The sequence below is a fragment of the Nomia melanderi genome, chromosome 2 (assembly GCF_051020985.1).
Source record: "Nomia melanderi isolate GNS246 chromosome 2, iyNomMela1, whole genome shotgun sequence".
NCBI lineage: Eukaryota > Metazoa > Arthropoda > Insecta > Hymenoptera > Halictidae > Nomia > Nomia melanderi.
This window is the reverse complement of record NC_135000.1, coordinates 13,732,768-13,864,223: the sequence shown is the minus strand read 5'-3', so window position 1 is coordinate 13,864,223 and position 131,456 is coordinate 13,732,768. Positions and strand designations below refer to the sequence as shown.

Here is a 131,456-nt window from a genome sequence, read left to right as displayed (position 1 = left end):
AAAGCGGTTAAGCGATTTGTATCCTCGCTTAGCATGTCTCTTAATCCTAGATAATTAAACTTAAATTGGTGTTACTATATAACTAAACATTCGACTCTGAATTAGAGACATGAATATTTTTATATTTCGTCCATTTATTTCAAACAAAGTAGCACAGCTTAAGAGATATATTATTAGGTTTTTAATAGAAAATAGAAAAGCATACAAAATTAATGTTTGTAGTCTTGCTAGGTGTTAAAAATATGCTCCTGTGTTCGAATCCGCAAAAGTGACAGAAGTTGGTAGACTACTTAGACGAATGTTTAATTATCTAGGGTTAAGGTTATCGAAATTCAAATACTAGATCGTAACCAATATCAAAATTTGAATCATTAATTATTCCATTAAATAATTATGTATACATATACTTGTTCACTCGTTTATAAATAAACATTACTTAATTTTACATTAATATATAAATGAATATTCAATGAATGAAATAAAAATCAGTAAATATGAAGCAATCTTCGTTTGTTTGGTTCGTTTTATCTAACTACTACATTTGTCCGAAGAACATTCTTTTAAAGCCATATAATTAATGTATTAAACGTAATAAGATGTATATATGTATATTAAAAATTTCCATGCCACGTATACTTAAATGCCAATTACATGTATCCTACGTACATGTTCAAATCACGTCTGTTAAGTGGAACAAGTGGAACAAGTGGAATGAATAAACTACCGCGAAATATGTACGTACTTTTCTTTACTGGATTCAATACGAAACTTTTCAGATTTGCATATTTTTACCTTTCATTACATGTTTTAGTTAAATAAATGGTAATAGAATATAAAATTCAATGATTATTGCGAACAAAATAAAATATAAATAAAGGTTCTGAAAATTCACTATTAGTTCACCGTGAGTCGCTGTTTGCGAAGGAGCTCTCTGCTTTCTCGTCTCTAGGCAATTCATAAGCAAAATCATTACATCTAAGTTCAAAATAGTACCTAAAAGTGTGTTATACATTTTAATCCTAAATGCGGAATAATTTTGTTAGAAATATTATAGTTTAAATAAAAATGTATATTAAACTTCAATTTTATTTGTCAAAATTTCAATTATTAAAATTAAAACTATTCACATATATAATTTATCGAAGAATTTTCTACAGCTGTATAATTAGTCAAAATAATTTCTTATATAAATTTTATATATGTACTTTAAAAAATAAATGTGTTTATAAAAATATTTATGTTTATAAATTAATAAAAACTGCATTTTCATAAAATTCTATTGTGTAAATACTACTTTCATCGTCTAAATGTACGTGCTTTATACTCCATAAACTGCAATGTCTGTACATATTTTAAGTCTGTGTTTCAATATTTTTGATTCTAATTCCTATTACTTTATAGCGCTGCCATGCAAAACCAGCGTAAGTCGATATGACAGAGCGTGACAAAAAAATGGTGAAGGGTCTTGGGACCCCCGAGAGCGCGTGACAAAATTTTACATTGGATATTATGTCTATCCTATATCTTGTTTGTGGTATTACTATACCTTGTCTGTGATAATATTATATTTCAAATATTACCACGCTTTCAACATTGTTAATTCTTTGCTTAAAGTTTGTTCTTCCTCTTTTATTGATTGTATTTCATAGAAAATGATGCAGATATTGTGCGCAAAGGAACAGCAACATCGGTTCATAGTTGTGTTTTAAGTCACTCATTTGCGACACGAGTATCAGAGATTCTAACACATGTTTCCCTTCTATAAGACTAATCTGTCCTTGTGTAACGAATTGGTAGGTTCAATAGGTTTTGAAGATAAGAGAAAGGTGATATTTAAGTCCCAGTAGCTTAATTTGTAACAGAGAAAATGGGTGATACTTCTGATGAAGAATGGAATTGCGGTGATGTAGCTGACGATGTAAACTGGGTGTTATATAAAGATCGAGAAGAATGGAAAGATGTGACTCCAATACCGCAGGATGATGGTCCTCATCCTATCGTTGCAATTGCTTATTCTGATAAATGTAAGTATTTTATTCTAATTACGAATTTTTATTTTACCTAAATTGCGACAGATTTACCAATTTTTGTTTATACTCTAGATTTTTAGTGTTGTCAAAACATAACCTAGAATTATTTTTTGTGTATTATAACTCATTCAGTAATACTTTGACATATTAAAATGGAAAATTGACTTAATAATACATATCTTATGTAATATCAATATTGTGATCAAATAATTGTACATTTAACATATTTTTAATAGTAAGTTTAAAGATACAAGTAATAGTATTTGCATTGGGTATATTATTAACCTTTTTACTGTAAGTTGTACAGAAGTAAGATGTTCATCTTGAATATCACAAAAGTATACATAGTTATTGTATATATAGTAATAAATTTTTAATATCTTATTACTACATTGTATATAGTAATAAAATTTTAATACTATCAATTTTCTTGTATACCTAATATGGAATAAATATAGGATTTAATATATCCAACTTCAATTATGTTGACCTCGAAATATGTTAAATATGTTGCAAGATATATGACAAAATATTTGTAACATTATGTATTTAATATTATGCGTTTTTTGTGATATACAAAGTAAGGTACGTAATATTGAATATATTTTCGTATATATCTTTGAAACTAAGTTTGAGTGATTGTTATGTGTATAAAGAGAAATTATTTAAAATGAAGTCTCTGATAATATATTTTAAAGTCATTGAAGTCAGTGAGGAGCTGAAATTTTTAAATAATTGTAAATGTTTTTTGTGAACATCTGAGAAACTAAAGCAGAGTGATGGTAATACATATAAGAAGTTGCTCAAAATCACACTTGTAATAACATATTTCAAGCTTAATATGATCAAAAGTGAGTCTGCTAAACCCCATATTTATTCATTTAGAACTTTTATTATATTATACTTATATAATAATCAAATAAATACTTTCTGTATTATACTATTATGTTTATTTAAATATTACTATATTTGTTTATATTTTAAGTTAGGGATGCCTATGACTATTTTCGAGCTGTTCTAAAGTCTGGAGAAAAGTCAGAACGTGCATTGGCATTAACAGCAGACTGTGTTTGGCTTAACCCAGCAAATTATACAGTGTGGCAATATAGAAGAGAGATACTTAAGGCTCTTAATCTTGGAGAAGAATTAAAATATGAATTAAAGTATATTAATGGATTGACAAGGTATTATTCTAAAATTTATCAAATCTGGCATCACAGAAAAATTATTGTTGAATGGTTTCAAGATGTCAGTGGTGAACTAGCATTTATAGAAAGCATTTTAAAGAAAGATGCAAAGAATTATCATGCTTGGCAGTATCGTCAATGGTGTATAAAGACATTTAAGTTAGTATATTTTATTTCTTTTCTCTTTCTACATAAAATTTTTATTAAAATATTTGAATAAATATAATTGTTATACTTAGTTTAACTAACCATAACATAATAAATTTCTATTTGTATACTATACAGTTTATTTGATAATGAGTTGGAGTATGTAGAACGATTATTGGATGAGGATATTCGTAATAATTCTGCTTGGAATCAACGTTATTTTGTAATAAAGAATACAACAAAATTTGAACAGAGTATAGTTGATAGAGAAATTGATTATGCCTTGGATAAGATACAGTTAGTAAAAGGAAATGAAAGTGCTTGGAATTATCTTAGAGGGTATTGTTAACAATCATTATTTATTGCCTTATTTACTTAAAATTAATTCGTTATTTAATATGATTAATACATGGATTACGTGCTTTCTAGTATTTTAATGAAAGATAGCAGTGGTTTGGGTTATAATGAAAAAGTAAGACGAAAGTGTGAAGAACTATATGCGGATGGGTGTCGCACTAATCACTTACTGGCCTGCATTATAGACATTTGTCAAGAAAGATCTATATCAGAAGAATCTGAAGAATCATTATTTCATATAAATAATGCTCTTAAGGTACTTTCTTATTTTATCTTCTTATATGTTCGTGTTTTGATTCATAATATAATTATATATTAATATTTATGCAATTACTTCAGCTGTGTAAAGATTTATCTGAAAAGTACGATACGATAAGAAGGCGATATTGGGATTTTGTTGGTCAGCAATTAATGGAGAAGTTGAAGCAGGAATCTTAACAATTTCTATATAAGTGTGTAGATTACTTCACATTTTTATAAAAATATTTACTTAATTATTAAGCATACTGTAATCTTTTTACTTGGAAAAAAACTGTGTACCATTAGTTACTACGTTGGAACTATAGTAAATGTATTAATATAGAATAAAATTGTTCATAAAATTGAATAATGTGTTTTTATCAGTACTATGCATTTTAAAATAAAAGATTTGGTAATTACAGCGAAAGTTTTGTAAAATGTACTTCCAATACACATGGCATTTGTATAGTATTGTTAAACACACTAAAAAATTGACTAGTACGTGTATAAAAACAAGAAAATAGAAACTATTTATATTTGAAGATTACATTTTTAATCACAAATTGTATCAGTTTAGTTTCTGTTTGAAAAATGTTTTGTATTGATAGATACAGATAAGTATATAATAAGATAGGATGATGGGAACATTTATTAGATTACAGCATATAGGATATTCTAACTATAAAAGTCTGTAAATTTTTTCTCTCTCTTTAATGACATAAGAAATAACCAAGGCATAATTTCGTTTAAGAAAAATTTGGTTCTGTATTAAACAAATTTTTTATTATAAATTATTTCATTGAAACCATTCAGATTATTCCTTAACGCTAGAACCACTGAGCGTTTAATATGTAACGCTTATAAAAATTGTGACGATACATTTTTTTCGATTTTTTCATAGTTAACTGTGTTTTACGAGTATACTTGTCATGGAGAAGTTGCAGGATTTTGTGTCATGACGAGTATACTCGTCAATCACAGAGTAAGTTTCGCTGTTAAAATATTGGATCAAAAAGATAGGTTTAATTTATAAAATTGCCAATTTTATTACTATTATTTATTCACTTGGTTAACATAAACATATATTATATACATATTAAATGATAAACGCAAGAAAAATTAAATACTTATATAGGTAAGAATTTAATTTCCTACTGTGGAGTGGTATTCAGCAAAACAGGGTACTATACACAATGTGATTTTGCAAATGGAACATCGGTAACGCGATTCCTTCCTGATCTTACGTTTATAACAGTGTGAACATCTTCGCGTAGGGTTGTTTGTTTTTGCAGTTCCGGGTATATGCTCTGGAACATGACTCTCGACTAATTGGGGCATATTAGACCTAGATGGCCGAATTTGTGTCGATTTTTCTCGTTGGATTGGATACGACGCAATACTGTCCTCAATAAATTCCAACAAAAAATTATTTTTTTTATATAATATAAATGCATTCAAACAAATAATATCTAACAAATGAAGAAATATTTTTTTATAGTATTTCTTGAGTCTTTTTCTTACTGCGGAGTACACTATGATAATACCATGACTCAGATCCCTGAAGGAACCCTATCATAAATCAGCTTTCCGAGTTTTGCTTTTGCGTTTTTACGCTACATCTAAAAAACGTTGTCATCGCACATAAATAATTTCTTTATGCGAACTTGTACGCTGTTTCAGCCGGTTCATACGACGCATGAGTTCATTTAAAAATTTTCATGATTTTTATTTGTTTGGTATAGTTCGGTCTGGCCTCAAAACATTCTCAACATCCTGAAATTTGAAAATATGTTTTGTTTTTCACAGAAATTACAATATTATAATACTTTAGTGGATCCATCTATTTTTTTAAATCATTTTGTATATTTAACACTTTTAAGATATCAATAGTCACGAAATAAGAAAATTGAAATCCGTCATTTAGACGGGTGCGGTAGTTCTAGTGTTTAATAACACCTTCTTGTGTTATTAAAAGCAAAGGAAATTTTTATGTATTTCCCTTTACTTGAACTATCCTGTGTGCTTCCTTATTTACAGATGAGGAATTAAGGAAATAATACAAAGTAATGAACATTGATTATCTATTTATTTATAAAATAGTTACATACTTTTAAGTATGATACAATAACTAATTACAATGATAATAATATCAATGTTTAGGCTTTCATGTGACTTAGATAATTGTGAACGCTGCGTTTCAAACGATGATTACAATAATCAAATACTTCTGTGCGTTTTAAAAATTTGAAGTTACTGTCAACACAAGATTAATTATTTTTGACATAAGGTTCTAGACATACAATTTCTTTTTCGCGGCACCTTAAAAATATCTAAAGCAAGTAAATTTCGTTGCGAATAAATGGCGGCAGTGACTGCATTGTTTAAAACATTCAAACTAGAGGTTCCGATTTTGGACGTGAACTAAAATACACGTGAAAACGTGGCATGTGAAACATTTATTAAGAAATTGGGGATTCGTGTTCTTATTGCACGTATACACATTCTTCGCGGACCCTGTATTAAAGTGTTCATGGTACACGTGTACATGTTTACAAATGTATTATATATCTCTGTGGATATTTTGGATGAGATTTCCTTGTTTCTTACAATTGTTGAGACAAAACTCAAAATTTCACGTTCCACTGCCCAATACCTATACACGTGTATTTAAGTACACGTGAGCACATGTAGCAATCACACGGGTATTCGTGAATTAAAAATTTCACTGATTAAGATCCGCATTTGTCTATTACACGTGTAGGTACACGCTTATTTATGTACACGTGAAATAGGGATCTCTAGTTCAAACCCAACAATTCATTCTTCTTTCAGTACTGATGAGTATTTGAAGGATTACTTAACATGCAAAACTTGCAGATTTGTTATTATTACATTAAATGTATAAGAAATTTAGTATAGTAAACAATGTAAATGTATTTTCGTACTACTTGGATAAACGAACGAATTAAAATAGTTTTTACGTATATCATTCTCAGAAAGTCATTAAAAATGCCTGTACTTTTACAGTATACCAATAAAAGTTAATTAATTGCAAGAATCTTGACTTATTTATTATTGTACGGATAATATAACGTTCAATGTTGTTTAATATTATAAATTGTACAGTATGTTTAAAATTTACTTTATTTTATGAATAATAAAATAAGATATTCAGAAGAACAGATTACTAAAACAGAACACTGTAATCAATCAATTCTCATACGTATGTAAAATAGATTTGTTGGACATTAAACTCACATTGTTCGTATAATGTCATAAGATTTTAATAGAACAATCAACGTTGGACACGAGACAAATCTGATAACGATATGTGTAAATAACTAAATAACATTAAGTTTTTCAAGTCAACTTGAATATCTTAGTACGTGGTATGTCAAATGACATGTATCCACGTGTATAATAATGTAGGTGAACGAATTATTCAGAACATATATATATCGCATAAATAAGTACATAACAATTGATATATTTTTTCAACGAAAAAAAACGCAAGTCTAATGTAAGCGTTTATGCACCATATGTCTCCTATGTAAAATATTCGTCGGTGTGGCATGTTTTTAGATTTTTCTATCCTAACATTTAACAATTAACATTTAAACAATTAGTCCGGTTACATGCACAGACCGATCGAAAACAAGTCCTCTTTCGTGGCAAACAAAAGGAACACTAATTCATGTACGAACAGTTTCATACGATGAATTCATAGAACATATTTTCGAGAGTTACAGTTCTCTAGTTTTCATTATTCAGTTTGAAATTGTATAATTGCTTTTAAAGAGGATTGCTTCCACCGGTACATTAAAGCTACGAGATATACGTAGTTTTACCACGAGTTTATACATATACACTTGATTTACACCGAAAATATAACGTTATATGAATATTTTTACCACTTTCTCTCTGTTTTTATTTTCTCCTTGCTTAAATTTCTTCATATTCAACATGTTGCATAGTATGTATTTCTTCTGATCGATAAATTCTGATCAGCACACGGTGTCTGAAAACTCGTGTATCACGTACAACGAATTTTCACAAAACTGCAAGATAGTTAGTCAAAAATACACGTAGAATATATAATTTTCCGAACCAAATGGGTTCCCATTTCAAAAGTCTTGCATGGATCAATATTTATTGCATCCTTGTGGAGAACAATTTTATAGAATGTACAATAAATAAATTTGCAAAAAATTTTACTGGGATATTATATGTGATAGTACAAAATTCATATATGACTGTAAATTTTTATGTACAGGGTGTTTTAAAAATTGTGGTACAATAGGAAAGAGAATTATTCTATACAAAAGTTAAGTGAAATACTGTAGAAAGCTGATAGTGAAACTGATTTTTATAAAATTAATAAATGTTGCAGAAACGGATATTTCAGTTTTTTTAGTCTATTTTAGTTTCCAAGATAATTGCGAAAAACTTTCATTATCACTATATTGAATTTTATATACATATATATAGGAGTGCTTTCGTGAGACAGTTATAAGCACAGCAATACTGTGTACTTCATAATCCTCAAACGATCATATACTCTCATAAAACCAATTTAATTTTAAATGGGAAAAATGGCTTATAAAGAACTGTTTTACTTTTCATAAAAAAAATGTTATATTCGCAACTATAAAGTAAAAGCGTGAACGGGAAGGGATTCTATCCCTCCATCTGAATCTTACCCGCGTAAAAATACAGTTCCACTCATACCAATCTGTATTATTTAAAGGAAATTCATTTGTATATGAACGAGACAATATAAAAACTGTTAGAACTTTTATTAGACAGAGTACGTGAAACTCGAGACGGTTGAGGACTGATTGATGTACAATTAGGAGATGGTTCGATGTCTACTCGAGCTGCGCAGAGAAAAGAGGTGTCTTTCTAGTTTACAGTTTCATAGTTTTGATTGGTTACCTGTAACCGTATTGACAAATAGTAAATTAGTGATTGAAAATATTAGCAATTAGGAAATAAAACAAACAGAAAATTGGGTGGGAAGGAATGAAAACTGATCAATCGGCCGAATTCCTCAGCCTAGAATCAAGTGATCTAGCAGTATTAAGTTGCCACCTAAACGGTGATAGTGTAGCTTTACTTGTGGCTATTTCATAGACGGGCTCATGTATATAGAATTCAATGTAGTAGTAGCAATAGTTTCTTACGATTATCTTGCAATTGTCAACTTTAAGAAAATCGAGTTTACTGTCGGCTTTCTGCGGTACATATTATTCTTATGAAGGAACTAGAATTTAAGATAAAGTTAATCACTCTTTCTATTTTTTACATTTTTCATTTTCTAAAAAATTATTTTCGTTATGTTCTTACATACCGAAAACTAGATAACTTTGTTATTGGGATTATACTTTTATGTCTAATATTTTCCGAGGTAGCTTCGATAGCGCTGATTTTCACAGAATGTTTTCACCCTTTGCAAGCTTCAGTTTCCGTTAAGGTAAGCCATGTTGATGTAGCCATGTGATGTTTGCTTAAATTTCACAAAAATCTGCTCGGTTTAATTCCACTGCACCATCCCTACCCTTTCCCCACTACTCACTCTCTCGAGCTCAGTGATCCCAGTAACAGGCACAGAAAATGGATAAAGTGAGGAGAAGAGAGACAGACTCAGTTCAAAGAGATGTCACATGCGTTAAATGTAAACATGTAATGAAGAAAATTTCAATTGCAATACTTTTAACCTTACCTTCTCAATCGTAGCACCGATGGAATGTTAAGATGTTTCTCATTAAAATGAGTCCACACATGATGTAAATCGATCCAGTTTTATCGATTTGGTGAAAATGAACCTTTAATTTCATTAATTACATTAAGTTGGTAAAATTAGTCCGATTTACATTGTGTCAGGACTCATCGTAATCACAACAATCTCAAAAATTCGCTGGCACTGCATTTGAGAAGGTAAGGTTAAAATTACCGCAATTGAAATTTTGCATGCATGTTTATACTTCAGGCGTGCGGCATTGCTTTGAAGTCCAGCGCTTCGACCCCCGATGCTTGACGGATTGTATCTATCTTGCTTTGTTTGCTCTTTCTCTGCTCGGTTAAATTTCAATACTGGGATCCGGAATTGTAGAATTTAAGCGAGTATTACTGTAAAGGTATGCAACATGATAATTTTTTTACCTAATAATAAGAGGAATTTTACGTTTTGTAGATAATTATAATTATAATTAAGTGGTGTAACAAAATGGCATGACACTTCACAGAAATTATAATTTATTGTTACAAAGCAATCACTGTATTAATATTTACAGTTTCGGTACGGTTTTATTCGGTTTCTAATATTTCTTTTCTTAGAGATACACTATAATTAATTATAACATTTTCGTTTTTACGTTCTTTCTACTTTAAGATAGATCTACCTAAACGTTTTTAGTTGTATTCGTGTTCTCTCTCGTGAACGAAGTATTTTAGAACTGTTATATTTTCGGAAAAGTGGATGATAAGTATCGTTTAGGGGTTGAATTTCATACCTTTCAATCAAACGTTTTAATTCACAAAACGGAGTACAACATTTTATAGAGTATGTTAAAGTAATATTTAATTTTTCTTTACATTAACGTACTCTACTTGACAAGAAGAACAATAATGATTTTTTCTCAACGATTTGATCGTGTAATCCTATATTTACTTTGTTATACCTTATCACTCTCCGGAATAGTTTCTTATCTGACCTGAGGTATAATATAATGATGTACGCTTCCCTATTGAAACAACATTTAATTCTTGTATCTGTATCCATTTCCACTTGAGGTTTAAGAATTCTTCACGTTGATGAAACATTGTAAAATTATTTTGAATTGCCATTACATAGGAAAGTTTAACGTATGAAGCATTCCAATTTGCTTATATACTTATTTAATAATTCATAGTGGAAAATATAGTCCAGTAAACAAAATGGAAAGAAGATTGGTTGGTTAGAACTTATATATTTATTAGTCTACAGTAATGATCATATTTTGTAATGTTAATGACACTTCTTTTAAAATTCTTGGCTATGCTGAAGAAAGTTAAAATAGAATAGAAGGAAAAGTAGAAATGATCCGCGGATAAAAATTAAAATTCATCATTAGAAATAATATTAAAACTATTGGTTCTTAAATTAGAGTGACATAAAATAATTGCTGTTAATTACTTCTTTTCGGAATTTACGTATCGTTATATAATTCATTAGACAGTTAGCTGGGTAAAGTATAACAGTGATAGCAGGTCTTCGTAGCTACATGAATATAAATATATTCATTGTTCCTAAGAGTTTAACTTTTTTCTCGAAAACGGAACTTGTTCTTTCTTCTCGAGTAGAAGACGTTACCGCGAAAAAGAATTTAACATTAATATTTAACGTTATAAATAAGTCTGTAATAAACTTTTCTTGTACGCATCCTTCGAGCCGAGTATATAATATTACTTTTTGTACACCTTGTACAATAAAATATCTTACTCGTCACACCTTTAATTTCCAGTTAATTTTGCCCTTATAATGTGAAACACGTAAACTGTATTATAATTCATTTAGTATATTCGAAGTAGATGGAATTGTTTATTTTTCTTTTCGTTAAGAAATTGCACACACAAATAAAATTGTTCTCCATTCAAGTATGAATATACAAAATTATACGTTCAATATTGACGGATCAAAATAAGTTGATATAATATTCGTAACACTCTCTCATTTCAATTTGTACATTTATATTTCAGAGATAGTTGTGAGTAATCTTTAAACTTCGTTCGTGAAGGTGTCGTTACATCTCCTTACCAATTTTCCTGACAACTTTTCATACACCGTGTAACACAGTTAAGTTTTATTTTAATGTTCTCAGTATACTTCTTATTAGTACATAATCTATACGATTGGACCATCTGTCAGCCATACATGCACAGCCTGACCATAATCTTCCGTAGTTCTATTTAATAATTCTTCTTAAGTATTGATACTGACCGTAAATGGCTCAATGATTTCATAAGTGTTATTCATTGCCCTGGTTCACCTGTTTTCTTTCTGGGACGTTAAACCCCTTTCCATCGCGCAATTTCCTTTTAATTTGCTCCCCACCCTTACACTCTTTCCGTTCAACAGTTATACTATACGTAATAGACACCACCGATGATATCCTCAATAATGGTGCGACTAGTTATCGAGGAGGAGATAGATTTCGTACATAGAAGATAGATTGTTGAATTCTATTAGAGTACAATGTTGCCTACATTAAAGTAGACGAGATATACAATGCGTTCTGTACCCCTCAAAAAATTCTCTGATCGTTTTCAGTGGAACTAATAGAACAGCTTCATTCTAATTGTTTGTTAACTCGTTGGAACACAGTTAGCTGATAATCCACTTGTTACGATTATTTTGTTATGTATACCGTTAACCCCTTGCCTTACGATTTATTTCGTCTCATATGTTTATGCTTATGCCATTTAATTTTGTCGCAACTTTGTGGATACAACTATTATAAGAACTGAATGTAATTAAATCGTCGATAAAAACTGGAGTACTATACGTTCAATGAAATTTCTTTACGAAAATACGAAAATGATTTTGGTTACGATATGGCAGATTTATCAAATAATGTACAAAATCATTATTTTTCGTTTAAAATGTAAGGAAAAAAGATTTTTATTTCTTGTTCCGTGCGAATAATATCACACTTCTCTGTTCGTGACGTTAAAAATGGTATTTAATGTCAAATAATTTTTTGAAGAAGTTCGTTGGGAAACGTGAATTTTTATAAAGTACAATTTCAGGTATTGAAAAGCAGAGTATTTCCCCCTTTTTGCTGGGGTCTTTGAGGTCAGGTAACGAAACCATAGAGAGTATTGGATTTTGCCATCGTTCTATTATATACATATCCTTGGTGCTTTTAGTTTGCACCCTAGCTTTAGTCGTCGGCAAACGTAAAGTAAGGTTCGCCTTCTCCTGTTACGTGTGGAGAGGCTATTGTATACTGTTTTGTTAAATAAAATCTACAAAATCTGAAGTACCATTTAAATATCTATTTCAGATGACCAAAAGAAAATCTGCGATAATAAATGAAGTGACAAAATTTTATTGGTATTCTTCTTATCTTCTTATTGTTTTCAACTTAGGGTAAATAGGATAAATTTAAGTATCGTTCGTGTATAAAGTTTTGCTTTTATGGTTTTAAGGAAAAATAAGTATATGTAAATTAAAATGCTAAATTTTATAAAAATGAAATATACTGCAAGTTATATATTGGTTTTACTTACTAAACTGTGCTCCAAAGAGTTTGCATGAGCTTTCACTAATTAATAATTAGTAGGCGTAACATTTTTCGCTCGAGATCTTCAAAACATTTAAAAAAACTATTGTGAATTACTTCCATAGGTAGTTACTTCATGACTCGCTATCGTATAATAAATAATTTGTCTCTATTCGAAGTAACATTTCCTGTTAATTCAAATGAATTGATTATCTAAACGTTGCGTTTCCTAATTAATTCAGATAACCACTGTCACGTTGCAAACAGAATTGAGTTATGTTTGTGTCGATGTTCGTATGAACGTTTGTAAATAATTTGGAACGGTTTCGGAATTACATTTCCATGTTCGCTTAACAAAAGATCATCATATTTTTGAAACGATTAACTCGTTAAATGCCATGTCAGTTACCGATGACTGAAACTTCCGAATTGCTAAAAAATAATTATAATATGTAGCATAACTGATAACGAATAAAAGTGTTTAATAACGTAAGTAAGTTGACAATAGTGTAATGTAAGTGTTACGATGCTAAAAAATTAATGATCGTTCCTATTTATCTTTGCTACGAAAGAATCAGTGTTATGTAAAACGCCCAAGATTTCCGTGGCGCTTAACGTGTTAATAAGCGTTCAGAATACTTACTCGGATTCATGTGAAGCGAATGCTTCTAAAATGTTTTATAATCGTTGAAAATAAATTTAGCGTAACATTTTGTAATTATTTCGACACGTTTTGCGCAACATTTACTTCCCTCTTTTTTCTTTTTAATAAAATCTCGCAGCGTAACAATTTGTCTGTAAGTTGTTCTCAAAAGTTCATGCTATTTACGGTTTAATAATCACATTAGCGAATACTACTTTGCTCTAGTTCCTTGGCATTTACAAAATGAAAATCTCGACACACGAGTGATAACGTGTACAACGATTCTTGCAGGCCGTGTTTACACCTGTGCAACCTGTGTGCGGCTAAATGCCGTTTTCACACTGGAACAACGCGTGCCGAAAACGTCGCTTGAAATTCTCAAAAAAGTCGACTGTTACGATCGAATACAGACTGGGGTGCTGCGAAAGTTCATCAAAACGGGATTCGTCGTTAAAGCTCGCATGCAAATGCTTGCGCGCGTTTCGTTCGACGGAATAATGTTGACGTATTTTGCATATTTCACCTACCCGTGCACCGATGCATTATGGATATCTCGCGTAACAGGACGAATTGTGTACTTTCGAAGTACAATACAAATCAACTTTTATTTTAATACGTTTTATCGACGAAGCGTATCCTCGTGTTATTACTTTCCTGATTCCAGATATTACGTATCATATGTTTAACACTAGAACTACCAGATGGGTCAAACTGACCTATTTCTGATTTCGTCTATTACAATGACTGAAAAGGTATAGATAGTTCTTTCAGAAATGATTAAGACTTTCGCTGTCACAGTGGTCCCGTGGAACCAGAGCTTCATATTGACTTGCAAACAAGACAACTGACGTCGAATAAAAGTATTCGATAACGTAAATAACTACATAATAGTAAGTAGTAATTCTAGTAATAAAAGTAGTAATATCAAATAATTAATAATTGTTTCTTTTTATCTTTGCTACAAAGGAGTAAGTGAAAACGCTCATGTTTTTCGTGGTAGTCAACGTGTTAAAGAATCTGATTCAATGACATCTAAACTGAAATATAAGTGAAGTCAAATCTTAATAAATGTACGTTTACAGCTTCTATAAAGAAATTTTAAAAAAGTTAGTTTAAGTGCTCAGTAATTCTAGTGTTAATACAGCGATTTCCAAACTGGGAGGCGCGAACTAGTGCAAAAGGGAGCGCAAAAAGTTATTATTCTGTCGATTACGTTTTTTCATTTTTTGTATTAATATGTTTTTCACCATTTCAAAATGCGTCTGTATTATTTGGTGAAGTAAAGGTCCCCCCCCCCCCCCCCGGGACGCTTAGACATTTTTAAAGGGGGCGTAGTGACATAAGTTTGGAAATCACTGGTTTAATATATAATTTTATGATGTATATTTTAGTATTTTTCTGGGAATTGTGGTTAATTTAAACTAATCGTGTTTTCATTATCGCGACAGATTCTGGTTTTAATATGCAAGTGTAATTAGTTTTAAGATTATCGTATCTTTGAGTACCTTTAATTGGATTCATTTAATGTTCGCAACCAAAATAAATATAGATATAACCACAGTAGCGTGCAAAAGAAAGTTTATATAACTTTTATAGAACATTCGTGAATACGAAAACAGATTTGAGATTTTCATCATGGAAGATGAGCAAAATGTGTAACAAAAGTTAAAAGAAAAAAAATATTTTTCTATATTAGCTAGAACATATAAGAGTTACCTTGGTAATATATAAAAAAGTATACTGAAAAGTCGAATGAAAATGGATTAAAGATATTATCAAAGATAGAAAAAAAGTTTGCTTTTTGTTAATACGTTGAATGCTGTGCGATTTCATGTAGCAAGATACACAAAATGATAAAAATGTAGTTTAAACGAAATATACGAACAACTAAAACAGCACATTTTGAACATTCCGGAGGTGGCAACACGGCAGAGATAGCTAGATCAATTATCTTGTGTATGTAATTCGTAGAATTACAGTTACAATTGATGTGTTTTTCATTTGTAATTTTAATTGTTCTTGATTATTTTGTAAGAAAGTAACTGAAATTTGGTTAGAAATCAAATCCAGTATTCTAATTCTTTTAGTTTTCATTCAAATGCGTTTCAACGAAAATATGTGACCATCTCTCCCGGAATTACTCTCTAAACAAATTACGAAGAGAAGCTGTAAATAAAATGGATTTTCATCGTTTATAAGAACTAAGGAATACGTTAAAAAATCTGACATAGGCAGCAAAGCAAAGCAACATTCAGAAAAGTAAATAAAAATATAAGTAGATCAGTTATTAATGGAAGCATATAAATGTTACTCGTTAAAGTTGCTTTGTGTCTAACATAATATCACGAGCCACTACTTAAAATGCAGAAGAATTAATATTAAAGTACATGAGCCCAATACGTACTATACAGTTCCTGGCAGCATAGTTGGTCGGTTCGTTTGGTGAACGTTGAATAAAATCGATTCTTTTCACCGGGTTTCGCAATTAGGCCCGCACGGGACGCGCAGTTGTACAGATGTAGACTCGGCTTCACGTATTCGATAAAATACAAATGTCACCTCGAATTTATTCTTATTGTCTACATCAATGAACTTAAGAGAAACGCTTTCGATATTTTCCCTTGATTGCACCTTAGAAAATACGAGTTCTGGTCCTTTGGAAAAATTCCAGAAAAATACTCTGTCCGCTAAATTGCTCGAGAAGGTAAAATTTCTATTATCTGATTAGTTTGCTTGTGATATTGTATATGTACTGTATCCCTACGATGCACATTCTTATAATCACATTTTGACATTTGTCATGAGCGTGATCGCCAATTTCATTTGGAATCAATGTGAACTATTCGTTTAAATTCTTCTTCCCAACCTGCTTGTTTGTTTCTTTTCCATCGTAATCTTCCCACCGAAGCGCTCTATGTGACACGTCGAATACGTATATAAGAAGTTCAGTTTATCGGTCGACAATCATGTAACAATTATCGGTTGCAATTGTTTTCTAATCATACATACAGGGCCTTACCGACGTAAAGTTCTAGACACGCTATAAGTAAGATAAGACGATTCGCTGTTAGTAATAGCATGAACGTCTTCGTGTGCATTTCTGTACGTGCATCGATTAAGTATAGGATAGAGCTAACATACATATAATAGGATCGTATTTCCGAAAACCGAACCTTTTGTAATTACTTCCTCCGCTGACATCCGTTTAGTTACAGAATTTCTCGTTTTCTGTTCTCTAGAAACGTATCGTACGATTAATCTACGTAATATCGATTCGAAAATAATGTGATTCGGTTCGATATTGTTCGTGAACGAAAGAAATCGAAATCCAGAGACACACTAGACCTATCGTATTCTCAATCAACATGGTGTGTACAAGCAGTGTCTTATGTACCTTCTCCGAGATCTAGGTCTAAGATTTGGTTGATATTGAAAATAACTAGATAACGCAATTTCCCCGTTCCTTTTGTCTTTTTTTATACTTATTTCAGTAACTTCAAAGACATGCGGTAGTGATCGAGTTGATACGAGGCAAGCGTCGACGTTTGCCTCAGTCTATACGTTAAATCTTATGTTCTAATTGTAAGTGTAGGCGCTGCTAAAAATTGGAGAAATCGCAACACTTGTTTTGCTTGCGCTTGTTTCCCTCTCGTACCGACTCTCTTTATCATTGTCCAGTACTTTTCAATTAGTTACGGATGCATCGCGTGATTTTTATTCGAATATGTCGACGTCACAACATTCCAAGTACCTAAATACTCAGAAGAACGCGTAAGGCTGACACTACGTCTTAAAAAGATGCTTCAGTTCTATGTGTACAATTGGGAGATGACTTGATGTCTAGTGAAACAAACCTAGTTTACAGGTTTATAGTTTTGATTGGTTATATGTAACCGTATTGATGAATAGCAAATGAGTGTACGAAAATATCAGGAATTAGGAAATAAACCAACATAAAATTGGACAAATCAAAACTGATGAATCAGCTGAATTCCTCAGCCTAGCCATCAAGTAACCTCCTAGCAGTAGTATAAGGGGAATATGTCTTCTTCTTCCGAAACTTTCTTTTTTATGTACCTATGAACTATACCTTTCGCTCCAATTACATGACCCATTCCTGATTTTTTCATTTTACAATTGTAAAAAGGCAACAGATGTTTTTCTGAGAAATGATTAAAGAAATTGGTTTAGCAATACGTCAACTGAGTTATAAATCAATTAAAGTCTCAATAGATGTACTCTTGAAGTTCCTATACAGGAATTTTAAAAAGTCAATTTAACTGTTTGTTAGTTTTAGGATTAAATTTAGTGATTTGGTTTGTTTCTAATTATTGATTTTTATTTTCGTTATTACCTGCTTCGAAATAGAACAATGGAACGCGCACTGGTTCGAATTTTTGTTATGTAAAAATCGAAAAGCGTAATTCACTTTCTCAGCTGAAATGAAAGGAGAACGATCATTTGGCACTTTTCGACCGTGTTTTCGTAAAGAAACGGTTGAGAAATATCGAAAGAAGCCAGCTGTATTCCCCGATGTACCCCGTAATCATAAGATGTACACAACGAAAAGGAAAATTTAACCAATCTTCTCTAGGATGACTGAACGTACCCATTAAACATTTTCCTCGTTTCTGTTGCTCGTATCTTTTCGAACGCACTACACAGACTTGAACTTTTCGATGCACCGTTGAATTTGTTCCGTTTTGCTAAGTAAACGCATCATATTTACAGTTACGATCAGAAGTAGGCAGTGATGGAAATGATTAAATATATTTTGAGGATCGTCGTCGTTCGTTGCGGATGCTTTGGTCCAGTCATCGCACAACGTTGTTAACCACAATAAAATACGGTACCGTGAGAGTCCCTAATCAATGATCGGATGAATGGAAAATTAAGTAAAATCATCCTGTCACTCTTTTTTTCTTGTCGTTCGTTTCTCTTCGCCTTTATCGATGTCTCTCTCTCTTTCTCTCTTTATCTTCATCGATGTCTCTCTCTCTCTCTCTCTCTCTCTCTTTCTCTCTCTCTCTCTCTCTCTCTCTCTCTCTCTCTCTCTGTCTCTCTCTTTCTCTCTCTTACTCTTTAGCAGCACACAGTCTTTATAAGCTAGTATCTTACCATGATTAATAACTCACTTACCTGTCACAAAAATAAATACTTCTATTATGTCACTTAAATCTACTCGCTTACACGCTAGAAACAATAAGTCCGGCCTAGCATGACCAGCTGCTCTAGCGGGATTTACGATATACTTTCTACGACTCGCGCTAATTTCTTCTCGCCTATACTCGCTGTTTATTTGTTTTCTAATATTTGTCACACGTTTAAGTTAACACTTTACCCACCGTACGTTACTGACCGTAATTTACAAGCTAATACTGATACCATCATTTGTTATGATACTTCACGTAATGAAACGTTTAGATAATTTGTTCATTCTCGAATAAAACCTGGGTTTCTATTTTGATTCAAGTATAAGAGTAATCTGACTGTTCAGCATTTAATGCCGATTGTCGTTTATTTATGTTAGTGGCTTTTAATCTATTTTTCACTCGTCTACCAATATATTTTCTTCTATGATATTAATAATTGTATTAAAATAACTGGATTGACAGCAATGATGCAGTAAGATGAACAAAGTATATACGTTTACATTGAGAACTCAAAATATAAAGCGAGCTCAAGTTAATATATGCCCTGGGTGCGTTTGAAGAACACGTCAAGTAGGTAGAGGGTATGTTTCTATGAAAAAATAAGAAAAAGATATAAAATAAAATTTGTTTGTCCCATATTTAATTTTCGAGAAAATTGAATTTGAACATTATTTTGTATTCTTTTGTAAGGAACAAAGAAAAAACAAATAAGTTTCATTCCTCAATTATTTAATAAATGAATCGATAACCCGTAACAAGACATATTTCTCACAAATTTATCTTTTACTACTAAACATTTTTTTTGTGTATGTTATTCTATATTCTCGATTTTTTATTGCATGATGACTTATCTGGATGTACCATTCAATCCTGGATTCTTTTATGTATAAACAACAGCGATCTACGAATCTAGATAATTGAATTCAGGCGTCATTACTGTCATGGAAATATATAGAAAGAATATTTTCATTTTGTTATTAGAGATCTGGCACAAAGTATTTATGTTATTTTTAAAACAAAAATTTAAAGTAGGAATATTGTTTAATGATTTTCATAGGAAATTTTTATAAGATTTTTATGAAAAAATTTTCATAAAATTTTCTCAAGATTTTCATGAGACTCTCATAAAAAAATATGATCAAGTGTGCCAATACTTATTAGAGAAATTATCTACTTCATTGATAACAGCCTGATATTTTAATAGAACGTAATATATTCATTCTTGTTTGAAGGAGTTCATAGTTAATATTTCAAAAATTGTACTCTAAAAATAAAATATTATTTTCTCTAAAAAGATAACTTTTTACACATTTTCACAGCATTCATGATGAAATTAAGTATACACAATTTTGTGAAAAGGGAATTTTACATTTTAAATTTGTTTGTTGCTTTTGATGGTCCAGAAAAAATTTTTATAACTGAAATCTCGTATTCTGAAAGAGTAATTTGGACGTTATAAAGCATATTACAAATATAGAAGAAAATCAAATTTGATAATGAAATTTAGCAGAAAAAGTAGGTCGAGGATTAATTTTGAATTAATGAAGGACAAGATTAAATTTTTTGTGGTCTCATTGATTTACTTAGTGAAACAATAGTATTATGATTGCATTTCTTTACCAATACATAAATATAGATTCAGTGACAAAATTATAAACTAAATGAAAAAGACCCATTCAAAAATTTGTATTTTACACGCATCGAAATTGTAAAGATGCTTTTGTGAGAGATTATGAAATAAATTCCTGAATATTTGTACAGATACAATGATAAGAGATGTTTCAAATCTTAAGAAATGTATCCTCCTAATTATTAGAAAAAAAAATCATTAATAAGTCACTCCAATTGTTCAGTAGTTCCAGTATTAAAGTGTGTTTCATTGTTTCAAACTGAATACTCTAAGTAATCAGGTCTTTGAAGTGAACACCACAGGAAATTGTATCATTGAAAAAGTTAAGCACAAATAACAATGATTGGATTTATCGTTTCACCTATGTTATAAACGGCTGGTAAAGTGTTATACGCCCCCGATTTATGTGTTATTATCGTTACAAAGTTCTAAATAAATTAATACTACCCGTTTTAACCAGCAACGACGGCTCAAAAGAGCTGGTTGCGTCGAATACGTGACCTATCTCCGCTCGCTAACGTCTCGTTGTGCAACTGAAAGTGCATTAATGCCAGTTTACGACAACTACGAAATCACTGAATCATGTCTGGAGCTGCGTTCTTTCTCGCAATCGTAGATACACGCGTGGAGCGAATTAAATTCGGTTTGCCAGCTTATACGTGACGCGAGCAAACGGGGTGCGATGCGAATGCGTGTGTACCTACAGTTGGGAGATAACTTGATGTCTATAGTATAGGGGCAAGAAGTCTTTTTCTAGTTTACAGTTTTACAAATTTGATTGATTACGTGTAATCGATATAATAAATTAGTGACTGAAAATAATATCAATCAGGGAAAACAAAAGACTGAGTGAGAAAACATGAAAATTAATCAATCAGTCGCATTCCTTATCTTAGCCATCAAAAGATCTCCCAATAGTAGAGTGATGCTCGCTTAAATTCCACAGAAATTTACTCGGCTTAATTCCATTGCACCATCCCCACTCTATGTAATCCCAGTAAACAGGGACAGAAAATGAATACAATCAGGGGAACGGAGACGGATACAGGTTAAAGAGATGTATAAATATGCACTTGCAATAATTATAACTTTACCTTCTTAATCGTAGTACCGATGGGATGTTGAGATGCTTCTCATTAAAATGAATCCAAACACGATGTAGATCGGTTTAGTTTTATCGATTTGATGTAAATGAACTCTTAATTTCGTTAATTACATTAAGTTGGTAAAACTAGTTCGATATCTGCCGTATTTGGACTCATTTTAAACAGAACAATTTCAAAAATTCACTGACACTGCATTTGAGAAGATAAGGTTGAAATTACTATAATTGAAATTTTCTTCATTGCATGTTTATATTTGACTCGTGTGGCATCGCTTTGAAGTCCCGCGTCTCGACCCTCGATACTTGATGGTCTGTGTCTATCCCGCTTCCGCTCACTATATTGGTTCTCTGTCTTTGTCAGGCTGTGCGCGAGTCAATGCCTGGAAGCAGATAGCTTTCTCCTTTTTTTTCTACTTCGTTAAATTCGACTGTTGGGACCCGAAATTGTGAAATTTAAGCGAGCATTACTGCACATGCACATGCGTTTTTTCGCCGGTGATGGCATTGGAAAACAAAGGAGAGGGAAAAGTTACTTCGTTAATCGTGAGCAAAATGAACCGTGTATACCGTTTTGACCGTGTCTCAATGCGATGTCCACGTTCAGCACTCGTAAGCTTCGTAAAAAATTACGATCATCGTAAAAAATTGAACTACGTCATCATTGTTACGGAAGCATTTGAGAATCTAAGTTTCGATATCGTGTTTCTTAGTATAAAAAAAGAGATCGACGTGATAAACCGTTTTTCTCGAGACGTTGTTTCCCTTTAAGCCAGACGGAACGAAGAGAATGAAGAATTGCAGAAAGCGAACCTCAATTATTAGACCTGCACACGATCACTGTATTCAGGTATATCCGTGTTTTTTGTTTCTCCCGTAGAACGACGCAAACAATGTCGCGTACAGTGTACATCGAGTGTCCAATTTGGAATACCTTCCGGTATGACGAAAATACTAACCAGCTATTTCACAAAAAATGGTCGTTCCTCTCTTTCCTCCTTCTCCTAAGACGCACCGTGGTAACACGAACATCAATCTGGTTCTCTTACATTAAACACCGACCTCCACTCGTGTTCAAGTGAATACTCGTTAATTTCATTGTCATTTAGGAATGGCGTCACCTCTATTAGCAGCTTCGTCCTAACTTTACACGTTCATTCATCGTTTGTAGCGCGCGTTCCTTAAAAACGAACTACTGGGAACAGTCCATAACAAGTTTCACTCTTTAACTACTAACAATCACGAAATATCGTTTTTCTTGGCTTTTTTTCGAATTTTTCTCTATTTTCTTTTTTTTCTTTTTCTCTTAATCCATTTCATCTAAACCTCCCGCCTCTAGTGACACGCACATCGATATACTACAGCTAGAAATTTTTCGGAAATGGGTAACTTCGATTCTCACGATTCTCATTTCATGCGACCTTCGGTTCAGAAGAGATCGGTTTCGTCGTTTGACCTAAAATCGCCTCGATAAAAGCGATACGCTGACGAGATACTTTCTTTTCTCGGTTTCCTCGTGTTGGATGCTTTAACGTGGCCGGGCGCCACAGTTTCAACAAGTTACGGGAAAAATATCTAGGTCGTTTTCTTTCGAGACGCCTCGGTCGCGGAAGTTCGCGCGCGCCGAGACTCGTCTTCCCTATCGCTAGGGACCTCCCTGAAACACCTTCGAGGAAATTCTCTCGCTACCTACTCCGAGAAGCGAGTGTACAACGTTGAGCGATTTATTCTCAAACCGACAAATCTCTTCAGGTCCATGGAGTGTATCGTGGTCGTGCCGAGTGTCAGAAGGCCGTATCCAGAGCTGCCATACTAGTCGAGATATCCGGGTCCGCTCGACAAGCTTCTAAAAATTCAGCCAGCGTCACCACTCCGTCCTTGTTCCCGTCCATTTTCTGGAAAAGTGAAATATTCTATTGATAGAGCGAAGTTATTTGCAAAATAAACTTCATTTCAACGCGTTGCGGATGGATCACGAGAATTCTAGTGTTGTATGTTTTAGAGCTTGTAGCCAATCACGAGAATTATTGACTTTTCATTGTTGTCGTTTATCCGTTCAATAGAAACATACCTGGCCACAGGGTAAAGTTAGCAATAAAACTATAGGTTTGCAATGTGTCGATGAACATGTTATTTTTTGTTAATTCAGTTAACAAACAAAGATGGTCCATATAATACGTTAGTACTTACCTTAATTTCTTACCTATTATAATATTATATATTCTTACATATTATAATATTAATATAAAAATATTCGTATTAATATTTTGTGAATGTATTCATTTAATAGGAAAATCAATATTTTTTTAAATAACAATAATAAGGATCTTTCTTTTGGTATTACCGATGATGGCAGAAACTAGTAATTTTTCAGTCCCTAATTGTAAATGCGGTAAAATATATCAGTTACTGTACATGACATTCGTATAATGCTTAACAACGTCCGTAACAGATAACAGTATTCAATTGACGTCAAATGACGTCACCTATAGATAAGATGTTAATACAGTAACAAATTAACAAACTTCAACGAAAAATTCGTAACTGGAATGGAAATTTATTTTTAACAAGGTTTGCAGTCATGTTATATTAGTGTTAATAAATAGGTTTTTTTTATTTATCCACGGTTACGTTCTGTTGTGTGTTTTGAATATTGTTAACATATTTATTAGAATATTATATTATTTGGTTGAATCGTTTAAAGGGAACATTCCCATTCGAAGTTGGTCGATTTTAGTGGAGAGCTTACGAAATAAAGAATTGTTAGATTATTATAAATCGAAGACTTCACAATTTTGTATACGTTTTTGATAATCTTTTAAGATGATGCGCTGTAACTTTTATGTAATTTTCTTTATTATTTGCTACATTTTTTTCTTAAGATTATTATTTTCTAAAGGTTATCCTTTACAACAGTTGTAGAAGACAGTATACAGAAAGCAGAATATTATAATGAACAAAATAATCTACTGTGTGTCCCATTTAATTAAGGAAAATGAAATCGATAACTACTGTGTGGTTTCAGAGAGAACAGTTTGCAATTCTTTATTAGGTTTACATATATTAGATCTAGATATAATATTAGTCATTCTTGTAAATACTATGTAGTTATCACGTTAACGTTTAAAAGAAAGTATAGAGGTGACCAAATTGTCGATATGTTATCAATTTATTCCGAATTATTTGATAACGTAACTGTTGTGTTCCTGTTTTCTGTTAAATCAATATGAGATAAACGTTGCAAATAAAAGTTTAATTCATATTGTAGTTACATTAAGCTGTTAATTATGGAATTTAATCTAAAAAATCTTCTCTTTGATTGTAAAAAATATAAAAATGAAGTATGTACTCGTCAAATGCAGGACGAATAGGTATATTTTAATAAAAAACCAAAGCAAAACAAAGAAGAATTACATGTTTATTTGAAAAAATAAAGAATTCATTGTTGAAAGAATTAATATCATTTCAAACTTTAAGATGACGTGTATACTCATTAAACGCAGTTAACTGGTTAAATATATTTGAAAAATGTTTATGAAACTATAGAAGGTTGATTTCATGATTTGTAAGAACACTGCTAACGTGAAGATAGACAACTATTCACATAACTCTAAACTTTTAACTAAAAGTATAGTGCTGTCCTGAATTATAATTAATAGAAAAGTTAATACAAAAATATTTCGTAAACGTTATACTTTAACTTTGCTACCTATTTTTATTTATTTAAATGAAGATTACTAAAATTTATTGTTTGTTTGATGCTTTTGAATCCTTTATATCTTTAGCTGTTAAATTGCATATAATTTTTTAATTTCGACAACTGAACATTGAACTTGTAAATGATTAGTAAAATTTTAATAATCAAAACAGAAAGTGTGGATAAAATAAATACTTTTATAAAAAAATTCATGTATGTAAAACAGATATGAATCACAATTTATATTTTGCTTCATTTATATTTATGATTAGTAGATATTATGATGACTTTATAAATATTTCATGAATGAAACCAAAAATTGAAATGTATATTTATCCGATCGCAAAAGTTTTATAAATGAATAATGGTTTTAAAACATTACAAACATATTACCTTTTATTCGTAGAATATGATTTTTTCATAGAAAATGTACACTCTTTTCGATTGTATCATTTTAGTTGAAGTAGAGAAATTGAGTGAAACTGCCAGAGCAAAGACGAAAGAAATTGAAACCAAAAGACGAGAAGCTTCCAAAAGAATCCTTGTCTCTTGAAAGAAATTTACGTAGAAATGTCAACGTTCTTGGGAAGAAGACAGTACAGTTCACTCTCTTGGACATTGCTGAACCCAAGAGTAATGGATGTCGACAAAATAGTCTCTTGAGAAACCTTTACGCAGGTTGTGTGAATCAAATGTGAAAAAAGTGTTGTGCGAAATATTTAAATGGCAATTAAAATTGTCATTTTAATCCAGTATAAATTCTGGGAGAAGTAGCGCCTCGATGCACTGTTTAATTTGAACAAACTAATTTTTGCTTGTACGAGGGCTAGAACGTAAACGACAACTATATAATGTAGAAATATTATGCGTATAACAAATACGAGCATGTAAATATTATATACGTTATTAAATAATCTCATAATTTTTTTTTCTCTTTTATGTTGTAATTTTTTGTATTTGGAGTGCTAGTGTAGAAAGTTAGTACGTAAAGTAAAAAATATGACAGTATAAGCGATAAATACCTATATTAGTACAAATAAAAAATATAATTTTGTGTGCAGTATTTATTATTTTTACTAATTATCAATTTATTCCTGATGAAGAAATAAGAGTAAAACAAATTCGTTGAATATTATTGCACATTGTACGTACCTACATACAATTACGTATGAGTGAAAATGCTCGACCCTGTTTTTAAGTACCATACGAACCAAGTATTGACTATATTGTTATGAAGGGTTCTCAAAGGTTTCGCAAACGCTTTTCAGAAACAATGGAACCGATTTTATCGCAACTTTCGCTCTACTCGGCATGAACGACCTCTAATTAAAAAAAATGATTGATGCAACTCATGCCAATTATATTTGTTTTCCTTTTGCTTAATTAGAATCTATTGATTTCTTTCGTTTTGTTTCATAATTACTGGATATACATCGATACTTAGGAGACGATAAGATTGATGGAATATACACGATACTGTACTTGTAAACAGCATTTGTTTATTACAAATAGAAAGAACTAACCATTTTTTAACCTTTTATGTTCAACGATTATTCAGTAATTCAAAGTATTGAATAACAATTGTTACTTAAGGTTTTAAACTCTAAAGTTCTAGAAGTTCTAAAGAAATTTTAGAAACTCTTTCGAAAGACGTGTATACCTATATTACATCACAGCCACGTTTGTACAATGAAAATATTTTGCTTTATGAAATTATACAATGCTATTTGTTATAAAGTATCTATATATATGTATATACCTATGCAGCTATGTAATCTGAAATAATAATAGAAACTGTATTTAATGGTATTATCAACATATTGAATTGATGAATATTTAGGAAGAATATAAATATTTTTATCTCATAATACTTCATTGATTATTATTGTCATGTTTAACACGGTGACCATTGTGTGAATTATGTGTACTATTTGTAATACGATATTTTTTCCCAATTTAAACATGACTCTTTTTATGTAGTGGATTAAGGTATCTAAACAAGGTATCTAAATTTCGTTGGAATTTATGAAATGGAAGGAAATCGAAGAACTAATGAATATGAGAAATTTTAACTAGTTAAATAACCGATTTTAAAATTTGATTTAAAATTCTTCGTGTTTTTTCATTTAACTTTATATCAACTCCTACATTGACCGATTAATCAGTTTTTCAATTTTTGCTATATATTACGTGCCTTGTGTATTTTTGCCGTTCTTGTTTTTTTTTACACCTATCTATTGCCCTTTTCAAACTGTAGGAGTTACAATTACTGCGATGAGGAAATAAGAGTATCATTTTACGGTTTTTATCTCAGGAACAATGGACCAAGAATGCTAGTAAAAGGTCGTTTCGGTCTTAGAAAAGCCGTTACCTACTCTTGCAACATCTTTTTTACACATCTTGCATGTTTGCCTTATAATCGATTGATCTACTACTGTTTGTAAACTGACATAAATTATACTTATTTCAAAGTTACTTTGTTTAGACATTCATAATATTATTTATTATAATTGATCAATTCATAATTGAATATCTTATCATACTTTATGGTATCTAGATTTGATAAAACCAAGATTAGTAAAAAACGGTCTGATATGTGTAAAGAACTCTTTCCAATATTTTTTTCTAGAATTAAAATTAAACATTACCATAATGTTAAAGAGACGATATTAAATTTGTTATCAAAAGGAAACTCTTTTACAGGCAGAGAAAATGTTTCGCATCAAATATGTCCATAAAATATTAACAAAAAGAAAAACTATAAAGATGGAAATTTTGTACGTTAGAAAACATGCTAAAAAATATAAATATCTGCTTCAAATTTGTCATGTCTTAGAAATTCCTGAATTATTTTGTTTGTTAATTAAAACATTTTTTACTTAAAATAGTATTTTCCTTCAATTAATGTGAATTAAGTGATTCGGTTTTATTATATTTACTGTTCAATTATTAAAATTTTTGTCGCAAATCTAACTTATTATAATATTATAAAGTAATGGGTTGAAGTAGTGTTTATAGGAAAGTCCAAAAAATATTATCAACTTGTTAGATGGTGATACAAAAACGAGAAAATCTTGCTTTTAAGTTATTGCGTTACGAAATAATACGTCTCTCAGGGTTGCAAAATTCAAGACAGCTGCCGTGGAGTGAGTTAAATTGAACTGTCAGCCGCCAAACTAATTTTAAGTGATTGATTCAAATAGAGAGCAAATGTATTTGAGAATTTGTATTACACCATTTATCCTTCAAGTATCTGATACTATAAACCTGATTTAGAAATTTGTATACAAGATTACGATTGATATTCTTTTCTATCATTTAATAATTTCGGTTTCCATTTCATAATCAATTTTTTTTAACAATGTATTACCATTCGGAAATGTATTACCAATAACTTTCATTTTCCCGTGTCAGAATTGTTTTAGAGATGGGATACTTTTTCTATTAATGTTTAACAATAAAAAATTCGGTTAACCCTCTGCGCTCTAAAGAATTTTACTGGAAATACTCTATATTTTCTAATAAGACTTAGATGACATTTTTTAGTATTAACTTAAAGAGTTAGTAAACATAAATTAAGTAACGAAGCTGTATTATTTCAATACTTCTGTAATTTAATTAATTCAATATTAAATATTAAACTTTATAATTTTACTCTATCAAATCAAGTGGTGACTGAGAGTCGCCTCTCGAATGCAATGGGTTAATAAATGTGGAGTTTTAGGAGAATAAAAATAGTCACCACCAACATCGCTGCAACCTACACAGCAATCTTCACAAAAGTGTCGGAAAAACTTGGAAGGAGAGTTTTCGAGGATCTGTTAAATATTCTTGAACGAAATTTTCACAGATTTCTGTTCTTCTTTTACAATAATTGAGAAGACACAATTTGGAAATAACTAAATAAAAATTTCAATAATATATTTTTATAATATCTTTAGAAGAATAAAAGGAAGTCAATTTAACTGTTCTGTAGATCTAGTGTTAATGGTATTAATAAAATTAAAGTATATTTAAAAAATCAATTTTTTTATTCGTCTTGTTGTACGCAGCTCCATGAGTGGTCCACTGTGAGGACCGGCTGTGCCGATCAGTGAGTGTATTTCGCTATCGCGGTTTATGACACTATTCCTCCACGAGATAGGAGATACCTAAGGGAAATGTAGAGATCACACTATAGCAGGGTCATAAAATTGTTCAGGTGTCAAGGTTTATATATTTCGTGTGTCGAAACGAACGCATTGACGAATACAGTAACGGTTATGTATTTATGTACAAGTTGTATTTTAATTTATAAATTATAAGTGGATATTCTCCTTAGGTTCTTAGCAAAGTGTCAAAATTGTATCTGTAAAATTGTGAAGCTTCGATTATGAGTTAATATAGATAATAATATTATTTTCTGTCCGATATTTAAAAAATCTGTTAATAGCTTTTCGCTCACCATTTTGGATGAACAATAATTCTTTTTTAAACAAATGCCATTTGAATATCTTTCACTTATTCAGAAAATGTATGTTTCCTTATAAATAATAGCGCAGAGTTTTAGATTAAAATCATAATGTACAAAATTGGACTGTTACATATAATGTAAAATACTTAATTAAATAAATCAAGAACTTATAGTTATAATTATTCAGTTTTGGATTTTGGAAATATTTTCATTCATTTTATCATGAAAAGCATATATTGATACTGGTCAGCATGTATAAATAAAATAGTAATGTGAAAATGAATATGTTTGTTTATTTGTAAAACAAGAAATAAGAAAATTCAATAGCGATTCCGGGAAGCCGTTTTTTTTCAATGTTAAAGACTGTATTATTATCTTCTTCAATCCGAGTATTCAAATTGTACCAATAATTTATTACGTTATTTAATAAATTGATTGAAATAAATAAATAATTTGTTAATAGAATTATAAATAATTTTCATGTACTAAAAAGAACATATCATTTTACATTTGGCAAATGGACGAGAACATTTATTGTTTCATTAATATGTTCTATAAATATCATCGTCTCTTCTACTCTGTTGCATGTATACATTTTCATTTTTAATATGTGCTTAAATAATTCTAGGTGTAGTATATACTTTAGGGGTAGTAACTGAAATAATTAATATAATTCCGTGAATAGCACTTATTATTTTAAATCATTTTAGATTCTTAAAGTACAATCAATATTTGACACGTATCAAATAAAAGAATATAAAAATTATTTTAAATCATTTCAGATTCTTAAAGCACAGTCAATATTTGACACATATGAAATAAAAACTACGAAAGACGCAATTTTGTTATATGGTTATTTTTTATTCTACTCCAATTTCATTGTATTAAGGTAAATAACAAGTATCCATATTACATAAGAATAATTTCTGTTTGCTATACGTAAAGAATTTTACTTCTGTTCGTTATATACAAAAAAATGTAATATAAGTTGGCTCTGTAACATTGATCGGTAGCATGTATCGACACAACATACCCACAAAGAAAAGTAATGGCGGGGAATGAAATCGCAACCACTTTAAACTTTGTATTCTTCTTTAGTGTCGGCAAGAGACAAACTTTAAATTGGCAATTCCATGTCACCAAAATGTTCTCATGTTCTTCTTTGTCGAGAACCAAATGAATTTATTCTATTTCAGTAATAAATTGCATTTCCTTTCTGTTCCGTGTATATTAGAAGATTTGATAAAGGTTGTACGATGAAAGCTAGAACAGTTAACAAGGGACAATTCAAAAGTAACAGACCCCAATTTTTATTTAATTCCTATAAAAAGTAATTCTTAAAATGGAAAGAACATCATTTCTGAACCTCTTAGAGTTGATAAATAATATAGTATTGAATTGAGAAAGAAAAGGGAAAAAGGAAAGAAAAAGAAAAGCTAAGAAAGAAACATCTGTTATCTTTTTAATAATTTCAAAGGAAAATGTTAAGAATCGGTGATTTTGACCCGTTTGGTGCTTTTAGTGTTAAACGCTTGGTGATTTTAGCGGTAAACAGTTTTTTAATATCCTGACTAAAGATACGATTGAAATATAAGGATAATTATGTAAGACATAAAGACTATTCCGTATTGTGTACCGCCTGCTAACCTCGTGATTTAGTTCCTTTACGCTGCCCACGCAGAATGTTGTACATGTATAAAGATCTCTTTTTCAAGGATATTGGTCTATAAATTAAAGTCGTTCTACAGCTGCGTATGGCCTTAGCATGAGTCAATTGTCGTTTGGAAAAGTACGACCATTCTGTTTTCTTCCCCAAGATAGAACTGTTATCTTCCAGTAATACAAAAGTTTTTTAAGGAAACTTTTGAAGCCAAACACGCTAATAAATATTATTATATGGGGTAATATTTAACCAGATTCTGATTCTTTGACTGAACTTAATAAATAGATTTAATTCTGAAACACCTTTCTGTTAGTTATATGTTTCGAAGTGTAAAAAGAACAATAGCAATGCTGGAAAAAGTGTTCCTACAAAAGAAAAGCAATGTGTTGTACATGTAATTTTTGATTTTTAAGGTTTATTCACAGAAGCATATTTTTAATTACAAGTGTATTTAGAAAGCTCTTTTCTTTCTAGGTATCTGTACAGTGAATGTGAAAACGACTGTAGATCGAGTACGAAATTAAATATTCAAATTTCTATTTACAAACCATATTAATAGTTAACTGTTATCCGAGTAATTTTTGAAAATTTAGAGAAACTAGAAAAGGCAGTACTATAATCGAGAAGTTACGTTTCCTTTAAAAAATATCTACCTTCTTTTGTTGTAAGTAAACAATTTCGTTAATAAATGTAAAATTTTATTAGAAACTCTCATGTAAAATTTCCAGTCAAACAGCACAACTTTCCATATTTTCACGGTCACTGTATGAAAGAAAATGGCATTTAAACGAATGTGTTTAAAGTACTTGTTCCGTTCAAAATGTTATAATTTTGTCTTTTAAAATTTCTACATTAGACTCGGTTTATAGTGTTTTTAAAATATACAAAAATACGTAAGACAAATCAGTTTTCATTTTATTTTCCAACAAGTAAGTCCTCTTAACCCTTTCAGATCCGACGCCCGATATAATGTACCCTGTTTCAATACTTTAATAACTGACAAAATATTAAAATTATAACAGGCAACTACACATACACCCTTGCATTAAGTTTATTTCTATCAGAAAGGTAATATACTTCCACTATTTTATTCGAAATAATGTCGTTACAGATGGTGCATTGAATGGTGGTCCAATGTTGTTAGATATGTGAAAAAATCAAGTCTGAAGGAGTTAAACGCAAACTGAAAGTGAAGTGTCTTTATTGTCAGTTTTGGATACATACAGAGTGTCCCATTTTAATCTTTAAATGCAATTATTTCCGGAACTAAATGAATATGTATTTATAAAACATATCTTAGCTTTTCTTTCCAATATTTTGTTTTCTCTTGTACCGACAGACTCTATTTACGCGATTTTTATTCGCGTAAAACGAATTCGCGTGGAACGGGTTTCCGCCGAAATCGGGGGTTAGATGTAAAAATTGTTTGGCATCAAGAATAGAAAATACGGTTGGTTTCATTGATACCGAATAAGTTTCGCTTGTAAATTTTTTTATGTGATAAATGATTTACTAGTAAATACAAATGATACGGTCCAATGACATCCTGTACATTGCGCGTGTGAACTGATGTACTTGGATAGATTGTTTTTCTAAACGTTGAACAGATAATTCCTAGAAATCGTGTCGTTAAAAATATTTTTTTTCTTACATTATTTATACGTTAAAATGAGACACTCTGTATATAAATACGTGACATATGGTATGTACCGTCTGTCTGGGCTGCAACGTAAATTCTGACACGAGCATGGAAGTCTGCAGCTACGCAAGATAACAAGGTTTGTTTCTGATGAGAATATACAGATATTTCCACAAGTTGTTTTTCTTGAACGAATTGAGTCGCCTTTTCATTCGATGCGAAAGGAAGATAATAAAAGGTATGAGCGGATCATTGTAGACATTGTCATTCGCAGCTAACAATGCGACAGCCGATGAAAAATACAACTTCTTCTTCGATTGCCAAGGAAGAGATATTTTATAAGCGAGCACCCGTTCTCTTTTCTCAACGTAAATGAGCACTGTTATTTGTTATGTTAGTACTGACGAACATTTTCTGAAAAGTTTTATATATAGACTTTATAATGAAATAAAACCTACTAATTTGTGAATATCGTTTTGATTCTACTGTTAGATATTAATAACAAATTATTAATTTCTGAAAGAAAAATTAACACAACAATAAAATTTAGAGACTATGTAAAAAGTTTGGTTGAAATCTTAACGATATGCTGCACTTATTAAAATAAATGAAATACATTGAGTAAGGACGAGTACAAAATTGTTTCTTGTTGATTTATAAGAAATAGAAATAATAAAATTATATTCTTATATTATTGACGTATGAAACTTTGTAAAACATCAAGTTAATTATTTATTATAAAATGGGGTATATAATAAATGATTTATTCTTAACCTAAATAAGAAAATATTTGATTTTGTAAATTAATGACTTTGAAATCAATTTTGTGGTAGCTACTTATATACACCTACTGTTAGAATTAATGGCATTTCTCAACCTAGTAAATATATTTATTAAGTTGTAGAGCGGTTATGTCATGAACAAAGTCAATTCATAGAGAATATGACGAATATAATCGAATTCTGAAAATTGTTGTGTATTCCAATGTTTATATCGGATATGTTGATTGATAAAATCGCACAGTGATAGATTTTGAAATGGTTCAGAACAATAATGAACTTATTTAAACCTATTTTCTTCTGTTAAATAATAAATTCGGTTTACAAGATACTGTTCTTTACGGGGAAGAAATCAATAATAAAAAAATTGGAGAAATTTGGAGAAACTACTCGCAGTTCGAAGGGAAAACTATTGAAGATTGAAATTATTGGTACTTATGTATTATACGGACCACTTTCGTTTCATTCGAGTTAGGTCTCGATTAGTATTTATATATTATTATAATATTATAATACATTATTAATATTTTATTATTACTATCATTATTAATATTTCATTTTTTTTAAATAAACGTAGTATGTACAATACGCAAGTACCAAATTATTTTCGCGGAAAATAAAAATGTGAGAAATTCATACCTGGAACATTCGATCAACTTTCTCACGTACGCCTTGGTGGTCCAAATTTGGATCAGCAAATTTCCCCATCAGCTCGTATACAGCTGTCACGATGTCCGTCATTTCTTGTCTTGTGATACAGCCGTCGCCGTTGATATCGTAAAGGGAAAATGTCCAACGCAGTTTTTCATCGATAGAACCACGAGAGAGTATACTGAGACCGGTAACAAAATCCTTGAACAACAAAATGAAATCGATTATTTCAATGATAGCAGAGTTTATTTCGTAATAAATGATATACACTTTTAATAAATGTCTTAAAGTAAGAAATTAAACTGTTTAAATCCTATTTCTTTCAATTGTCTCCAGAAACTTTAAATAAATAGAATTAATCTCTTAGTTACAGTTAATGTTTCCAAACTGAATTTAATTGTGGTGCAATATATCTTTTAAATTTAACTTAAAAATTGTCAAGTATCAACACATGCAAAGTATATTTGTTTATTTTAAAGAAGTACACGTATTCTTTCATTGGTTATAATTCATATTGAAAGACTAAAAATAGCTTCCAAAGTTGGTGAAAATTGGATGTTTCGGGAACTTTTGGCAAAACAGTGCGCACAATCAAATGTGCAATTGTCTTTCACAGTATTTCAAAGAATTATATCCTTCTTACATTATTTTTGCAATGATTATGCTAATTGATTGAATTGTATAACATTTTTCATTACAGCATTTAATTGTAAACATACGTTACATCGTAGTGATCTGTATCATGAAACGATCGAAACCTGTACACTTTCAATTCTGATGCAACAATTATTATGGAAATTCAAGCTGAACTTTGAATAGGACTAGAAGGAGTCAGTTTCGCATCTGGTTTATTGTACCACACGTGCGTATTTGAATTTGCATCGGAAGAGAGCAATTACGACGATAGTAAGTACAGAATTTCCGTCTGCTCTACATATTCAACAGAGCAACTTCGAGTGTACTCACAGTAAAAGAGTATGTATTTGTACTTGTTGTACCTTAAAGGGTATTAAAGTACCTTTTTCTTCTCAAGAAAGTGTCAATTATGGTGAAGAGTTATTTGAAGATCAGAAGCGAAGCTCATGATTCTTGATGTTTTGCAACAATCTAAACTTTAAATAAAAAAGGGTGAGTAAAATATAATATAAGAATATTAATCGAAGATCGTATAATAACAATTGAATTATTGTTTGCATAAAGATCTGCAGTTTACTGATTACTTATTAGTAAGACGTATTTATAATATTTCTTCTGACGATAACACTCAATCAAGTATCGCAAACGCTCTATATATTACCATCGAATTGTAGGCGATATGTTTGGTTCACAGCGACCACATTTTACCATAAGCGCATCGGAGGGAAAAGACTAATTACATCAGTAACGATCATTTCTATTATACGTCATGGGCCATTATTCGTTTTAATAATAAAATTGTTTCAATTTTGCAATTTCAAATAAGTTAAAATACACAACAAAACATCACTAATCAGCTAGTAAATTTTATTTCAAGATATTATTCAAATTTCTAGTACCACATAGTGTTTTTTAGAAATTAAATCATTAACATCTATATTTTATTTCTTTCACTGGCAATAGTTATACTGGCTAAATAAAGTATATATCCATTGATCTTTAGACGACAAGCTAAGCAAAAGATATTCCGTCTACACGGAACGTTTTGGCTGGGACTATTCCGTACCCAAAGGGTTAATGAGGAATTTAATGAAAGCCGCTTTTTGAACAAATATTTCCTTAAATTTCTTCTATAATAAACAAAAATAATCGTTAATAACCAGAACGATATATAACCTAGTTTTGCCCATTTTCATACAAATTTAGAAAAATTATCGTTCCTTGATTTCAGCGAAATTTCATTTGAATAAATCCTATTGTAATGTTTGTCTTTTTCATTTATAAATTCAGATTGTGATATATTTTTTGTTCAAACAAAAAAGAAAGAAGATCAAAGATGGTTTTAGCTCTACTGTAATGAGCTTCCTCTTATAGTGTCGTCAACTAGGTAGCGTAAGAGCAGTTTTGTTCTAGGAAACTTATCTTTGATGTGCTACAATAATTAATAAAAAAGAAGTTGTACGTATAGTTTAATATACGCAAGTCTATATAAATACTTATTATAATTATATACTACTATTAGTATATATTATATATTACTATTATATAGACTTGTAACAGGAAAAATGATATTTCTATGAAACTCTATAATAATTAAAATATAGTTTGAGGGGACGTTTACTAGGTATAAGTAAATATTATATCAGCGATGCATTCAACATCACCATGAATCGCCAAACACACAAATTAGAATCGACATGTTTCAACGTTATTATTGTACAATATAGAATTAACGTTCCAGCTTTTTGTCGAAGCGAACAATATAGTTTTTTAGATTAAAGGATTCATTCTCTTAATAAAACCCGATCGAAGGACATAAGCTGATACGAAGGAAAAGATAAACGCGACGGCGTTTGATAATTAGAGAAGCTTAAACAGTACTCTCTCGGACCACAGCGTCGTTATACGTGTTGTTCTTGGGTGGTTAATGATTTCCCTTATATCAAAAAGCTGTGTCCGTCAGAGCGTCAGAGCTGTTAGCGCGGCAAATTGCATTCCGTGACGTAAAAGAGTAAGAGGACAGCAACGAGCTTGGGAGATAAAACGCGGAAACTAAAGAGAACGGGAAGCGAAGACTTTGGAAGATAAAGTGCTGAGTTCCGTAAGGGGAGGTTTTAAGTACATCGGTAAATTCGCAAAGTATTAGAATTTCTGGCTATAATTTCTTCATAAGTTTTCAATTTTGTTACTAATACATATTTTATTATTTAAGAACAATTGAAGTCATGAATTCTAAAATAGCACAAGTGAATCAATTAACATTCTGAGAAAATCAATCTTTTTTTTTATCTTCGTTGATTCATTCTTTATCTATTTTGTTGATTCTTGTTGTAAGCATTGGCTACACTACATCTTCATTACGTACACATTTTTAATATTATTAACTAGGTCTGAGTGAACTGAAATGTTTACATCAATAACTTATATGGATAACGTTAAAAAGTAGACTTCTGTTATTTTGGAATTCATGATTTCAATTTCTCTACAAATTGTAATTTTTCATTACCAATCGTATAGTTAAATTTTGTCTAGTTACGTTTTTATATTAAATTTATTTTTATTGAACGACAACAGTAATCGTTTCCAGTAATTGTTTAAAAAGTTTTCATTGTCTGTAGGGAATTTTCTCAATTTAAAATATTTATTACATTGAAAGAACATTCTGAAATACTGTATGAAATATTTCGGGAAATATTAATTGACCTATTGAGTACTGTTAGTATAGTTATACAGTTGCGTTGATAGAAAAAATAATGAATTTGTAACATATGTTTCTACTATATAGTTTTTCGAGTAATAGATAAATTAAATATTTGAAAAATCAACAATGCCACGAAAATACTATTTATTAGACAACTTAAATCAATTTTAACACATTGGATGTAGTTTATAAAGTTTTTTTCACTAATCTCAACTTATAATGAATACTTATTTTCACGTAAAAAAGTAATTTTATTTGTTTATAAGATCAAATAAGAATCATTTACCAACAATGGACGAATATTCGTTTAAACTTCAATTTTGTTGAATCGAGAATCGAACGAACGTTCGGTTGGTCACTGTCAACGCACTATTATGCAAACTAAAGTATAGTCAGTCAAAATTTGAACAAAGCCACGATTTTAATGTATACGGGGTGTTTCAGTCCATCGAGAAGACCTCTTGAAAATAGATTCGATTTCGTTTTCAAGTTATAGTGAGTTTTATATTGGAATAATAGTTGAACCAATTCTAGTTCAACCATCTATTTCTTTACTAACAGATTTCAATATCTGTTGTTGAATCTTGTATTACTATATTGTAAACACTTTCTTGTTGGTATTTCTTGTATACGGTTGCAGAACATTAGTCTTCTGTATACCGACTCTAAGAACGTGATCATCAATGTGGATTCAGATGAAAAGAAATCATTCTGAACATTTCTTGTGAAGGTAAATAGTGTGGTGTCGGGCACAACGGATCGCATCGAAACGAAGAGCCACATTCTGTAGCGCAACCTCGGTGTCATCCAGACTGACACTCTTCGACCATTTTTGGATGAAACACAGAGTTCGACTGATTAATTTTATGGAACTATGTATGTGTGTGTGCGTATCCAGTACGGAAAGTGCAAGCTCGAAGCCTTTTTACGACGGAGGTAGTTAAGAGAAAGGCGCACGTGATCGAACTTCTGCCTGCCAGGTGCGGTCAAAGTTAAGAGAAAATATTCTGCTGCGATTGGTTCTGTAGGGTGCGGTCCATTGTTTGTAGACCTATTTTTATATTCCTTATTTCCTTTTCTATTTTTCTTACAAAATTTTTTGTCTTTCTAATTGTCTTGTGTATTATAATAATTATAATTATATGTTTACATCGACATATTTTTCATATATAAGAATATTTATTCTCATAAATATGTTTTATTTTTTATGAGATATCAATAATATTTATGATGTAATAGTTCTTTTTATAAAGGTCATCTCTGCCCAATTTACTCTATGTCTTATATGATTTTATTTTTGTGTCATAGTGAGTTCCTATTGTGTGATAAAAATATAATTGATTACTCACGTGAGAATTAATAAAAATTATATATATTATAGTTAAATAGGTTTCTATATATTCAGCACACCACTCAAGAAAATTGAAAATATTTGATAATTCTAATCAGATCAGGCTATTTCATTCGGAATTATCCCATGTTTATATGAACTTTCTTTATTGACTTTTGTGATTCAGAATTTACTTCTAAGAGTAAAGTACGGATTGACTGGTATGCTTTATAAAAAATAGAATCCACTCAATTTGAGTTTTGACGACTTGTAGATTTAGTGTTAACACTAGAAAAACCGAGCGTTTAATATAATTAATATGTAGTCCCTATAAAAATTGTAGCAACAGGCATTTTTCGACTTCTTCATATATTGAATACAGCATTGAATTGAAGCTACTTATTTTTCAAATCATGTTGGATATTTAAAGCTTTTAACCCGTTGCCCTACGATTTATTTCTCAACTATTATCGATACAACTACATTGTCATTAATAATTTATTAAGAAAAAGAATAAAATGATAAGCATATTTTATACCAATCCTCGCTCCAAAGTATAATAATTGATAACAGAAGAATAATATTTAATTTGAATTCAACAAGTAACACTCATGCTTGTTTCGTTCTGTTTAAAATCTTTATCATGAGTCTGACACGTTATTGGAAGGCAAGGGGTTAATATATCAATAATTGCGAAATATGAAAACTGTAATTCATCATTTTGACGAGTGTGGTTGTTCTAGTGTTAATTACCTCTAGACACAGTTGTAACTATATATCACGTAATGGATGAAAGGGTCTATGGCAGGTAACAAGGTTTTTGGGAAGCGAAGCTTTGGTCCGCAGTATACCTGACGAAAATAGCGGACATACGTGTGTACGGATCCGCACGTTGTCCGTAGAGAATAACGATTCCCCGACCGCGTAGTCGTACTTCGGTGGGTGAAAGCTTCGACCTAGATCTAATTCCGCGAGCACCTAACCAACGGTGAAATAGGTTTCTGATGGAACTGGTATTCCTAATCGGGAAAATGCCTGTGAAGTCCAGCAGCCCCGTAAAGAATCCTGATGGAATTGATGTTTCACCCATCTAGGATTTCGGCAAAGTTTGCTCAAGCTTTGCTAGTGTTGGTTCCTTTTTATTTTAACGGGTGGGGTGCCCAAGCTCGATGCTCATTACACGTTCTCCGCTGAAGTTGACGCTGAACTTTCTCGAAGACAATTTCGCCGAAGTTCCCTACCAATCCACGTTCAATTCGTGGCATTCGCGGATAACTGATCTAGATTTGGATAGGGTATGCCAAGGATTGTCATTTACAGTTTAACGAGATGTACGTTTAAGATTTATTTACCTTTTCATATGAATTTTTATAATTTTAGTTTAATTTCATTGTATCCAAATTTATTTCACTTTTTTGTTGTTCGTTTAATAGTCACTATTAACCTTTTGTGGCCGAATACCGTCGTACTGGCGACTTCGAACTTCGATATTTAAAATTGGATGCTCCGAGTGAATCATTTAATTATTTAAATAACGGCAGACTGACATGTGGTGTTTTTTCTTTTAATGTTTAAGACTTCGATGCGTAATTCAGTTTTTTTGTGGAAAAAAATATTAGAAGTTTAAGACAATCTTATTCGCAAAGTGTTAATTACAATGTTATAATAGAGAAAGGGTGACAATAATGTATAAAATATCACATTAATTGAACGTTTAAATCAACTTTGTGTTATTGAAAATATTGAATCTTTATATGCAGAAATGATTTTGAAGCGTGTGTATAGTTTCAAAATTACATTTGGTGGTGATAAGAAAATCCTTTTAAAGTCATTTTCATATTCAATTATTTCTGCCTATATTAACATTTATTTCTATGATATGATACTGTAATCAACATTCAGACAGTTGTCAAGGAAACAAATATTATTTTCAAAGATATTCATGTTCTAGGACTTATAATATCATGACCTTGGAATATCTTTGAAAATAATATTTGTCTATTTGAGGACTGTTTACATTTTTTTTTAATAAGAAGTTATTAAATATGTACAAACCGTATTTCTTGTTACGTACATTAAAATCTGTTAGATTAAGATGTTTTCAATTTATAAAATACTTCAGAAAGTATATATGAATTTCGAATATTCTCATGAATCATTATCGAAGTTCTTTGTTAAAGTTAACAAAAGTGTATAAATAGTTTCATTTGAAAAATGAACCTCAATTGCCATATTTTCGAAATTAATGATACGATAACAATTAATGAAAATTTTATTTCCAATTAAGTCCAATGCATATATTTTTATTAGCCCTTATGGTTAAACAAGCTTATATTATAATATATTAATGTATTAGAATATTTTCCACCATACAGATATATACATCTTGATTTACGCGAAAATCCGTTCCACGTGGATTTGTTTTACGCAAATGAAAATCAGGAAAATAAAATCGTCAGTACAAAAGAAGAAATATTGAAAATAAAAGCTAGTACATATAAATTTTAGAAATACATATTTATTTTACATAGATTAACAAAAAAAAAATAAAAAAAAATTAAAAGTGCACAGGAATAAGGGGAATCGCGCGTAAGAACTTCCGTATAAATAGAGTTCTAATTTACCGTGTAAAATAGAGATTCGCGTAATAAGAGTAAATCATGGGTCAGGTGTATGTACTATAGGAACAGGAGAAGAAATGAGGTAATATAAGAAGAAAAGGTGTTAGCGATGAAAATTTGAGGAGAGAGGTGAGCAGAAAGCGTAAGTAAATAAAAGAACACGTAAAGGAGTGAGAATGTGACAAGGACTCGAAGAACAAATTAAGTTTGAAGGTGAGAGAAAAGAGCGGATAAAAAACAGTAATACCTGTGGGAAATTTACATGAATGGGTGAAATATTTATATTTGAAGAAGAATGTAGCTGGAAACTAGCAAAAGAGAATAGAATAGACAGTCATATAGGTATAACCACAAAGGAATACACTTAAAGCAAGAAATTAACTTTTTGCCTTATGATTTCATTCTCAACCATGATCAAAACAACTACTTTGTCATTAATAATTTATTGAAAAGGAGAGAGAAATTTTAAGCATATCCTATGTCTTTGTTTGCTGTAAAGTATAATAGTTCATAACAGAAGAACAATAATTAATTTGAATTCAAGAGAATTCAGTTATACTTATATTTATTATATTCTGTTAGAAATCTTCGGCTCGAGTCTGACACGATATTGTAAGGCAAGGAATTAAGGGAATAATGAAAAGCAAAAAGGAGAGTTAATATAGTGATCGAAGTAAAAGAAGGAGGAAGAAGAAAGAAAAGTAACGGGGGGTCAAAATAAGTAGACGAAGTCAACAGAAAACTGAATGAAGGAAGAAAGAAAATAGGCTAAAGCCAAGGGACTAAGAAGTAGGTTCGGAATTGTGGTCAGTCTAAAAGGGAAAGAGGGGCAATTCTGAAGGCAATTATATGTATAGGACATGGTAGGATATAGAGAGACGCGTCTGGAGAGGAGGAGGGGGGACAGAGGAAGAAGAGATCGAAGGGACGATGATGAGGCAGATCAACCAATTAACTGCGTTTGACGAATACACACGTCAAATTCTAAATGGTGATAACTTTTTCAATGATGGACTATTTATTTTTTTCAGACGAACATGTCATTCTTCTTTGTTTAGCTTTAATTTTTCATTAGAATATATTATAAGTACATTTGGTTTGCATTTGGCGAGTATACACTTCATTAGCGAAATATTTTGTAAAAAATATAGGTTGCTGACTAATAGTCCTCCTCACGGAGTACTGTAATTCTTGTATTATTTCGAAATTTGTATTTAGTAATGTATAATACACTGTTAATCTTAAGTAGGAAAATGTTGGCGCTTAGCATTTACTACTATTAATTTAATCCTACATGCTAGCTATAGGATAATGGAGTTTGATATGGAACACCACAATATTTCAGAAAATAAATAGCTCGATGTGTCAGTTACCATAGGAAACACTTCATTAATAATAGAAAACAATCATATTAATAGTTAGATATTGATTAAGAATTTGTTATTGAATGCGAAGCATTATTGTGTTTGATAGTAGGTTACATTTTCTGGAAGACGAGTTAAATAGTAAAATTTCTTAATATAGATAGGCCAAAAACATGTTTGTTTTTCACTATTCAAAAGCAATTTGCTGCAAATTTATTTTCTCATTAGCATAGTTATTATTTTTATATCGGAATACGTGGATTCCTAGAATAGAACTATTTCTATTTTTAAAAAATAATGAAATTGCAAATTGCACATGCAACATTGCACTTCTGAAAATATGTAGTACTGTAAGTAAAAAGTAGTACTGTTTAAACCATTCATTTCTTTCTTGTGATATTTTTCTGTAACTGCAATGGGAATGAAGTTACAGCTTGAAATAGTTGCATGAATCATCCTATATATAGTAAAATTCATGTTTTCCCCTACTTCTCTCTGATTTTATAATTCTAAATATTTGTGTACGTAGCGTATCTGTACCCGGGTGTGCTATATTGTATAAAGCAGGTATGCAATTAGTGTTCGTAAATTTAGTGCTAATTTGAATACGTCAAGATAGCTGTTGCGCTTCAGGAATTACGAGGGTTGTTTTGCCAAATATCCTAGAAAGCTTGAAATTTTTTCTGGAAGAAGTATGCGAGGAGGAGAGGAACGAAATTGGCAGCACGGTTTTAAAAAGAAAGAACGGAGTAAAACCTTGCTCCTCGATTCAGGGTAGCAGCCTCGTTTGCCAAGAAGTAAAGGGTATACGGATGTTTAAAGGATTTGGGTTCGTCGCGTACGCGACCAAAGGCTCGATTGCACGACAATGTCCAAAGGAGTATTAAGAATGGAATCCGACACGGTTTCGTTGCAGCACGTCTTGAATGTCTCTTCCCTTTTTAGGTTGGATTCACGTAGAGGTTCAAGTTGTCGATAAATATTCTGAGTGTATGACAAAAGATAAATAAATGTTTGTCGTTTATGTGAACTGTATACAGTAAGGAACAAAACCGATTTAATAAATACTTATTTGTAATAACAAACGGAAAGAGGTACAAAATATTTTGAAAATTTTTTATGTTAAGTTAAACAGTGCAGAGTGTTATTGTTATGATTGTTTGTTGTATACTTTTTTCTTCATGATGTAAAATGAATAATTATACGAAAATTTATTGATTGAATCAGTTCTGCTCTTTACTGTAAGTGTGTACGATGAATACCGATATTTTAAGTATATGTGTAAATTGTTGATGAAAATTGAAATCGTGAATTCAAAAACAGCAGAAATCCACTTTTTAACGTTATCCATATGAGTCAGTGATCAGTTTCAGCTTACTCAGACCTATTTAACCCTTTGCCTTATAACAACGTGTCAGGCTCGTGATGAAGATTTGAAACAAAATTTAACGAGCTTTAATATTATCCAGCTCTTTTGAATTCAAATATAAGTATTATTTTTCTGTTATCAATAATTATACTTTGGAACAAACATAGACGTGGAATATGTCTAGGATTGTGTTCTTTTTTCAATAAATTATTAATGGTAAGTAGTTGTATCGGTTACAGTTGAGAAAAAAGTCATAGGGGAAGGGGTTGGTAATATTAAAAATGTACACGTAATGTATATGCATGTGTAGTCGATACTTGCAGCAAGAAACAACAAAATAGTTAAAGAATGAATAAACGAACATGAAAAGAAAGACTGATTTTTTCAGAATGTTGATTGGTTGTTTTGTACTGTTTTGGAATTAATGGCTTCAATTGTTGCTATGACAGAAAGTTTATATTTGATTTCACTTTTAAAAATTGATTACAGATGTTCTATGTTATTGTTCACATAAATAATTTTTCATTATGATAAGAATTCACATTCCTTTAATTTCAATCAGATTCTTTTTAACCTTTCAAGTCCCAAAATTATATACAGGGTGCCTGTTTTATCTAAATACTTTGGCAAAACACTTTTTTCGTAACATCACTTTTCTTAGAAGATATTTGAGAATATATAGGTAAAATAGACACCCGATACACGTGGTTTGGTAAATAAAATCGAAAACAATTCGTTCAATTCTGATCGAGTGCAGTTTAAAATGATTATCTCTCTGATATCTTCCAGATAACCAAATATGAATATAAAACTGTTTTCAAAACAAAAATCTGTTGAAATTTACGATTAATTATGAAAACAGACAAAGTTTTATCGCCTGTTCTGGATCAAAAGTTTGAAGTGAAAATAAAACAGGATACGAATGTTACACTGCATCATAACTTTATGAAGTTCTTACGTCTTAAGATTTCACTGTTTCACACTTTTCTTTTTCTGAATAAATTTATGTTATTACGTTTCCAACATAGTTTGAAATGTTACGTGTTTATTATTTTGCAAAAATAATTTATTTGTTTTTGTGCTGTTAATTTTCCAAAATTGTAATTAATATTTTACATTAAAAAAATGATACAAGTCTACCGATGATAAATATTTTTCTGAAACTTGAAGGGTTAATTAATTTTTCAATGAAGACGCAATGAAATTTAATAAAAATGATTTACCCTTTGCGTAGAAATGATGGATCTCCCCCACAAGTGTTCTTCGTGTATGACTTGATTTTGTAAATCATTTTACAAATCTGCCATATTGTGACCAAAATAATTTTCTAATAATAAAGTTAATTGAATTTGTAATAATTTAGTTTCTGATGTAATAGTTGTGTTCATAGAGTTATAATAGAATTAACCAGTTAACTGCATGTGACGAGTATACACGTCATCTTAAAGCTTGAAATGATATTAATTCTTTCAACAATGAATTCTTAATTTTTTTAGATAAACATGTAATTCTTCTTTATTTTGCTTTGCTTTATCATTAAAATGTATCCGAGATGTATTCGTCTTGCGTTTGACGAGTATACATTTCGTTTTTTAATTTTATTGCGCGCAAAACAAGAGATTTTTCAGTTAAAAGTCTGTTCGATTATGAATAAACTCCGTTAGAAGAGAAGAAGTAAATAGTCCAAGTATGCTGCACAGATGTATCATGTATAATATATTTGGGTTAATATTACAGATTTTAACATCTTAGGTCGGACGTTGCGTAATTGAAAACTGCAAAAGGAATTAGTAATGGCAGACTGTGACTTGAATCATAGCGTGTATACGACACGGTCGAAAGCACTTTAGGTCTCGCGTTCATAGGACAAATGAGATTAGTAAACGCTTCAATTAAGACAAATTGAGTTATGGCCGTATTTTCTACTCGGTAGTATGCGCACGGTCGAGGGAGAATGCTCAGAATATCGTTTGCGTTAGTTATAAATGTTTCACCACCCAATAGCAAACTAATTTCAGTAAAAACGGGTAATGGTTTCCCAATGTTGCATTACGTCTCAATATTAATGCATTGTATAGGCATAACGTAAGAGTACATTTTTTATGTGCCGGCAAGTAGTAGTAAAGAAATGTTTGATATACTTATTAAAATTCTTAGTTTGTTTTTTTCTAGGATGAAATCATTTCAAATATCCGTTGATAAATCTGGATCTTTAAGGTGTTTGTCACCAAGATTGTGCAATTTTTCTTTTAGGCAGTTTAAATATTGGAATACTTAGTTCTCTGTACTTATCAATACAATAGCATCGGAAGAGACAATAAGACATTTAAACCTTTATTTACAAATTCCGCGGTCCTTTTTGGCCAAACAATGCTTGAAGTTTTCAAAGAAGAAACAACTATCGCACAACGCAAACTGATGCGTTTCAGTATTCTTATTTCATAATTATTGATATTTCAGAAATGTTGAATATCTCAAGTGATTTTAAAAATAAATAGTTTCATTTGAATACTATAATAAATATATGAAGAAATTGAAACAGTCTATTGTTGCAATTTTTATAAGGATTAAATATTAATTCTATGAAACTGTTATAAGTGGTTATCGAATATCTTTTCATAACATATTGAAGAAAATCTTCTTTCCTTTGTACATAAAGAATCTAGACCGATCTGAAAAGGCTATGGCATATATGTATTGAAATTAAAAATTAGGGAAAGTTTCAGAGCAACTCGATTCAATCAATATCAATGATGCAAGATAATCTTTTAATTTTTCTTAATGTTTAGGTAATGAATATACATGTTCTTCACTCATCTACAATTATGTAGATGAAAGTTTATGCTACGATTCAAAGAGATACAAGCATTTATTAAGTGTTTATCTGTATTTCCGCTTTAGGATTTGTTTTTAAATAATATTAAGATTTCTACGATTTCTTTCGTGAACATTTTCATTACAGCTACATTATTATTGAACATTTTCCAGAAGAAAGAAAGAAGTTTATGTTGATAAAAGAAATTAAAAGAATGGAGAAGGAATTTATAAATTATATTTATTATATTTACTTGTTGAAACACTACTACATATGTACAAAATAATATTGTAGGAAGAGTGTTGTTTCGATAGATGAAATAGATCGGTCGCTAATAACTATTTTCAGTGGTAATTGGTGCATTGTAAATATACACAAAGAAAAAGAACGATACTGTTTTAGAATAGCCTAAAACATTCTTCCAAATTATGAGATTTTCATCAATTTTATTAGCAAAGAATTGCATATTTACAATGATTTATAACTTGTAATTATAAATTAAAATATATAATTCAAGTAAGATTTAGAACAAACTTCATATAGTATACAACAAAATTAGTATTTTAAACACTAATGTAGAAAACACATTTAACACTTTAACCGACCTTTACAATTATCCAGAACTTTGACCTTTCTAATATATTACAAGTGAACTTTCATGAGACATTCGATTAAAATTGAATTTTTAAACGATCAAAGAGCGCAATAAAATCGTTTTGGATTCAACGGTAATTATCTGAGGATCTACTTACAACTTACCCTTATGTTCCTTCTCTGCCTATTTTACTCCACACGTTTCACTACCTCCAACCTCTCAGTATCAGCTTCTATTCATCCCCCTATTCTTATCTCAGCCTAGCTACTCTTATCACCTTTTGTTCTTTTTCTTTTCTTCCGATGTACCTCGCGACCCCTTTTTCGGGGAAAATCTTCCAAAGACATCTTTCGTCTTCCGGGGAGAAGATGGAAGCAGTGTGAGATTTCGTTTCAGTAAAACTCCCACGGTAGCCTAACTTTGGCGTATAAGGAAGGGCTCCAAGAACTCTTGCGAAAATAACACGAAACCCTCTCAACCTCGCTGGCCTTGTCATTGCTATTTCTCTGTACCACATATTGTACCCTGCTTCTCTTACTTTAGCTTTCCTTGCTATCTCCTGCATTTCTTTGGTTTCCTCTAAAATCCCTGGCATCCCCTGTCCTTCTCCTTCCACCTCTCCACCTCCGCCACTTAGTATTCCCTCTCTTCATAAAACGTACCTCTCCTCTACCTACATTGATTCTTTCTGATCCCTACTTTTCTTTACTTCCTTGTAACATTTTCTCGCCAATTTACTTCTGCATCCCTCTTCCAATTTCTCTACAAACTAGTTCCTCCCTTGCTGTTCTTCATCCCTAATCCCAACGTTCACCTTGGAAATATTTTCTGCAGCCCTTCCATCCCCTTTTTCCCTCTTGCCCCATACCAACGTCCGAACATCGCCACGCTCCCTACTAGTAAATCAAACAACCTCATCTTTTTCTGCCACTCACACGTAAACATTCTTCTGCCCGTTCGCCTCACCTTTCTCGTAACTGCCCTTCCCCTTCTACTATTCTTCAACTTTCCTTTAAATTTGTTCATTTTTATTAAAAAATATTCTTGCTATAAGATTTTACAGTTAAATTTATTATGATTAGTATAATGTACATCATTGGTTGTGTTATTATAATTATAAAAAGAGGACGTCCATGTCTCATTAAAATTTTCATTAACTGATTTTTTTCCAAAAATGGACTTATACCGCTTAAAAAACAGCTCATTTTAAAAATTCTTTATTCCCTTATTATTATTTTTATATAATAAGAAAGTAATCTAAACGTTTATTGAATTCTATGAATCCTTCTTTTTACAGTGTTTTTTGGAAATCTCTTATAACTTACAAATGCATGAACGTTCACAGTCTACTTATTGTTTTTCGGTCCATACATATTCCTTCTATCCTGAGCATCCTATTTCTCTGCTGTTTTTTCTTCGCTACCATTATTACCGCGTATAAAAACGTAAAACGAGTGTATTTTTAATTATTCTTCTATTTTTATTTCTACCAGCTTTGCCAGCACTTTATTCATGTTTGCTAAAACTAATTGAACAGCATGGGACGTAGTGGTCTTATCTGCTTCACCACCATTTTTGTTCGTCGTCGTTTCTTCATACATCTCTATTATCCTTTCACTTAATCTTTCGCTCCCCACCCTTTTTTTACCGCATTTTATACAGCCCTTCTACAAGATGGCGAAAAAGAGTATAGAATTTCTAGTGCACATAGTGTTCACTAAATAAAAGAAATACTTTTTGCAAGAACGCATGGAAACATCAATATTCTCAATATTATGAACAATTTCTTGTTTCAATTAGAACGATGTGTCTCATGAAAGCAATGGATTATCTTCACTTTGTTGTGTTCTTTCTATTCTCATAGTTACTTCACGCCTTTATATCAAAGAATTTTAGGCTTCTTAAAAAGTTTCTGACCGTGTAATGAACAGTTTTACATGCATTTTGTATTTTCTTAATTCGTTATTATAGAATATTCTATATTCTTATTGTGTCTATCACTATCCTGTTTCTTATGTTTTCGATTACTTTGTTTGCGTTCTTCTTTCTTTCCTTCCATCTTATCAGTTGTTCATTTTTTCTCATACAATATTCTTTCTACAGTAGAATCCTCTATTACGCGATTAAAATATTCCGTGCTATAAAGTCTCACGTTTAAGAATTTCGTATAAAATTCTCCTTTTAAATGCTAGTCCAACTTGTATTAACCCTTTAACCTTTTCCTTCCTGTATTTATTTTTATTTCTTATGAATTTTCTGAAAAAAAACTTACGGCACTAATCTACCAAAACACATATAATGACAGTTGATTAATACTTAAGCTCTTAGTGATAAGCAAAGATCCTTGTTTTCCTTTATCTAGGTATTTTCTAACTTTCTAGTAATTTATAATGTTCGTGGTAAACACCTATGTGTACCATTCGGAATGAAAGGGTAAGAGTCCTTGAAATTAGCATTTGGAATTAAAAATGCAATTTTGTTGATAATCAAACTTTAATACTCTAAAAATGATGGACATTACCTATCAATATTAAAATATTGATTACATTAGTCCATGTTTTGAAGACACCACCAGTCAGATTGTGTTTATAATTTTAAATTGAGACCAATAAGCTGCATGAAAAAAAACAATGAAAAGATGGTTTCAAAGTGAAACCACAGAACAGGAAAGGGTTAAGTTAGTCCTTTGCTTGTATCAGTTTCTTATGAAAAATTTTACTTTTATAATTATTTATCGACGATTTCTTAATCCCGTTAAATGTAGTGTTAAACATCCATTTCCATTGTTGTTTCTCATGCTTTCTTTTCCTTTCTATTTATTGCTTCTTGCTTTCATTAATGCGTCACGAAGCTTTTCTGTTGTTCGTTTTATTCTATCTTTACAGTTGTATAAACGTTTACTAAACGTTTACTTTCCTTTTTGTTTCTTCTGCATCCTCAAATATCTCCGTTCGTTCTGCTCCTCACACAGCTCATGTTCCCACAGTCTTCTTCTACCGTTCTCTTTTCCTCTTTCTTTTTACTTGCTCCTCTTCAAAAATTAAGTGCACTATTACCACTGCTGAACATTACTTTAATTTCTATCTTATTTTTTTTACGTTTTCTGATGAATGTCGATTTCCACCACATAATCGATTATCGATTTTTTTATTGGTTTCATGAAAATCCATACACTTTATTTATCTTTTCTTCATCTTACTAAAAATTATCTATTCTTTCTTTTTTCAATTTCTCATTATAATTCTTCTACATTTATTTATTGTTTTATCTTTCGACTTTTTCTGTTTAGAATGTTATTACTAAACTGCAGATATATATTTATAATATATATATTTATTGGAAAGATAGTCTAAACTTGCATAGAATATACATAATATGAAAAATATGTAAAATATTCTAAGTGTCGTACTTTTTATAATATTCGTCAGAAAAAATTATATTCTATTTTAATTCTACTTTTCTAATTACATTTTTAAAAGTCTGAATTTGTAGGAGGACCCACAATCTACGTACTCATTATAATTCAAAGATTCTTTATTGAATTGTTAGTATTCTTTGGATTCCTCCTCACGTCAAGATTTCGATTTATGCACTATTAATGTTCACATGTTCAAGAACGTATTTGATTCCACACATTAGTTTCCCATTTTAACAGAGCCGCGTACCGAAGCTTGTGCGTGCATATGTACACAAGTAAAGTACATATGACAGCAACGTAAGTAAGCATTATAATGCAAACGTAGGAACTCAGTCACAAATACAAGACTGCGTTTACATTGGATCTAATTGCAAACAGTGATGCTCGTTGGAACAAATGACGATTGTTGATTTAGGCTGCTGTGAATATGTCAACGGAAACACAACATCGAACAAGATTTCAGTCGAGAGTAAAGGATTCAAATACAAAAAGTGCAAATTCTTAGATTAGTGGTGAAAATATAGTTTCTGTCGACTTCTGACCTTCCTTATGTTTTTAATATTGTGGTTGATTATTTGCGAATTTCCGAAATTGTAAAAATAATGCAAGTATGCTTAATTTGAGAAAGTGGTAATGTGATGTTATGTTAATGTTACTACACGAAACAATTTTATTATCTCGGAATTTATTCTCATATTACTGAAACATTAATTCATTAATTCATTAATTTAACGGGCTTCTTATAATTTTTTAAGTGAAGATGTATACAATTTTCTTTGAAGTTTCTTTTCATCAGAAGTAATCCATTAATATTAAATTTAAAGATTAACATGTAATGCTTTTCTATATTTCAAAACATCACCCGAATACTTGTATTGTGAATTGCATCACTTGACATTTTTCGAAGATTATAATATTTCAAAATCAAACTTCAATTTTATATTACTGTTTCAAATGCATACTTCAACTATAGAATTTATAAAATGCGAATAGAAGTTTATAAATGAAAATCCAATTGTTTGAAAAATAAGTTTCAGTTTTCTAGAAAGTTAGTTTATTGTAGCGTGTAAAGAATAGTCAAAGAATTTTTAACCGAAGAGAAACAGATTTCGCGAAGGGCTTCGCAATGTACTAAGTGAATGATTGGAAGGATTTTCGATATTATCTCTTAAAAGCTATTGCCAAAGGAAAACACGATTTATGAAAATGTTATTACTACTGATTGTCTGAATAAGTCTATTTAAAGTTAGTATTATCAGTTGTTACATTTTTTAATAATATCAAGACATAAAATTTTAGTCACAGTATTCAAAAATTAAATGTACGGTTCATATCATAGTCTTTAAGATTAGTACTACCAAATTTATTTTTACTGACATTCATTATATTATACATGTCCAACTATCAAGTATTTTATATAATTTCATATACTTAATGCCTTTATGGTTTTAATAATCGCAGATCTTATAATATAATAATAGTTGTTGTTATTATTATGTTATTACATATTATACTATATATAATATATTATAATATTTTAATTATTATTAGTATTATGTTATTATTATATGATTAATTACTATTAAATAAACCAAATATAAAATCTGTAGTTGAAAGTTGCAGACTATTTATATGTAGCGATAAGTTAATTGTTTTGTTGGAGACAGAAAGTGACAGATTCTGTATGACGAATTAAACGTGGGTTAATTGAGTTTAATTAAGGGACTGATTCCATAAATTGACGGCACTGTTTGCTAAGGCTGTCTCATAGGGATCATGATTTATGACAATATTGTTTCGAGAGTAGGAAGATGCCTAACGTTCCATCAAATTAATGTAAATACGTTTTAGTTATTTCTGTCTCAGTTTTTATTAATAATATTAAAGAATATTCATTGTTTTATATTTCATCAGTTTACTTGATTAATAAAGATTACTGGTAAATGTTAATATGCAAGAATAATTATAAGATTCATTATAGTTTATTATTTCTTTTAAAATCATGTTCCGATTAAGTAAAATAAAAATCAATGTTAAATAAATAGTTCGATGAATTATGTTTATGTTCCAGGCATAAAATATGAAACGAATACAAGTGTTAATAATAAACATTGTCAATTTGATTTCATGTATTGAATGATTTTATTTATAAATATAATAAAACAATAATTAAAATAATTATTTCTTCGAACGGACGCGTCATTTCGTGGTTTAGATATAATAAATTCGCTTGTGTATAATAGATATAAGTAGAACCGTATTACTTTTAGTATATCAATCGCTAGACTTTGTTATTTCCCACGGAAAAGGAAAATTTCTGCATATAGACTATATACTTTAAAAAGTAAATATGTTGTACTACTAGTAATTCTATGTACTTCTATGTACTAAATTTATATACTTCCTAAACTATTAATTTTCTTAATTTAGAAAATTTAATATCTCTATCTCGTGAAAATATCTCTTGAAAATATAATAAAAAATAATACGATTTTAATAACAAGAACACCTGTAACTTTGAAATTTTGAAAAATATGACTTTACAAATATTCTTTGCGTCAAATATTTACTCTTTCAAAACGTTTTTCAAAATGTTTTTCTCTTTAGAAACACTCTTGCTTCCACTAAAAACAATCGATATATTTTACACGAACGATATCTTTATGTGAATCACTACTTTACTATTCTATAAAATCCGTTTCTCACATTTTGTGTCAACCAGTGTTCATAAAATAAAATTTGTTCAATAGGTACACGAATCAACTTATTCGTTGACAGGGTATTTATTCAATCAAGTAGAATCAGTCGCGACGCGAAAATAGCCCGTGATCTTACGCTGAAGACGGACAAAGATTACGATGGAATAGTGAAACATCAAAGCTTGCTACAGTAATGCGATTAAGCTCAAAGTAGCTGGACATTTCGCCCGTGTCCGAAAGGAGCCATGAATTCGCATGCGGAAAAAGTAAGAGGGTATGGAAGTCCCGAAGATGGAGGAGTCGTGTCATCGTCAGGTGAAAATCACTCGACAAAAAGTGTCATACTATAAAGGAAGAGTGGTAATCTTCTCGCATTTGCAGAGGCTTAGGTCGAGTTCGTAATGCGATTCAACTTGATAGGAGCTTATGTTGCCCGAAAGTGCTGCCTGGGCAATAGGAGACCGACTTTTGGACAACGTAATTCACCGAAGAAAAAAATCTGTTGGCCCATGTTAGGAAGCTATAAACGGAGATTGCACTTAGCCTTTTTACCTTGGATCAACTGATCCGTAAAATCTACTTTTATCAATTTAATAAAATTCTTTGACCTTTAAGTATAGACTTGAATTTAACCTTTCAGTATGGAAGTCTGAAAATTACTGATTGGTACTATTTCTACCGAAGGTGTCGAAATACACCTTTTAAATTTTTAACTTAAAATTTCAAAAGTTTTAAAAGTTCAAAATTTAAAGTTTCAAAAGATGTCTTTTTATATCTTCGGTAGAAATACTGTTACTGTTACATATTGTAGTAATTTTGAGGTTTATATCAGAGGAGCAGTGAGCAGAAACAGTAAAATTTACTGTGAAAAATAAGGAGTACGTTTACTGTGATACGGTTTAAAATACAAGATCTATTCTAGGCGATGGTTCGGCTGTGACTCGAGTGCAGCCCCGCTTTCGCCAGCGATGGGACACTTAATTTATGGTCCACCATCGGGCCACGTGCTTTAAGCACTTCTCAAAGAAAACAGTTCCGTGTCGCGCTAGGCGTTCGAACCAAATCTCCTATTACAAATTCGGAGAGATCGCCTCCTAGCATGACACATATTCTGGTTTGTAGTAACTAATAAAAAAATGTATTGCATTTATGTGTTTTTACTTACTTAAATATCTCTACATAGCAATAGTATCAGCTATATAACGAAAATTCACTGGTTTCGAAATTCATAATATTTTATATGGAGGTTTGTGAGACTGCACGGCCGTACCTAAAGGTTAATATGGACCACTTCCAAAAAAAAAAAAAAACAAAAACATACGATACAGCACAAAATTTCTATGAGAAAATACTCATTAATAATTTGAATAGAAAAAAGTATAAAGGTAGCAAAACTCAGAACAGGCTACTATGATTCATCCGCAAATATCTCATAAAAAAACTATTTCACTTTGTAACCAATGTAATCGGATATTAACAACTAAGCGTTTTCTATTTGAATGCGAGAGATTTCAAATCATGAGACAAAAGTATGATATAGAATCATCCACAGCTTTAACTTCAGAAAAACACGTAGCAGTTACCTCAGAATTCTTGAAGAAAATCAAATTGTACGGTAAAATATAACAAATAGAACCTGCCGTCGTTAATGACTGAGAGATCGATGCGAAGAACTCGATACGTAAAACTCTCACACAAAAAAAAGAAATTCTTTTCGAATCATTAAATCGGTGAAGGGTTATTAACATGAATTGAATTATTATTAAATTTATTAGGAAAATTAACAGCGTCAAAGGAATCATAAATTCAATCGTTCTCAAGAAGAATGCTGTAAAAGTTTTATAAAGTAACAAATCGTATACATTTTAACTATTTAATCTATAATTACTAGAAACAATCTGTTTATATTTCAAAGTTAAATACCATTTAAATTCAGATACCCATATCGTTGTTATAAGAATTTAGAAATTCAATTAGAAAAAAAATGTTGAGAAAATGATGGTTACAGGTATACCTATCTTTCATTATGAATGAGCATAATCAAGAGTATTATACTATTTTATGAGTTTTAGGGAGAAATAAGAAATGAATACATTAAGTGGGTGTACTGCAAATGTCCTATTAATATTGTAAAACAGTTTTGATTAAAAATAACTTCAATTTTTATAAAATTCAATATTACTTTTCAAGAGAATTTTTTATTTATAATACATGTTTATTTACTTTATTTTGTTATGAATTTCAACAATTTGTTATTTATTTCGTTATTTTGTCGTCAACAATTATTTCCATTGATATGTTTTTATCAATTCAAAGTACTTACTACTAATTATTATATATTTAAATTTATTAAATGTGTAAAAACAACGATACATTGCGATAATTAAAATACTTACAAATAATAGTTATTTTTCTTAAAAATGTATTAATTAAAACAACCTTCTGAGTGAGTCCTTACTTTATATGATAATATAAGTATCTGATCACATTGGGCTCCAAAAGTGTATTTCGAATTGTTCATGATAATATATTATCTAATATATTATCTAACTTTAATTTAGTCATTAATAAAATATATCCTCATTCGATACTCCAAGTCACAGAGATCGATGAGTCACGCATAATTACACAGACTTTGAATATGGACTCCTTTGAAATCTAATCGCACAGGCCCGTATAATTACGACCATCTATAATCTGGAATTAACCCGTTTCATCATTATATAACTAAATCAAATTTACTATACATTGAGCAGCATCTGAACTCTCCTTTATATTCCCTATTTTTATTTAAAGGTACTTTAATTTAAAAGTACTTTATTTTTTATTTTATTTTAAAGGCACTTTAAAGTACTAATTTCATAAAAATACTATTATGAACCAAGTATGATAAATGTCATTATATGCATGTATATGTTGATACATGTTTACATTTACAATGCATTACACTGAAATGGCATCAGTTGATAGAGTGTTGATACTTATAAAAGTGTGGTAGTTAATAGTTCCTACAAGAATATATGTATATTTAACACGTATATTTCTTATTGGTCATCATTCATACCGAAAAGTGCAAATAGCTTTCAAAGATGAATGATACATTTGGCCGAATATTTTGGAAACTGCCAAAATTACAAAAATTTCGAAGACACAATTTTAACACAAGCTGTAATATACGTACGTAGAATATAATTAGAAAATACAAGAAAACTTCCACAAACAATAATAAATACATTTCAACTAATGAAGGTAAACAATCAAGTTTTTACAATGCAAATACGAATATTTCAGTTTATTCGTGTCTTTACATGTGTGTATATTTTTGTAAAATAATTTAACATTTAAACAAATGTTTATTATAATGAACTATTTAAATAAATATTTATTATAATATATTATTTAAACTATTTCTGTGAACTCTGACCGCATAACTGGATTTTCTATTAAAACTACACAATTTCACAATGTAAAACGATTTTCTACCTCCAGCAGTCGACATTCGATGTTTTCCATATTCTTTGAAACACGTTTCTCACTTCTAACTTCGAATGTTTCAATATGAAAGATGGCCGATAAAAAAAATACGTGTCAAATGTTCTCGTATGAACTACTTTCTGCCAAAGTTTCATACAGATCGCCTGACGTCAGCATGTTCCCTTGTTAGTAATGTATCACTCAAACGTCTTTAAAATATCTCGAATAAAGCCAGTAATAAGAAACACGAATGATAATTCCGGACATAAACAGTTAACGTTACCTGTAATATATTCATTGCTTCCCCTTTATGCCACGTTCCACAGATTTCAATCTTGCAGTATATCATATAAGACTTTATATATGTGTGTGTGTGTGTGTCTGTATGAAAACGTTATAATAATTACCACGCGATTATAACATTTACTTTTAAACCTTGACGTATATTATTTTACAAACAGGCTGTCTAGTAGAGAATCTGATAGGAAGACTTAATTAAATGGAGTTCGAGATCAAAGGTCTGAGTGTAAAAACTTTATCGTGCACAAAAGTAGAGGAGAAGAATGAGTGAGGAAAATGTTCGCTGTGCAGAGAGAGCCACGGTAATGCGCGAGTTTGAAGCAACTCGAAGGCTAATTACACAAAGTACATTTTCAGTCTGAAGCTACGAGAGATAATTGTGTTCGTTCGTAATTATCCCTCGACGACTTGTCCGATCCTTTTATTTCTCCAGTGGAAATCGCGAACGCGGAGAGAAAGGGGGAAGAGTATCGATCCGCGAATTAACCGCAAATCATCGATTAATTTGCTCCGTGATTATTGATTGGAAAACTTAGTTAGGTCTAGGCTGCTCATTATCGGCACCAGACCGGATAATTAGCATTAATCTTCGCCGGATATTTGTTTGGAGCATACTTGCCTATTCGATTGTACGACGAACTAATTGCACAAGGCGCGAACGATGCGTTCGGTGCATGCATTGCAACTGCGAAACGGGTAATATAACAATCGACACGCAGGGAGAAGTGTTTGATTGCATTATGGAACGGGCAGTGTTCGGTGCAAATACTACTAACATTCTGCGAATTTATAATATATTCTGTTTGAAATAACAGCAGTAGAAACAAACGATAAGTAATTATACTCTGATGAGAATGGTGATTGAAGTAATTGAAAATGAGGGCTTGCGAAAACATGCTGTGAAGTGTATGTAAGTCATTAAATAAATTGTTTTTTTATCATTTTTATGCTGAGTGTTTTATTATTATATCCAAAAATAATAACAAATTCGTTTAAAGTGTTCAGAGGAATATATTTTGTCGTGATGTTTTGATGTTCAGCATAATACATTTCAAACTCAAGGATATACAATAATTGGGATTTTACTTTAGTTTCAGCAAAAACATGATGGAATTTATAACTAAAATTCAATCTTGTTTAAATAATATCGTTTTTGTCTCTTAATCTATGTTTATACGTAACCTGTATCTAATGCAACAAAAATTATGTTAATAAAATTTAATGTTTTTATGAATTTTATATAACCATACCATATTCCATGTCTTTTAACATTTTATTTGCACGTTAGCCATGATTAGTACTTAATTTTATACCATATTTCTAGGATAAGATTATTTTAACTTGACAAGTGTTAAACATTCAATCTGAAAGTACGTAATATCAAGAAGAAGGAACTTACCTCGAAGCTGAGAATACCACTATGATCCTGGTCCAAGGTATTAAAAACGTAATGCGCGTATTGGCTAGTGTTGGCTGCGTAAAAAGAGAAAAATATAATTATTATAATCAAATTCATTGGAAATATTTTCATGTTTCATAATTAAATAATAAAATGTTTATATATAAGTACATAGTCAAAAAATAAAAGATTTATATGATACTGTGGGTAAAACTATTAGTTAGGTTTTTATTTACATAAAAATAGGTAAACAAAAAATCAGCTTTAATGTAAAATAATATTTCGGTATTTAGAACGACATTCTTTACTTGTAATGATTCGACATATCTGTTGTAAAAGAAAAATGTGGACTTCACGAGTACTTCAATTTCCTGGATAGAAAGCACAATGGCTTCCCAAAGAAACTGAAACTCCATCAAAGTCGGATGATAACTTTCATTTGACCAAAGGAAATGTTTTTAATTTAAAACGATGATTTGTACTTCAATACATTTAACTAGATACCATTTCCTTTACGTAAGTGTTACTTAAGGATTACCTAGCGCGTAACGGATCCACCGGAAGAAGTCGTTATTTCGTTAAGTGGAAATGTCGACAGTCACAAATACGTCCACAATCAACCATAAACTTTTACTTTACTAGACGTATCAGGTTAAAATGTAACAAAATTACCACTTTATTAAATTACTTTAGATATATTATTAGTATTCCAACGAATGAATTCTTTTGTACGATATAATGAATGGCACAGCACGAAAACAACAAAAATAAAAATCATTATAGCATTCAGGTCTTAGAATTTTTAAGATCCAAAAATGATTAAATAGTTTTATAAATTTAAGTGTGTTAATTAAAAGTAATCATTGTGCGTATTAGAAATTTGTTATGAATTATTAAACAGAATGATGATTATACAGTATATAAATAAATTCATTATATAAAAAGGATATTGTAAATGACTTAGAAAGTATTTTCTTATTTTCATTATTTTACTGACACTTAAAATCAGCTCGAATTGAATCAAATATGTTATATAAAATAATTTTTTATAGTCAGTACCTATTTGTAAGTAAAGATGTAAATTATTTATTCGTTTTATAATCTAATTGTACATTACTATATTGTACTTATTCACATTTACCTGACTTAGAATTCTGGAATGTATATCAGTATAATATGTAAGTAGAAAGAAAAATGTGTAATGGACTTATTTTCAATATATTATGCAATATATTTGAGATAGGAAGTATGTTCAACGTTTAACAGTTACAGAATATTTTATGAATGACTATATTAGTAATATTCTTTGAATTTAAGTAAATCTGTGAGAGACTGCTTCAATTGAATGGACACCATTAAAAAGTGGTACCTATCTGCTCCTTCTAAATGATCACACTGGGACTTTTGTAGGAGGACTGGGAGGATAAAGTAGATTACCTCGTCAAAGTTTTAGAGCTTGCATGAACCGGGACCTTGACAGAAAGCGATTCTACTGACATTTGGCTCTATAGAAATAGTCGAAAATTAGTTTTTTCTTTTGAACGTATCTGCAGCATGGAATTTCATAAAATTCATCGTATGTGAATTTTCCAGATTTGTAACGTTGAAGGATGAACAATTATCTGAATTAAGGTGTTCCAACGAAATATTTGCCAGAAATTAGAAAGATCAGAGAATTCTAACAGAATATTTTAATATGTATTTTGTTGTTCGTTTAAGTTATATAAATAGCATTGTTAAAAATGTTATTTATACGCTGGAAACCTTGATGAGAGTTTAAATTTTTGATAACTATTTTATGCAAATAAAAATCTAGTAGAAAATGTACAGTAGAATTTCAATTATCCGAACTAATTACTTATGCCACGTTCAATAATATTTAAATAACAGAAAAATTCTGTTTTTGAACGAAGTTGTTTACATTAATTATTCTTGGGATACCATTTAATAATTAATTTTTCTGTATAACCATACATTTTAAAATATATAAACTAAAATTTTTATTTTTGCATTGTAAACAAAGTTGTTATAGTTGAAATTTTCTAGCAGTTTTTGCAAGACGAAATTTTAAGTGCATGTAATCAATTAGATAATGAATTTTTATTACATTGTAATAAATTACTGTTTGAATTTTTTTACTGTAAAATTATACATTATTCTGTAGTATTATATATTATTAATATTAGATGTATACACTTTGTCCATATATTTAAGGTACATTGACTATTATGATTGTCATTCAGCTCCTCATTTTTTTTAAACACGATGTTGTTTTCATATTTCAGAATGTGCTATAAATTTACTTTAGAATGTAACTAGGATCTTATTGTAGAATCTAACTGTTACAACTTGTATAACAAAACACATAATTATTTGAGATACATAAATAGTACAGTCTACAGTGTCGAATACATATAAATTAAACTTGTTTATAATATTTTTAAGAACTTACATTGTAGATGTATTGTTTTTGAATAAAGAAAACTTTGGATAACAAACTCGTATTTTTTACGTTTTAAAGTTTTGGAAATCGCACGAATACTTTACAGAAAGCGAATAGGTGTCTATCGCATACTAACAATAACTTTCTTCACTTATATGTACCTACTTCGATTGAGCTCGTCTTTTCTCCCTTATAACTTCGAATGTGTTTCCTGTTTACAATAGGACATTCGAAAATTCGTATGACAAGTTAGTTATTTTCTCCTGCGATTGTATTAGGTATTGGAAAAAGTTCGTGTGAGGTCTTAAATCAAAATTTGAACACAGGGAACGTTTTTGTAAAATAATTTTATTTTGTTTAATACCAACGGCATAAGCATAACTTGCTGCCAATATCAATTTCATTCCTTAAACTAGTGAAATTTTAATTCAAATCGGACAGAAATTGATTTAGGAATAAAAATAAAATAAAATAAAAATACCGCACGAATTTTTTTCGGTACCTAATATGTTACATCAAAATGGAGTCGTAACGTTTTAGCCAGTTATGTGTATACAAATTATTTAGTAAGATACGAAGACATTTTATTTTATTATTAGACACAGATCTTAATTTGTCGCTTTATTTACTTGGATTAATTCATAACGATAGAATGATATGCTGGTTAATTTTTAATTGTTATAAAAACGAAATGACAGTTTCATTAAAATGTATTTATTTATTGTATTTTTCAATATTGCAATGAAGTGATAAATTAAAATGTTAATTATACACTTTTTAAAAATAGTTATTCTTATCAGAGTGGATTATTGAAAATTTCATATTAAAATATCTACATACTTTCAGATATTTATTTTTTATGTTTATATTCTACAATATAAAAAGGCATACGTATTATAATGTACACATTATGCATTTTTGATTAATGTTGGGAAAAATATAAAAATATTTTTAAACAAAACTTCTCCTTTCGAAAAGGAGTGATTTATATTGAGGTAATTTAAAATTACTGCAATTTATTATGTGACGCGGTAAAAAGTACTCATATTTCATGAAAGAGCACTTCAGAGTAGTGGTGGTACACTCTTCTGGTATGTAGTTTATTAAGGATTTTTAACTTCAGTTTGTAGCTAAAGATGCTTTCCTGTTCACACCGTTCTCGTCTATATGTACAGTATTCATAAATCTTCTGACAAAATTTTGTACCATAAAATATTCATCAAGATGAAAGAATAATGGTTCTTAACACTGTTTTATGGGAAGTAATTTTAATTTGATTTCAAAGAGAACTGATATTATATTAAATTAGTTGAATATTTGAAACATTTACGGTGTTACTTAAAAAAATTAGAGAACAGTGTGTGTTAGTTTAATAAAAAAATTTAAGTAGAGAAACTGCCGATAACTATACATATAATCTGCTATCGATGATTTTGTTCACAACAACCCTCGACCTCAAATTTTTTAGATAAAAATACTTCCGTTTGTCTATATTGAAGACAAAACAAATACTTTTAAATGTATATTAATATGACAAACGTAATTGAAATAAATCTTTGTAGACAATATATTATTAAACATAATTAATAGATAATTTTTATAGATAGGCAATTTGCATTTACATATATTGAAAATAAAATAAATATCACCTGCAAAATATTTGTAAATATCTATTAATATAATAAACCTAAATGCAATTATAATAAATCGTTGTAGACAACAAATTATTAAATATAATTAATAGATAATTTTTATAGATAGAAAACTCTCCTTTACACATATTAAAGATTAAATAAACACCGTTTGTATAATATTTGCAAATGTCTATCAATATAATAAACTTAATTGCAACTATAATAAATTGTTGTAGATAATATATTAATAAACATAATTAATAAACAAACTTTTATATATAGAATAATTAAATGAATAAATAAAACTTCCGTTTTCTATCTTGTCTATATAAGATTTGTAAATATCCATCACCACAGTTCACCTAATTTCAATTCTGATAAAGCAGCTGCGTTTCATTAATTTGATATGCAGCGTACCGTTGAATATTGTTATTTAGCGTAATTGGCCTTACAGTACGGCAGATTCATATACAATTAGTAGCGTAGTATTATGGTGCTAGAATTGTACAGTACATGTAGCACTGCTTTGATTCTATGATGCATGCGAATTGATCGGCATGTGCTGCCTTTGAAGGATGGAATTAGGAGTGGAATAAAGTCGGTGAGCGAGTAGTAGTGGTCGACGACTAGAACGATAGTGCGACAGCGAACCTCATAACAAGACTGTGGATTTTTATATCAGAATACACATTATATGAAAAAAAATATAAAATAATCAACGTTTAGTATTTTGTATAATATTTCTCGAAAAAAAACATTATCCATTGCAATTCTCTTTTTCTAATTATATTTTTAAGTGCTTGAATTTGTATAAAATACTCATAAGAACATCTGATAGTTAAAAATGATAATATAAGATTTAATAAGGTTATAATATATATTTTTTGGAACGAGTATTTAATGATACTTTGAAAGTAGCATTTTGATTAATAAAAATTATTCTTTCAACATTTTTGATAAAATATCTGGAAATACTTTCTTTGCACAGTTTCTAAAATGAAAAGTATTTTTCTGCGTTAAGAATTAATACTGTTAATTAAAAATTGCTGATTACAATATGTTAAAAGGGTAGTGTTTATGTCAATGAAATAAAGAAATTTGTTAAAATCCTTTATAACTAATAAAAATATGTTTCAAATCTTAAATAGTTTTGTATCTTAACAACAATATTTTCTTGGTATTTTCATCTATATAATTATTTAAGAATCATTTTCTATTATATTATCCTATCATAATATAGTACATGTAGTATAATATATTATAATATAGCCTTACCTTATGATAACGTGTCAGACTTGTGATGAAGATTTTAAACAGAATTTAACGTGCTCAAATATTACTGAATTCGTTTGACTTAAAATTAAATATTATTCGTTTGTTATCAATTATTATACTTTAGAACAAACATAAAATATGCTTAGAAGTTTTTTTTTCAATAAATTATTCATGATAAAGTAGTTCTATCGATCATAGTTGAGAAATAAATCCTAGAGCAAAGGAGTTAAACGACAGTTTTCAAAGCATGCATCGTTACATCGATTTATGTATTTGCTTTAGCATCTATAATTCAGACTTCATAGAATGCTAACACAATTTCCTAAACAACTGTTTAGATTCTAGGCGCACGAAGTGCTACGCTGCAGATAAGACTTGGACTAAATCTTCCACTTCCTGTGTGCATTCAGTTAAAACAGTACGATTCGAGACTGTATAGAGATTTAATTAAACTGTAGATTTCGTCACAATTTCCAACAGTACTATTCGACTTTCGTTCTAAACTGGAGAGGAAAAAGTTTCTTAATTTGCAATTTAAATTACTTGAAAAAATATTAAACGAAGAGTCATACACACAGTGTTCTTTAAGAATACATTAATTAAAAAATTAAAACAAAAAAATTGAATGAAAATAAAATATATTACATATTACTAGAAAATTATTTTTAAGTAGTTTGCAATACAAGTGTTACTTGAATATATTTCATTCGTTGTTCAAAGGTTAATCGGTATGCTATTAAATTCTATAAACTTTCTTGGATTGTTGAGAAACAATATGTTGATGATTCAATGAGTATATATTTATTATACAACTTTATTGTTTTACTCAATTTGTTTTTTGCTGTTGCAATATTTTCCTTAACATATACTATAGAAATGTTATTTTAAAATAAATCCGATGTAGAAGTTGTTCGTAAAGCAACAAACTTCCATTAGAAGCATGTATCCATTCTGATTTGTTTTACGATGTTTGGATAACCTTTTACGACAACTATGTTTTATATCACAAAAACATACGTGGCGTTTTTTGTCATGGCATTTGAAATTAGGACGCTGCACAAGAAACTGGTCATTTAACATTTCAAGCTGATTGGTCAACAGGAACTTGGACCAAATATTGCTTCATGTTTTGAAATGTCAACGAGTTTATGGTAACCTCGTTAAGTAGAACAATAAATATACCTATTATTATATAATTAAGCAGAAGAATAGAGAGACCAACTCAATTAAGGATCGGGACAAAATTATATAAACAATAATTATTAGAAAAATATAGTATAAATAATATGAGTATAAATGTAAGTAGAGTTTTTGCTATGTTAAAGGGTTACGCTTGATATGTAATGATAGCATAGCAACACAATCGGTATTTCAATAGAAACGGGTTTTGTTCATTTCATTCGTTGCTCAGTCGTCGTTGTCCAAGCATATTATAAAAATTACATTTTTTGTATAAATTAAATATATTAATTTAAAATACAAAATATTTGTTTACGTTATTTTCTAATGCTAAGAAATCCATATTAGAAATAACCACAAGAATATTATACAATAGTTGTTTAGATGATTAATGAACAATATTGTTTAAAACCATTCAAATTTTTATAATTAAAGAACTGAAAATAAACGTGGTATTTTAATACTATGATAAAAGGGATAGAAATGTACGAGATTTTTGTATAAACAATAAAATAATGGAGGATTCGAATGGTTGCGATGGTTTCAGCGGACAGAGTATTGTTTTTATATCAGAACACCAGTCTAGGAACCGAAGATATCAAAGGCCCTGAGAAAAAATATCGAGCTATACGATTTGGCCGTACCACGAAATTATTGACAAAGGAAGGAGATATCTCATATATATTTCAATTTTAAAAAACGTTTTAAATTTAACAGATACAACTTTCTGGTTGAAAATTCATAATATCGAAGTATTACACCATTTCAACATAAAATTATTGTGTTTCAGATTCGATATTATATAGTAATTATTATAAACGTAATTTTTATTATTTAACCCGGAAACACTTCAGAAATATTCGTATGATGGGTCGTGTTCCGCTTTATAGACTACTTGAATCTATATATATTACATCAGTAAATAAAGTTACTGTCCAAAGTTCTACCTGCCTGCCAAAATTACGGCTGCAAGTACAATGTGCATTATTTTTATACGAATAAAAAGAATTATAAATCACGTGGACGTTTTTCGATGAAACTTGTTTCAGAACTGAAAGATGCTGACCTAAATAATTCATAAAATATTATCAGCTAATGGTTATACATTTGTGAAGTGAAGCTTGTTATTATTATCGTGGCGAAACATGAAACATTTAACAATAAATTTGATATTCGCGTTGAGATTTAAAAGTTTTAAGAAGTGTATATACTTATTCTGTGGTCTTTATTTCTTGGAAATTTAAGGTTAAATCTCTTTTTAATGCCTTAACCTACAATAACGTGTCATACTCGTGACAAAAGCTTTAAACTGAATTTAATAAATCTAAGTATTACTTATGTTTTTCAGATATAAATTGAATATTACTTTTCTGTTATCAATCGTTAACATTTGAAATAAACATAAACGCAGTATAAGTATCAACGTTTTTTCTTTTCCTAATAGATTATTAACGATAAAGTAGTTGTACTGATCATGGTTATGAAATAAATCATAGGGTAAGGGGTTAACATATGGCAAAGCCTTTGGAAACAGTTTTTTTTTTAATTATCAGAGTGATATAAACGTTAGTACAACGAAAACTGTGGGTCGACACGTTGATGAATTTTCTCCTCTCTTGACCAAAATGAGTTAAACATAAAATATCATTTCATCAATTATACTGTTACGAAAGTTATGTATACCACTAATAAATTTACGATAAATATTTTCAATATTGAATATCTATAAATATGATATTTATAATTAAAATACAAAATGATAGTTTCTTTCGGATGAATTCATTTGCCACGAAGTATTTTGCCATTCCTGGATGTAGCATATACAAACTCTGTTGTTATGTGAAAAGAGGGAATTTGCATATAGATGGAATTTTTTGTTATTCATAGCCCATCGGATAATTCGTTATTAATTGAAATTTATGTATAAATTAAGGCTCGCGGAAATGATCTATTGCGAATCACTAGACAGCGCTGACAAGAGATAAACGGGCGGAACACGCCTATTTGTCGCTAAACTCTTTTTTTCAAGTTGCCAGAGTCTATGCTCGTAAATTCTTGTTCGATCTTCCTCTTACGCCGGACAGCAAACAAATCACGATATCGATGCAACATGTAGTTCGCAGCTATAAAATTGTCCGCGAAAAAGAATCGTGTCTGTTCCAAAACTGTTGTTGTTTTGTATAAGTACTTGCACTTACTATAACATCAGAGAAGTGGAAATCTGCATTAAAATGTGTAGTTTAATTTTATATCTATTGTATAATAAATGTGCAAGGAACAATAGTAAATTGGAGATAAATTAATTATTTAATCCTATATAAATGCATATTCTGTTAAATGAAAACGGTGACATACATTTATAATAAGGAAATTATTTTAATTTTCTTATAAGATAGTCAATTTCAGTTTCCAAGTACTTCATTATGTATATAAAATATTTTCAACTTATCTATTCGTTTTAATATATAATAAAGGTAAATATTTTAATTTTTTCAATAAATGTATCAAATTTTAATTCGTTTACGGTTTTGTTCTGTTTTCTCCACCTTATGCAACAATTTTCTAGCCAACGTTCAAACTGTGTTCAAGTGCACTAATTCTCGTCTTGTAAACTTTCGTAAGTAGGTTCCTTCTGCTGTTTTCTTACAAAAAATAATTATTTCATTATATTAGATTGCTGTAAATGTACAGAAATATATTAATAAGATTATATACAAATTAGATCAAACATACCAGTACATTAAGTTCTAGACACTTTACAGCTGCTACAATATATATTAGAATAGTTGTTAAGTACTTTTATATGTACCAGATAAAAGTTACAACATCAAAGATAAGAACTGAAATATAAGCGTGAAAAGTACCCATCACGAGATTTTCAATAAGTAAAAATTCTATGGTGTATGTAATACAAGTTAATTATGAATCACATCAACTTTATTTCTAAGAATATACTGCTGATAAACGAGAATAAAGATTAAATCTACCGGAATGAATGGTTCGGAGGGTATTAGCTGAGCATAGAGGTTTCCAAAAATTTTGCGAACATTAAATTGCGTATTTCAACACTGCAACGTACTATTCATTGTCAATACCTAGCGTGGTTCGTGCAACTGCAAATTCAGAATGAGAGAAAAATGGTTTATACTGCCATATCAAATTGGAACATCCTTTACACTCTAGTTGTCGGATGGAACCGAGTGTTTTCCTCGTTGTCAGAATTTAAACTAACAGCTTCATCAGGTTGCACGGGCAGACTTAAAAATGGCAAAGAAATGTCTGTAGCTGACATCAAAACAGTCGATTTGCGGTATCGATATCGCTAACACGATTGGATAAAAGGTGAAGCGCAAAAATGCAAGACCATGTTGACCTGGCTGTTCGTTACGATGGTAACTATAAATATACGCGCAACGACAAACCGCGAAGCTGTTTGCATTATTTGATCGAGTTTCCTCTTCTTTTGTATTTTTCTTTCTTCCGTTCCTGTACACATATATCTTTTGTATTGCTTATGCTTTTCGGCGGAAGCCCGTTTTCCGTTAAAAGAGAGAATTTAAATGCGAACACGCACCTTGAATAAACACACAGACACAATATTCACGCGACTGTTAAATTCAAACCATTTATTGAAACAACTGTACTCCGATTAAGCATACAGTTCCCTTAAAATGGTTATCCTTGTTTGTTTGCGTAACATTCGTAACACATTTATTATTCTATTGTAAGATTTTTAACGAATTGTTCGGCTTTAATGAAGATATTTACGAAGGCGACGAACGCCTGTGAAATCATTTAAATTTTAAATGTGAGTTCTTGTTGGTTTTGCGTTTAAACGAATCAAATGTTTAACGATTGAATTGTAATTCTTTTTATATAGGGTATATTTTCTATGGAAGAAAATCAATGTATTAAAAATTACAGTTACTGTTAGAAAAATTAGTCACCCATCGGTCTTAATATTTTTCACCGTGATCATAGTATTGGAAACCCAAAAGGTAATTTCATAGTAATTTCATTATCGTAGTGTTAAAACCGAGTGTTAAGCGCGGAAATTAAGGATGAGCATAAGTATTGTATAATTTTTTAATTTTTTTGTAAGTTTTAACATTTTTATGATTTCTTTTATAACGAATTGACATAAGAAAGCAAGAAGCATTTATTGATGATTTTCTCAAAGCGGGCATCAATGGGGGTCTCAGATTGTTTATTCAGCATTTTATATATGTTTAATAATAAATATGAATTTAAAGTTTTATTTAAAATTCACGCAAAGTTTGTGTAGTATATTTTGTTCAGGCAAAAAGTTGAGAAGATATATTTAACATTAATTATATTGTACATTTAAATGGTTCTCATTGTCACTTCAGTCATACAAACTTTTATCATAATGACTTACACTAGAATTTAGAATCCACAAATATTAAAACCATTAGTCTCTATAATCTTTATTAAAATACATAAAATTTGATATTATGTAGTAAAATAATTTTATTAACTGAAAATATTTTTATATGGAAATTATTGTCTTATTGATTCGTATACAAGGAATTCTGCTGTATTATTAAAATAATTAATATAAACGAATATTTTACAATTTATTATATTTGTGATCAATTTATTATACACGTGATCATCTATACGGCTAGAATCGTATTTCAAATTTCACGAACATTATTCGAGCGTTTAGTTCACGAAGAATTCATTAGTTCAAAAGAAAGCTATTAATCTGTGTTATAACTTCTCGTTAATGTAGTCTATATAGCTATGTAATTAAAAACTCGTAACCAGGAATACATAAACGCATGAAGTGTATGTTGAGTGAAGACCAGTTGTTTACAGCCCATTATACTCGGAAGTACGACATTTGAAATTCAAGTATGCACCGTTGCATATTGAATAGTAAAACGGGTCGTGAAAAAAGTTATATGTGGACATCATGTTGTAACCTTTTGAACAATTTTTCTTCGATAATTTTATTTTAAGTATGGTTATAAGTACGTAAAGACTTTTGGTTACAAACATATGTCAACTTTATTTGTGTCTTACTAGTATATGTGATACATATGTACGTTTCATTTTTTAATTGAAAAAGTTGCAGTATTCTTGAATTCGTATTTTGAGAGAAATTAAAAATGACCTGCAAAATTCATTGATTAAAGGACGACACGATAAAACGTGATTATATAAAGCAATGTATGTATCAGATTAAAATGAATATGAACGTAATATTAAATGAGAAAAGCAAAACAGATGTGATAAAGCGTGTTGACATCAGGTCCCGCAGGTATTTTTTGCTTGCCTATATCAAAATGTGATAAAGAGACTTTCCAACTAAGCAATTTTAATTAATTAAAACGTACTCTATACGATGGTTTGCTGCGCGTCTTCTTTTTCATTAAATTCAATTATTTAATTTCACAAATAATTTTCTTCCACATTTAACTGTTTCTTTCTTTCGGTGTGTTTTGTACATTTTCAAGTACAATTTACTATTGTTTAAAATAATCTAATCACCTTCACGTTTATTTTATTTTTACATTCACGTCTGCCTTACTTTCTGATCAGGCTTTATTGTATGAAGCAAAGAATGACTACTTTTTTCTTCCATCTGATATTGCTACACACTATGTATTTAATAAGTTAAATGACTTTAATTAAAAGTTTAATAAGTAAAAAAGTTAACAAAATTACTAACATGTGAAATGATTGACTTGTTCAGTGCATTATTCTTTACTGTCTACGATTGTCTACAAATTGTGAACGTTCACACATATATAGTGTTTACGGACTATTGTATAGATTTTACTACGAACGAAGAAATATTGAATCCACTGATTATAAGATTCATTATGTTAAAAAAAGTGTAGATATCTTGCTTCTTTATGTTTTTTGTATTAGATTTACCGGAAAGTTCTGTTTTATAATTGCCATTTTAAGTTTCCAAAGATGTTATTCTACAAAACTGAAATCCACAAATTACCATCACGCTGGAAAGAGGTCATCAGTGACGATGGAAATTATATTGTTCAGTAAACATTAATAAATGTATTAAAAATGTATTGTTTTCTTTTAATTAAAAAACGGAGAGAAAGTTTCGGTAAACTCAATATTTTTCATTTCCATAGTCTCGTGAACACATTATTGAAAATGTTGTGAGAAGCAAGCATTTTATAAAAACGTAATAACTTTTTGTGTATTTTTATTATTTCCGTTTACACATCTCAAAAGAATAAATAATGTCCGCAGTATATCGAAAATTGGAACAAGATATTCCAATTAATACGATTCATTAAATTATTTATAATCTTGTTAGTTGTTCCACGAACTTCCATGGATTTAGAATTAATTGAAATTGTGGCAAATATTATATTATATCATACTTACCACCTTGCGGGAAGAACTGTGAGTAGATACACTTGAAAGTTTCCTCCCTCACAACTCCCGTGGGACATTCTGCCTTGAAGCCACGATATATTCTCTTCAACTCTGCTTCGGTGAATCTTGTAGCTCTACAAAGGCTTGCCAAGGAATCCGGTCTATATCGTGGTGTCTGTTCCTCTTCGTATTCCGAATCTGAGAAGTTCAAATAAATTTTTTTATTAATCGCTGTAGACTACTTTTTCAGATAATTTTAACATGCAAACATATTTGTAAACACAAGTAATTAATCGGTTTATATTAACAATAACCAATCATTATTAATATTAACCAAATAAAATGGTCAAAGTGCTTCACTTATAAGAATTTATCACATACATCGGTAATTATTAATAATTCACAACTATCTTCGGTACATGGGGAGAAAGGAGTGAAAAAATACCATGCGTCATATTTTCTGTAGTATAGATTAGTTATTTTTTCAAGAGAGATATAGTTTTAATAGTTCCATCAATAAAAATTATTTTGTCAAAACTTTTGTCTGTACAAAGATAATAATATATATATCAGGAATAATTTATAACCACGTTAAAAAATATAGTATAAATTTGTTCATAAATAGTAGAAAATAATACAAAAAAATTTTATTAAATATCCTAAGCTACACAAGTAATTATTAATAACTACCGGTAAATATAATTATTACAATTTGTTATTTATATTTACCAAAATACGTGGATATTATTAATAAGAGCCGGTTATTATTAATACAAACAGGATTTATTGTATCAACCGTAACATATACACATTAGTACCACGAAAATGTCAATAAGGCGATAACTGGCCATAAATGTTCAAAGATTTGAACTTAGAAAAAAAACATGGGTATTATTAAACAGAATATTGGTTTTTCCTTTGTGATGCATGAGACTTACTTATGCAGTCGATTCTTGGTCCACCGGTCTCTAAAGGACCAGACCTTAGGTTGCATAAACGAATGACCGGATAATCCAGATACACATGCAAACTACCATTCACAGATTGTACATTACGTTACAAAAACATACACATCTATAGCATGCATACATATACCGTATATGAATACATAGCAAACGGTTACTTAGAAAAAAAATGTGGCGTGAAGTGATGCCATGAACGTTATAGGATCGTTGCAGTGTATCGTACTCGTTTCCAATATGGATACTGAAAATGAGATTCGCGGAAGAATATTTCGACGAAAATATGGTTCGTTGAAACGGAGGTTGGCTATAGTGAGACCGGGCAAAAGCGAGTTTAGTATGTATACATATAAAACCACTGCTATCTGTTGGTCCACGGACTGAATACTAATACACAAGTATACGCGATACTCTATTTGTTTCGACTACCTTAAGTAAGCAAAAATGTGGAATGAAATGTTTTCATTCGAGGCTCGCTTACGAATGAAATTAAGTTTGAACACATTCTCTCGATATAGAGAATAAGTTTTACTCCATATTTTGAACTTAGTTTTGCATTATTTTTTCATCTAGAATAACTTTTTATCGATTACTTTTGTAGTCCCAAGGAAAGGTATCGAACCCGGAAATTCAAAAAATTATGAAATTTTGTATATAAGTAGAGTAAGTCAAGCCTAAAACATTATAATTCTTTTTCGTGCCGAATTTCACTTTCAACGGGCGAAATCATCCCTTGAAAAATGCAAACTTTTCTTTCTGGTGAATTATCTTGAGATTATCTTGTTCTTTCATGTCTATACAATTGTGAAATAAAATTTTTTAAATTGTTCAACTTTTTCAATAGTTTGGAAGTAACATAACTTTTTATATTATATAAAGAAAGAAGAGACAAATTCTAGGCATACTTTGCGTCTGTGTTTGCTCTAAAGTTAAATATTTGTAACAGAAGAACAATATTTGATTTGGGTTCAAAAGAATTCAGTAATATTTATATTTGTTAAATTCTGTTTGAAATCTTCACTACGAGTCGAACAGGTTATTGTAAGGCAATGGGTTAAAGTAAATTTTATGCTATTTTTTATTTATGAAATATCAATATTCTATACATTTAAAAAATCATAATGAAAATTGTCTTGTATTCTTCTTGTATTATTACTAGTAGCGGACTCTGATCTATAGTTTATCATTATACGAAACTGTAATGGCACTCGTCGCCAATATACCAACGCAACAAGACTGAATGATTGGTTCAACTAATCACAATCGGAAGCGTCATCAATAATCCGTAACATGGTTCCATTAGTAATACGAGCACGCTTTACTTTTAAATGTGTGTACGCATACATTTGATTAATGCAAGTTATTTGCGATATATTTGTTGACAGCGATTTTGTTACATTGGCTGTTTAAATAAACAAAATTTAGTTTACAACTTTCCAATTTAATAACTTAGCTTCGTTATTGTCAATCTTGTAGGCATGCACAATGTATAATCATTAATATATTCTATAATTATTCCTGTAAATGTTTCTAGTTAATTGATTTCCTCTTACTCCTTAGCTGATATTATTTATTATTGTATTAATTGAAAACACTTTATATCCAAATATTTTTTATATTGTATATCTCCCATAGATAGATTTGAATAGTTTAATGTAACAACATATCTATAAATGTATCATTAACCCCTTGTCGTACAATGATGAGTGAGACTCGTGATAAAGATTTCTAAACTAATTTAACAAGTATCAATGTTGTTCATTACCCATAGATCAAAGCAAACAACTATTTTGCTATTATCAATGTATTATCTTCTAATGAAATTTCCACCTAAAGTAGAATGGAAAATTTTGTTGTATTTCTTACAAATTGGCGATAGTAAAATATTACACGAGCTTAGTAACAAAAGTAAATAGTACGCCAAGGGGTTAATACGTATTACATTTTTCAAAACAAAAAAACATGTAACTAACAAATTTTTAATATGCCGACATGTATTCAACAATTACAGAACTTCAAATTAAATATTTAACGGTACCAGGAGTGTAGGTACGATTGTTTTTGAGTAATATTTTTTAACCGCTAGGATTATTACCATACAGGAAAGAAAATGTTTATTAATTTATAAAATATATTAATATAAAGTGCATATCAGAATAGTGAGTAATCTTGGTTTTTAAATAATTTAAGGATCTGAAAATTGACGAATATGCTCCAGTTTTTTTAAAACTCAAATTTAAATAGTAAACGGTAACTATGTTATCTGTATAACGTGTATACTTGTCAATTACAGCAGATTAATACATGATTGGGAAGATGATTTTAGTGAAATGAATATTCTATAAATAAAAGTGCGAATTAAAAATGTTCACATGCAATCGATGAGAAAATAAAATGTTTACTTCTTAACATTTTTCTAACTTTTTTGTATAAAAAAAACTATTCATCTCGATCAATGTCTCCTTCCATACGAAACAACTTTCACGATAACAATTTTTTTTATATCGTTAACGGTTTACGAGATATTCCGTGTTTCTACTCAAACGGAACACCATAAACCTGAACTGTCTAAGCTTTACTCGTGAATAAATTACAGTTCTTCTATTCCACCTTGACTGTCACGGAAACCAAGATACAAAGCATGACCTCGCTTACTGCCTTCTGTGTGCAACGCAAGAATCTGAGTTCTCTGTCTTCTTTTACCGCCCGTATTCTGTGTTAGTAATGGCAAACGGCCGGAGTGCAAAGCGTGTGATTGTTGTCCCGCTTAAATTCTCAGAAATTGTTTTGTGTTTAGAAACAGTTTCGAATTGGAAAACATTCGACAAACCTGAATGAAAGTCTCGGATATTTTTAAAGTAGTAGTGGTTATAATAGTTATATACTAACGGACAAAATTAGTCGTATAATGAGAATATTATGAACCGGTATGTACTTATAATTAAACAGTGGATTTTTGTTCAAAGTCAAGTTAGTAAGAATACAAATAACGAATAATTATGATAAAAAAATGTATTTTTACAAATATTATAAAAAATTGTACATTTTAGATATTTTGTATGCTTCTTCGTATCATGTGGATTCTGAATAATTTTGCATTTTGAAATTTTTCATAAATGTATAAAAATCAGTAGTTTAGTTACAATTATAGAGAAACTATATGAATAACTTTTTCCATTAGTTTTATAGAGTATTTAAAATAATATTTAATGGACACATGAAATAACAAGATGATGCATATTTTATAAATATTGATAAGGTAGTTTAACCCCTTGTCCTGTGATACCTTTCATAATTGTGATTGATAAAACTACTTTATTGTTAATCATTCAGTAGAAACAGAAAGGAATTTGCTGCTTATTCTGTGTCTACCTTTATTCCACAGGTTAAAAATTGCTAATAGACAAATAATATTTCATTTCTATGAGAAATAAATAAATACCATTTAGATTTGTCGAATTCGGTTAAAAGTTTTCATCACAAGCCTGACTCAATACTGTAGGAGTAGGGGTTAAAAATATACATTTTTAATTTTACTTTAAACGTGAAATTTAAATAAAAATTTAAATAAATAAATAAAGGTCACTGGCGGTAAGAAATGCTTAGTAGGGAATTTTATATGATTAAATAAATGGGCTGTGTTCTATTGCCAAGACATCACATGCAATGCTCGCACTTAATAGCATATTCGCCGAATTCAATGCCATTTCACCTTTTTCTCTGAGGATAGCTAAAAGAAAACGTTTATCGGTAACGATCCACCATTCCGAAAACAAAGAATCGCATAACTACATGTGCTGCTTTCACGTTAAAAATAAATAAAAGAATATTATTCGTGATTTTTCTTTTTAGACAGTATTTGAGCCACTCACCAAACTTAATAGTAAGGCAATTTGTTTTAAATATAACAAGTTTGTATTGACAATAAAATCTTAAAAAATTCGAATACATATTGCATTTATATTATGTCAGAACTTCATTGATTCTTCAGTGTTCGAGATTATAAATTAGCTGTACTTTAATGTATCTTGCCACATGTTATAAAATGCAATAGAAAAATATTTTATTTCTACCAAACAATTCATTAGTAACCTGTAAAAGATTTGAAAAAATGATAACACAAATAAAGTTTCTATTCTTCATTTTTAAATAGTAGTGATTTTTGCATGCTCGATTTTCAAACGTTCGTATCGACGCATATATTTTTCAGAATACCTTACCATGTTTACTTTGAAAATGATTAATTTGAAAATTATTGAAAATTATTGCAACTTGAAATTTAGGAGTTTATATTTTACATTAAATTTATTCATAACTTCTTAAAATAATTTCGTTTTTTTTAATTTATTAGCATGGCTACTTGTAATATTAATTAATTTATTAAGAAGGAAGTGTGTATGTATGTGGTAGGTACCATCTGCGCAAACAAAATTTTCCACTGTTATCAGAATAAACTCATTTTCGAGCAGGCAGAGGGTAACACGAGCTTGGATTCGATATTCAAAAGTTATAGTTAAAATATGCACGTACATGAACGTGGTTATCTATACCCATGTGGATCTCTTTGTCAATGTCGAAAGCTTCGACCCAATGCATTTAGAGCACTGCAGTAAGATATCAATGTACATAAAAGATACATTGGTGTTCAATGTACGTATTATTTTAGGTTCTGACTGAGATTAAATCAATGCAATTGCTACTACATAACGTGCTCAGCATTTGCAATATGGAAATGATGAATAGTTAATACTAAGATAAAGTTAAGTAAACTAATTAATAATATAAATTGTTATAAATACGTATTTTCAAAAAATTCAAGTGAAATATTCAGTTAACTAATCAGTTTTAAAGCTGTAAACGTCAATACATACTTAAAATTTGATATACTTTAAAATTGTGCATAAAAATTAAAAATGTTTATTATAAAAAAGAAAATTGACTTTTAATTATATACAATTTTAAAATTATTTACATAATCACATTTTGATATTTATTTTGTACTGTTTATAAATTTGTATGTGACTTCATAACTGCTACGTTTGATTCTTTAATAAAAATAAGTGATATAGTTACAGAGAATAATCTTTACACTTTGCTATCATTTTTACTCGTATATGTTTTATTAGCCATATTTGAAATTCAGTTTTAGTAATTACTTTGGAATAATTGTAAGGATTTGTTACATAATTATCTTATCTGTGTTTCGCTGTTCATAGTTAACTGTCACTTGCTGATTTGCACTAGTAATGTTTTCGAAGCATAAACTCGTCTAAGCTGTCCAACATGTTATCTATGTTATAATACACGGTTATGTCTGATTCTGAACGATACATTACTACTAGGTAGAGTAGTAGTATTTACCCGTATAATCATAGCGTTCTACATAATAGACTTCATTATAGATACTGAACGTATAAATGGAAGTAATGCAATATACAAATGGTTTATGAAATTTCTGTTACACAGATAATAGCATTTCTGAAATAGTAATGCATTTTAATAAAGAGTTATGTATAATGTGTAGTGCTATGCTTTGCTACCAAAAATTTTATTCTATTCAAGAATACATTTACAATTTTTAAATAATATCTTCTTTTATCTTTTAAATTTATTTAGTTATTCATAAATATAGTTCTTTAATCTTGTTCTTTTTTAGATGTATCCATGTGAGATAATGATATCATAAAATACATGAATCAATTAATTTTTATTTTTAAAGCATATCTGTTTTAAGAATTATATGTTACAATATTTGTATGATTTTATTTATTGTAATACTTTCAACACTCATTAATTATTATTGACAGAAAATAAATATTTGTTTATATTAATGACTAAAATATATAGAGAGCTGGAAGAAAATTTGTTGAAAAGTCAAGTATTTATTATTTCTGAAAATAAAACTGAGAAGTTATGAACATTGTTATCATCTTCTATTAAAATAGTCATCTTTATTAATATAATGAGTTTCTAGATTAGACATTTTCTAGATAATATTTAACTTACTGTAACCTCTCATATAAGCAATACTTTAATTTAAATCGTACTTTGTATATTTATTTCAAAATTTTTTAATTTAAAAAAAAAATAGTAAATGAATTTAATAATAAAATTGACAAAAAATCATCGTGTTAATCACATTTATATGAGTGTTAATTAATTAGTAATTAATTTGTACGGGTATACGCTGTTACACGCAGGGGAGGTGTCTTATTTACAAATAATACGAATTTATTATAAAAAACTAATAAATTTACATTAGGGAAATAATTTTCAATGAAATTACGCGGTTTAGATTTAAAGAACGAAGATATTAAAAAGAAAATCACATATGTTAACTTAGGTAGTAAAATAGTTTTCATGTTAATATACATATATAATACGAGCACCTAGAAACAAATCGTGAAAGTTTAGTTCTATGTCTTTGTCATCCGCAGAACAGCAAGCGTTTATAATTCAGCTATCTAAAACTCAAAACGGTAGTTAGTTCTGGATTGCGTTTGGTTACGTTGTGTATGCACAACCTGAAGTACTTAAAACATTAATTAAAAGTTGTAATGGAATTTGGAATTTCTGTTCACGCAACACAATCTTGCATATAACTATATAAATAAAATTTACAATTGTCATTTCTATCACAAAAGAGAATAAAGTTTTCAATAAAAATGAAATCATTAAGTACTTAAGATTAATTATTATTTATGGATATTCAAATATATTAAATATTGGGTATACATTATGCGTCTTAATGTTTTAACATTAATTGAATAAGATAATTTCTGCGATAATTTAATGATAATAAATTAATGATATAAGATAATTCATTGTACATTTATCTAATTGAAATGTATTTCTTTTTAATTAAGTTTATTTTAAGCATTCTAATAAAAAGGTCATCTTCAAAACTTTAACATGCTTTTACGAAGAAATATGCAGTGTTTTCTACATGTATTGAGTTTTAAATAATTGTCACGGACTGTATTTGAATAAAATATTATATTTTCTGGGACTTTGAGAATTTAGTTCTTTTAAAGTTAATATGTGAATTGATTTTTCCGAGGAAGTAAGAATGAAAAATAATCTGTCGTTTTATATCGACCACCAGACTGTACATGTGCGTTCTGATTGTTGAATACGTTTCGTTTTCATCAGGACATGGTATTACGAAAAAATATGCAATTGTAATTGAAATTTATAACAAGTATGGAGAATATACTCGCGCGACTGGGAAGATTTTGATTCGGGAGATTCGTTGCAATCTACGGTATGACGCATGCAGGCTATCAAGTCAACGTTGTGTATCGCGCAGAAAATTCTGGAAAAAAGGACTAACCCAGTTTTCGGATTGCTCAATCTCGTATTTCCATCAACCGGTATAATGGCATTATTTTTACGTATTAGAGATACGCACCTTATTTAATCGTTTGTATACTTATTTTTCATTCTATCATTTGATTTGTAACAAATTATATTTCAAAGTTATATATTGCTAAATTTAAAAATATTCATTAGAAATATCAACTTTGTTAAAATTTAAAATATTCATTAGAAATATCAAATTTGATATTTTTCAATTTAATTCCGAGGAGGAAAAGAAAAGTAATTGAGAAACATTTTAATGTTTAGTTATAACATAAATTTTGTTTCATTTCTAATTATTTCGAAAAATCTTCTAGTAATTTTAAGAACTTAGCGATACTTTAATGAACGATTAAAGGTAGGATTTCTGAAAATCAATCCGTTTAACGATTCTGTCTCTTTAGCGTCATTTCCTGGATTATGAACAAGGCCTCAGGGGTACAACCGTCCGCGTGGAGCTATAACGGTGTTAGCAGGGCACGGTTTATTGCTATCTATTAAACAATAGACAGTGATTTTGGATGGTATTTCCTACACTATAAAACATTTTACAGAAATAGCAGTGGGCTGCGATCTCGTCTATAATTGTTTGTTAATAAACGTCAAATTACGTTTCGGTTCTGTTTTATACTAATAAAAATTTTGTCCCGTATAAAATCTGTAGACATTTTTATTAATATGAAAATATTTAGTAAAGAACATGCTATTATTATTAAATAATTGCTTCTTTTTATTAACTCTTTACACTTGAAACGTTTCTCGCTAAATGTATCCATCATTTTTTAATGAAATATTAATATTCTTTCTAACAACTAACATGAATACAAATAATACAGAAATCATGGGACATAGCTACTCTATTTCAACATTTCATGTACAGTTTCATTATATGAATTATCATATTGAATTTACCAAATTTTATAATTGTAGTATATCAAATCAAATGACGACTGTTATAGTGTTACATTTAAATATAATGGTTTGTATATACAATAATCTGCAATATTTTGCAATTATTGGTTCATGTATTGATTCTTTTGTATTAAAAAGTGCATATATGTAAAATATTTTATTTCATTTTATTAATTTGAATCTGGAAAAGAAGACTTTTGTCAAGTTACTATGGTATGCAGACTATTATAAAATTTCTGATAAGATGAGTTAAAAACATTGACATAAATAAATTAGGTTTGAATAAAATTAAAAAAAAAATAGAAGTTTGTTTATTTCTATCATTAAAAAATTTCAAACGATCACTATTTATTTTCTACCTATGGATACCACTTAATTGGTTTATACGTTACTTGTAAATAATAAATGAAAAATAAGTTGTTTGGTACAATTTAAACAAAATAAGTCCAAATGCAAGAAAAAATGCAACTTTCAATGTTGAATTTCTTAACAGTATGACTTTGTAGGAAATAGCTTTATTCTATTATAAAGTTTTTCTGTTACATGAGACTTAGCAAAATATAATAGTGTCTATACTATTAATTTTAATTGTATCTATATTAAATAGAACACAAATGTATCTTAATTTATAAATAGTCTATGCACTTAACCTGCTAATAATAAAATATAAAAGTGATGAGTTTGTTTTATTTATATAAAATTCATTGAACGCAGTGGTTAAGCGAAAACTTTTCATCTCGATGACCATAGAGAACAAAAAAGAACTTAAAAAATTTTTTTCGCGTTGTCCAGTATGAAAGGAGAATGTGCAAGAGTTATTGGAATGGCTGAACGTTGTTCGCGCTGCAACCGATAAACGCAGAACAAAAGAACCGGGGTACGCTCGTATTATGCAATTTGAACGGTTTCGACAGAACCTCTCATATTTCCGGTCACGTGAATGAACTTTGAAGTGCCATCGCTTCAACGGATTTCCTCAAAAGATTCGTTACGCTACATCCTCCAATATTCAGTCTTTGTTTCTGTCAGTATATCGAATATTGTCTCATTCCTATGTGCATGTACACAGTACCTATTCACTCGTGTATATGGACTAAAATATAAATGAATATATAGGTGTTTAGAACAAGAGCTTGTATTACATGTCGTAAATTTTAACGGTAGATGTTACATATGCCCTTCTTCCGAATTGAAAAGAGAAAATAATAATTCAATAATTAAAAAAGAATTGATTACTTTTTAAAAATATAAAATTGAAGCAATACCTTTTTATCTCTTTGTAAATCAGCAATGAATTTTTTCACAATCGGTTGATTACTCTGTTCTGGTATGTTCATTGCAATTTATAATACAAATTATATTTTCATGCAGTTATCAATGTTTACTTTTCTTTGATGTGTTATTTCTAACATTCAGAGTAATAATTGAAAAATAGACCGTTGTAGAAACGTTCTTTAAATCATATTTTGTTTTTTTTTACAGAGGCAAATTTTGAAAAATTTATAACAAAGTAATTCTTTTATACATACATTTAGTATGTTAGTTTTCAGTATTATATTCAAGTTAAATAAGTTGCAATTAAAGTTGTTAATCCAAACGATTCATATGCACGTTATAAATGTATCAAATGGATATGTTATACAGGATGTTTTATAAATAGTGGTACAGGTATAAACTGTAAAATAATGTTCTTTTTTTTGAAATTTGGTTTTCTAGAAAATCTAGTTTCATAATTTCTCAAGCGCATCTGTATTTGACTAACTATTGACAGAATTTAAATCGGATTTGTTTGAGAGCGAAGCTGCAAGTAAAAAAATTGTATTTTATTTCTTTTACTTATTTTTGTATGTAATTCCTGTATGCAGTTAGGAAGCTCACATTTGAAATTCTTAAAAACGAAATTTGAAATGGAAAAATGTTATTCGCTGTTTTTAAGTTATTTTTTTACGGAAAATCACAGACTTTCTAGTTGGGCCAGAAATTATATACAGGATAAATTGTACGGTTTTTTAATTTAGTTTATTAATTAAAATTTTATAGACACTCAAAAAGGAGAAACATTTCTACAATAATATAGCAAATAATATTTTCCTATTTCAAAGTTAATGATCCCATTTTTCTGCAATAGAAGAATATATAAAACATAATGTAGAAAATGTTCATGGTTTATAATGTGAAATGAATGATTTAGTTTTTATTTGTTTTGTTCCTTCAATTTAAACTGTTGCACCATTATTTTTCTCAAAACACATAGGTTAAGTACGACATGAATAGAACAAACATTCATTTAGGCTATACGTTAATAATTAAATTTATAATTAAATCATTTTCAGAATTGATATTTTATTTTCTATTTGAATATAACAGAGTATAGGTCTCAAAGATCCTGGAAAAAATACGGAAACTTGTCAATATCAATCCCCGAAGTATCTTTTTATATGGTTACATCTTATTTTTATTTTTATTATTACTTACTGCAAACTGTCACTGTAAACTTTGAATATTAATATATCAATGAAGCTAAAACTAATTAAACGAATTTATAGTTACATATTTCAATTTCAATTCACATAAACGCCGACACAATAACGCGTACCAATCATTATTGTGCACACTTAAATTAACTTTGCGCGAGCGCTGCGAAAGCTATTGTCAGGCAGTTTCGATGGGTATCGATGCATGGTTTTATTCGCTCCGACTAAACGAGGCGTTGAATTGCTGTCCGGAAAACGCTTCGAGAATTCAGATAGCTTCCGTCTAGGCAGAAGGCAGTGGTTTGCGCGCAACAGTAAAAAAGTTTATTGGTATCAGTTCTTTTTATGAAAAATATTCATTTATTTTTCGTTACTTTTATCATTGAGTTTTTTACAAGGAGAGTTAAGGAACTTTCTAAAGTGGCAATTAATTTCATAAATTTTTGTTAATTTTTTTTGTGTGAGTTTTTGATACATTTATTTATACACAATATGTCCATATCATAGGTAATGGGTTCTTTGATAACAATTACATCTTTACAACAGTCTATTAATTTAGTTGAAAGTTCAATGAGTGTTTTAAAATACTCAATTAATATGTTCTAACTTAAGTAACTTTTCCTTTAATATGTTATAAAAGTATTTCTGAACCTCCTTTAATTTTAGTTGTGTGTTAATAGCTATCTGTTATTTGATCTGTTTCAAATTTTGAATAATAAGTAACTTTTAAAAGCAAAAATTAATTAAAAAAAAAAAATCCATTCTTTTTATTTCTATAAAGAAAAAGTAGAGAACTGAATTAAATAATAATGTTTGTTAATAGATCTGGAAGTTTGCTAAAAATTCACATGAAAATATTTGAAACCTGTTAGTCGAACATCGTTCAAGTTGTCAGGTTTATCGTAAAGAGAAAAGTAATTTGAGAAAAATGAGTTTAAGGTTTTTGTCAAGTCGTTCAGTTATTTGGATCTTATTATTTTATAATGTTTTAAAAATGCCAATCTATAAGAACATATCAAATGGAATCGATTTTTACCAATTTTAAACGGTCATGTCGCCTTAAGAATCTTTTTTCTGTAATCTGTTAAAAGAATTAAATTTTTCAACACATTTTACGGAGAGCAACATTTTGAACATAGAATCTCAAAGAAATTTAAATGAATTCCAAGAAATAGTTACATTAGAATCCATGTGAATATTATTCATTATTGATATGTCATTAAGTTTAGTATATTCGTAGATGAATGAAGAACAACTTCCACTATGTTTAGAAGTGAAAGGGAATTAATTACATATAATACTATTAAAATGAATACGTAAAATATATGTCTTATTCAGATGAAGCTAATTAAAATATTTCACTGAAAACGAAGACTTGTAGACAGAGAAATAGCTATTTATTTTTGTTTGTGACTTTTTACAACTTACGAATTTGTAATTTCCTGTCACTGAGTCGTGTACTGGTGGAAGACCCATAATGGGGAAAGTTTATGAAACGATTAGGCCCAAAGGGGTTATAAGTTGAGCGGACCTACAGATTTCTCCTCCATATATAAAGGTTTATAAGGCGAGAAGTGCTATTAAGGACGGGAGTTAAGGTACTTGAAATGCACGCGTTCAACGGAATCGTGAAAAGTTGCAACGATAAAACAACTTTTACAGCCTTAAATCTCTGCTTAATTTATGAACAGCTGTGAACACTACCATTTACATTAAAAAGTTCGGTGTTTAGAATATTCTAACAATTTTAGCACAATAAATTGCTTGAAATAAAATAAAGATATCTAATACTTTGCATTCAACTTCTTTTTAACACATTCTCTCAAGTAAGAAATTATTTGAAAATGTCATCATTAAGCACGGATTAAGAAGTAATATTTATGTTCAACTATAATTACGTATATTAACAACGTTAACCATTAACAATTTCGTTCGTGTAATTGTTTCCGCTCTCTAATATAATTTCTACGAACTTGAGAGTCATATAGGACTATTTATACACTCTTGTAAATTAATAAAATATTCTAATAACATAATGTTTTACTTTTAAAACGTATGTCAACAAGTAATCAACAGTATCTGATATAATTGAATTATTAGTTATTGTAAATTGAATTATTAGTTATTGTATATTCAATTACTTTTTGATTAAATAGAAATGATTTATACAGTAACAAGGAGTTATAATTACATAATTGTGTCTCTCTTTATATTAGTTTAAGTCTATGCTACGTTGATTAAATAAACTTAAGCGAATTGTAATTTAAATAAAAAATAATTTAACAAGTGAAACATTAGTTATTACATTAATTTCTGTTTGCATCACTATTCGTTTTTATTTGCATTCGAAATTTAATTGTACGTAAAAGTGAATGTATACTTATTATTAACATCGTATTTTCATTCGTACCGGTGAAAATAAATTATAGAAGCCCTTGAGTGTTAATCATTGACATTGTAACAATTTCGTTGCAAGAGTATGGCATTATGTTCCTGTTGTTTATGCATTTATTGGAGTTGCCCGTTCCCATCAGCTTTAGCATATTTTTCTCGTAAATGTGTTGAAGGAAATGTAGGTAGTGGATGATGCATATCGTTTATATGAATTTTCATGACGTACGCTCGGGAATCCAAGTCTCCAGTGTCGGCGGATAAGTCATTCCATTACTGGTTAACCGCCAGAGGACTGCATAAATAAGTGGTGTGTTTAACAAATATACATCATGCAACGTAATCCGTGTATGATTAAGAGGACAATCAACCGTATTGTCAATAAAGTGTGCATAAAGTAATACATGTATAAAAGCTATGAATACGTATGTAGATAAGTGATAAATTGGATTTTCCCTGGTGAAAATGATCACAATAATAATAGTATAATATTAAGATAATATTATATTAAAAATAATATTAAAAAAGTATTAAACTCTGTAATATTTTTTTCTTTCATTTAATTATATGAAGTATACGATAATTATCATTTTATTATTTCACGATACTTGCATACTTTATGTGTGCTCCAATTTATGAATTTTGCGGTAGCTTCTTTACCTCAATCTCCATTTAACCGAAGGTGTAGAATTGCGCTGTAATAGTCAAGACCAAACATTTCTTTCTATTTTGTACTTCATCAAAATCAGTGATTGGGATTTCGGAAAGTTACCCTGTTAACACTAGAATTACCGAGCATTTCACACGATTAATACGTACTTCTTTTCAAAATCGTAAGAGTACGTTCGCTTCAATTTCTGCTGATATTCATTACATTGGGTAAATGACACTATTAATTTTCAAAATAATTTCAAATATTTACCGTATTTTTAATATCAATAATTGCAAAATAAGAAAATTAATACCATTCAGTTCAATTGGTATCAATAGTTCTAATGTTAACACTAAAACTACCGAGCAATTGGATTGACTTCTTTCTAAATTTCTATAAAAATTAGAACAATATATTTCTTGAAATTTGATGGGTCCCTATTGTCGTGTCTGTGCAAATACACAAATCTATTTTACAATTTTTCACAAAAGCCTTGCCATAATTTAAATATTTGCAAACTAAACATTCTAAAATGAGTCAATTTGACCCGTCTGGTAGTTTTAGTGTTACTTGTTACCAGTACGTAATGTGTTAATATAGAATAAACGCGGCAGCCTTTGAAACACGTATAAGATGGGCGGGTGGACACGTACGAATGAAGAAGCATGTCAGAATCATGTAACATACATGCACGGTGAAATCGGCGAGCAGCCACGAGTCTCAATGCAACGGAAGCTCGTGAGACTCTCACGTTTCGAGAAAATGTGGTTTGATAGGATGCAGCTTGAGACTGCGATACAGCATGCAGTAAATTCGCATGAACTCTGAAAAGCGCGTGTTCGAACTAGCCTTTATACCACTTGATTTGCGAACTCGAATTTATCTACTGGGATCTAAACGATCGCATTTAGCCCGTGTATTCGAACGCTATGTGCTCTCGCATGTGGCATTAGAGCAGATTAATACATGCTGATCTTTTAAGTGGAAATAATCCAACTGCATAAAACAGTAAATAAGTACTATCGACAATCAACTTGTTAACGATTTGAACGTGTTATGTATTTTTTATTGTTATTTATATATTTGAGCAGCTTAATTAATGTAATATATTCAGCTGTTAAATTCAGTTAGATTTGAGTGTATTCCTTTTGTACCTAATTTAGTGACGTTTAAAATAGTGAAGAGGAAAAACAAAATTTAACGAAGTGTTTCATTTGTTAAAGAAAATTAAATTATGTTTATTGAACTTTCATGTGTATGCTAATGGTACTATCATGTATAAATAGATTCTAGGCAATCCAGTTATTGACTCAGACCTTAATTTTAGAAAGAATGAGGGAAATACTTAGAATGAGACGTATGTATGTATATATATATATACATTTTGTTGAATTAATATTATAATCAGAGTTATATAAATAACAACTGGTTTTTAAATATTTCTTGCTGATGGGTAAAGTATACTGGATTAATTAAGGAAAAAATGTTGTATTTTAATAACTACAGAATTTTTAAATAATAGAACATTATATATAACATGAGAAGCTAATATTATTTTTCTGAGCTTTTTATAAGTTAAAAGAATTTTAAAATTCTGAAATATATACATATATAAACTGTTCACTGTTACATAACATTTTTCATACATTTGCCGTATTGCGGTCACACTATATGAAAATATTTGTTACGAAATTCTTGTATGAATATTAATTTTAAATGATCTATAACTATAAATATGTAACAGAAAATAACTTGAGAATTGTACTATATTTCATGCCAAAGTAAAATTTCACATAACGATACCTGGAACGAATACTTTTACGCTTGATACAAATTTTATTCTTCTAATTTGATTTAAGAAAAGAATTTTTTTATTCGATTAAACTAATGAACTGAATTGTCATTATTTAGGATTTTATCATTGATTCATAACACGAATCTATACGAGACAAATATTTTTTAAGTAAATTAATACTGATTCGTATTTATATTGTCGGAAACATAATAAAATAGATTCGAATTGTTTTGAAGTAAGTACAATTTTTCTATTAAAAAAAAAACGCAACTTTAAGAATTCTTTTCACAACTAACAAATTATTCAAGGTAGCAAATTTATTCGTTCTTTTATCAAGTATCCTCGTTATGTAGTCACTACAACATTAATATCAGTGCATACCCATAATCATGGTACAAATTAGTAGAACGTGATCCGCCATAATCACAAAAATAAGGCGACAACGAAAATTGAAATTGTTTCATACAAATCTTACTTTATAGTAAAATCGAATGCTCGAATTATATTTTATAATTACATATAATTACAAAATTATTGAACTATACAGAATTATCCTAATATAATTTGTAATTATAATTATATATAATTATATATTGTAAAATATTCATCGAGTATGCAGGTCACTAAATAAAATTCAGTTAATTCAAATAATTTTTACCGTCATTTCATCTAACCTCTGCATTATACTTTTATTTCATTATACCTGCTTTTATTCTTTTTTTTCACGAGGAAATTCATCCCCTTTAGCTGTAACCTGATTTTGAATACACTCTGCCCTTACAATGATCAACGAATACGATACCTAAAGCAAATTTCACACCGGTCCAAGCCTGCCGAACGTAATTAATTAGCCTCCTGTAGAGTGGTCTCGGTGGCCTCTTCGGCACAGTGCCCTCTTCCTCGTCCCCCTGGATGTCGTTGTCCAGAGAACCCGGTGGTGGTCCCACTCCTGTGAGCGTGCCTACTTGGTTTCTTTCGCCAAGGATATTCACGACTTCTCGCAGTTCAGGCGCTACGCCCTGCAGTCCTGGAGCGTAATTCGCGGGGGCGACGCCTGAACCGAGTAGGTTCACGCCGCCCCCGCGACCTCTGCCATGGCTACGGTTACCACGGCTCCATGCGGTCCCGCTACCTTCACAATGTCGCGCCGAATTACGTTTAAACGGGAGAACATTTTTGACAATTTCAACTTATTAAGACGTATAATATGGAATATAAAATGAAACTGATTAGATAAATGATTAATTATATTTTTACTGGCTATAAGTAGACTGCGGATAGTCATGCGTATTCGTGTTTTTAAGAATGTATTTAGAGAAACAGAATTATGATAGAAAATGTTTCTTTTTTAAGGAATATTATAAGAAATAGATACTTTCGATATTGTATATATTCTTTTATATTGTGTGAATTCTATGTAATTTTATATTTCTTAATTTCTCACAAATGCATAAGAATTCGCAGTATAGGTATAAATCTTCGAAACAGGAACTCTTTTACTGAAAACGCGTTGGAGGAAATGAATACAAGAGAATGATTTATATTTTAATTAATAAAATGAGGTTAATTAAGGAACAATTTTTCTTTCTCGTTGAATAATCCGATGTTTCATGTTACACAAACCAGTGAAATGTATCGAAAGATTGGGAAAGTTGCGTTGGAATTGAAGTACACCGATTCAGACGTACGTAACATTTTGACTGTTCGTTGTGTGAGTGGTATAAGTATATTTCTTTTGTATCGATATTAAAGAATTTACCATTACTCGAAAAGTTATGACCGTTTTTCTAATGTTAGTTCGTACACCATTCTATGTATTTAAGATTTATAGATATAGTATTTTGTATTATATTATAAAAATAATTTATTTTGAGAATTATGTAACTAGGCCACCATCTTTTGTCAGACTTATGAAACGATTTGTTCCACTTTCAAAATAAATGGTTTTAATGGATATTAATTTATCATATATATTAATTACTCGCTACAGCTGTTTTTCTTATTCATAAGTAATATTTATTTTACTGCTCTTTGAGTTAAGTTTTCATTTTTGTTTCTTCATAATTTCTGAATACGCGTTAGATTCTTTTTTTTGTTATAATACTTTATTGGTTTCATTAATATTTCACTATACTTAGTGAGAGAGAGAGAGATATTGTACGTATGCATAGGAAGTAGAAAATGCTATTTCTGAAAAGTAACTACTGTAATTTACTTCAGTTTCGAATATTTAAGCAAATTGTAAGAATGTAACACTTATTATTCATTTTTTTAATTTCCTATTTAGGAAGACGGATGTACACTGTCGCATATTTACACATAATCATACGAATAACTGAATAAAAAAGTTTTTCCATTTAAAGACAAGTTGAAACTATAAAATGAATGGTTTCGTATGAAATTTTGTTCGGAACAATTACTGATTTTGCGAAGTCGTTCAGTTACACAGCTATTGATCCGAAACTCCAATTACATTTTATGGAGATGCACGACTACCATTATCTACTAGCTTACTAGCTTTACAACTAATTGTAAGTTATAGTAGGTATGTAATGACAGTGTTGAATATCGTTTGAACAAATTGTTGCTTATTATTCTGTTTTAACTTCTTATTCGTAAATAATATTTATTGAGTCATAATTTTTTACTCGAAATAATTATGATTTTCGGTTCATTAAAAAAAGACATCTTATTAATTTTTTTCCATTAAAAAGTGCATATATGTAAAATATCTTATTTCATTTTATTAATTTCAATCTGGAAAAGATTTTTGTCAAGTTAATATGGTATGCAGGCTATTATAAAATTTCTGATAAGATGAGTTAAAAACATTGACATAAATAATTTAGGTTTGAATAAAATTCATAAAAGAATTGGAAGTTTGTTTATTTCTATTATTAAAAAATTTTGAAAAATGACTATATATTTTCTACCTATGAATACCATTTAATTGGTCATACGTTATTTGTAAATAATAAACGAAAAAGAAGTTGAATATTTTAGTATTTTTTATTTAAAGTAACTTTAATCCAATACTGCTACGTACACTACTTTTTTACATTTTTCTCTGCCTTTTCTTAAACGTTAGGCAGTGAGCTAAAATCAGATTACGATCCTTCATCGATAAAATGGTAATATGTTTAGAAACCTTTCAAAATATTAATAATTATTTCGTAATAATGAAAATTTTCCTTCAAAGTGTACCTTTGATAAAAACAATGTAGTTTAAATTGGTGCATTTGAATAAATATGCCTATAAAGATATATGAACTCATTAGTATGTGTGTATATTATTATTAATATTTACATTTAAGACATACAATTTCATAGAATTATCTTTCAAAAATATGAGTATTTAAAACTAATTATTAACCTTCAAAAATTGCATTCCTATTTGACGATTTTATTAATTTATTGTCAAACATAGAAAATTGAACAAAAAAAAATTGTTTTATGCTTTCAAAATTTTATGATTGTCAAGAGGATTATTTATCGAGTAATTTAAACTTCACTATAACAATTTTCAAAACACAATATAGGAAATGCACAAACAATCTCATTTTAGATATTTTTAAATATTTAACACGATCATTTGATAAATTCTATAATTTATGCTCTTATCGAATATAACTAAATTATCTGACTATTGTACTTGTTACTAGCTTTTATAATTCCAAGAATCTTATTTTCTTCAATCTGTTATAATTGACTTAAACTCGAAGAACAGTATTTATGTTTTATATCTTACTCACAGTAAGTGTCAAGTATTATTTCCATCCGAATGAATCTTGTTTCGAGATATGTATTGACAACTTCAATCAAAATCTTCCGACACAATTCTGCCAGCTAATATGCCCAACTGATCAGAGTGATTCGAGTTGAAATAGAAACGTATTTAAAATAACATTCGTGTTTCGACTAAATCGCAAAATGAGAAGCCGATTTGGCAGTGGTGCGTGGAAATAGCTGAAATTTCTCGTATATCGGAAACACAATAATCTTATTAGAATACTGTCAGCTCTATTTGTTATAAACAAATAAAATTTAACAAATACGTAATGACAAAAGTAATGAAAGATATTTCGAAATGAATGCAAAAGCATACACATTAAAGAAAGTTCTGTATCGCTACAATATCCAGTATGCTAAAAAGATTGTTTAACACATTCACACCGGCATGTACCGATGCTACACAGCTAATTTATAACATTAAAATAAATCAACGTTAATAAGTAAATTATTTACCAAATTATTTACTTTACTTTCCTTTAATCATTTATCTACAATCAGCAACTAAAGTGAGACAGCTATCGATGTAATAAAAGAATCAACGCCAAGATTATTTTTACATACATTGTTATTACTATGGTTTATGATGAAATATGTACAAACATGCCCCGATGTGAATGTGCTAAATAACTATATTTCCCCTTTTTCAAACGAAAAATTGGAACGTCGTGTGATTATTTCAGAAATCTAATTTTACTGCTTACAAATTTAAAGGAGAAAATCAGGAGTGACTTGAAACTGTTTTTAATGTGTCTACTTTGGACAGTTCGTGCAATGTATTTGTCAAATTTATACAAATAGAAACGATTTAATTATACACGGAATAATATTGTGCTTGACGCGGAATTGGAAGTTAATTAACTTGTAGATACATATACCATCTTAAACGTAGTTTAAGCTTTATATATTAATATTATTATGTAATTATTGACCGAAATGCACTCAGATAAAATGTCATTTTTCACAATGTTCATAATTCTTAAGTTACAATATAGTGAGTATTTCAATTTGATACCAAAATTGAGAATATGGATACACTATATTATTGAACATATACAAGATATCATTAAATTTTATATGTGTTAATTGTAATATCTTAATTTAAGATTATTTATTAATGCAATGGTAATATAAGTTAAATATTTATTGTGTATTATGAAAAACAGAAGAAAATATGTTAATGATATTCAAGAATTTCATTAATACAAATATTTTGTAAAAAAAGTATAGGTTAAAATATAGTGATTATTTATAATCAAGTTATTCAAATATAGTAAAAGAGAGTGGGCAAGTGTATTGATATATACATATTTTATAATGATTTAGATACTATTATTACTATACGTACATTTCAATTTTTGTACTTTTTATTTATTGTTTGCTATAAATAGTATATATACTTAAGTTGTTTTACTTTCACGACTAAATCTTGAGAAAGTCCTATAATTTATTTGAACCCGAGTGCTTTGTTCATATAATAGTGACATTCACACTTTTCACTTAAAACTATGTGAAAATCAAAACTAAATTAACGAAATATAATAATTTATACCAACAGTAAAGAACAAAAAAAGTGATTACATAAAATTTATTTATAAAGTTCGGTAAAACTGTGAAAAATTAAAAATGAAATATCTACATATCCATACTGTATTTCATAAAATTGTACAAGAATTAATTTTACTTGTTTTTTTGATGATATTTCAGACCATTAAATTTGATTCGTATTTTTCTTGCATACGTATAAATGGGACAACGAATATAGATGAGTGTGTGCACAAGATGCATAAGTAAATGTCGACAAGAAAATAATGTGCGATAATTCAAGGTAATTGTAATAAAATCATAAATAGTAATGACAACATATTTATAATATATTGTAAATGAAACAATTATTCGATAACTTTTATGAAAAAAATATTGTTGTGTGCACAAATGTAAACAATAGAGTTAAATAGAGACATATGTACAATTATAATCTCATAAACACTATACGAATGAAGAAGTTTAATATTATTCAAAGAATTGTTTTCTATTACTAAAATTAAATATAGTTACATGAAAGAGATAAAAAATGAAACATAAAATAAAATCAGTAATTAAAGTAAATGTTGTTGAATTACATTAAAGTGAAATAGTTGCATGGATACCACCAAAGAAATGAAAATAAAAATGAAAATTATATTATGTTTTATGTCGACAATCAATCAGTCAACAATCATTTCAGAATTTCTGAAGCAGATATTTTTATTTGTGACGATAGTTTTTAGGCTTACTTTAGAAATTTTTGTTTTTAAATCTGGACGTTTACTTGAAGAAATTTGAACTATATTTTGAGTTTTTTTAAAAACAAAGTATGTGAAAGTATTGGTGTTACACGTTGTTAAAGAAAGTCATTTTCAATGATCATGTTTTGATGGTTGACTTGATTTTGGCTGCTGTAGTGAACGGAAACAAAAAAACAAAGTGTGATTATCTTTTGTATGAGTATGATTATAGCCCCTACTAAAAGGATTAAAATATCTAATTATTTTAAGAAATGGCGACAGTTTAAAGTACAAGTTGTGATCTTTTAGCCTTTTTTTATTGCTTTTAGCATAATAAAAAATTAAGATTTTTTAAAGATTGAAAATACCCCCTTAAAGTCGGTTTTCACACAATTGTGTTAAAATTAATCTACATTACACTCAGTTATATAAACATTCAATATGTGTAGTAAGAATGAAAGAAAGTGAGTAATAAAGGAAGAATATTTTCATTTCTCGGTATGTTGTATGAATACACTAGTTGCGCCTATTCCGTATTTAGAAGCTACTTGTTGAGTACAGATATTTGCTTGGGAAATACTTCTAAATTCGGCAATCTTGAAGAAACAAATGTGAGTAAAAATTAAACTACATTTTCATCATACAAAAAGCATAATAAATTACTCGGTAATTCATAGAATATTATACATACAGTATTGTTCATACGTATAATTTGATGGATACAGTATTTGTTTCAAAATATTTACTAACTTATTGGGAGTAACAAGTTAGCATTATATCTGTAATAAAATTTGAAACCAAAATGGAATTATATACTATTTGTTCCAACTTTTTCCGTAAAGCTAACCGTGATTGGTAGCTACGTTAATGATGCGTGCCAAAATATCAATAAATTTGTTACTGCGATGGTTGCTCACGAAAGCATTTACATAATTCACGCTATATACGTAATATACACAATAAACCTCGCTGAATACGCGACTGGTTTGTAATAAACTCGGAATAATTCGAGGCGGTAGTTACAGACACGAATTATGCGCACGATTGATCGTAATGGGGCACACTCATTTGTACATTAAATGAGCAGTAATTGGGCCGCAAATTTAAGCGTTTGACAATCGTAATAGTGATACCCGTTTTTTGGAACTACCAGTGGCAGGACAGTACTGGAATTCACTTTCATTAATGAAATTTCTAATTTGCTACCGCGATAAAATCTACACTTTTGTACGAAACGTTTATTTAAACTGTTATAAAATGTTGGTATGCCTGATACTCTGAGAGATAATTGGTAGATTTGTCGATAATTTTATTATAATACTTCGGTAACGAATAAAATAATAATGACAATATAGAAATTTTAATTTAAGTAATACTTATCTAAACAAATGCTTTTTATATCCGGGACAAAAGATACTATTATAATGATTTATTTTTTATGAAAATAACATTAAATTGTGTGAATTCAAAGTAATTGGTATTACTTAATATATTTCACATTTATTTACAACGTATAGCTTTTAAAAATAATACAGAATATAAAAAATAATGTATCTATGGCGTTAAAGTAAATAATAAATTGTGTGATTTGTTTATTAAAGTTAAAAAATTGATCGATTCTATCTTAAAATTGAATATAAAATAAATATCTATCAAGTGATGTACCGAGCAGGATTAGTGTCAAACTGTTTTATGTATAATTAAAAGTAAAACAAATGATCATATGGGAAACGATAAAATTAGTATTATTTACACTCCTTTTAGTTTACTGACCGTTACCATTAATGAATCCTCTTTATCAATCCTCTTTATTTTTATATAATACTGCGTTCTTACTACAAGTACTATTTAATTTTATACCAATATAACAGATATGCAATAGAACAATACAGTAACAAATTATCTATGTTTGAGCAAATAGTTTTCTAACTGAATTCATCATAGTTCTTTTTAAGTATCGTATATGCCTGTAATGTAAAGGTTGATCATTATGACCTAGATATGCTGTGACATGGAATATGATACGTAGGATTTATCTACCTTGCAAGGGCAGCCTGCATCACTAAGTAGACGCACTGCGTGTCAAAATACGATACCGCATGACATATAATTTGTGGATTTGGTAACAAGGTGATAACAAAATAAAATTGTCCTATGAAAATCGACACTGTTAATCCATAGAAGTATGCTATTTCTGTAGTGATTGTACGAAAAAACTTTAATCTTGAACTCCTATTTTTACGTATATACAACAAATTAAATTAATGTCACGTTTACATACAATTTTGTAGTTTCTCAATACTAAAATAATTGCAGAACCAAGCTTTTATGTACTCTGCAATTGTAAAATTAAAGAAGTATTTATAATTGAGTTATTCTTAATATCTATAGCTATACATTAATTGTTTTAATTAGTAGATAAGTATGATGTGGTTTTAATACTTGTTTATTATGCATAAGTTCACATAATGTGAATTCAAAAAATATGATTTTTATATAAATGATGTAAAATTAAATTATTTGTAAAATGTTCATGATATAACATATTTTGCGAAATGTTATAATGTATATAATTTGTAGTACAAATTTTTACCAATTTATTAATATATTCAACTTTGGTGCATTTCGGTCAGGACATTAAACTGGTGTTCTCCTCACGATTGATGAAAGTCTTTGATTATATTGAAACGTAACCTCAGCTATTTGTAAAGAAATGTGTGAAAGGTATTTTCTTACATTATTTTTTTACATTCATAATTAAAAGTTTATGAAGCATGATTTTCCCAATATGATTATCGAGGTTTTTACTGATCTTGAGTTTAAAATAAATTTGAATGAAATTTTATGACAACAATGACTGATGATAAAGCTTGTCAAATTTTGTGTTTGTAAATGTAAGAGGAAATTTTTATTAGAATAATAATCTGTCAATGATATCAACATTTATCTTATTATATTTCGTTGAAGCATATTATGGATTAAAAAAATTATATTGAAAATTGCATAAAAACTTCTAACATAAATATATTTTCTTGTTTACAAGTTTGAGCTTCCGGTTGATATTAAATAAAGCAAAAAGTTTCTTGAGTTACCTTTTATCTTCTTTACTATGTGACGTAAGTAAGATACTAATTAAAGAAAAATGAAAAAATATTCTTTAGGAAGTTGTAAATAACTTTTGCTCTTTTATTAGGTGTTTTCTTAAGTTAAAAGTTAGTAGGATAAAGAAAAGTTTATGGTTTAAAAGCTATCCATTACTTTTATTATGTCAACTTTGACTGTACTTCTACTATCCGAAAAGAACAGAAAATGAGATACATCGGCAGTAAGTAAGATAAAGTACAAAGACAAGGTAAAATAATATAAAAATTCTGATATTTTCTGTTAAACCTTTATAGAGAAATTTCTCATAAATCATTCACTAAGATTTTTTAATGATAATTACAAAGATTAAGTACTATTATTACGATAAGATTTAATAAAATTTTACGAATTTCCTTTATTTTATGTTATAAATTTTCATAAATATACTCTTCTATTAACTTCTATAGTATCTACAGCCACCATATCTATTTCTATATAACTCATTCAAAACATAAATATGGAAGAAATATTCTCAAACTTGTAACCCATCATGTATTCTCCATTTCACAATACTGATTTCGTGTGAACGTTACTTGTGATACTTATAACAAAAGATTAACAGGAATAACAACGCTAGTAAAGTAGTTATTATTGTATACGACATTATACAATAAAAGTAAACATGAAGAATAAGCGATATAAGTGATTCTGATAGTGAATCTACATAGATTAGATATTATTCAAATAAAAATTCCTTTTCTACTACAATTTTTCGGTTGAAGAAGATACCTTGACGCTTTTTATAGGAGGGGAGCCCCACCACAGGCCCACAACCTCCTGCACTTCCGGCAACAGAGGAACTGATGGTGGCGAGGCAGGGGGCCCCCCGACCACCGCCCCCACGACGTTCCAAGTCACGGCGTCTGCACCCACCTCCACCCCCACCGCCACCGCCACCCCCGGCGGACAACACCACGGCGGCCCCAGGGGTACGTTAACGCGCCCCTTCCCGCGCGGAGCTCCTTTCCTTCAAGGAGGGCCCCGCAGACGCCTAATACCGCAGTCGCAGTCTTCTTCCGAGTGTCCTGTAAATCAGGGATTGAAAAGGTTCCGAAAATGTACAGGGTGTCCTATAACTGGTGGTACAACCGATAATTATTTGCAACCCTGATTCCTCATCGATTTGGATGACCTCGAAATATGTCGTGAGAGATTTAATTTTGAACAACCTTTTCTTACACATGTTACCGCCATGTTTCTCAGATAATCGCAAAAATTAGTCGTCAAATGAGCAACTTTTGTGAATATTTACAAAAAGAGTAAACGTTATTTACTCTTGTATGACCTTGAGTTTGAAACATATTGTTAAGATTATTATTCTGTACACTCAGAAATTTAAACTTTTTAGCAGTGATTATTGGTTCAAAAGTTATGAAGCATAAAAGTTTCGCATTACGCTAGAATTGTTCGTCTTCATTTTTATTTATTGGAGTTGTTCCTTATAATATGTGTGCTCGAACTTCATTTAGATAATGGAAATTGGTATTAGTGGGGCTAAAATTCATCTAAGGGGAGGGAGCGGCGAAACTTGCAGCCCCAACACGGAAAATCTAGCCCCACTAATACCAACCACTATTATTTAAATGAAGTTCGAGTACACATATTATATGGAACACAACGAACGATGACCTTGACCATATATTTCAAAGCCATTTAAACCGGTGAGGAAACATTATTGTCAATAATTATCGTATAACCGAATTGGGGCTGATTCTATATAAAAAAATAAGTTGAAAATATGCAGTAAAATTTATTTATATGAGAGTTTGTTTTCGAGAAAATCGACTTTGAATATTCGCCGAGTACGCGTGCACTTGACCATGTCTCGTTATTGGATCTCATTGTAGATCATTGTCTTGATTGAAGTTTATGTTGATAAAGACCATCAATGTTACGAAAATGGTTTAGACAACGCTATTATTAGATACAAATATTAGATAATAAGGCGAATCAGCACGAAAATAAGAAAAACGACGTTTAAGGTAATCCGTATGTGACTATTTTCTGGAGAGACAAAATCCATTATCGGTTTTCACTGTGATCAAGCCTCACGTAGAAGTTTGGACTTGGCGTAGAAAAAGTGGAGTTTCTTAAGTTTATTACGTACTCACCCTTAATCGCGTAATATCACGCTATTTACTCTCTCCAAAGATAAAGTATTTTAATAATTTCTCAGGGCACCGTGATTGCCGATTAAATATCCGCAACCCACGGACGTTTTAGTGGCTTAAACGCATATATAACAAGTGAAACGGAAATTCGCGGACTTTTACACTGCTGGTTTAACACAGCCGCTTCTTTTTTTTTACAATTTAAAGCGATGTGGTGGGATCCTCAGAATTATCATAATGGTTATATCCGAATGTTATGGTTGGTTAGTGCGTCTTCGGGTGGACTGCGTTTTATTAGTATCTGAAACAAGCCAAGGGGAAATATGGATATTAGTTTTGTGTGGGTTCAAAATTGCGGTTAATGAAAATGTTGCACGATATAATATTATACGATAATAAAATGAGTTACTAGCAGAAATTAAACTCTTCGTATTAATAGAATTTTCAAAATGAAATTTAAGTTAATGTATTATGGGGACTATGAAATTTGTAACTATTATAATTCAGAGAGCGATATATGTATTTCGATAGTAATAGAATATTATTTACTTCTCATTTTTTTAATTTTTCACATAATTAACTTATGAAAGCTACATATTTCTCTTTATTTTGATTAGTCAAGCAATGGATTGAACTTCAGTTTCCACGTCGACAGTCTTTGAAATGCTTCGTCATACTAGTTGAATGTTTTATATAATATTGTCAAAGAAAATAAAGGGTTATTTATCCATTACATGTGGATTTCTATATAAATAAATAATTCTTTAAAGTAATTTATTGAATTTGTTGTTAAATAAAAATTTATTTCTGTACGATCAGATTTTTTGTCGTGATATGGATTATTATAGAGACTACGTTAAATTTCGGTGAAAATGTTTTTTTATTTTATTTTTTCCAATTTGATTGTTTTATACGGTTCACAATTGCCATAAATGCATAAAATTTTCATCAAATTGTTGCAATACATTGCTAGTCGCACTGGATGTCAAAATGATCATTTAACGGTCTGTTCGAAAAACTATTAATGGCTTGAAACACAAGAGTATCATGTACCGGCGACGATTTATGTGACACTTATCGTGTTGAGCATGACAGACTGTATGGATTACACTACTGTATGAATAATTTATTCTCATTTATACAGTATGCATATAAAAATAACATTTCCATTAAAAAAGTATTTGACACATAAATTGCAAATTTTTATCGATTAAATGTATCCTAAACAGGAAAGTCTTCAGACATTTACAGTGTAAAGTCTAAAAAGGATAATTTATAACTAAGTAAAATTTGTATGCAAAAAATAAAATGAATGATACAGAAAATTATAGTCTACAAATAATTAATTAAATAAACGTATTTACGGAAAACTCCACATGTTAAACCGTTCTTTTATTTTATAAGCAAATTATAATAAGAAATGGTCTAATAAAATTGAGTAATATTTATTTTTAATGTTATTTGTTTCAGGTAATGTTTGAAACTACATGTTTATAAATTCACCACTTCTCATATGTAGGTAAGGTATAAAATATGTGTACAGAAATTCAGATATTAGAACGAGTAGTATAAATATACATTGTGCTCTATTAGCTTTATCAGAATAAAATAGAGAAGTGTAAGTTTATCTAATTCAGCACTTTTTTGTAATATTAAATTATATTAGATTTTTACATATGAAAATTATAAACATACTCATATATCTACGCCGTCCCTACTTTACCTCTATGTATCACATTTTTTATGTGTATTATTACCTGATGTGTTAAATTTTGTTAGGACGGAATATTATTAATTATCGAATAACATTAATCAATCTCCATATCCTACGAAATTAATTTTTTTACAAAAGATCAAAAATGATGAAGTAAACTGATATATGGACATTATTTAAAAAGTTATCATGTATGAATTTTGTATAGAAAATAAAATAGATTGCATTTGATTTAAATGCACAAATATTGATAGAAAGAAATTGTGATAGTATAAAATGAAGTAAAATGTAAGCGAATTACAATAAAAGCAAACTGTTTATTGCGTTGTCAAATCCATTACAGAACGTAGCTTTGGGACCTGTGAAAGGATTTATTGACAGCAATGGCAATCGAGGGAATTTCCACAATGTTACGCATTAATTGCCACTAGGTACTGCGTCACTAACAGAATTGTATGTATATAGTAATAGAGATGTTTTAAAACTATAAATATTTTGCTAATAAACCTTTCCGATCTTTTTGTAAATAAAACTTAGCTTAGTCAGCAGAATGAAATGAAAAAATGATAAAATTTTGTGGATTTATAATGATAATAGATAGTGTTACATAAATTGTTTGACTAAAATTGTAAATGAATTTCATTTGCTAAAATTAGAAAACTTGGTAAACTTTATTTCTTTGAATTTGAATGAACTTAAATAATAGATGTATATTTAGAGTTAATGTCTTGTAGTATCATGAATACAAGCTGAATAATTATAATGAGTTTCATAAAACAAATTTATGATATAGGCTTATTATACGTCATTATAAATTGTGACAATGTAACAAGGAAGACGAATAAAAAAATATAAGGACTGTGAGTATAAATCATTACCTAAATGATAATAATCTAAGATGTCTAACGAAAAACGAGTATAATTAAATGTTAATGTTTAAATTTCCAATTTTTATATTGTTCCTTATATATTCCATACAAATTTAATATTAATTTTTAGGCTTACCTTTATTCACTGTTTTTACTCTGTTAATACATTATCATAAAACATATATTTTGTAAATGTATTGTCTTTGCATTTCTTTAAGGTGTATACTGTATTAGTAATACAAATATTGACATTTTTGTTAACACTAGGTTGATGGAAATTTATTTTACAGTTTATTCTATTATTTCCATAAAAATGGATGTTCATTTATTTAAATCTTGTGAATTAGATGTTTGAAGATAGACAACTACAATACATATTCGTGTAACTGCACCAATAAAAATCGACGTAAATAATATTCATAAAATTCAATACGCGTCATATTGAAGCGTTCCGTAAACCTACATAGTGTTAACGTAAAAATGAAATGTAATATATTTTCGTCAGCCAGTGTACGATGAGGTACAATATTTCCTATATGGTATAATAAAAGATGCGTTTCTCAAAGAGCACAAAACGTTTCACCTTTCCTATAAAAGATTTGCTTTATTATGTCTCCTTTTGCAGCACATCGTCATTTGCCGGAAGTACCATTTCACCCCTCACCAAAATTCAACGGTTGTTGAGTCAGCCATATGCGACTGACAGTCTACCATATGACGCAGAAATAATCTTTCTGCTAACATGAAGACATTTATTGCAAGGTTTTACAAACTATAATTTATATTACAGGTAAGTTCCGCTATTACAGTGTTTTAGAAGTACGTTAATAAAGTTTATTAAATCTGTTTGAAAACTTATATAGTTTTAACTATTGGTATTGTTCAAAGATGTATTTTATTTAACCAATAAATGATTATTCGTTTATAGCGTTAATATTTAACATATTAATTCAATAAACAATAGTATAATAACCATAATAAAATGTTAATAAACGTTGGATTGAAACTCGCAATGAAATTAAATTACATTATTCTGAAGTTTATGCTGATGGATTTAAACTTTTTTGATAATAAGGGCTAGAACGAAGTAATTACAAAATAAATCTGTAACAATTAAACATTTGTATAATGTATGTCTGTCTCATAAATTAGATGTGAATTTAAATATTAATTTTTAGAATTATTAATCCTTATATAGATTATTTACAATTAGTTTTAGAATCCGTATCGTGAAAATGTATATAATTTTTTTGTAATTAACTAGGACGAATTTAATAATCTAATGCATTTTTATATTATTATTGAATTGGAAGTTAAAATTTGTTCACAATGCTAGCTTTAATTTTAATATTGTTTAATGCTATTATTCATACCGCAGTTATAAAAATATAAAATATAAAATATAAAATATAAAATATAAAATATAAAATATAAAATATAAAATATAAAATATAAAATATAAAATATAAAATATAAAATATAAAATATAAAATATAAAATATAAAATATAAAATATAAAATATAAAATATAAAATATAAAATATAAAATATAAAATATAAAATATAAAATATAAAATATAAAATATAAAATATAAAATATAAAATATAAAATATAAAATATAAAATATAAAATATAAAATATAAAATATAAAATATAAAATATAAAATATAAAATATAAAATATAAAATATAAAATATAAAATAAAGTATGCAACCCAGTTTCAAAATGTATCACGGATACAAGTACTCTAGAATGAAAATGATACTCTTGTTTTACTGCGCGACATGGTTTTATTCAATTAGTAGGAGGTTAAAAAATTGATGAGATGGAAAACAGTGTCGGACGTTCAATTCGTTTGACCTAACAAGATTAGACCAGACAAGGAACTAACAAGATTTTGACTCGCAGGGTCTGCGAGTATGTGTTCTCTGTTCGTACTGACGGAACAAGGCTTATGTCCAAACGATAAAGTCTGGGTCGGAGCGCTCGTAAAAGTACCACTAGAGCGAAGATCTTCAAGATCACTTGGGATAGAAGATCTCCTGCACTGTGCATTTTGTAAGTATATTCTCTTACAAGGGAAGTACCTGAGGTGCCTCCCACCTCTGATCTTAACGTACTTTTGCACAATATCGTTTTCTTACAGCCCATGTAATATGAGATACAATTACCTTATAATTTCAAAGATTACATTTTAAAGATGTTGAATGAATGATAACATAATCGATCTAATGTGTTGCGGGTGAATTTAACACGTGCATGATTTGCATGTGTTTTGTATTTTTGTGTGTTAATATATTTATATAATTGTTTGTTAATCCCTTGTCCTCCAATTTATTTTTCAATTGTGATCGATGCAACTACTTTCTCATCAATAGTTTATCAAAAAAGGAGAAATATTCTGGGTTTATTTTGTGTCCATATTTGTTTTAACGTATAATAATTGATAACGTAAGAATAATATTTTATTTGAATTTACAAGAATTCAGCAATATTTATGCTTGTTGAGTTCTGTTTAAAATCTTCACCACTAATCTAACACGATATTATAGGCCGAGGGGTTAAAGAATTCATATTAAACTTATTGGAATGACAATCGCGGTTTCCGTTCAATTACCCGCCAGGTCTCTACTTTTACTTTACTTTTATTTTTATTTTTAATGATTTTAATGATATGTTTATGATTACTTTTCTTTTTAGTTCTTCCTCCTTCTTTGCAGTCTAGCCTACTAAATATTTGTAGGAATGAAAACGCGCTGCGACGCACACAACAACCACCCGCAATTCGATGGGTCTGTCAACCGGTTGCAATGCAGTAGATGCCTACATTGTAATGCTTAGTTCTTAAGGTATGAATGGACGACTGGTTGGATGTGTGGCTGGTGTCATGTTGCAACGGGATGATATGTTAGGGGAAAGCATGGCTACAGACAGGGCTGTATTGAGTGGGTGAAGATGTGCAACGAAAGAATGTTTAGAGTCGAGCGACTAGACCGTGGGAATAACGTGATTTAGAAAGTGTAGACGTGACCTCGAGAATGCTAGCTATGGATGCAAGAGACAGGGTGCAAGTGGAAGAAAGAAAAAGTGATTGGAGGTGAACGTTAAAAGTACGTGGAAGTTGAACAATTTGGCAATATGGCAGTATGACAGAAGAGAGTCCGACAGGATAAGCAAAGAAATTATTACAGAAGGAGTTATTACAATTTCCCACATAGTCGCATCCTACACATGTTCTCTACTTTCTAATTGTCTGTTCTGACGTTGTATGACCATGTGTTGAATTAACTGTAATCTTTATTAAATAAATGCAGTGTGTTTGATCCACAAATTATTTCTTTTTTCCCAAACCCAACAACACTGATATAAGTAATTCAGGGTACACACATTATGCGGAATGCTACGCTTGTTAAATGTCAGTACCGAAATCATCCTGATGCAAGGGACTCAGCAAACACGTCGTCTGCTCAACGAGTCGAGTCAGTGCGGATAAACAAAACGTCAGCGTACTAAGCACGTCATACATGCAACGGCTCCGGCTATTGGCTCTGTCCGTTTAATCCTACTCTATCCTATCCTACCGAAATCGTCTGACTAAAATGATCATCGCATGCTTCTGTTTACAGTTACTGAGCCATTGGATGCGCTATAGTTCGTATCAGAGTTGAGCATTATATCGCGGATGGTCTTTCGTAAATATTGAGTTATCTCATAAATAATGCAGATTTTTATATTTCTTTCATTTTTAATATGTTTTAGATAGAAAACAGTTTTGTTCATCTTTATTTTTCGAAATTAAAGAAATATTTAAGAAACGCATTATTTATAGCATGACCTAATATGATTCGAAAATATTTAGTTAACAATAAGACTAATATATACTAATTTAAAATATTTAATGGAATGAATTCTTGTTAACCGAATACTTCATCTAGATAATTATTATTATTATTCATTATTTACTGTATAGGATATTACAAAATTTCGTGTCATGGTTTGTACAGGTGATTCTGCATTTTTTGTGCGATGTAAATTTATTAGTAAAACTTGCCACCATATTGAATTTCAAGGTTACATTCCATTATTGTTGTAATACCTATATACATACAAAGTATAAAGAAGATAAGAGTAAAATTAATTAACGAAATAATATTTTGTAATTTGTTATTTCTTTTTGTAATAGTTTCATAGATTTGATTGTGTATTTATTTTGTGTTTACTGTTAGCATGGAAAAATATTATCGTATATGTTTTTATTATATTCATCTATAATCTTGTTTAAATAGTTATAAATTTATTGTTAGGAGTTATAATTTAAAAAAATTTTTATTTTTAAAGTTTCTTTTCTATAAAAATAAAGCACTTGATAATTATAGAAATTTCTTTTCATAAATACGTATCCTTAATTACTTATATTTTTTAAATGATCGAAAAGGGGTAGATCGGCTGAGGGGAGCTCACCTCAGGTACTTCCCTTGTTAACCCTAAATTTGGTGCAACGACGGATAGACGGAGGAGGAAACGGAAGTTCTACCTAGCAGAAAACTCATTCAGGCAACATAAAAATCGTAGTAGTGGATCTAAGGTGCGCAATGGATCGAAAAGGCATACAGAATCACTGGCAGTAAGTAGTTAATAAGGTGTGATGTTTACAAAATTTGAAAATTAAATATTATTTCAAGTATATAACGCACGGTGATTCCAGGAATGAAAAGTAATTATAATATCGGTTGCGGTTTTTGAAAGAGTTATGAGAATTAAGAAACATTCATAATTATTATGGATATATCAACTTAAACTCATTATCAGTTTTGTATTTTGTTTTTCAGGATCGATATCGTTTTGATTCCATAAATGTTATTTTTAGGTTCTATATCAGTTATTGCAATGTAGAATTGAATCATAACTGGTACAAACTCAAAAGTAAGAACCAATGCACAAATGGAAAATAATAGTTGCGAATATTTTCTTGGTACACAAAACTGTTTCAATCAGAACTAATATGTATATGTATGTAACAATTAGAAACAGCTATTTTTAAAAGTGTCTTCATTTCTGGGTGATTCTATCTTATGTTTAATTATGAAATTTAATGATGAGTTTTCATATTTTTTTGAGTTTGAATAAGTAATCTATCTATATCAAATATAAATAACATAGATATAGTATTGTTTATTTATCTACAAATTTTACAGCTCATTATAATACTTTGGCTAAGTGTCCTGCTCGATTTCGCTTTGTTTTAAAACGTAGTAATTCGTTATTATTCGCAAACAAAATATAAAAAACTTCAATATCAAAAACTGTTTTAGAGTATTTCATGAAAGTTAATAAATTTTCTAAATTTGTTTCGCTAATGCAAAATGACGCGTATAGAGAAAATAACTTGAATGATAAAAAGTATAGTAGTAAAGATTTATCTTTTAATTAAAAATAAAAAAATGCAGCGTTAGATTACTTGCTTTTGAATAAAGAATTAGGTTTGAAATTTATTTATGAACAAAGTTTAGGCATTTCAAACTTAATTCTTTATTCAAAAGTAAGTAACCTAACGTTGCATTTTTTATTTATAAATAAAGTTTAGGTGGCTCGCCATGTATAAATTGTGCATATACTGTTAAAATTCTTGTTATCTAAATTTCACGTCATGCTTTGGTGATGACGAACTTGTACCGAGAAGAACCGCACAAGCTTCGCCACTGTAAGCAGTTAGCTGATTTTCAACTAGTTTGCTAACTGACCACTACAGTCGTGTTTTGACCTATATTAGCCTTGTACGGATTTCAGAGATACCTATACATGATACAGAATACTTAAGAATGTTTAATACAGGAGAATTTTTTCTTTACTTGTAAAACCTTGCGATTATGATAGTATACAGGCTGTTTCATATCACGTGGGAAAAAATTTAGGAATAATTCAGTACAACAAGAAAATGAAAAAGTTCATATAAGAGATATATTTTGCTTTGTTCTCAAGTTATAGTTAATAAAACAAAATTTGAATCAAATTTTCTTTTTGAAATTTAATAAAGATATTATTCAGAGTTTCTTCATATGTATATGGTTTTGAAATTAATAATTTTGATATAGGATGAATGTTTGATTAATTCAATATGTTATAGAGGTAATAAATAGATATGGAGATTTAAATCTTTATTTTATAACGCATAATAAGTATTAGGTGTAGCAAAAAGTTTTCTTTGACAAGCTTCAGTTGGCTAGATTTCAGTTGAGTGATTTCATCAAAGTTTCATGCATTTCTATCGCGATGATGTTTGAAGGCTCCCAAAATGGCAGTATGTTATAAATAACAATGACTATTACTTTGATAATTAAGCATTTGTACTTTATTTTAAATGAAACTTTAAAAGAAATTGAGAAAAATTTTTTACTACACCTAATATATTAATTTAACTTCGATATCAATATGCCTAAAAATAAAATTAAACATTGTAACACTTCTTAACAGTAGAACTATTGAGAAATTAGATTGATTTATGTATACTTTCTTATAAAAATTAGAAGGATTCACTTATTGTAAATATGCGAATTATAAATACGCGAATTTACTTCACAGTTTCTCATAAAAGCATTTTCATACTTTCGATAATTGTGAAATGAAAATGTTCGAATTGAACATTTTGATCTGTGTGGTAATTCCAGTGGTAAAGATGGTAATAAACGAATAAATATTAGTTTAGCCAAATATAGTTTAACATCATGGTCTTTATCATACAAGGATGTCTATTATGCTAGGATTACGGTTGGTGTAGAACATAACCTCCCTCTTAATCCCTCCTTCATGTTCATTTAGATGCCGAATGCCTTCGATTATTGGAGACCAATAGTACAATCCGGAATATGAGCTATGTATCGTGTAACTAATAATAGGATAATTCAGATTGTGTGACTTTACAGACAAGGCTAATGCCCATACGCTGTTCAGAAAATTAAGAACGTCTTGCCCTGGATGTCAAAAATTGATTTCAAAGAAAACAAAATTATTTCTTAATTCATTATAAATAATTAATTATTATTTATTATTACTCATTTATTTTTTTCCTAAAATTGCTGGTCGTGGAAAGTAGCAATTAATCCAAATTTATATCGCAAACTACGAGATGTTCCGTGGCTGTCAGTGAATGGGTAAATCAAATTTTATGCTTATTATCAATTATTATACTTCAGAGCAAACATAAATATAAGTTATGTCAAGAATTTATCACTTTTTTAAAATGAATTATTAATGAGACTTTGTGTGTCTAATTTTACTACTTAGTTGTGTCGATCACAGGTGAGAAATAAATCGTAAGGCAACGGGTTAAAATATGTGATTTTTGAACGAGTTTTTTGTTACTTGTCATGTAAATATTTGGCAGTAAGAAATAGAAAACATTATTATATACAAAGAACATCAGTTTGCGCGATCTATTAAAGCATACAAAAATACCTTATTCCTTATATTCCTTATATCCTTTGCTATTATGCTTTTACAGCACATAAACCTTCTGAATCAATGTGGAAACAAGGAATACGTAAGTGTGAATCATTTGTACATTGAAATTATTGTTATGTATGAAAAGAATAAAACAAAATTATAAAATAGAACTTTTTTCATTTAAATGTATTGTTTAATTTAAATAGTTAATGTGTCTTGATCTGACTAGTTTGATCATTGGTCATGTCTGTTTTATATCGAACTTACTATATTAATTTTCACTTTAATTTCTAATTAGTAATACCTTAGAGACACGAATTGCAAAATAAAGTGATAACAAATTTTTCGATTTATATTGTGTTTTTGTTTAATTATTAATAAGAAGAAGTTCTACAAAAAAAGTAAAGATACCTTTCAAAGTAATAAGTAATAATTTAATATTCTAAGTTATGAAAATAATAACTATTATTAAACTGTGGTAATAATTTTAAGCAAATTACGAACACCCTTTGGTTCACGTGAATTGTTGATATCACAACGTTCTTGTTCTATGTTAATCCAAAGCTCAGTCTTAGTGACTGTTGTTGAAGCGAAACTCTTTCGGGGATTGTTAAATTTGCATACAACGAACCACCTATTTACTCGTAAACGACTCTGCTGACGAGCGCAAAGAACTAGCAACTTGTTTTTTGGTGTGTGCAAACTCTCTGTTTAACACTCGCACAGATTTTGTGACAATGCTTGTACTCATTTTATCCATTCTGCTTTATATAATTTTGAACCAATTAATTTATTTTAGTCTTACTTTAACTATTGATCTGTCATATGTTTATGTTTCTTTTAAATTAATTATTCATATTAATTGAATCTTTATGTTTTTTGTTTCTTGTTGTCTTTATATTTTTCTCTTGTTGCTTTTTGAGTCATTAACGAACTTAATATGTGCAATAATTATTACTGAAATTATATTTCTACAAGTATTAAACTAACAAGTTTAAAATGCTGTTCATACTTTCATTTCTAACAATACTTGCAGACACAGTAGAAGTTACTTTTCTTTGCAGACATCTGTATTCCTAAACAGTTGTCAAAGTTAAGAACATAAAGCGAAGATATGCAAGAAAATTTTATTATCATTAGTAATAAATGTGTATTAGACAAAATCTTAAAGACGATTATGTGTTAAATGAAGTATCTTTTTCGACTTACTGTTACACATACGAAGTAATTCCTTATTTACTCGTACTATGCTTTGAGGCTATTGCATAAAGACTTTTCAATAACAGTAATCAATTCCTTTAAAAATGCCAAAGTTCAGTAAATTTATAAACAAATTGTAGGTACTATCTATTTTTATTTCTTTATACAAATTAAAGTTGATGCAGTCTCTTTACATAACGTTCGAATAATTTGGAAACAAACATTTTTCATTTATGATTTTATCTTGTCACTAATAGGAAGAAAAGTTTACTAAATCTTCATTAATTTATATACACATATTATTATATTTAACATAACTTTATTTAATACAACCTTATTTTAATAATTTATCTTTTAAAAAAAGAAACTTAAGGTATACGAATAATTATAATAATTTTCTCTAACTCAAAATACTCTAAATCACAGTACATAATCAAATATGATCCGTTCTTTTGGAAAAACAGACTATAGTACTCCAAATTGTTTTTTCAAACTCTATGTTGTTTTTAACCCTTTCAGACTTGATTTTCGCGCAAAAATATGTGTACCTATCTAATAAAAGATTGCTATACAATACACAGCCAGTACTGACATTTATTGTGAATAAAAAGTGATAGTTTACTACTTTTCTGATAGAAATAGGTTCAAATATAGGGCGTATAGAATGGTTACCTGTCATAGTCAATGGTTACTTGTCATATTCATATTTTATCACATATTGAAAGTAGTAAAACAGTATACATTATAATGTGTATCAGGTCTGAAGGGGTTAAGTTGGACAAAAAGTTTTCGTCAAATTGTTGAATCTCTAGGAATATATGTATATTATACATGGACGCATATATCTAATTTAATCATTTAGCCCGTATCTTCCGCCACAAGAAAATAATTTCATACGACAAATTAATGGGTGGTTCCAACATATTTGTGCACTTGTTTCCAGAATTGAATCGCTAGAACTGTAGTAACTTTAACTTATTGTAAAAGTATCACCGCATGCTAAACCTTGTACCTACAGTGCGTCATAACTTCTACGGGCAGCTGCAAAAAGTAGCACAGAAGTAGCTGGAAAGTTTTCAAGTTTAAGTATTTACATGAGTTTTTAAGGATTCAGTGAAAGAAGGAAGGAAGGATGAAGGAAGAATAACTGGTCGAGATACTAACGGCTCATGAATATTCTATCGAAAGGAGTATAGCGTCGAGATTTCGGTGATTCATTGGTAGTCAGAATGCTTTCATATTTATGCGCCCTGGAACTACTTTCATTACACACGATAACATCGCATGATTGGTGGCTCTGTCGACGTTTTAATAGCTGGTTTTCGCACGTATTGGCGATATCACGACGTTAAACCCTTATCGTTTCTATTGTGATACATAAGAACGACAATCTTCTTGAACAGGTACTATGCCTTGAATTACAAATAATGTCAACTTCAGGATGAAAAATGTGTTTTTGGGACGAGTAAATAATAATTATTTGCCCTAAAGCACACTTTATAAATTTTGTTAAGCTTAATATTATATTGTTAAAGGCAACTTTCTGAATAATTTCATTTATTCAAGTAATTACTTGTTGGTTATAGTCTTTGAGATATTTAACAAAATTTGTTGACATTTCTTAGTTTGATGTTGGAATTAAATTTGGATCAGGTTTAATACAAAAAATATTAAGTAGTTTTTTAACGTTGATTACTTAGCTAAATTTTCGTTTCAAGGACAATATGATACCAATTATTTTTATTTATATAATGGTTGAAATCTTTTAAATTTCTATAATTTATAGTATTATAAAAACATGTATTTGTAGGTATAACTTCATATGTACTTAGGTTGTGGAACTGATTATTTATGTATAGTCTATACGAAATTTCAAACAGTTATAAAATTCAAGCTTTAATAATATACTAAAATCGCATATAAAAAAATAGAATTTTATTTCATATAAATTTCTAACATTATTTTACAAGATTTAACCTCCTATGTAAAATGGAAACTTGCACAGTCAAATATCATGTAAAATTAACATCTACAATAATCTCTAAAAATCTGAACTTTACTAATCAAATAATTAATAACTATTTTTAAGTATTATGTAATCACCAATATCTATAGAAGAAAAGGATTATATTTGTATAAACAATATTTTTATTACACAAGTCACAATAAAACAATGAATCAAGACCAAATCGCACGCACAATATACACATTCAAATATATTCATCTGACTCGCACGTTTTCTAGAACATTTTTTCCAATACTCTAGATTCATTTACCACGAATGTAAAAACCGATATTTTAGAAAATCAGTTAGTTTAGAATATTCCAATGCTTTGAAAATTTATTCATCTATTCACGTACATTCGTTCATTAGTACACTCACCCCCAGATATCTGTAAAAATGTCCAAAAAATTCATCTCCGTAACAAATTCATTACACTCCACATTCGACTGTGAATTTCCGCATTCGGACGAGTCGCGCATTCATGTGCATAATGGCATAACCGGTGTGATATTTTGGTAAACGCATGCGTTTATGGCGCCCCGACTTCTACACTCAATCGTGGTTAACACGTCATAAACCTCAAGGTATAGCGCAACAGTTAGCAAGTCCGTTGAGCACGCGACTCCTGTGCGCTTGGCCCCTTTGTGGACTACCCTTCCAGCAAATTTTCGCTGTCATACGTGACGTGATAAACGGTAGCTCTCGTTTTGCAAAACGGCTGCGCACGAAGGCCAGATCGTGACATGATTTGTCAGCTGAGCTGGCGCATCCTTAGCTTATTCTTCTATATTTAGGTGATTCATAACTAGAGACAGAGGGAAAATACACGAAATTGAATTTCATATTGTGTACATGGACAATCATATTAATCTTTCGTTCTAAAATATTCTGACTGCCGGTAATGAAAATTTTTAACTGAAATCGACAAATTATTCGTTCAAGATCAATCAATCAAAGTTACGGATTATAATAAGTACTTTAAAATTTGTTCAGATTTTTATAGAACTTAGTGAATTTACAATTGTAGACGGTTCGCCCTTTTTCGCGTCGATACTTGGGGGCCTGAGAGATAGACCAGGCCCATTGACTAATTTATGACCGAGGGGACCATCAGGACCTGGGTCACGTACCCCCTCGTCTGAAGAGGTTTCCTTCTTAGAAAAGCGTTGAGGAAAAGTTAGTTAGTCGCCGTTCCTCGTTAGAGCCACATCGCGTAATAAATATATTTAACCTGACTACGAACTTAGTTTTTATTTTAGTAGCCCTACACAATAATGAACAATTATATCTGATTATGAAAGGTCCATATTGTCGGCCACGTTTGTGAAAACCCATATTACCGACAAAGGGTTAATTTTAACACATTGTTGACCGGCAGTTTTGCGCAAAACCTATCCCATGTCACCGGTTATTATTCTGTAATTCAATGTGAAAGTGAAACAATCTAACCAAACTTCAATGTATTTTATTTCTACACAATGTATTGAAATGAAACTTTGCACATATCTTTTGTACAATTTTTAATGTTTTTCTTTAGAAATATTCTATATTGCCCTGCGTTTCAAAAATTGAAATAGCTAATGCAAGTGTGGTACTTTTTAAAACGAGTTCCAACGTTCTATAACAAATTTGTATTGTCATCTCCAGCATGACATACGAGCGCAAAGGGTTAAGATTTTAAACTACTAAATCCTAATTAATTTTACTTTGAAGAAGAAGAGATTCACAAGTGTTATACACCCCTTGTGATGAGAGATCTCATTCAGAATGACGTGCACGTGAAACTTGATTAAAAATATGGTCAAGGTCGATTTGATCACGACTAATTTGCCACTGTCCCCTAAGGGTAAGGGTCTATGGTGGGATTGTTCTACCAGTCAGCGGTAGACACCGACACGTACTGACCTCGGTCCTATCTCACGTACATAGTACCTGCGGACCGATATTTCCAAAAACTGTTACCTATTGGCGAATGTTCAACAGATGTCGCAAAATGGTTTGAGAACACGAATTTGGAAGGCACAGATGCATTAGGCTATGGAAATGCTTTTAGGAATAAATTCCTCGAATTTCATTGTCAAAATATGAATGAAATTAGAAGTTTCCATTTTGATAGTAACTTATGTAATAGTTAAATATATTTGAAACAAGTACACTTAAATATATATTTAATAAAATTTTTGGAAGTATGAATATAGAGACTCGCAAATATGATTCACATAAAATTTTGAAAAATGTGTCAAATAATTATACCGACGTTTTTTCTGATAAAAAAGTCGTGAAAATATTGTCCACTAAACTAACTGTAGAAATAAAAGTAGTTTCATTTTATTACTTAAATTATTGATTTTAAAAGAAAATTTCAGCTTAAAATATATGTATGAGCGAGAGACTGCTTACTCAAATTATTATATATGCTTACTTTAACAAAGTAATAGATAGTAATTGGTTAAAGATTTTCATTGAATTTGAAACTTAAGAAACTGTGGACCGTCTAAAAGAAACTGGACATGCATTATGGAGTTTCTACTTTTTAATAAAGATCTACAATATTAAGAATGTAAGAATGTTGGTGAAGTATAAATAATGATTGCATCGTTTCGTTGTGAAATAATAAGTGAAATAAATGTGAAATAATATATAAATTGTATACATTTGACACATTGACTGTGCATTTTATCAAAATCCTCTCAAATTGGAGTAATTTCTTTAATAAAATAAACATTAAACACTCAACATTTTTCATGATGTATATTTTTTCAAGCCTCTTATTCATGAAAGATTCAACAAAATTTGATTTATTCTGTATGTTACCATAAAAATTAATTTCCATATCTGAATGAAAAATTGTATCATTACTGTCACTAAAGCGGCTGCTAATGTGTTAACTGTAACAGAATAATAATATTTTTGAGCAAAAACAGCGTTTGTTACTAAGAGGATGTTAACTAGACGAAGACCATGAAATGTGAAGTTATTACTACACTTTATAGATAATTCTCGGATTATCACGTACTTTGCGTGTTTTAGTACTTTTCCATGCATACAGTTTGAAAATGTGAACATCTTAAGAGGCAAAGATCAAGAATATTTCAATGAAACCACTATTTCAGAAGATTATGAAAAATCGGACCAATAATGAAAAGTTAAGATCTGTTTAACGGGAGGAGTGGGCGTGGGTAAATAAAAATTCTGCATGATTTCTATTTTAAGTAAAAAAATTCTTTAAATTACAAATATGTCAATGTTGCACAATTGATTTTTGTCACAAATATTTTGACCTTTTGTTATAGATAATAAAAAGAATATATAGGTTTGGCGTATAAAAAAGTATGTTGTTTAATTTTTAAAAATTGTGGTTATCTTGAAATTGTCGAAATACTTGCATTTCTGGTACACGGTAAACGGACAGTTACACAGATTCACAGTAAACGATGTATAATTCAAAGTCATTTGGTAATTCTGAACGAAACATTTATCTTCTACCTAATGAATTATTTTATTGTTCTAAATTGGACACTTTATATGTAAGTATTAGATTCATCAAAAAGCTTTGCCATATTTCTTAACACTAGAACCATCACACCCCTCAAACTGATGGGTTTCAATTTTCTTATTTCGCAATTATTGATATCTTAAAAATATTAAATATGCTAAACGATTGTAGAAATAAATAATTTCAGTTGAAGACTATAATGAAGTGAGCCCAGGTAGAATATAACGTAAGTTTTGTTACAAAGTTACAGAAGTTTTTGGAAATTTTTCCATTATAATGTAGTGATTTCTTAATTTTGTGGAAAAGTGTACATTTGTAATGTTTAAAAAATGAGATTTCATTATTGTATTCAACATATGTACAATAAAAGTACGAAAATACTCTCTATTCGGGTAAACGAGGCCAATTCCTAGGAAACGTAGTATTCAAAGTGTTGGTAAAATAATTAACAATTGATACAAAGTGTTAACAACTTTAATCAGTTAACTACATTTGACGAGTATAGGCGTCATCTTAAAGCTTGAAATGATACTAATTCTTTCAACGATGAATTATTTATTTTTTGAGATAAATATATAATTCTTCTTTGTTTTGCTTTGATTTTTCATTAAAATATACACTAGGTACATTCGTCCTGCGTTTGACAAGTACATACTTCATATTTTTATCCAATTACGCACAAAACAAGAGATTTTTTAAACTAAATTCCATTGTTAACAGGTTAACCAACTATTTAGCCTTTGCACTCGAAAAGTCTTTCACTAGAAATATTCAAAATTTTTTAATGAAATGAGATTCTTTGAATCTAATTAATGAAAGAACACGCGTAATCTAAGGAGCCAAGCTATTTTATTTCAATATTTCACCTTCCGTTACATTGTACAAAGCTTAATATTTTATATAAGACTTTACAATTTCGGTATGTCAAATCAAGTGGTGACTGAGAGTCACCTCTTGAATGCAAAGGGTTAATAATTTCCTGTCATCTTTCAGAGTATTGTCCTGAAATTTTCGCTACGCTCGGTATATTGACGTCAGCACCTGCAATTTTGCAATTTCATGATGATCCATTGACGTCCTTGTATGCGTCATGCAAAGTGACCATTTTTAAACGTTTCTGGAGTAACAGGATAACGCAATTTTCAAGCACAAAATGGTTCACATGCCTATGCCACCTACTTTGGGCCGCGTGTTACGCATAGTATGGAAATTTATGCGACATAAATAGCCCAAATGCAAAATTTCTCGATCATATTCTGAAATTCTGTATAACGAATCTGAAATACATGGACGTGTGTAAATTTATGTTCTGCGTATTGTTTCGGCACACTGCTTCCAACAATAATTAATTTTGATTTGTTTGCTTTTGGTAACCACGTATTATCGGTTGTGTACATTTTTGGTTCCGTCGCACCGGAGTCTGATCATTTTTATTGGAAATACAATCAACATACTGTATTATGTTTTAAATTAGTAGAAAGAAAATATTTTATATTGGAATTTAACCTGTAATCAGTAAGTAATATGATACTTTTGAATTACAAAATTCAATGTTCTATATATTTACTTATATCTTACACAATGTTGTTTGGAAGAAGTATACAAATTGTTTTATAAGCAACGACGATTATATAATAGAATATTTTTTTCTCGGTGACTTAGCTTGCAAATCAGTAAATACGTTTTTAATTTATATTAGCATAAAGAATATGAGTATTATCTACGCCAAAAACGCATCAAAAGAAAAAAATTGCATTTGAGGCATTTGTTAAGTATCGTATAGTTTCGCAAATAATTGCATTTACAGATTAAAATGGGACACCGTTTGTATGTATAAGCTAGGCGGACATTGTCGCATCATTATTTCTTTCAATTCCACAGTTTATGGAATATAAAAGTATTACAGACATCTGACGAAGGTTAATTGAGAAATCGACAATTTGTCATAGACATCCAGTGAACATGATTAAACTCCATTGCACCTTCTGACTCAGAGCTATCACTGCCTTCGTTAAAAACGAAAGTCCGACGAGTAATTATGATGTCCTTATTAAGGAACTGCTACCTATCATTTTCAGCTAGCATAGCAGTTTCGTGACGATTATTTTAATTAAGTGCAGATATAATGGAAAGAATTGATAGGTAGGAATGGAAATTCAAAGAGATACTAATATTTATACAAGAAATATTAATTTCTAACTTATAGAAATATTTATCTTGTATGTATTTTGATGTATGATGCTTTCTAAACAAAGAGTATCTTAAAAATACATGAAATTAATGTATATACGTAATGCAATAAATTTAATATCAACTTAAATTAAGTAAGTTTAATGTGACAATAACTTAGAAAATATTATAGTTTTATGTTCATGGAACTTTTAGGATCACTGTTAATATATTAATATATAAGTTAATGTATAAGTATTTCCTGGTTTTATTTATATATATATATATATCATGTTAAACAATTAGTATTTGTATAAAAGAGTGAAATAATTGATAATGATGTAAACGTGAATAATTATTTCAATAAGTAAGCCACATATTCTGCAGTTCATTATTATTGAAATAATCAGCGAAAATAATGATACGTAACATGTTTTTAATAATAACGATGAAGAATATTATATACGATATGCACATAGCACAAAAATACGGTACATAAAAATTGACAGATCCCCATAAAGTTCATTAATGTTCAAACAATTGAAAAGAATTATACCAAGAATATCATTTATCAATATCTTATATATTTAATATTTAATATTAATAAATTAATATTAAGAATGCTTTTCAATCAATGAAACGAAGGAGGAACATTACCTAGCGTAGTCTCTTGAAAAATGGACTATAGAAGTCAATGAAATACCTTATCTATCTAGATGACAAAAATTCCAACGACGTCTATGTCCACAGAATGAAATATTCGATCGATCGCGACAGTCGTGTGAGGTTTATTCGTTTTTCGAAAACCTATTTTTATCCTTTCGAACGACTATCTCTTTATATTACCAGCCACCACTCTGAATTCCACCGCACGAACATCGTGATGGGCCACTTTTCTTTCTTCGCAATCTTCTTCCTGGATTCTCGGATAGCTCCCAATGTAGGTCTTTCGATGGTGTTATTCGACGATTGAGAGAACGATCAGGGGAGAAGACAGCAGAAGAAAGCGAAAGAAGAAATGTGAGGACGATAAAGGGAACGGGAAACAATGAATTAGGAAGCATCGTATTGGAAAAGAGAAATAACTATATTACGACCTGATCACGCAACCGCAAAGCACGCCAGAAGAGTGATGAACAATAAGTGCCATCCTAACATGCGACCATTACGATTAAGATATTTCGGATTGAATGGCCTTGTTTTTATCAAACTTTGAATACGAACTTTAAGCGTCAATTTTTAATTTAATTCCCTTTTCGCGTTATTCTCGAGTGATTTGTACTCCAATAGAAATATTAACTCTGTAGTTACATTGACAGTGTAATGTAGACTTTCGGTTTTGTTCGTGTGAAAAAAATTAATTATTCATGGAAATAATTTTAATGCATGAAATTGAATTCCTTTAATCAATGAAATTTTATATTGGATGAAATAATTAACAATTGAGATTAAGCGTTTACAGTATATATTTATATTGTTATTACATAAAAAATTATAGGTATTGACATTTTCTGTAAGTCTATTAATTGAATGTATTTAACTAACTCGGGGGGACCTGTGTTAAGATAAAAATGGCTAAATAAAAGTGGAAAATCACAGATTTTTCCTTTTCTCAGTAACTTTTGAAGTTACTCTTTGGCATGCCTTGACAATGGTTTTAAGCTTCTATTTTGATATGTTGACTATATTCAATAATGATTTTTTGGTTATAACAAGATACACTCTTTGTGACGTTAACGTACATAAGCACTAACGCACGCACTTTTTGCATGAAAAATGATTTTTTCATTGTTCGACATATTAAATAACAAGTATTTCTGGATAACATAAGATGTGACCTATTTTTATTAAATAGTAATTATTTGTTTAGTTAATTAAACTATTATGAAAAATGGTATTAGTATTTAATGTGATAAAACTTTTATTATTTCCTTCTTAACTAGCTTTTTCTCAGATTCAGTGAAATATTGTTATGTAATTGAACCCCTTACCTATGATCGAAACAATTTATCGTTAATAATTTATTAGGAGAAGACTAAATTATGATGCTTATTCTATATCCATGTTTACTCCAAAAGTTAATGATTGATAACAGAAAATTATAACTTAGTTTAAATTGAAACGAGTCAAATAATAATGCTTAGTTTTGTCAAATTCAGTTTCAAATTTTTGTCACGAGTCTCACACGATACTGTAGGTCAAAAAACATATTACTGGCCGGTCACGAGTTAATTCGCATTTGCATTAGCTATTTCAATTTTTGAAACGCAGGGCGATATATAATATTGCTAAAGTAAAATATTAAAAATTGTACAAAAAATATGTGCAAAGTTTAATTTCAATTCATTATGTACAAATAAAATACATTTGAATTTGTTTCGATTGTTGCACTTTCATATTTAATTACATAATAATAACCGGTGTCATGGGATAATTTCTGTGTAAAACTGCCGACCAACAATGTGTTAAGATTCCGCACAAGCAAACGTTCCATCATGTCATCACCTATATTTTGCGCGTCACATTTGACTTTTTCCCGCACCGAGTGCTACCCTCGGATGATAGCAACGCGTTACCGCAAAATCTGTGCCGGATCACTTATTCATCTTTGAAATCGTATCGCACGGGGTTGCATCGTCGCTCATGTTCTCGCCACGGATCTAGCTTTGAAGCTCGAAGATTTATGAACAGTATCGCGAACAAACTCGACCCTGGACGAAACTGGGGGGTGAACTTGTCTCCGACGGAGGTCGACCGGGGAAGACAGCCTGCCACCTCCAACAAATCTTCGGGTTCCGTGGCAGGACTCCATGTTTCGGCAATAGATAGACCAGTGGTTCTTAACCCTTTCTTTACTACGGATCTCCATCAAATAAATTTTCCCTGGATCCTCAAGATTTGAGTTAGATAATATGCATCAAATATGCATATGTAGGATACATATATATGTAGTTATGCATATACTTTATGGACAGTGTTAGAAAATTATGTAGCGTAATTGTTAACTTCAAAATATTCGTGAAAAAAATAAACTGGACTATATTTGTTTGCTGGTAGGTTGGAGTTAGGACTATGTAGTGAAGAAGAACTATCCCAAACATTGTAGTAAATATTACAGAAATTAAAAGTCACAGTAAATATTGCATAAAATAAAAATTACAGTCAATATTGAAAAGTATAGAGACAGTGGTGATGTAGGCTTGATGATTTGTTGCAGTAACGTTACTGAGTGTGCGAAAGTTTCCATGAGACCTCTTAGGTATGCCAACAAACGTAAACCGTCATTGGCGACTTCCAGAAATATTTGATGACTCATAAATTTTTCCATTGGCTATTTTGAGTTTATGGCGGCATCTTTTCAATTTTGCCAATAGAGGGCTACAATACATACGAGTCTTCCTCGCTCCTGCTCAGTCCTGTACCTATTTGTATATACTCGTATACCGTTCGTAAACATCCTACACTCGTTCCCGCATCTGAGGCACGGGTTTACCAGAAAGCTCTTACTGATGAGTTCACTGGTAAACCCCGAACAAAACCGCAGTGTCCATCTATTCTAATCTTTTCCAACCTCTTCCTCCTTTCCATAACATTATTATAGGCCTCTTCAAGTTCAGTAAATGTATCATTGGTTGGTTTGGACAAAAAGGATTTTCTCATTGGTTAGGGTAGCGTATAAGGACATTATTTTGTGTGCGCGAGTAACCGTGCCCCTGTCTAAAAAGGTCCTTGCGCGGCATTCGAAACTTCCCAACACGTGTTAACCCTTTCTTTCCCGACAATTTTACGCAGAAGCTATCCCATATCACTAATTATTATTTCGTGATTAGATATGAAAGTGAAATGATCTAAACAAACAATATACTTTATTTGCACATAATGAATTAAAATGAAACTTTAGATATATCTTTTATATAACTTGGAATATTTTGCTTTTGCAATATTCTGTATTGCCCTACGTTTCAAAAGTTGAAATGGCTAATGCAAGTGCAACCACGAATTAACTCGTAACCGGTCAATTTGGGCATGAAGAAGCTTATGAGAAGCCATAACTCAGGCCTGTCCGACAGGCGAACAAGGGCAGCCTCGGTTGTTTACGGGCAAAACCATGGGCACACGTTTCCGAAGTGGAAAAAATACACTTGTGATGGCATCCGTGCGTAAACTCTTAAGGCAGGCGGTCAGTACTACATAATACTTATAAAGCTGTGCTACAAAAAACAGCCACTTTTGCCCGTGGCGGTATTACGAGCTGCCCGGCGGACAGGACTATGCCCGGGCGATCCACGGGCAAGTGGATGGACAGGCCTATTCTCGGAAGTACTGAACATAAAGTCATCACTACAAATAATGAAGACGTTCCTGTCGGTAAAGAGATTATAGACATTTGGAGAAAACTTTAGATATACTGTGACTTCCTCGTATTGTATAAAATTATGAATTATTTCGATGAATCTTGGCACGTTAGCCGGTGGAATCCATTGAGGTATATTTTGGAAGTGGCCCCTACATTGTTCATATTTTGAATCTTTAACAATAATTTAAATGGTGTGAATGTATAATGGATACTGAGCTCTAATCCTTTGAGTCCTAAATACTCCCAGCCAAAATATTCTGTGTGAATGGGATACCTTTTCAGTTAGCTTTCCGTCTGAAGATCAATGGTCTCTGTCAATTCATACAAGACGAAATGAAGTTGTAATTGTAATTCCTCAGTTTAGCTAAATCGAATAGTGCTAAGAAACGCGTATGTTCATTTCGTGCACTTGTGATACGTGTGAGATAAAAGAAATCGAAACACACGTATATGCAGTCATAGTCCACAACGATGACTCTCGCCGAAAATATACCGTGGTCCTCCTGTATCTTTTGCTTTTAATCTTATGTTTCTTTTGCTACAGACTTAAATAACGAAGGCAAATAGCATTATAATTAATTATAAATAATTTGGTATCATGATTCTGTAGTTACACTATTATTTAGTTATATTCAGTATACACTATTATTTATTCAGTTTTCTTCTTGTAATTGTTTTCAAGCAATTTGGAAGCTGCTGTCATTGCTGACCACTGTGGTGATTAACGTGTTAACGGTTAAGTAGTATTATTTCTTTATTGTCAAAGAGAAAAAGATCTGATTCGCCTTGATCTACCCTATATATGTTCATAGTATTCGAAGGGTTACTCACTTTTGTATTCTTATAGCTGGCGGACCTCCAGGGCAGAACTTCGCGATGCCCCGAGGGTCCACGGACCACAAGTTAACACATTTCATGCGGATGACGCCATTTGGCGATAAAATGTTCGTATGTGACGTAAATTAAGTATATACGTGTGACTCCATTAGATGCGTATTAATAGGAAATTAGTTTTTTCATTATATTTGTTAAAAATAAGTAATACCAGATGGGTTAGCACACAAATTTCTAATAACAAAAAGAACTTAACCCATGGTGTGATACGTGCAACACAAGATTAACTATGAAACACTTAATAACCGAATGTGTAGAAATGGACACACACTGCAGCATGGCCAAAGTATCCAACTAAATTTAAGTTTCCATATCACAAAAAAAATAGAAATAGTGTTATAAAAGAGTGAACATTGTTGCTAATAATCAAGTCGTCGATGTGACATTAAATAACGGAAGAAAAGAAAAATAATATAAGAATGGCAAGTTACAGTATGCACTATTGTTATAGAAAAGAATGATTCGCAGCATAGGATGTAAGGTAGAGTTCCGAGTAAGATGGTCCGACGTCTTTTAAATTGTCACATATTGATATTTTTAATTGTTTTAATGGTGTGGTAAATCTTGCACAGAAGCTTATTTTTGAAAAATGTCTTTAATTAAATATTTATTTAGAAATTTTAATTTAACACGTTGACTGGCACGAGAATTTCGAGACTTTTGTATAGTTGTACTTATTCTTTCATAATACTAGCAAATGGTATTGGAAATAATTATTAATGATTCGATATCGCAGTACTTATGTTACACCATTATGTAGCTACTTCTGTTGATAAAGAGTTTTATTTAACGTCGTTTCTATTTATTGTAATTGCCCTTAAGTAATTTGGAAGCTCCAGTTATCAACATGTTAATTCTTCTTCGTATATGTATTTTACTTTCATAAATATATTTTGTTATTTTGATATCAATAATATTTATGACGTAGCAGCAGTAGTTCTAGTGTTAACTCTTTGCGGTTGAATGTCGTCTAATGGTAACTTTGTGTTCATGTATCTGAAACTGAAAACTGCAAGCTAATAATTTAATTATTCGAGTAACGAAAGACTGACATGTGGTTTTCTTCTTTTATAGTATTTAACATAAGATTTATGAACATTTGCTGTACAGTTTGTTCTATGGTTCTTAGAAAAATTAATATTGGCTCATTTTGATTTTGGAAATTAAAGATTTAAAACTAGACATATGTGAGTCAATTTGTGATGTTTCGTGACAAATTATCGTTAACACTAACTTATTTATAATTCTGCATTTAAAATTCTGCATTATCTGCATTATCTTTCTTTCATTTAATTTTACATATATTACTACACTGTCCGATTATTCAGTATTTTAATGTTTATTTTTTCTTTTGTTTCTGTTTCCACTAATAAAGTGTAGCATCCAAACTGTTTACTTTGTAGCGAGTTATTTAAATGTGTACAATATGTGATGCTAAGACTTCAGTGCATAATTCAATTTTTCATGAAATGAGATTTTAGAAGTTTAAGACATTGTCGTCCCCAAACAGTTAACACTAAAACCATCGTGCAGTCAAATTGACATTTTGAAATTGTTTTACGGAAACTCCAAGAGTGCATTTATTGAGATTTCAATTGATTTACAATTCAGTTTGTGTATTACTAAATCGATTTTTTCAATTATCTCTTAGAGAATCGTCTGTTATCTTTTTAATAATCGTAAAAAGGAGAAATCAGGAATGGGTCATTTTGATCCATGTGGCAAGTCTGGTATTAACATATTGTTGACTGATCACGAGTTTACTCGTGTTTGCACTTGCACCAGTTATTTTAATGTTTGAAACGCAGGAAAATATAGAACATTGCAAAAACAAAATATTAACACATTGAGCGCCGGCCCCGCGATAATGCGGGATTTTTAGTCCATCGTTTAATTGCCAATCCTACGTCCATGTAACATTTTAGATATGTATAACACAAATCCAAAGTAAAATTTACAGAATCGAATTCCTTATTTCCTTCCGTAAGTTAGAAATTTTGGTTTAATCGATGTTTAAAAATGTATCAATATAATCACCGACGTTCGCGTTTTTAGTAGCTGAAATTTAGCCGGCGTTCAATGTGTTAAAAGTTATATAAAAGATACACTGCCAGTCAAACGTTTGGAATCACTTGATATATAACTTCACAAATTAAAAATTATATTTCTTATAAATATATAAAATAAAATAATAAAAATGATATATCTTTATATTTGACCAATACACATATGATCATGTTCCTTTATCCGACACAACAATTCCCCAATAAAAGTTGTTTACAGAAAATGGAAGTTTTTCTTTTAACCGATGTGTTGGTCCCAAACTTTTAACCGACAGTGCATGTCCAAAGTTTCATTTCAATTCATTATATATAAATAAAGTATATTGAAGTTTATTCACATTGTTTCACTTTCATATTTAATTACGGAACAGTAACTGGTGAATATGGGATAGCTTCTGCGTAAAATTGTCGGTGAACAATGTGTGAATCAATTAACTGCGTTTGACGAGTATACATGTCATCCTAAAACGCAAAATGGTACTAATTTTTTTCACAGTCAATTCTTTATTTTCCGAGATAAACATGTAATTCTTCTTCATTTCGCTGTAGTTTTTCGTCAGAATATATTACAAGTGCATTTGTTCTGGATTTGACAAGAACGCACTTAATTTTTTGATTTTGATTTTTTCAAACTAAATTCCATACTTAACTGGTTAACATATTAAATGCCGTGTCGATCACCACTAACCGACGCTTCTGAATCACTTTGAAAAAAATTACAATATGAAAGATGACTGCTGTCGACTAAAAATATTTAACAACATAAATAAGTTAACAATCGTGCAATACAAGATTTCCACTGCCAAATAATTAATAATTGTTCCTATGTACCTTTGCTGAGAAGGAACAAATCATGTATAAATCGTTCAAGATTCTCAAGGAGCTCAACGTGACAACACTATGTTTAATTTCTAGAAAAATTGATGTTCGTTCGTTTAGATCTTGAAAATTAGGGATTTAAAAATAGACTATTGGGATACATATTCATGTAATTTCATCAATGAAGACCGACATAAATATTTAGTAAGTAATGTTTATAAAATTCCATATGAGTGAAATTAACGCGTTCCGTAAACCTAGTGTTAAGAACCACTGGGACAGAGCGTTTCGGCATAGCGGCCTATAATTTCCAGCCGTGCGCCGAAGAAGACAGAGATATCGCGCCCAGGGACCTTAGACATTTCGTTCGAGACGATTTACATAACAGATACTTTACGTGCACGTGACTTATATTGTTCAAGCGTTTCATCGTGCCGCGAAGCTGACCGATTTATCGTACATAAATTAGACGAACACCGACGCACGGAACGGAATCAGCCGGACTGTGTATGTACATCGCCGGTGGCGTGTTCCGCGCGCCATTTTCGCCGGAGGACAATTGGTTTTAGCCGGGAAGAATCCTCGGGGAATGGAAGCTTCGAGAGCTTTCAGACGTCGGTATCCATTATCGTTTAGACCCGTACCTATCCTATATACAATATTTATCTTAGAACGGCGGAGAGCCAACAAGGTAAACGTACAGCGTAAGCGGGCTATTAAAACAGGCGTGCAATGGCGGTCGGAAGGAAGTTTGAAATTGACGTTTTTGCGTGTAACAGTTGGTAACTTTTAAACTACGTCGTGTTAGTAATACTCATTTATTTGGAATTTCTACGGCATGTGAATAATTTATTTTGCTCGGTGTGTGCAGTGGGTAAAAGTGAATTTAAAGTCATTTTTTGCAGGTACTTGAGTAATGATAATAACATTGGACAATAATAAAAATATGTTAATTCATGTGTTGATTTCTGTATTGTTGTCGATTGTATATCTATTTGGAATTTTACCTGCGTAAATTAGAAAGAATGATCGAATTTCCGTGAATTTTAAGCATTTGATAATTTAGATTATATTAAACAGTTTAATAAGTTTAATAGTTTAAGTAGTTAGATTAACGTTTATAGAAATTGAGAACTGATATGAAATTTCAATCGGAGGGTTATAAAAATTGTTGATTAATTCGCAAATATACTGTACTCAATAATTTATATAATCAAATGTGATATATAAGGAAATTTGCAAAAAGAAATGAAAAATTATGTACTCCTTTAATCTTCTCATCATTTTTCGATTAGGTAATTGTTCTTTTATTTGTGAGCTAAGTATTTTCTCGCTTAGGCTATCTTTAATATATAACTTTATATTGAGTAAATTATATAACTTTATAGCCGTTTTCTTTGTATTTTTGTCTTCTTCCATAACAATGTCTATAGTTTTAATTAATTGTTTCGTGAGTTTATTTAGCTCTCATTACACGTGTATTTAAAGATTTCGTTGACGCATCTGTTTGGAAAACTTAAAGTGGGATAGATGAAAAGATCAAGATTCTCAATTGGTATGTTTATCGTTATCGTCTGTATTAAAATGTTTCACGTTATAAAACATGAATACGGTGATAGAAACCATGACAAATAGAAAAATTAAGCTTGTAAGTAGTTTTTTAGATTTTCTTCAAGTCAGGTGAATATATCAGCGTTTTGAGAAAAACGGATTTGAGATCTTATATAGACAAAGTACTGTGAACATTTTAGTAATTTTATTTTCGTTTTGATAAAATTTTGGGTATCTAAAAATGTTATTGCAATCTGTGCATAGTAGATATTCTTTCAATAGTGAATCACATCCTTCAAACCGCTGGAACTTTGTCATTCTTTCAAATTGAAACATAAAATTTTACGAACGCATTGCTGAAATGTTTCACTTCAGGAAAGTGTAATAAAAAAATTGAACTTATTTTTCCGCTATAGGGAAATACTCTTTTAAAAATTCAACAGACGTTAATTCCACGTGTCATTCAAATTTGTTTATTAGATGGATATAGTAGTTCTATATACCTATAAATTAATAAGTTCTGCTCTTCTTATAAAAATGAAATCTAATCTGATTAAATCCTATTAATAATTCTATTTATTTGTATTATAAAGTTACGTTCAATTAAAAATAACTTATAATAATGGTTAAAATATTATATTTACAAGTAGTCATATTTTAATCACATAATATAATATCTTCACTTTTAGTTCTTATAAGATCAAAACACATTTGTAAACTAAACTATGAAATATTTTTTGGACGTGGGTATATTCTTGATGGCAATTCAAGTGAGTACAGAGAACAGTCATTGATTATACGAATAGGTTGTCAAATCAGTTCGACGAGTTAAGATTTTATAGACATTACCGGAGGAGAGTAATCTTCAACATCGCGTGACTTAAAGCAAACTGTATAACCTGTCTTCAGGAAATCGTGAATGCACAAAGCTACGTAAAGCTGTATAAAGCTTAGCTAAGCTTCCATGTTGTTCCATTGTCCCCTGATGTTCCCTTCATCCAAACGTCTGCCGCTTTATGGGAAACTTGGTCTCGCTAACAGTTTCGTATACGGCTTGTACCGAATGTTTCAAAGTGAATATCAGAAACTGTTTTATAGTGCGGTCGATTTTACCCGATAATTAACATATGTTTCTTTAACACTAGAACTACCAGATTTCTACTTTTGCAATTTTATTAAAAATATACAAACACTTTCCTATTAAATTATTAATTATGAAGTAAATTAATTTATTGATGTGAATTTCGAAGTATAACTCAATTAAAATCTCAATAAATGCACTCCAATGATTTTTAAAATAAAATAAGAACTGGGCAATTTAGTTGGTAAGTAGTTCGAATGTTAAGAGACAATAGTTATTTTAATTATTTGTTATACTTATTCAATTAGAGTATTTACTAGTATTTGATAATATAGTCATTGCTTGAATATATATTATATTTATTATGAATTACTTGAAACATCATATTTTACATAATATTGTGAAGTATTTATTTCATATTCACAAGTATAGTTGATTTTTACGTGTTTATACCATTACCACCACTATTCTAAAACGGTTAAAAAAATTATTTTTTTCTTTTCATCCAAAGAAAGTAGACTGGTGAATAATTAATTCATATTCATTTCTTTCCAGATTTCTCCAACTTTGTTCACGTTTTTTACATACGCAAAGAAATTTATTATAAGAATAAACATTGACGTAGATTTTTAGCTTATAGAGCAGTTTAACAAATTTTCTAATATATTTTGTTTATTTAAAATATTTTTTACTAATTTCTATCGTATTAATTACATGTGTTACGTACTGTGTATCAACTACGACTTTTTGATTAAAGTATACATAGGAATCGATAAAAATGTACAAAGAAAAAATGACTAAACAATTCAATCTCTCAATATATTATTTAAACAAATAGATTTTTTTATCTATACTCAAACCCACATAATTTAAACTGAAAAATTCTTTTTCTTCATTTTCCATTTCCTGAGATATTTCAAGAAATATATTTTCAATCCTCAAGTTTGAAAGCTACGTCCATCTCACCAATATAAATGAAGCCCAATAAAAAAGTACGTGTTCAACATTTTTTCTAGAACCACTTTTCATGTAAATTTGATCAAAATCAACGTGTCTAGGTTTAGCATGTTTCCTTATAAAGCTTCAATTTTATTCTGTTGATTAAGATTGGAGTTTTTTTCGACCTGTATTCGCGTGGGACGCGTGCATATTTCCGATGGTTTCATATGCAGCCAGACCTCGATTAATCCAATTGCTATTTTCCACGATCTCGATCATTGAGAGATTCGCTTCACCGCGAACTCGATAATTCGGATTCTGAGATTGCACCTGAGAATATGTACGATCAAATTTTAGAAGCACATTTCAAAGAATTTCTTCTCGAGTCTCTATTTAGCTGGTCTATCGAGCGCTCAATTGAATAGAGTAATCGGGGTTATACTGTATTAATGTTGGGACATCTGGTAGGGGAAATCTGTACAAAACAGAAGATAAACTCAGCTTTTCACTTTTTTGTCGTCGAACAAATACAAAACTAGTTTTCTGGAGTTTTTCTTCAAATAGACTAACAGAAAATAATAAAATCGAACAGCAATATTAGGTTAAAATAGGCAAATCTAAGTATCGCGCAAATAAGACAGTACAAATGCAAACAAGTTCTCCTGTTTATTGTGAAATAACACATTAAAGTTGTCTAGTAACTAGACTATTAACACGCTGAATATTATGGGGGTCAGC

At 29.8% G+C, this 131,456-nt stretch overlaps 2 protein-coding genes and 2 long non-coding RNA genes across 6 annotated transcripts; 3 read left to right on the top strand and 1 right to left on the bottom strand.

The window, feature by feature from the left end:
* Window positions 1-1,519: 1,519 nt before the first annotated feature.
* Fnta (farnesyl transferase alpha) lies at window positions 1,520-4,331 on the top strand. The gene is made up of 6 exons (XM_031988089.2): window positions 1,520-1,793; window positions 1,863-2,024; window positions 3,016-3,376; window positions 3,503-3,703; window positions 3,794-3,977; window positions 4,061-4,331. Exons 2-6 carry the CDS (start codon window positions 1,868-1,870, stop codon window positions 4,157-4,159), a joined length of 1,002 nt encoding a protein of 333 aa, XP_031843949.1. The 5' UTR covers window positions 1,520-1,793; window positions 1,863-1,867; the 3' UTR covers window positions 4,160-4,331.
* A 6,578-nt stretch (window positions 4,332-10,909) lies between these two features.
* Window positions 10,910-98,937, bottom strand: LOC116431943 (A-type potassium channel modulatory protein KCNIP1; the record flags this gene model as incomplete). The annotated part of the gene is made up of 6 exons (XM_031988111.2): window positions 10,910-23,647; window positions 34,623-34,835; window positions 59,356-59,429; window positions 72,274-72,462; window positions 89,612-89,941; window positions 98,739-98,937. Coding segments are annotated over 6 exons (1,116 nt in total), but the record flags the coding sequence as incomplete, so codon positions are not given.
* LOC116431945 (uncharacterized) lies at window positions 35,507-55,232 on the top strand. 3 transcript variants are annotated; one of them, XR_004236045.2, is made up of 5 exons: window positions 35,507-35,540; window positions 35,668-35,762; window positions 54,234-54,497; window positions 54,564-54,751; window positions 55,004-55,232. It is a non-coding gene; the product is annotated as an uncharacterized LOC116431945 (long non-coding RNA). The 3 variants fall into 3 exon arrangements; XR_013001489.1 differs by lacking the exon at window positions 35,507-35,540 and adding an exon at window positions 38,702-38,951 and having other exon boundaries at window positions 35,555-35,762; XR_004236044.2 differs by lacking the exon at window positions 35,507-35,540 and having other exon boundaries at window positions 35,555-35,762.
* Window positions 98,938-103,080: 4,143 nt separating the features above from the next.
* Window positions 103,081-106,059, top strand: LOC143176933 (uncharacterized). The gene is made up of 3 exons (XR_013001490.1): window positions 103,081-103,493; window positions 104,613-104,762; window positions 105,405-106,059. It is a non-coding gene; the product is annotated as an uncharacterized LOC143176933 (long non-coding RNA).
* Window positions 106,060-131,456: the final 25,397 nt, after the last annotated feature.

Excerpts from the sequence above, each read along its gene's own strand:
- Fnta (XM_031988089.2), top strand. The coding sequence starts at position 1,868 with ATGGGTGATACTTCTGATGAAGAATGGAATTGCGGTGATGTAGCTGAC. Across the intron at positions 2,025-3,015 it reads AATTGCTTATTCTGATAAAT|TTAGGGATGCCTATGACTAT; the intron begins GTAAGTATTTTA and ends TTATATTTTAAG. Across the intron at positions 3,978-4,060 it reads ATATAAATAATGCTCTTAAG|CTGTGTAAAGATTTATCTGA; the intron begins GTACTTTCTTAT and ends CAATTACTTCAG.